The 106,002-nt window shown below is 41.2% G+C and overlaps 3 protein-coding genes across 3 annotated transcripts; 2 read left to right on the top strand and 1 right to left on the bottom strand.

Moving 5' to 3' along the window:
* Positions 1–16,892: 16,892 nt before the first annotated feature.
* Positions 16,893–80,673, top strand: mical3a (microtubule associated monooxygenase, calponin and LIM domain containing 3a). Its single transcript, XM_030791007.1, is given in 48 exon segments — positions 16,893–16,905; positions 35,804–36,178; positions 36,337–36,544; positions 36,706–36,822; positions 36,981–37,082; positions 37,457–37,612; positions 38,552–38,652; positions 40,922–41,179; positions 41,395–41,510; positions 41,975–42,101; positions 42,282–42,375; positions 43,040–43,187; positions 44,388–44,584; positions 44,801–44,919; positions 45,196–45,267; positions 45,372–45,551; positions 46,928–47,029; positions 47,871–47,954; positions 49,727–49,837; positions 51,333–51,452; positions 52,328–52,426; positions 52,779–52,889; positions 53,156–53,254; positions 54,758–54,865; positions 55,341–55,391; positions 55,393–55,528; positions 56,378–56,472; positions 56,765–56,855; positions 59,575–59,770; positions 60,200–60,441; positions 62,808–62,897; positions 63,587–63,748; positions 64,346–64,408; positions 65,848–65,925; positions 66,052–66,177; positions 66,385–66,455; positions 66,573–68,445; positions 68,562–68,656; positions 68,753–68,899; positions 68,945–69,022; positions 70,476–70,526; positions 71,603–71,710; positions 71,944–72,037; positions 73,397–73,447; positions 74,317–74,367; positions 79,707–79,806; positions 79,967–80,040; positions 80,407–80,673. Coding segments are annotated over 47 exon segments (7,413 nt in total). The 5' UTR covers positions 16,893–16,905; positions 35,804–35,902; the 3' UTR covers positions 80,592–80,673.
* Positions 80,674–82,842: 2,169 nt separating this feature from the next.
* On the top strand, positions 82,843–91,452 carry ttc38 (tetratricopeptide repeat domain 38). The gene is made up of 14 exons (XM_030791008.1): positions 82,843–83,085; positions 83,546–83,623; positions 83,762–83,843; positions 85,022–85,193; positions 86,767–86,940; positions 87,078–87,153; positions 87,268–87,387; positions 87,866–87,925; positions 88,221–88,259; positions 88,946–89,027; positions 89,309–89,474; positions 90,199–90,358; positions 90,462–90,535; positions 90,747–91,452. The coding sequence occupies exons 1-14, from the start codon at positions 83,056–83,058 to the stop codon at positions 90,832–90,834; spliced, it is 1,401 nt and encodes a 466-aa protein (XP_030646868.1). The 5' UTR covers positions 82,843–83,055; the 3' UTR covers positions 90,835–91,452.
* A 166-nt stretch (positions 91,453–91,618) lies between these two features.
* tspan33b (tetraspanin 33b) lies at positions 91,619–98,260 on the bottom strand. Its single transcript, XM_030791009.1, has 8 exons — positions 98,165–98,260; positions 96,303–96,360; positions 96,031–96,158; positions 95,585–95,659; positions 94,709–94,804; positions 94,223–94,351; positions 92,897–93,058; positions 91,619–91,687 (listed from the first exon to the last, which is right to left on the bottom strand). Exons 1-8 carry the CDS (start codon positions 98,258–98,260, stop codon positions 91,619–91,621), a joined length of 813 nt encoding a protein of 270 aa, XP_030646869.1.
* Positions 98,261–106,002: the final 7,742 nt, after the last annotated feature.

Here is a 106,002-nt window from a genome sequence, read left to right as displayed (position 1 = left end):
AATCCTTTTGTCTGAAAAGTGGAATAGGAGGCTTCTGGAAAGCTATAAAGCCCACACACTATTTTGGGGGCACTTTTTTTTCCCAGCTGTGGAGAATAACAGTGAATCTCAGTTGTCTGCCAGTACTTTGTGGCTCAGTCCAGATAGTCAATTCTGTGATGCTGAAGCCACAGAATTTTAGAGCTTGTATAAAGTTTTCGTTAGGAGTTTGACTTTCTGTATGTAATTTATATGTTGAACTAAAGCTTTAAGCATGAGCTGAAAGCTTTATATAATTAGAAGTAATATATGTTTCAACACCCTCTTAAAAGGAAAAATTCAAAAGCGGTGGAATCTGTACACCTTCTGTTAGTGGGCAGTTCCATGACTTCATGTAAAAGAGTGTAATGAAACATGTAAGTCCTATTCTGGAATATTCTGCTGTCTAAGCATTTAGCTGTGGTTCACATTAGGACACCCAAAAATGATAAGATACTGAGCTCTTGTTTCTAAACAATCATTAATAAGTATTGCCAGATACAACTGAACTGCCACTTTTGTTTAACTGTGTTGAAAGCGAAGGCTTTAGCATATGATATTAATCCTCGAGAAACCGTCGTCTGTTTTGCTGCGTATAAGATTTTCTCATGGACCCGGTGACCCTTTTTGAGGTGCATGATCAGATTTTCTATGTCTCAAGCTTAAGGATTTGGGAAGAGTTTAGACCAGTTTAGTCTAAGTTACGTTGGATGGTTTATGGCATGGTCTGTTTAAAATCACTGGGTTCACATCTTCACAGAAAAACCAAAGGTGAGTGCATAAGAAGAATGTATTCCAAAATTGTGTCATTCTTCTTAACCACTGTAAGGCAAAGGGGAATACTTTGAAGTTTTGTTTAGTTCTGTTGTTATGCTCTGTTTGGATTGACTTTTCTTGGAACATCACAGAATGAAATAAGAGGGAATAGCATCTGCAAAGTTCATTTGAAATTCTCATTTATAAAAGTTTTTAACTACAGTGACATACAACTAGCCAGCCAGCCAACCAAAAACAGTTACATTTGTTTTTCATGGATTCATCTGACACTTAAGCAACACCTCAACATGGGAGAAAAGTAATGTCTTGATTGTCCAAATTGTTTTTAGCATCTTAACTCAATACTTGGCTCCCTTTGGGAGTGAAGTGATTTGGACAGAGACTGTCCTTCTCTCAGATTGCTTACCGTCTACCTGACTCTCCTTATCCAGACTAATCCACAGTCTCGGCTCTGGCCCAACACTCTGAGAGAGATTACGGGGGTTAGGCAGTGTTCACTGTCTGTCACGGTGCACCGTACATTCTCCCGATGGTTTTTCCTCTCTCTCTCTCTCTCTCTCTCTCTCTCTCTCTCTCTCTCTCTCTCCATGTGAAATCCCACACACTCCGTAGAGAGCTTGCCTTTTTTTCTGTTGGAGAATGAAGTGCTTTTGGAGAACTGCTGTAAGCTAATGCCAAAGACTTTTCTAACCTCTGCTGATTAACATGCTAGAGCAGAGTGAAGCTTCCCTGACAACAACAGCTCAGAGCACAGCACTGTCAACTGGCCTAACTAGGTTAGACATAGGTTAGACATGAAGCGTTGCACATACTATCTTCAACTGCCTGAACAGGAAGATGAAGGTTTTTAGATACTAAATGTCTGTGTACTTTCTGTTCCTGCAGAATAAGTCTAGAGAGTTTTTGGAAGCTGATCTGGGCCTAAGTGCTCTGAAGTTCAAGTGTTCTCATCTCTCTCTCCCTCTCTCTCCTGCATGCTTATGTTCAGCTCTGATCCAGTATGGCAAGTGTGTTTCTAGTCTGGTTGGTTGTTCTTAGAGGGCATAATTCAACGATAATCTATTTTTAAGAGAGAGAGAGAGTTTGTGTGTGTGTGTGTGTGTGTAAGGGCTCCTTTGACCCTCTCTTTTTTCTCAGTACTCTGTTAATTAGCTTTTCTCGTCTTTAGTTTTCTCGTTTTAGTTTAGTTAGACTGTTTGTCATCCCTACACATCACAGCTACTCATCTCCCCCAACTTCAGCTGTATATTTAACATCAGTTATGGATAATCAGGAAAGTGTTGATAATTGGGAATTCTTTGGGCAATTTATTATTTAATAATGATAGCATTGTTATTAATAATGATAGATTTCATAATGATTCGATTGTTTATTTTTGTATGTTATGTTAAAACCTGTTTACATTTTAATGCCAATATTACCTTGTACTCACATCTTGAGAAATTATGAATTAGGAACATATTTGGCATTTGGATAATTACCAGCTGCATCAACAATCAGATACAAACTCTTTTGCTCCATAATTGGGCTCTCTTGAAATGTATGTTGCCCAAATAAATGAACAATTATCACCTAGCTTTATATTCATGTTTACATCTATTAACTTAACATTTATTTTAATCTGATTCAGAGCGTGTATTTGTTAGTCCGTAAACTACAGTGAGTGTAGGTTTCTTTAGGCACAATATTTCAGAGAGAAGTAATTGCAATGCAAAACTGCAAAATATGTTCAGTGCCAGACCCAGTTTATCTCCCTTGGACATGACAGGAGCACCCCCCCCCCCCCCCCCCCCCCCCAAAGACAATCTAATCCAAGAAGAGCGTGCCCCAGTGCCCATCCGTGCTAGTGCTGTAGTCATAATCAGATAGTGTCAGAAGTCACTTAGTGTTAGAAACTGAAGCTGTGGACAGGTTCTGAAGAATCAGAGCAGACAATGGTAATTACATGAAAAGCTCCACGGTAAGGAGGCTAGTCGTCGAGGAATGTTGCGTCTGTCACGTAATCTCATTTACCGACATCTAGACGGTTGTTCTGTTTTAGGTGAGAAGATAGCTTTTTTAATTCTGCGGTGAAAAAGGAAGAGGCCGTAGCACGAGGGTGTGTAAAGAGTTGAGAAGAAAGAGGGCAGTGGAGGACGGTTTACCACAGCTGTAGACTGGTAGGTCATCTTGGCTGTTGGAGCTTTCCACACCCTGCCATAGTGAGTGATTGCAGTTGGTGAATATGCTTTTTCCTCCATCTCTTCTTATCTGAGCAAAGATTAATCGAGGTACATCTGTTAGCAGAAGGAAGGCAGGCTTGCTGGACAAACTGTCGGGGAGACAGGAGGACAGACTAAACCAAAACCAACAGAGTGAATTAGAGAAACGAAAAACCAAAGCAACAGTGTCAGGTAACAAAAGTGTGTGTACACTCATTTTTAAATGCAGTTGTTCATGAGGAGGAGAGGATTTGGGGTTAAGGACAAGAAGAAGACAGTTAGAAGCCAAGCAGCGGTCTGATTCACAAGTTTAGTGTTGTGCAACTCATTGTAAAGACCAGCTTCAGTGGGTTGTCCAGCATGTTGATTGGTGGTGACTGGATGAGGTTGAATTATTACAGCTGTGACGTCACGTAGCTTTGCTGGGCAGTATCTCAGAGGATGTTGAAATTGCCTTAGAGCATCAGTGGGATTTACCATCATCAGGAAAGGAGTTCAGAAGGGTGCGTCGATCGATGAAATTCTCTAATGGTTCTCGTGAGCATTACAGAACGTCAATATGCAACGCATGGGACAATAACAGAGTGAAACTCAGATGAGGAAATGGGAAGGTAGAGAGGATAGAGTATTTCCAAGAGGAGTTAATGAGCAAACCAGCTCCCCCCCCACGCCAGCCCGAGGCTCTTCGGGTGTGGGCGGAAGGAGCAAGCTTAGGAGAGAGCAGCTGGTTCTTTGGTGTGATCCACTTCTCTGTCAAAGCCAAGCAGTGGAGGGCCAGTCCGGCAGCACGAGCAGAGACGATATTATAAAAACTGCTGACTGCCAGTTCCAGAGTTCACTTACAATAAACAGTCAGACAGAAGTGGATCTCTTGGGATAAACCAGGTTGGAGGAGCTGCTGTTGGGATGGGAACAAACAGGCTTATTCTTATGAAACTTGTATGCTTTCTGTGGAGGGTTTTTTTCAGTGATTCAGTGTTTAGTAATTATGGTGTGGAAAGCCATGATTCTGGTGTCTTATTCTGCTTTGAATGTAATGAATCTTGCCCTAAACTATTTGAAATGCCTGGTTGATTTCTGGTGAGTCATGACTTTGAGTCAGGAGTTTGGGTTTTTACCTGAAAACAGATTTGTGGTTTGTTTCAAATGTAATATTCACTTGGTCTCTGGCTGCAGTCGTCCATGATGAGAAAGGGTTGCTTATGGGCGGGTTGCATGCATTCCATGCATTTGATGTTTTGACTGTGACCACTATGGTATTTTGGTTCACATGACACATTACAGCTTTTTTTGTTGTTGTTTTAAATCTGTTCTTAGGATGTTAGTTTGATGTTTGGCTTTGTAGTAATGATCAGTATCCGGCATAGATGATATTGTGTGTGTGTGTTGTGTGAATTGAATGATGGACCATATGGCAAAGATCAATCAAACATACAAAGTTAAGAGGGTGAGTGAGTTTGGTATGTGTGTGTGTGTACATGTGTGTGTGTATTTGTATGTGTGTTGGTCTCTCTAATTTAGACTGAGAGGGCAGGTCAGGTTTGGCTGGCTCCCCTAGCAGCTGTCCCCCTGCTGGCCCCTCAAAATCCCACAGAGATCAGTTTACATGTGTATTTGTTTGTTGGCATGTCTAAGAGCGCAAGTGTTTGGTGTGTGTGTGTGTGTGTGCATGTGTGTGTGTGTGTGTGTATGTATGAGTGTATGTTGTAGGGTGTGGCACGGCACTGGCTGTATTATGCAATGTCTGAAGTTCCGAAGTGTAACCTCATGAGATGGAGAAGGATCTTACCTCATGCAACCACACATCCCCTTCCTCCTGTAAATTTTCCCACTCTCACTATCTCTCTCTCTGTCTGACACACAAACAAACACTAGTCAAGACTCTGTCTGATGAGTCCTGGTGACACCCTCCACACAAGGGACAAATGCAACCATTCTGGCCTGTCTGCTTGCTGTCCCCTTGGGGTGAACCGCAGCTCTGAGCTGTGAGTTGTGGTACTTGGCCCTCAGAGTCGGTGTGATTGTATCGGCTGAGCGATGAGATCACAGGACACTGGGAGGGTTCCATTGGTGGAGTCAGGGAAACAAAGCACTGAAAAGATAAAGAGCTGAGGCTCTCTGTTATACTGGAACGTAATTCTTGCACTTCAATTATAATGACTGTTATAAAACGATACAGGGAAGAATTACGTGTGTGCGTACTGATGTTTACTTAGGAAATGACCTAACAAAGAAATGGCTGCATGGCTCTACAGCTGCCACATATCCAGGATGGGAATGAGGTTTAATCAGCTTCAGCAATAAATATCCCTCAAAGAATGAATAAATACATGGAAAAAGCCACAGCGAACAGGCACCTAAAATACTTGCACTTAATCCTTGATTGCGCACACAAAGGGCCGTCGTCTGAGCACGTGTGTGTTATCATCATTAAAGTTTGTCTGGGAGTGGAAGAGTCTGGGCGTGTCTCTGGATATAGTGTCTGTTCTTTAGCAAGGAGGCCAGCTTTACTATGATCTACTACAGGCTGCTTTCGAAGGTTTTGCAAGGTGAAAGAGGTGGCTTACAGCACTCCTGGATTATACAAGACTCATCTGACAATCTACCAATGGAAACTATTGCTAGATGAGCTTCTCAAGATGGCCGTTGTCATGGCAACAACAACACATCGCCTCCGTGTAGTTGCACGTCCCGTGATTCCAAACGTGTGGTGGAATCTCTGGTTTACTCCCACAGAAAGGAATGAAAGGGTGGAAGTTAGCGGACGTGCACAGGCGTATACTGTACCAGAGACTTGTTTTGATAGAGTTCTTCTTCGGCACTCGTGTCAAATGTTAGAAAAATGTTTTGAATCATACTCTCACGACAGAACCAAATATTTCTACTTCTTTCACCTTTTGGTCTTTGAATTCCTTCAAAGTCACTTTTTTTTTTTTTTCACCATATAAGGCAAAGTAGTTTTTGTCCCACAAAAAAGAACAGATTTTTCCTGTGGGGTGAAAATAAAGTGTGCGGTTTTTTTTTCTTTCTTCCCTCTTAAAGAAAGTGAATGGGTTAGGGCAGAGATGGAGGAGTGCGTGAGAAGTGGACGTGTGAGTTTGTTGCTGATGTCATTCAGGATTCAGGGAGCCAAGCATGATTCATGCGGAGAGGACTTATGGCCTTATAAAACTAACCTCCAGAATCAGCCTGTGGGAGCTCTCACAGATCCGCTCTGTCAAGGTCAGCAATTACGTTTTAGTCTTACTTGGCATAAAGATAATGTGGCTCCAATTAAATTTTAGCCACATTGGGACAATTAGTTTGTTCTGCACTTTATCGTAATTATAACCTGTCTGTTTAAAAAAGGTCGAAGGAAAAGAGAGATAATTATTGCTCAATAATTTACTAAAAAACTCCAAAACTCATATTGGGTTAGGGTCAGGGCTTGTGAATAGTTTGAATACTATGAGTGTAAATCAAAGCGTTGTTTACGTTTTTTTAAATGTGGTTTTGTTGTGCTTTAACACTACAAGCTCATAGCACATGGACTTAATTTAATTTTTTTTTTTTTGAAAGCAAACGGTAAACCCAAGTGTCAAGCGAAATCAGATGGATGTTGTGTAAAAACAAATACAGTCAGTACTCTGCGTTTGGCCTACCAAAACAATCTGTGAGTTTCCACTGCGGTAACTGCATGTCCAGTGAACTTTTATTTTGGTAATAAACTCTAAGCCTTTCCTATGGCAACCTTTGCTTTCTTGGCCCACACACCAAGACTGTGGGTCCTCTGATGATACCACAGTGCTATCTCACCGTGGGAATTAAAGACAGAAAAGTGGACAGAGCCTTGGATAGGGCAGTCTTACCAAAAGACAGGACACTGTTTTTTGTGCACAGAAAAAGACGTGTGTTAACTAGTGATGTCACGTTGAAATCTTTGCGCTTCCTCCCGGGAGTGGTTAATCAGTATGTTCCAATGTACTGCTGCTGTAGTAATAATGTAGTGCATGTCGGAGCATGTCACGAGAGTTCAGAATGAGCAGCGGCATTGCTTATGGCTGGTGTAACCAGCTGACTGATATATTAACTGAACTCTTTTGGACAGGTCGGTTTTACAGTCAGCAGCTCCATTGGCCCTTTTGTCTGCTGTGTGTTAAGTGGTTAGTGTGCAGTATTTTTGCTTTGTTACGGTTTTCTCCCCCAGCACACTGCTATTGTACTGACCCCTAGAACTCTCAGTTAGCTAAGTTCTAGCAAAACAAAAAGAAAAAAAAAATATGTTCGTAATTTGTCAGGCTGAATCTGTCATCTACGGAGAACAAACAGAGCACAGCGAAGAAGGCAGTGTTTCTCTCTGTTCTTAAAAGAAACTGAATTCAAAACACGTTAGCATTTACACAACATTGATGTCTAGTCAAATTAAAATTGCTTTTGTCATCAAAGCGTTATCTGTAATACCTTTTCATATCCTTATAAAGCGATAAGTTGGTTCTCTGGAATCTTTCAGTCCTGTAAAGAAAAGCAAAAGTGACGTCTTAAGGGCTCTCTCCACCATTCACCGGTTATTCATCTGAATAGTTGGGTTGTGACATCATTCTTGTTCTCATTACTGTAGTATAAAGTGCATATCCTGTTTAAATCTGTCTTTGATTTCACAATTAGATCCATTTGGATATGATGCATGTGTCTTGCAAAGCCTGGACTGCATACTTTAAACTGTGAGTAAGGCAAGGCGGTCTTGTAGTCTTTTATGCTGCAATGAATGGTCTCAAATCCAAAGGGCAACTTCAGATTGATTTCAAGGGAGCCTTCTGATTTGACAGTAAGCATCTTGTACTCATTAGAACTGTAATTGCATATCATAATTATAGAGAGAAAAAAAAAACGACAAAAAAACAAACCTTAGGCTCGAAGTAATCACCAATGCTCTTTACAGCTCAAAAGTTCTCAATGGCAATTTCACACTTGTTGCTCATTTGAGTGTAATCAGTGAGGAATGCCTTTGGCTCTGCCCTGATGAGTGCATCGTTCACCTCAGCCAGTGAAAACGACAGGAGGTGTCACGGTTGTTCAGAGCAACACACTTCCTCTTAAACGAGACTGATGGCTGTGCGGTGACTTGGGATGAACTGGAATGAATGAATTGATAATGGAAACCACTCTTTCTTGTCGTCAAATTGACTGGCAAAGGGTTACGACAACACAAAAGCTGTATTGTCCCTCTCTCTCTCTCTCTCTCGCTCTCTCTCTCTCTCTCAAAAAAAATCAAATTTATTAAACTTTATTGGCTTCTTTTACTCTATAAAAACAAAATGAAATGCACGTTGAACCAGTCATTCATGTGGTTTATCTTCAGTTTCCGATGGATCAGTAGACCTGTTTTTGTCTCTCTCTGACAGAAGACTGAGTGCGGTTTTAAACAGTGCGGCAGGAGAAGTTGGTAGGGAGTTGCAGTACAGTGTTGGACAGTCAGTGTACACAGTGCTGGGCACTGGTTGCGGAGATGTAGCAGGCGGATGAGTGCTGAGCACTGTTTTGTCTTTGCCTTTGTCTCTCAGCTCCCCTTTAAAAAAAAAGAGCCCATTGTGCGAGATGCAGATCACATGTCACAATATTTAAACAGCTGCAGTACTGACACAGTGCCTGAGTCTGTATATGTGTTTGACTGTATTTGTTTTACCGTGTGTGTGTGTGTGTGTGTGTGTGTGTGTGTGTGTGTTTGTATTGTGAAGAGAATCAAAACACTTGAAATAAGGTTTAGAATGAATGAGTTAGAATTGGACCCGAAGCTTACTCTGATCCGTCTTACATTTCTCTTTAGATGAATCTTTTCGCTCTGGAGTTGTGAACTTTTCCAGTGGGTAGAATTTGTTGGTATTGTGCTAAATGATGAGGGTGATTTTCAGCCGGGCTCATGCTGAAAAAGCACGTTTCTGAACTTGTGATGAAAATAGATGCTCCTGAGAATGACAGTAAGGGGCCTGTTAGCTTGACTGTGAACTGTGAATGACTGTGAACTGGACACCTCATTTGGGAGGGGCCTCTGTTTCTACTCTGTCATTTCACCACAGTCACGTGCCCACGATTTACCGTAATGTTAGGAGGTGAAACTTTAATAACCCAGTATTATTTTGTGTGTGTGTTTGTGTGTGTGTGTGTGTGTGTGTGTGTGTGTGTAAGGTGTGGTATTCTCATTACTAAACTTTAACGTAGACTTGGCCTTTAGCTGTCTCATACTCTCCACTCCATTGTCAAACAGTGACGTCAGCCTGCTGGGAGCTAGGGAGTGGAGCTTCTCCTGACAGCCTGTCACATCCACTGCAACCATACACATGCCACTGTTTACATGTGGAAGTTTAGTGGGCTTATATTTTTGACAGGTGCTGTTACAGAAGAAGATGAAGCACTTGTAATTTACAGAAATGTGCCTCGTTCTGTTCCCCACATATGTAGAACACGTATGTAGAAAAAGTTCCCATCATGGAATTAGGATTTGTTTTTTTTGTTATAGAGCTGGTCCAAACACTGGCACAATGGGGTTGAGTCACTATGGGTCTGACTGGAATTCAATGTGTGATTTAAGGTCACTGATTAAATGTTGGGTTTTTCTGTGGTAATGAGGGTTTTTGTTTTCATGAGCGATGGTGACAAGGACCGACTGTACTCCAACATTATGTAAGAGGGGCGGAAACACAGAGAGAAGGAGACAGAGAAACAGAGAGAGAGTGAGAGAGAGAGAGGGAGACAAAGAGCGAGAAATAGAGAAACAGAGAGAGAGAGAGAGAGAGAGAGAGGGAGACAAAGAGAGAGAAAGAGACAGAGAAACAGAGAGAAAGCGAGAGAGAGAGGGAGAGAGAGATCAGAAAGGATGTAAGAATAAATGAGAGAAAAGAATGATAGACCAGGGACAGAGAATGGCATCAAAAGTTCGAGCATTGTCAGAAACACAACACGCGAGGAAACACCCAGCTATCTAAACTCCTTTTTTAAGATGCATTTCACACAAGAGTGGAAACAGCACTGATCTTATATAGGACAACAGTATTAACAACATTCTATTTCAAACAGTTATCACTCATGGCACTGGAGGAATTATCCAGCAATAAACATTCATCATACGTGAATCATGGCAACATACCACACAGCTGATTTATTCCCCTCAGAGAAAGAGCAGTTCATTCCTTTTGTTGGCTCATATGATGATCTTGGAGCATAGAGTGTTTGCTGACAAACAGCAGTTGATTGCATGTATGTATGTGTGTGTGTGTGTGTGTGTGTGTGTGTGTGTGTGTGTGTTTAACTAGATTTTACAGAGAATGATCTATCTTCCTTTTTGTATTTTGTGCTGACTGGACAAGACAGACTACTGTGAGAACAGTTTAGGATTTGTTTGTTATTGTTGTTGTTGTTTTTTTTTTTTACCTTGGAAGTGTAAAATTACATCTGTTTGGCTAGTGACAGAGCATATGTTGAACATTTTACAGCGTTGTTGAATGTTAAAGTCATCTTTAGCATATAGCTGAAGTATTCACAGGCAGCATGTAAATCAAATGTGCTACAGATTTTCGAGAATTTATGTCTCGTTTTGCATATATGACTTTACAAGACACAGAAACGTGAGAACTTTTCTTACCCATCATCCTTTGCTTTCTCTGGGGTATTGATGTAATCATTGTTGTCTCAGGCGAGGAGCTCTGTGTACTTAGTTTGGCTCTGGCAGGAAGGGTCTGTTGCTATGGTGACTGACTTTGTGTAATACCCTCGTTTAAATCACTGAGGGCAAACACTTTGAGGACCAGCTGACTCTGAAGATGTGATTGGCTTTCTGAGAGGGGAAGATTGACACAAAAAGTTTAATCCCCGACCCCAGAACACACACACGCACATGCACATGCACACACAGACACACACACACACACACACACACACACACACACACAGAGTAGTGCCACAGCAAGGATTTCTTAAGCTTCGAGTGGACCAACATGGTGAGTTTTTTTCTATTCATTAAGCTTAGCAAGGAATCACTTGAATCTGAAGCGCTATATAAACAGTGCGTTGGCATTACTGACTGAGAGATAGGAACCTCATTGCCAGGCTGTTTACTCATCTGTCGATGGCTTGATTGACCATAAATCGAATAAGGCCCTTACTAGCTATAGACTAACGTTACTGCTTCCTTAACGTAACATGATGACCCAGCTGGCTTTTAATCAGTCCCTGTCCTCTCCGGATCTCCTTAGAGATGCGCAGTGTCCTGATCAATATCCAGTAATCGCCACTGTCCTGAGAAAGTGATGTTTTCACCGGAGCTGGATCAAACATTTGTGTCTGTCTCTGTGCTACTTTCCTAGCCTGTCCTTGGCCAAACCACAGTGCTGGGAAGAGCAAAGACAGCATAAGGACTCAGAAACCATGGGCTTCCCACTGCCCTGAGGCACACTGCACTACTGTCTTGCTATTAATACTCCACATGTCTCCAATGTAGGCCAGGCCTTCATAGCCCAGGACACCTTGGGAATGCTGTCCAGGCTGAACAGGGACCGTGTTCTGCATCTGAAGGAATTTCACTAAATGGCAACCATTTGACTTGAAACGTTTAAACGTCTTGGAACTGAATTCTAACGTTCAACGCGCTTTAAAAGGGATGTTATCATTTTGTCTGTGTAGTTTGTTTGGGAGCACCTGTTTTAGAGCACCTGCCTTGGCTTAGCCTGCATTTAACTTCAGATCATTTCGGGGTCCCCCATGGCCGTCGAAAAGGAAAAGTTGGGTGTAAATTGGTACGGGCACAATGATTTCTGTATTTGCAGGTGACAAAAAGGAAACAGCTAGAATAAATAAGCAATCTTTTTTTTTTGTTTGTTTGTTTGTTTTTTTGCTTTGGTTTACTGTGGCTATCTAGCTTCTATCTTTTGGACTATGTGTCACACCTGTATACTTTTGAAAGAAAGACATAGTTAAGTTGCAAATATATTCTCAGGCAGCAGTCTTATTTTGAAATAAGCATTTGGTTTAGATATTTTACATATTTGTTCTCCTAATTTTATGTATCTCAGACAACACCAGATTACAACCAAAAATGTGTTTTTTAATTGCTTGTCCAAAACAGTAAATGTTTTCTTATTTGAAGTCTACAAACACTGTACAGGATGCTGCTGTCATAGCAGGGCTATAGATTTAGTTTTGAAGATGACTAGAGATAGGCCAGGTTGACAGGGGCCCGTGCAGCGGGCCAGAAGGTCCCTTGGCTTTAGAAAGACTGGCTTTGATTAAGACATGTTTGCTCTGGTTCTTAGTGGATTTTCACCAGAGGAAATGAGATGTTCATGTTACAGGTCAACCTGGATTTGAGTTTGTTTATCATACGCTGACTTGACCTCGTCAGTACTAGCCGTATTAAAATGGGCATCGTAGTTTACTAGGGGGTATTCTCTCGATATTTTCAAGAAGTCTGATTTTGCTGATCTAAACCTTTGTTTTGATATCGTTGGTTTGTCTTCCACCTAACATTTGGGACATGTCTTCTCTGCTTAGCAGATGATTTAACGCATACAGACACTCATCAAGTAGAGCAAGTGTTTTCCATTATTTTCACTCCATTAATCATGTCACAGGCGCTGAATTAGCACTAGAGAAATTCATTAGAAGAGGTTTCCTGGATGTCATCTCGATTTCTGGTTCGCGCATTGACGTGGAGAGAGGTAATTGCATGATACATTCTGGAGGAAGCTGATCGCCTTAAACCTTTTAGTCTACTCTTTACTGCAGGTAGCATCAGGTCTTAACCTTGCGTCAACCTTCAATCTCTCTCTCTCTCTCTCTCTCTCTCACTGTCTCTCTCTCTCTCACTGTCTGTGTGTGGCTCTTCTTTAGGTTCAGTCCAGGGTGTTAAAAGGTTCCAGACAGATGACCCCATCTTTTGTCATAGATTTCACAGAGAAACATTGCTCTGTGCTGTATCCGCCCCCTCGAATTAAATCACATGACCTGACCTTTAGCATTAGTGTGTGTATGTGCACGTGTGTGTGTGTGTGTGTTTATGCATATGAGTGTGTGCATTTGACTGTTTGCTGTAATGCTTCCTCTCTCTGGGGAAACACAGCATTCTCTGTACAGCAGGCTCACCGGCCCGTGACTGGCACATGATGACAGAGCAGCATGCTCATTGGTCTGTGCTTGGCACATGATGATGGTGCAGCATGCTCATTGGACCATTACATACACACGATGATTGTGCTTGTTCAAGTCACTGAACTCATCATCACAGAGGACTTTTATGAGCCTGCTTATTGTCAGAGGGGTGGATCCTAATGTTTAAATCAATGACAGTGGACAGAGAGCTCAGCCAGACGCTTTTGTTATGTGAAAAAAAAACTGTCAGCAACACTTGTTGTTAAGGTATTTAGGTAATCTTCAATTAAGACCACAGCAAAGGACAGAATTTGAATGTGTGTGTTTGTTATAAGGAAATGGACACCAGAGAGACAAGAGGAAAGGTGAGAGAAAAAAATGAAGAGCAAGGGAAAATATTTGCATACTGTTGTCAGAGCGTAAGCTTTATAATACCACGAGTTGCAAATAAAGTGGAAGACTTGTGTTGATTTTGCAGGGTTTGATTAAGTCTGCTTTGAAGCGATCCTGTAATTCAGCAGATAGCAATGCAACTACGAGCTGAGTAACTCAGAACCCTGCAGTCTCTCTCTCTCTCTTTCTCTCTCTCTCTCTGTCTCTTTCTCTTTCTCCCGCTCTTTTTCTCCCCTGTTCTCTCAAGAGCACACTCCCGTAAATAACAGAGTCCACCCAAACCCTCGTGTAATATGTAATACAGTACGCCTTGTGAAAGAGAGGAGGCTTGGGTATAATCTGTGTATCCTCCAGATCAGTGTCCAAAGGAAGAAGAAATGTAATATCCGTGACCAAATGCTAAGCAGGAGTCTGAGACCATTAGACCATGTCACTGAGGAATGAATATAGTTCTACCTTATAGGATCACAGCTCAACATCAGAACAGAAGGGCAGAGATAATATGCCTATGTAGATGAGCATAACGTTTGCACTTCCTCCAGACGCTAATAACAGTGTTGTATGACCAGGGATGTGGTCTCATCCCCTTTTTGCTCAGAGAAAACAATGGATATCTGACATGATGTGTGAGTTTGGCCAAAGCGCTTTTGAAGCACCATTGGGAAGATGAGAAAATATGGAAGGATCTTACTCAGACCGGTCCCTTAAAGTGTAGACGTGAATGACGATATTTCCATGCCTGAGTTAAGAGAATATCAGAAGGACCACTGGGATTTTATATGTAGGCACGTGTCATATACATTTAGAGATATTTTTAGAGACCTTTAGGGATTTATTCTGTATGGATAGTAAAATTTAACATAATTTATATTCCTAGAAAGTTAAATTATGTTGGTGGAATGCTTGTTGCTGTCTGCTAGAATGAAATGGAGGGCAGGAGTTGACAGGAAACATATTTCTTATTCATGTCTCAAACACTCAGACAGTAAACTGCCCTGGAAGTAAAATATGAATAATGGAGGAGGCTGGAGTGCTGGATTTGGACTGTCCTTCTGATTGGCTCTGACACTGCCTGTCCTATGGATACACTCAGAGACAGAGAGAGAGAGAGAGAGAGAGAGAGAGAGAAACAAGACCAAGAAGGTGAGTCGAAACTCACCTTCTGCAGGTCCACGATAAAAATGCATTGAGGGAAAAAGGTTCACACCACATTCATCCTTATTGTTCCCCTCATCTCTCTCAGCTTCTCTCTTTCTCTCTCTCTCTCTCTCTCTGGGAGAGATCACAGATTACTTCACGGTTCGCTTCCATGTTTACTAAAAAGCCTGGGAACTTCAGTAATCAGTGAATATCGCATTGTTTTTTTTCCTCTGTATCTCTGGTTTTGGAGTCTCTCATGGCCGGACGAAAAAACATAGCATGTGGTGTAATGGAGAATTTGCACGAAAATGACCTTTTTTCAAAAAAATTTTTTAGTGGAATATAGAGCGTCTGAGGCATTATACATTAAAATGGTGTTGTCTGACTCAGGTTGATGAATGAGCTCGTCTTATATTTTGGCTGGTTTAAGGTTCCACCTCTCCTTAGTGGCCCTGTGCCACAGTGCCACTGTGACCGTCACATGGTGACATTGTCATTGGTGCAGAAAAACAGAATGAACTCAATGGTTTGTCCTTGAAACAAAGACATCCCCTTATTCCCCCCCACCATCTCTGCCTCTGGACTAATTAGAACTTCTCTTAATCACTACACACTGAATCCACTCTAGGCCTCGACTGGGCTTGGAACACGCATGTCAAAATGAGGCAAGATGCTCAGATACTAGGGGAAAAAAAAAAATCTTGCTTTCTCTAACTATCTGTAAAATTGGCCACATATTTTCTCTGAATTCTTTTATTTTCGCTGCTAATAAGGTGAACATTTTTTCTCAGCCAGCAGCTGGCCAAAATTTGTTCAAATAACTGCAGCAACAGCAAGTCCAAACCCGTGGTTTGGTTCTTCTTGCCTCTGAAAATAACCACAAATCTAAAGCAGGTTCTTATCATTATGTAATTACAGCGCTGAATTGGTTCTGTTGAATGCCTGTGACGCTCCAGCGGAATTTTTTTCTGATCTTCTTTTTACAGTGGAGAGTGAGTTCAAATGTGTTTGTTGATACAAATTGTTACATGCACGTGGCATAAAGTACCCATTCATAACAGTTTGCTCTTGTTCTGTATCTTAAACATCAGCTGATAAAAGAACAATCCATGTGTTTTATGCTTCTGTAAACTAAGCCCACAAAATGACAGGTGAGCCAGCCAATGAATGACTTCTCTGTTTCGTGCTACTATCAGGGAGGATTAACTGGAATATTTGTGATTTTAAGTAAGATTTTCAAACCAAGTCATTCTTCTAGCCACCTAATTATGTTTCAATGACGGCTAATCTTGTGCAATTTAACAACACTTAACTGAACATAATGATTTCCACAGTCACCGTGTGGTAATAGCAAATATACTTGCTTTCTAATTTTACTTAAACAGCCCTTAACCCCAACCTCAACCCATGGCCTGACTTTTACCTTCAACCCTATAAGTATTTTAAAATGGGAACCCATTACCACATGATGTAGGGGAGGCACTATTCAACATACAGTCTAAAGCTTGCCCTACATAAAGAGTATGTGGGATTACGGTGTTAAACATTACCTCTCTGTAACAAGAATCTCATAGATCACACATATCACTCATATACATATCACACAGTGACTGACTGCAGTACAACTGTCCAGTCTTCTCCAAAGATATAAATAAACCATCCGTAGGAGGTGCCGGAGGGCCGGCGGGGTCAGGCCGCCACATATGGGAGTGAGCTGGAATGCCTGCTTGTCTTGTTGGCATGTTATTTCTGTATCCTGGCAGCGGGGTGCACTGGAGTACATTTTGTACACTTCCTCCGACTTTCAGCACGGCACACCAACCACCAGATCAGCCAATCGTTGATCCTCTTCCCCGGTAACACTGAGGCTCGGTTTGCTCCGCCCCCCCCCCCCCCCCCTTTCTCAAGACACCCATTGTGTCTTCGCAGGCAGCCCGGGAGCCTTTCCTTTGTGAGCAGACGGACGTCTGTTGTCATCTGAGACAGGAGGGGCCCTTCTTACTCTGCCTCGCCCTCCCTGCCTGCCCGCCTCCCTTCACGCCTGCCAACCAAATCACGTGAGACCACCCTTCCCGTAACCATGGCAACGAGCAGTGGTCCAGCTTGCATCTCGCTGTGGTAAGGGAAGAGAGGAGAAAAAAAAAAGGAGAGACAGAGAGAGGGAGAGAGAAAAGAGAAAACGGAAGAGAGTGTGAAAGAGGAGGGCAGGAAAGCCTCAAACGCTGGAACGGCCAGTTTTCGTTTACAGGACCTTCCTGCTGTAAGTACTGTTGATTTTTCTGCCACTTGAGTTTTGAGCTGTATATTTGCTTTATGCCTTGTCGGTGTAGCTCACTGTCAGGTTCAGATGATAAGTCTCCTGGCTGATTGCTTTGTAGTGAGGAGATGACATCATACCTACTCTATCACAAAGTGGAAGTACATGCCTGAATTAAGAGCCCTTCACTGGAATTACTAAAGCTTTTTTTTCTCTGATCTGAGATCTAAAAAAAAAAAAAAAAAAAAAGAACAAAACATCAAAACAATCAATAACAGCATAATAACAAGAATCATTAGGGACAACTCGGGATCTCCGCCTGCAATAATTGGGGCATCTCTCTCTCTCTCTCTCTGGTGTTGTATGATACAAGCTGAAATTGCAATAGGTTGTGTGCATGAGCGCTTCCATTAGCTCCTTTTACTAGCTGTCTGCCAGGGAGGTTTCTACCGCTCCAGTCAGCTGGAGTCAGCCAGAGAGCCTTGGCCCCTGTATGGTTTGTTTAATTAGTGAACGCCTAGGTCTGCTGGCTAAACCTATTCTTCCTTGCTGACTCCATATACCAAATGTCCTTGTGATAGTGAAAACTGTAAGCAATATTTGTTTTCGAATGAAAAATATGGACTGGGAAGCTGTTGTAAGGTGCTGGATAGTCTTTGTTGATAAAATAATTGTGATATTACACTGTGAAATTCCAATACAGACATGACATTTCATTAGCAATTTAATGATAGAAACATCAGGACGTCATAACAGCTGAAATTATAACAAAGGCAAAATAATACAGGTAAACATGTTTTCATAGGTCAAGCCTGCTGTTTTCATGAGAGCTTATATTAGCTTTGTGAATGAAAACACAACATTGTGTAAAAACCAGGGATGTGAGAGAAAAGAACTGGATTTTACCTTTATGAACAGCATTCCTGCAGTTTTCAAACAAGGTAACAAAGTTCTAGAGGGAAATGCCCTAGTACCCTTTTGCTTACATATCACCAGTTTCTTGTAAATTATAGTCTGGTAATTACAGTTCATTTGTGCCTTGTTTTTCTTCTCAATGACACAGTGTGTACTATACTTTTGTGATGAAGTCATTCCTGTCAGGGTTATGCACTCACATAATTCAGACTCTGTTTTCCCATAAACAGTTTTTAGCATATGGTAATGATTAACACATATGACATGACTTCAGACTATTACCTATTTGTCTTGTCCTCCCCTGGGGCTGTCAGATGTCCTTTGTAGATCCAGATTCTGTAATCTATGTAGAATTTTTAAATGAGAAAACCGCCCACATTGTCCTTGCTGATGGTCCGTGCTGATGATGTCTGTTAATTGCATGTATTGGTTTTTATGGAGCTAAAACATAAAAAACAGGGAAAAACTATAATTGCTCCATAATGAGCACCCTTGTGTTTTCACATTTATTTTTTTTTCCTACATAACTGGTCTTAATCTTTATATTTTTCCTTTTGTCGGACATATATTTTGGACTCAGATTGAAAAAATGAAACTGGTTGTTAGTAACTGGTCAGGATCTGGAATGTGCCACTATAATGCAAAGCAGAAGAGTAGAGGTGTGGTAAATGGAATATAACCTATGTGTGGGAAAGTCATCATCACCCATTGATGTTTTTGGTAAATCTCTGAAATAGTTCATGATGCCTCTAGTATAGAACACACAGAACTAGGTCAAGCACAGTTTTTTGAAAGGGATCTTTGGAGATTACAAAAAAAAGCAGCTTTACCAAAATAGGTTTTTAGTTCTCTGTGTTTTCAGTTGTTTGTGCTAGAATAATGGTAATTAATTTCAACAAGAACTAGAGTATGCTGACAGTTGGTCATTGATCTGTTGGCTATCTCATTGACAAAGCTATCTGTTTGAATGTATTTGCATAAGTTACGAAAATCATTGGAGCTCTTGATGGTTAGGAGTCATGGCAGCTTACCTTTTTATTTCTCTCTCTCTCTCTGTAATGTTTTCTCAACAACCCCGTTAAAGGCTTCGCTGTGAGTCAAAATGTCGGATTTGAATGACGCCTGTAGCTCTGATCATCGACCCTGCTGGCATGCACTTGGGTGTTAGCTCTGTGACTCTGTCAGCAGACTGAGGGGGTGTGTGTCAGTTATACAGGACTAAAGGAAGAAAGTCTTTCATCAGTAAAGTGCAGAGAGCTGATAGCAATGTAAGGGGACCCCTCCTAGCATAGCTCATAACAATACCCTCGTTTTTTTGGTGATGTAACACCTCAACCAAGTCCTCTCAAACACTCCTGCACTAACAGATAGGGAGATATTTTTTACATCACTATCAAGTGATTATCTTTTTCGAGCCACACTCCAGAGAGCTTGCCTATCTCCTCCTCTGAGTATGCCTGGAAGCTTGCAACACAGGAACACTGTGATACATGATTGGTCTTTATTAAGAGGTTCCACGCTGTTGACCTTTCCATCAGGGCATGCAGAGACACTTTAATGCAAGCACATCTCAGCTGAGAGGTTCTTATATGGTGGGCCCTTGAAGAAAAATGGCGTGAACTCAGGGGGATTGAACTTCAGGCTTGTTGCAGCCAAGTTAAACGATGTCTCCAGACTCCTCTGCAGAAAGAAAAAAAAAAAAAGTCCAGACATTGTAGTGCTTATTTTTGTCTGAGGTCCATAGCTGTGGGTCAAAAGTTGTCAACACAGGCAAATTTTTGATGATTCCTTTACCCATTCCAAAGCTGTTCTTTCCTGTGTTGTGTTAAAACAAGGTTTAGAAATGAAAAAAAAAGATGGGAGAGAAAGAACAGCCGCCAAGTTCCCCACGCTGTAATTCTACCCTGATGAAAGGGCATTGCATATACGCAGCCACTTCTCATCCATCTGGCTTTTACACAGTGTGGAGTCATACCGGCCATTGTGGGTGCCCTGTACTGCACTGTTGTAATTGGTGAGAAGGTCACTGCCAGCCTCCTGTCCACCCTGCTCAGGCCAGGGCTGGATAACTTTTTAACCCTGGACTAGAGCAGCAGGCTGGGAGATTTTTATTGTGAACTTTCAGATATCAAAACTCGTGCACACCTGCTCTGATGTGTAGGCTCACACACACACACACAAACTTCTGTATGCATGTATGCTCATGTAAATGTGCAATACATTATACTCTGTAAATATATGTAGGAACAGACCTACATATTTTAACATACACATGAATATATATGAATAAGGTGCAGACTGTCAAACACAAATACAGGGGGAGACGGCCACAGGCAGAAATGCACACACAAACACAGACACACACAAATCCTAACATAACACTGTTAAACATTTTTAGGTGACTCTTTGGCAGTTAAAGCAGTTGCTAAAATTCTAATATTTTGAAATTCCATATTTGGTATACAGACACAATCGTTTCAATGTGTGTTCGAAACACCCGTATAAAATTTGCAAAGCTCTTCTTAAACGTCATTTTGGAAGAAACCAATCCGATTAAACTGTGAAAACGTGCACGTTCATTTCGAACAGTCATAGGGGTGAGCCACAATAACGTGTCATAACTGCTTGACTTTAGCTCATTTGCGAAAGATAAGAAAATTATTTTTGTAATTATAGGTGTATACTTATCGTTTCATTTACACACAGACCCAGAGGACGTCTGTTGTGCCTGTTTTACACATAACATCGCGTTGTCCTCCCCTCCATTTTCCAAGGATATGCGCTTTGCCTTTCCCCATCGAGTTTCCTATTAAGCGCCTTCCAACTGCTACAGTTGGGTGAGTGACCGAACATATATATGAATTGGAAAATAACGTTCATAGCAATTAAGAATAATTAAGCTATGTGAGCGAAGTGGATACATTTTCAAGTATTGCATATGGATCTTGTAAGGATGTTACACGCTGAAAACAACTTTTGGAAACGTGCGTGAGCTGAAAACCATTTGTGAAATATTCATTTTACTGGACCCACAGAGATGAGTAAGTGCTTCAAGACACTGGAATTTAACCTTAGGTTTTTTAGACGATTTTTGTGGAAATTATTACAGTAAGTGATCGGCTTGTTTAAAACTCTTTGATTGTGAAATGCATCAGTGGCTTCACTTGTCACCCAGCAACAACCGCATGCTTACATCTACCGGAATAATCCTGCGCGATATCCAACGACGTTAACCACTGTGTATCCGATATGAACATGGATAATCGATGTTAACATCGGTGTTATGTTAGCGAAAACTTGTCTGATTTATTCTCTCATGGTCGATAGAGTGTGTTCAGAAAGCACCGTTTGTGTGCACATTTGGAGTTATGTATACCCCCGTGGACAGTGACTGTTCGCTGTCACGCTCGAAAGTTACAGAACAAATTTGTTTTATTTTTCACATGACAAAAACATTGTTCAGGGGAATAGATCACTTCGTAGTAGGACTAACACACAGTTTCAAAACGGTTTCTTAATAGCTGTAAACAAAGTGTTCAGTCGCCACATGCTTTGCCTTGGTGGAGCTGTCTCCCACTGTGTGGTAATTTTTTTGTATGTATGTAGGCCTATGTGTGCATATATTCGTGTAGTTATTTTATTTATTTACTCTTTTTGTTACAAATTACAAATTTATTAGTTTTTCTTGTCAAATATTGTCTGCTGAACACCAGAGTCTCACAAACTACGGTATAAAGATATAACTGTAGCATGATAACATACCGCAGACTTCTCTTTTACCAATTACTAGTTGAAATAAGGTAGATATTTGATTTGAATCTTCTCATCGTGGGATTCAGAATAACTGAAATGAAGATTTGAAAGGAACCTCTTTGGTCAATTTTGGTCGGTTTGCGTGGGTGTGTCTGCCTATGTCTTCTCAGGCGTTGACGAGATGTGTGACGGGGATATTTAGCAATGCCCATAGATTGACTGAACTCTGGTGAGAGTGCCGTGTCTTGCTGCCCCACATTTTGCCATGTATCGGCTCTTATGTATAGAGAAATAAGTGGCCAAATGGAGCAATGGAGCGAGAAGGTCGTGGCATGGCACTTATTTCCTTTTTGAACAAAAGCACTTTTCACTCTTAGTGGGCCGTTCCCCTACATTTGGGCTTTTAATGGTCATTATTGATCCCACTTACTGTACACTGGCCAGATTCAAAATTGTGGGGAATTTAGACTCTACATACTACGCAGGGATTGAGAATATGCAGGTTTTGATAGCCTATTCTGTCCAAGAGCTGTATTAGTGCTTTTATATGATTTTTTCCAGTTGTTATCCTTTGTGATATAAGTCCTTATATGTCCTGCATGAGACAACAAACTAGAGAATACGTAATTCGTCAGCATAACTAGTTTACTGCATTAATCATTTTTCCTCTCTTGGAAAAAAACAGTATAATACTTAGCTGTCGGTATTTCATAGCAGTGTACTAAAATGTTGTCCTGCAGTTTCATTAATGCCAGACTTTTCCCTCTATCTTCATTCCCAGAGACAATAGTGAGTTAGCGAGAACGAGTGAGAGTGAGGGAGTGAGGTAGAGAGAGAGGAAGGGCTTTGTTTTGCTGACTCAGCTCAGCTCCAGCTGACTGAACGGACCTGCAGGCGGACAAGCAAGGCCAAGATTAGGTGTATTTTTCTTTCTGTTCCTCCCTTGTTGGTTGAGAGCGAATGTTTGTTTTTGCATCTCCAAACAGTTGTGAAAGTGCTGTTGGATAGGGCAAGAGTGTGAAACGAAAGGAAGTCAGAGAATAAACCCCTGCAGTGATGTGAACAGCTGGAGAGGGCCGTTAAAGACACAGCAGTACCTGGATAATGACGTTAGAAATAACTGTCGCTTTCTAATACAAGCCAAACAGATACTTTATATTTAAGCAGTTGGTGGTGAGTGTAGCCACCCTAAGCAGTGAGTTGACCTTAAAAGGAGATGTTTTCGACCTGTAGCTCAGTTATTGTTTGGTTACTGCTTCTGCAGGAATTTATTGCAGTTAGCGTCTTTGATTTTCAAATGCTGCCCGGGCTTTTCCAGAGAGGTCATGACAGAAATTTCACGGAAGTTGAGTTGAAAGAGCTGGATTGTTGGCAAGTGGAGCAACGCACACATGCACGTTGTAAAAGTCCATGATTACTGCAGAATGTAAAAAAAAAAAAAAAAAAAAACTTTTCTTTTCTCCTTTTTTTTTTGAACTGTTGGGTGACCAATTTATCAAGCTCAGATGAGTCATCAGACATGGACTAAAAAAACCCCAAAAACCCCCAAAACAACACATGATGCTCTCTGAGTAGGTTGAGTTGTTTTGAGATTTCACTATATATGCAACAGGCTATGCTTGTTGCATGTCCACATTGAAAGATACAGAATACAATTCATATTTTGCCAAATTTATTGATGTGTTAACTTTCCGTCTACAAGAAGAACTTCTTGTTATTAAGACTCGGGAGCTTGTCCTGTTGTTAACTAGTTTACTTTTTTAATGCCTGACTTAAGGTATTTTCTTTTTGTTGGCCCAGTAACGGATTGTTTGATTTTTCTAGGAACAAATTTTAGTTTCCCCGTTTTCCTCTCACCCATTCGAAATCTATGTGTGCTATCAGAGATAAGGAGTTGACACACAAACAGAAACCAGCCTAGTGCTGTGTGAAGGCTGATTACAGGCATACATTTTGATTACATCCAAATAATCTTGTTACAGCCCTTGTTTTCATCTTTTTTTTGAATGCTACATGTTCAAAACAAACATCAACAAACACGTCTTTGGGATGAAGCAGCTATTCCTGTGCAAACATGATTCAGAGAGTTGTGTGGAGTGCTAGTATAAGATAGTGGGGTGGTCCCTGCCTGGACCCCACCAGTGAAGAGAACATAAGATACAGCTGCTTTGCTACACTTACAGATCTTATTTTTTAAAACCAGTATTGAAAAATCCTCGGTAATTCTTTTGTGTATATATACTTTTCCAAGCTGTTAGGAGAAATCGTTTAGTCTACATTTTATGTTGAAGTTCACTCAGGCTGTTTAGTTAAATGGGGTGTTGAGGTAATATTTTGAACGTTTTGCGCTTACCTTCCAAAAAATTTTAGCTCATTTGTAGCTCTGTTGTCGTAGCAACGCCGTTGCTATGGCCGAGTTCTAAATTTCTAGACAAACGGATCTCTTGGCCCATTTATTTTTTTGTGCTGGGAACAAATGGGCTAATTTTGAATTGGGTTGAATGGTGGAGGGTTTTCTTGTCCTGGAATGTAGGATTAATGTGAGCGTGTTTTGAAATTCAGGTGAGAGCTGACCCTTGGGTTAAAGGAGGCAGGTGAAGTTTGGTTTTCAGATGACCCCTGAAATTAGCACAATCAGTCAGTGCCACACTAGAATGTTCTGTGAAGCTCCTCAAAACCTTTCCTGTCTCAGGGTGCTGCTCAACTCTAGTCAGCTCAGCTGAAATCCCTAATCGACTATACTGTGTCAAGGTCACAAAGAAAGGCAGGGATTTTTTTTTTTCTTTGGAACGCAGAGATCTTGCATATCAAAAAATCAAATATTTCATAACCATTCAGTGAAGCTGACTGACCTACATAAAACACAGCTGGAGATTGAAGGTTTATAGCAGCTCTGAGCCCCCGGAATCAAGGAGGACAGTGAATAAAGACACTCTCGAGTATAATACTTGTGCATAAAAGATTACCTTCTGCTTGCCTTCAAGAATGAGAGGCATGTCATACCTCACACCCCTGCACTTATCTCACAGGAACAGACCTCTTTCACTCATGTCACTACGATGTGAACTCTCCCCTAACCCCATTGCTCCAAAGTCATTTCGCAGTAAACCTTTTGTTCCTTTGACCGTATCATATGTCTTTAAGACTGACTGTTTTTAATGTAGCCGTGGGCCCTGTTGTAGCCTTATCTTGGAAACAGAGGAGAATGGAAAAGAACTTCCCTGGCCTTTCGGTTCAGGCAGTCAGGTCGTCTTCCTGGCCTGCTCCACCACCCTGGCTGTCTCACAGAGATAACTTAAACTCAGTGCCAGGCTGCTGCCACACTCTTCACACATCAGAGAACCTGGCATGGCTGGCATTTCCTCCCTCTCACCTCCTTCTGAGTCACCCTTCCTTAGTAACGATGCCCAGGCATGCTTTGTGAGATGTAATCGGTGCATCTGGATGAGGCAAATCAGAGCTTTTTCATGATTGTCTTGTTAAATAAATATTTGAATTAGCTTAGCCAGTGGCACTTAAACCTCTTTTTTTGTGCATTTTGTATAGCCTTGCGAGTAGAAATGGTATTTGTTTGTTACTTTCATATCACCGAGTAGATTCAAGCTGCACCACAGAGGTACACTATAATTTTAACTTGTCACGTCAAAATTATTCAACCCCTTTGAAACTAGATTTATACCTTTGGTATTATAAAGTACTGAGCCAGCATCGTGCATACATTCCTCTTTGCAGGCTTTTACAAACCAAGGCTTGTAACCTGCGAACAAACTTATCTGCTTACTTTCCACTGTAAACCTGTGGAGAAATGCGTACAGTGCCGTGTCACCTTTTTATGTCATCACCAGCACCAGCAGGCTCGTAAAATCTGTGAAAGATTTAAGCGTAACTCAGGAGGGTGTCTGTTTTCATGCTTTTCAGGTAAAGCTATTCAAGTGGTCAGAGACGCAGGGTGAGTGTTTGGTTACCTTTCTCTTTGAATGCCTTCAGCTGCCGCATGCCATTTGCACAGGAAGCCTGTTCCTGTTCCTTTGGCCTGCTCTGTTCTCCGGCTGCTCAGATCTCTCTCTCTCTCTGAGATTTTTCAGCGGCTCCGAGCTGAACGGAGAGAAGATGGATCACATCTCTAAAGACGTTTAAGCAGTGTGTGCTTCGGCCGTAGAGCTGTGGACCACAGACGGGGGGGGGGCCTGGCCTCCCAACTTTGAATTCTCTCACTGTTTAGTTTGGCTTGATAGTCATGGCTCCAGCTTTTGGTTATGTTTCCACATGCTTTCGCTGTCTACAGAAAAACCAAATATTAATAGCTGCGGTTATTTTTCATATTTAGGGTGATGTTATGCAGTGGAGGATGAAGAAGTGTGGATGTTTATAAACCAATACTGCCACTCCACCATATGTTGTAAGTTACTTAGGGAGCTATTAATTTATGCCCGTAATAAAAGCTCCTCTCTTTATTGAGTTTTTGATGTTTTATTTATTAACCTTGGCCATCTGCAAAAGGGAAATGTTAATTGAGTGAAATGAGGCGGTCGTGGAGGATGTTGCAACAGTACATAGTCTGTAATGGCGCAGTCTACTCAGTGTTGTGTGTCAGAGGATTCAGAAAAACAAACCTTCTCGATTGCCTTTCTATCATGTTTAGTTAAGTGAACAGTGACATGATTGCTGAGGACTTAAAATAGCATTAATGAGTAAGCTTGAAATTCTTTTGCGCTACCTGATCTTAGTGTGAAATATTTTTGGGCAGTTCCAGACAGTTCCGTTTCTTAACTGGTCATAAATGTATGGCGATCTCAAACAAATGTTCTCCATCCTTGAGTCAAAATTAAAATAGCTCCAGCAGAAGGCATAGTTATTGTTCAGGATTTAGCCTGATTAGCCAGACCTTTTGGGTTCTCCATTCTTTCATGTTCCTTTTTATCCCCCTCCCGGTGGGATATATGGACTATAAACTAGTCTACTCTGTTATTGGACTAGCTGCTGTTTCATGGTAAGAGTATTGTCATTGATTTATGGAAGGGCGGCCGTGACCTGAACTCCCAGGGTCAGGGCCAGGAGACTGTCACGGCCGTGTTGGTTACTGGAGCTTTGTGGCCTGTTTACTCTAGTAGTCGTCTGTAACTCCACCCCCACAGAGTGGGATTAGAGCAGAATGCTGGGTGCTGTGCTCATGGGATTACGGCCTGCTTGAAGCGGTAAGGCCAACTGTAGGCTCATCAAGACTCTGGTATTAGCTATGGCTGGAAATGATTTCCTATCACAGGATAGGAAATGGGTGAAAATGGGAATGTGTAGGTGAGAATGACTTATCATAATGCAGCTTGGTTGTTCTGATCCATGCTCTGTTCTTACTTATAGGCTAGTTTTGCTTCTCATAAATCGACTGTGTTCACAAGAAGCGACAAAGGCTGCCTTTCAAAGGGACATCATTGTTCCTACAGTTCCTGACATGTTCACTGACAGTAATGCCTTTCACTTAAACTTAAGTTTGTTTTTTTTTCCCCAGAATGCCTGTGGCTTTTGCTTGTTGTCACGGTGATGTTGAATGACAGCTGACCTTTGCTGTATTGAAATGGTTGACAGATGGTAGGCCTAAATCTTACTGGTAAATGATAGCAAAACAACTTTAACAGACATTAACTGTCCTGACAACATACCGTAAGTGAGTTTGATTCAGTCCTGCTAGATTCAGTGAACAAAAACAAAAACAAAAAAACAGCAAGAGCTGAATTTTAGTACATCTCTGTTGTAAACGTTACCACATTTTCAGGCAGTACTTTCATATCTAGAGTGCTTGAGTACCATAATAACTAATGTTGCAGGAATTTCTAAATCCCAGACCTTAAAGGATACTTCAAAAGCATGAAATAGTTCAGAGCTTTGGGGATATAATGTTCACTCTTCCCTTTGGCCTGGAGTTTACTGCACAATTTTGTGGTTATCTTTAGCACCCATCCAAGCGGTCTGGAATTCCAGAAATCTGCAGAGGTTCTCTAGAGTTGACATGTTGGGTCTGGAATAAATATGGCGGCAGAAACAGAAGTGCTGAAGATATTACATGTCACACTTACAGTGACAATGTAAAGTAGATCTCCAAATGTTTTATATACATACATACATACATACACACACATGCATATATGTGTGTGTGTGTGTGTGTGTGTATATATATATATATATACACGCACTTACAGTGACAATGTAAAGTAGATCTCCAAATGTTTTATATACATACATACATACACACACATGCATATATGTGTGTGTGTGTGTGTGTGTGTGTGTGTGTATATATATATATATATACACACGCACTTACAGTGACAATGTAAAGTAGAGCTCCAAATGGGTTTTTTTTAATGTGTATATATATATATATATATATGTATGTATGTATGTATATATATATGTGTGTGTGTATATATATATATATATATATATATATATATATATATATATATATATATATATATATATATATGTATGTATGTGTGTGTGTGTGTGTGTGTGTGTGTGTGTGTGTGTGTGTGTGTGTGTGTGTGTGTATATATATGTTTCCCTATGTCCTTATTGTACAATCCGTTCAAGATTTTAAGTTCATGCCAGTTGTGTGATTGTGAAGTATAATCCATGAATTGTTGCAAGAGAAGCTCATGACAGAGGTGTATTCAAGAACCCATCATTTCACTCTTCAAAATCTCTACGTCTGTCACCTCATAACTGAGTGTGGACATGCTGTGTGCTAAATAAATCTTGGTTGTTTATCTGCTTTGATGTGCCTGTGTCAGAACTTTGACTACTCCATGTACTCACCACAAAGTATGCAAATGCAAACTGATAGTCAAATATTGAAATCCCAGAAACCAAACATGCGGGTTAGAGACAAGAAACTGTGGCCTACATAAGCTGATGAGGCATTGGGACCATTAAGTAATGTGTTTAGATATAGAGCTGTTGGGTTCTATATCTATTGTTGTACTGTTGTTTGGTTACTGTTGCAGTTGCATGGTAACTATTTGATTTTTTTCTTTCCTTTGTAATGAAAGACCTTTTCTGCATTAATGGCATCTGCAGTTAGGCTTTGAAGGTAGTGTCCTTAAACACCATCTCATATTTCTAGCCAGATAATCCTGTTCTGAAATGTAGTTTTTCTCAGATGCTCCTAGACACTAATAAACCTGGTCCTCTCATACCCTGACGCTCTACTGCTAACGGCTTTGAAATCGTCAGTGTGATAGAGGATCTGAGTTGTGATTTTAATCCAGGTGACACATACACAGGTGATAGAATCACACACACACAGTAACTGTGTGACACCGAAGAAAAATGCTGGTTAATAAAGGTGGAATTATAGTGCTTGAATGAGCTGCTGAAATACACCAAGTAGGCCAAACTTGTTTGCCTTTTTTAAAAAAAAAAAAACAACGTAATTTATTCATTCCGGTCCATTGAAATGGATTTAAGATTGATTCATGGCTGCATTCACACAGCAGAAAGAAAAGCTAAGTGTAAATAAACTATTTATTCACGTCTGCACTCTTAGAAAACCTTTGAGTTCAAAACCTTTGCATCAGCCTGTTTGGTTTAGGACGTGCGAACTCATTTGCCACAAACTTTGTGGTGTTTTGAATCAATAATTACGAGGACTGTGAGCATAAATTTCAAAGTGCACAGGTCACGTCTCCACAGTAACGTGGTTATCAAGTTTTCATGTTGCGGGTGATATGGAAGAAGCGTTGGCCGGACTCGTGCGGATAACCTCGCGATAAAAAACCGATCTGCTATCAGAGCTTCCCTCTGTCTCATCGTTATGGTAGCTCTATAGTGTGACCATTTTCCTGCGTCTCAGGCATATTTGGCTTGCTTTTCTCTTCTCTTGCTTTTTGTTGTGGAGATGGACAGACCTGTTTCCTGTATACACAGTGTTCTTCTCCCTTGTTCTCGTGCTGTTAAACTTGATCCCCTGTTTACTTAACACACAATTAATCACTTACATTACACTTTTATCTTATCACTGGGGGTGTGGTGGTTTAGTGTCCAGATTATTTAAGCCATTATGAGAGCGTTGTAGAAAATCTTGTTACTACTGGTTTCAAAACCGTCTCAATCTGCCACATTGGCTTTATTCTCTATAGCACTAAGGTCAATGGCTGTTAACCATGTGTTGTTATGCTGTTATTTGGCACCATTAGATTTGGGTAGCTGTGATACCTGTCTGAAATGAGATTGCTGTGTTGTTGTCTTATGATGTCATGTGATAGGAATGCTGTTGTCGTGGCAACAGTGATTGGTAACAGGACTTTAGGAAGGGCAGAAGCCCCAATAGAGCAAGGTGACATCACAGTTGTCTGGCTCACAAGAATGGCTTACAACTCACGATTGGTGGTATCCCCGCCCAGGTGTCTCGAGATGTCTGCTGTGGAATTTTGCTCATAGAGTGAATGACAATTGAACAAAAGGGAGAGCAAACACACACAAAAAAAGGCCTGAAACATCAAAGCAGGACAAGGGGTGGTCAGAAAGAGAGAGTGGCTTATGTTTTCCCGCCGACTCAAAAATAATCATTGGTTTGAATTAACTACCATGACCAACAACTGCTCTCAGGTATAAAATGTTATTCACTGTGAGAGTTTATCAGAACATATTGTCTTTCAGGTCAGTATTGTACATACTCTCTAGAAAAACCCTCTGGAACCCCAACCATGAAACTGAATTATGTCAGCCATGGGATATTCACTGTTTTCTTAAGTTTAATAATTGTTTGCAACAAATAGAATATTTGATTTTTTTTTTACTTTAACAAGTACAACTCTTGCCAAATTCCAACGAGACTAACTTTTATTTTCAGCAACCAGTCATTCTGTAGAACCTTCGTTGGCGTCTTTGAGATAGCCAGTGGGGATGACATGTTTTATCATCAGCTTAATGCTTGGTTTAACAATTACAGTTTTGGCATTAAGGCACCATACATTGAATATGTATCATGCCACAGAGACAGGAGATCCACTAAAGTACCTTTTAGGAGTCAGGCTTTTGAACACAGAGGGGGGAAAAAAAACCCTGGCTTTCCTCTTAAAACAGCTCTCCCTATAGATCATGGCCGGTTACTCCTCCACTCCAATGTTCAGTCAGTATAGTTATGCTTGGCTTGGCTCACGCTGTCTGTAGGCTTTTGTTTGTTTTTCTTTTTCTTCCCTTTTCTCTTCCTTTGGGATTCATACGTAGTGTGTGTGTAGTGTGTGTAGTGTGTGTAGTGTGTGTGTGTGTGTGTGTGAGTCACTTGTGTGTTCCTTCTTTTCTAGAGACTTGGACTGAACCTCATGGTACTTGTTTAGCTCTCGTTGCCTTTTTTTTTTTTTTTTTTGCTTTTGCTTTTGCTTTGGAGGGCAAACCTTTGATCGTCAGTCAGAGAGACCCCTGCAGACAAAACGGAGGACGCTGCCTCCTTAACCCGCTTAACCCAGAATTCTTCACTCAAGGAGTTGCAGACAGGAAGGGCACAGTAAATCTATGGAGTCCCACAGGAAAGAAAACACTGAGTGAGCATTTGCTGCAGAAGCCATTCAAACATGTTATAGGAGTTATTTTTAGACCACGGAATGACACAGTCCAGTGACAAAGCTGAAAAATGCATGCCAAAGAGAGGCTGAGAGAGTGTGTGAGGATGTAAGAGAAAACCTGCTTTTTTTTTTTTTTTTTTATCTGAGTTGTTAGCAGAATGGAGAGCCAATAAATCAGAACTTTTGTGATACCCCTGAGACAGGCATTTCGCCTTTGACACCTCTCGGTCTTTATTCATCGAGTTTACCTCTGCTCTTTCGCAATCTGCAAGAGGTAGATTCTTTCCGAAACTTTAATGAAACCCAAAATCATTTCTTAATTATTTTTTCACCCACGTGACTTTGTGGTTTTCTTGTCCTCTCTAGCAGGGGTACAGAGGCGTGTTGTCCAGCAGCGTGTTGAATATATTCATCATGTTTATTACATGTAACATGTTAGTTATGGCCATACAAAAAAAAAAAAAAGAGCTCAGCGTTTATCGGATACAAAAGGATTTGTTTTCCGTCTCCGTAATGTAATCTCTCATCAATGTCTGGTTGCGCAGCGACAGAAATGCATAAGTCAGCATTTTCTATGTGATACGAGTCATCTGAATGTAGTTGTCTGGTTCTTATTATAGCGGCCTGTGTTCTGGAAATGCTCAGGCCTGACAAGGTGTTGCGATGCAGTTTGAGACTCGTAATGCTCCTCACACCCTCTTATCGTGACACAGCACATCCTGTGCTTGTGTGATTGAACTTCAAGTGTCCCTGTTCTAAATGGAGTGCAAATAATTAAGAATATTTATGACCTCCTGATGTCCTCTCGGTCTACCACAGGTCTGTGTTAGACCTTGCAAATTTGCTGATTTTTTTTTTTTTTTAATAGGCCAAGGGCCAATGTATGACTATATATGTTTTTCAAAATTTTCAAGGCTAAGTGCAGCTTAGAAGGACATAGGACTCCCAAAATGTCTGTCTGTCTCTCTCTCTCTCTATGTGCATGTGTGCTTACATTGCATTGTGTATAAGCCTTTGGACACATGAAAATTAAGAAATACATACATGTATGAAAGATTAGTAGCCCTACAAGTGCAGAGAACAATGTCTACAAAGTCAACACAAGACAATGCTCTACAAAAACATTGATGATACTTCAGTATTCTGTAAGTATAAGGAGTCCGCTCAAAGTTCCTGTGTTAGTGTCTCAGCACTGCAGTTCCGAGACACCTTCTCTGACGCCTGTGCCCTTGTCGTGTGTTTCATAATTTTCACACGTCACTCACCACCTCTCAAGAAACGGCGAACAGGTTGTGCTGCATAGATATTTGGCTAGGCTTGTGACACAGGCTGACTCACAGAGTATCCAGTAAACAATGTGGATTCAGTTTCAAGTCCTCAAAAATGCACACCCACCACATTTTATCTGGAGAATTTCAAGGACAGCAGTCAGTAAAGCATAACTTTTCGTTCTCACTCAGCTAGAAGTGTTATCTTGTTTGTTTACTTCATTTGGTTCCTGAAAAACCACGGTGTGTGTGTGTGTATATGTGTATATATATATATATATATGAAATAATACATTTGGATGAAGTGTAAATCACATTACTACGGAGAGGAAAACTGGTCATCAGTGGAAACACCTGTCTTGGCAAATCTAGCTTAATGTTAGATTTAACACCTGCAGAGGAAATCCACTCTCCCAGCTGTTGGATGTCTTTGTCAGTGTCTGCTGTGAATGGATTTCTGTAATATCTTGAATATGTTTTGCATAAAGTAGGCCTATTTGACCTCTGAGGTGGAAAAAAAACGTGGACCTTGTGGATTTTAAATGTGAAGATTTAGGGTGTTGGAGAATTTGTGAGACGCTGCTCCAGAATGTGGGAAGCCCACCCCCCCCTCTCCCTTTTCTGTCTGGAAAGCCTAGGTTCTGGGCCCACAGTGGCCAGAGAATGTCAGCAGGAGTGCAGTGAAGCTGTTGCTGCAGATGAGTTGAATAGTGTGCTGGGTTACAGTACTGTGGAAAGATTGTCTGGACCAATGACTAAAGTATTTCTAAGCACTTAGCAGTCTGAGTGAAGGCTATTGAGATTCATATGGGTGGGATGCAGGTTGGCTGGGCGGACATGGACTGCTGACATCTTGCTTGTGCAGCAGTTATGAAGCGTTTGAGGTCATTTTGGGCCAAGAGTGTGTTTTCACAGCAGTGTGGAGCTGGCACGCAGATAAAGAGCCCAGCACTAGCCCTCTACCTACCTGCCCTTTCCTTTTTTCAGCATCTCTGCCAGATGTGTTCCCTAGAGGCTGATATTTCCTCAGGAGAAACCACACCTCATGAGTGTGTGAGAGGAGCAGTGTAGGTATGTATGTGTTTGTGCATATGGGTGTGTGTGTGTGTGTGTGTGTGTGTGTGGGCTTGCAGGAGGGAGAGGAGAGATTTAGTAGATGCTCTTGGCATGAACATCAGCTCATTTTAGTATCATTTGTAAATACTGTAAGTGTTTGACATTTGTGACTTTCATACACTGCAGCATAGTCCGCAGGGAATGGGTGATGTTTTCTTTTGGTAATCAAGTGAAACTTGTCTTTAAATTGAATCCAGAAAAGGTTTTGGGTCGGGCCTCTGTAGGTCTGAGGGGCAGGGGAAGGTCCTGAGATATTATGCCTCGAATTTAAAAAGTGCACAGCCTAGTCCTTGTCAGGCAGTACTTACAGCAAAACATTGGAGAAAGGGACATTCCAAACTAAATAGACAAGTCTTCTCTTCCTTATGAGGAACTTTCAGACTAAACCGGTACTTTTTAGTAGTGACTAGGAAGTTTTATTTTGGAGAGAGGCGCTGTGGTCAAAGGTTTTGGCTTAGTCACTGTTTCCATCATGGCTCCAAGATTAGATTAAGAAAAAATTCAGAGTGCGTAATATCTCCTGTAATGGGCATGTGATTGATGCCATGACTAGTTCAAAGGTTATGTGGTTATTGAAAAAATATTGATAATCTGTAAACTGTTATAGGAAAATCTTTACTGAGCCTTTTTTTTTTTTTTTTTTTTTGTGAATACCTTTCAAACCTGACTGAATTCAAATGCTGCCTGAATAAACTTTGATTTAAACAAAATCTCTGGCCATCCATTACTTCAGTCCCATGTTCGCCAATGACAAAAATCATCTCTTCTCAGTACATGCTGAATCAAAGCGTGCTCTTAAAAGGCATCTAGTGGTTCCTCAATGAAACAAGACCTCACTGCCTGAGGGAGTGTCTGCTATTCAACTTTAACCTTTGTTTGTAAGAACTGTTCATTTACAAGCAGATCACAGTGATACATTACATCATTGCATAGAGTATGGTTTTAAGAGCTGTGTCAGTGTTTTGAATGCAAACGTGATTGAGCGGCTTAACCGTACATTCTCAGCGTTACAACGGCAAGACACGCACAAAGAAGGAAGCAAAAGTTGCATCTACTCTCCAGAGAGTGAAATCCCAATACTATAGACTAAACAAAGCTCTATGTATTTTAAGTCTCGAAACAAGAGACACAAACCCAAGACTAGAATGATTCTTTAACGTTACCATTACTGTTTTTTTTTTTTGTTTTTTTTTTTGTGAAAATGGATGAGCAAAACTAGTGTTGCCGTGCTGGGTTTTTGGCACTCTGCTTTTTAGGACCAGGTATTGTGAAGAGCATTTTAACAATACAGAGCTGTTAAATTGTGCCCTGAGGCAAAGAAGTAATTGCCTTCCAATAAACGTGCCAAACGGTAATAGAACAGATTTGTTTCCTGTTACTGGGATCTGCGTGCTCCAATAAGCAGCATACACTCTTGTGTCATTGCCCCTTCCTGTGTGGTTTCTACTGTGGTCAATGGAATTCCTGTGTCCACTGTTCTTAGATAAGAGGTGCTAAACCCTTGTACTTCTTCAGTATTACCTCTTCATAAACATGAACAATATTAATATCTATTTGCAGGACATAATTCACCGTGTTGTATAGTATGTGACATGGTCTGCAGGATAAATGTGTAAACATTGATGGTTTCCTCTGCGTAAACCTTTTCCCCAATCATACAAACAGTTAATGAGGCACAACATGTACGTTCATGGTCTATCTGTCTTGGTAGTGATGCTGAACTCAGTGGATTGGGTCAGTGAGAGGTCCTGTTGTGGGCATAATTGTTAGCTATAGGCTATACGTGCTGCTCTCATGCCATGTGCTCGGAATAGCCTTTGATGAGAGTTATCCAGACAGGAAAAGCCAGCTGTGCTTATAGGCCTAACTGAAAGATGTGTGGTAGATAGATGCATGGCATCTGAATGAAGGGAACTGAAGTTGATTCTTATACAGTCCTTTCTGTGTATCTCAGTGAGGAATACAAAGTGGTACCTTATCATGGACAGATCTGAGACTCTTGAATTTCCTGTTTATAGTGCTGTTAACCAGATGTAATTCCGACTTTTTCCATTGCTGGAGGCCTAGTTGCTGACCGTTCTAATTGCAGTACATTTGATCTATATGTGTGTGTGATCTCTATGTTATCTGTGTATGATCTGCTCATATGTTTGATGTAGCCTAAATAATTTGTTTTTAAAACAAAACAAAACTTAAATGTAGCTGTTGTTATTAATTCTAATTAAAATCCAGTTGTTTTTGTTGTTATTATTATTAATGCTCTCTTCTTCTTTCTCTCTGTCCCTACAGTGAAGATGTCAGAGGCAGGGAGTTGAACCTGTGAAACACAGACTCTTACAGAGCGTGATAGTGGCTTATCCCACAGTCCCTTGCGTGGGGTGAGGGACCATGGGAGATGGAGGCGTGAGGACAGCGGGAGATGGCGTCAACCAGTCCCATGTGCTGTTTGATCGCTTCGTCCAGGCCTCGACCTGTAAAGGCACTCTCAAAGCCTTCCAGGAGTTGTGTGACTTCTTGGAGCTCAAACCCCATGAATATCGAGTGTTCTACCACAAACTCAAGTCTAAGCTCAACTACTGGAAGGCCAAAGCACTTTGGGCCAAGTTGGACAAACGCGCCAGTCACAAGGAGTACAAGAAAGGTCGAGCTTGCGCCAACACTAAGGTCAGAAAGCTTGCTTTTCGTTTCAAATAAAACGGCTAATCTATTTTCACTTTTAAGAATGAGGAAAAGAAAGAGTATTTTAGGAATTTTAACTGATTTTTAGCAAGGGAAAGGCTGTGCTCATGTACTTCTTCCTTTTCTTCTGCGTCTTCGTTCAGTGTTTGATTATTGGAGCGGGTCCATGTGGTTTGCGCACGGCCATCGAGTTGGGCTTCCTGGGAGCGAAGGTGGTGCTGCTGGAGAAAAGGGATGCTTTCTCTCGCAACAATGTGCTCCATCTCTGGCCCTTCACCATCCAGGACCTACGAGGCCTTGGAGCAAAGAAATTCTATGGCAAATTCTGCGCTGGTGCCATTGACCATATCAGTAGGTTTCAGAGAATTCTACAACTTGTAAGCTTTGGAATATTGCACATGTAACAACTGTTGTGCCGTTTATAAAGCAGTAGAACCTTTTCTAAACTGATCTGACAGAAGTAGAGGCATATCTTTTTTGTTGGCCAGTGACTGAAATCTTGGTGTCTGCAGGTATCCGGCAACTCCAGCTAATGCTGCTAAAGGTGGCTCTGCTCCTGGGGATAGAGATACATGTCAACGTGGAATTCAAAGGGCTCACAGAACCACCTGAAGACCAGGAGAATGAGAGTAAGACTTACCTACAGACCTTTTTGTGGATCTGAGTTTGAGTTGTCTATTGCTATTCACAGATCAATTTTTTTTAGGTAGCAGTGTGAAGCAGACCGTTTGTTAATATCCTTTAAATTTGCTTTGTAGTAACCATTGTTCTGCTTTGTGTTTTGAAGGGATAGGATGGAGGGCAGAAATACATCCTAGAACACATCCTGTCAATGAACTTGAGTTTGATGTCATTATCGGGGCAGACGGAAGGAGAAACACACTGCCAGGTAAATTTTGATAAAGGAGTTGACTGGTGTCATTTTAGGCGACCAGTTTTTGTTTTAAACCCAGCTTGCAGCAAAACTTTCATCAGGAATCGGATAAGTCCGTTGTTAAGGAATAAACAGCTCAGTAGGGATTCTGTTTCTGCATTAAGCTGCGAGCTCGTATACCCTAAGAGCTACAGTTTACCAGCTTAAATGTTTTGGTCGTTAAACTTGCGATTTATTTGTACAAGATTACTTACATAGATTTCTGAGAGGATCAGGGATTTCTTGGCCTATTTAGGTGGCTAGCTCTTTACATGTTGCTTTGCATTAAATGACTTTTTGTTTGACCTTAGCTGTGCAATTTCCTCCTCACCCTGCTTCTATGCCTCCAGGGTTTCGAAGGAAGGAATTCAGGGGCAAACTGGCCATTGCCATCACAGCAAACTTCATCAACCGGAACACTACGGCTGAGGCCAAGGTGGAGGAGATCAGTGGCGTTGCCTTCATTTTTAATCAGAAGTTCTTCCAAGACCTGAGAGAAGCCACAGGTACGACACATCCGGCCATGTTTTTGAGGAGGAGTTTCTGTTGTATCTAGTGTCTTCTTGGATAAAAGGCAATTCTAGTGCATTGTTTTGGTACTTGAAGATTTGGGCTTCATTACTCTGAGAATATGAGAATGGAGTGATTCTTGAGGAGAAAAAAAAACTGTTTTGAGAATATAGTAATGAACTGATGCATCTTAGCTGTTATGTAACTGCCAGGTTTTAGCCCATTCGTCGCATTGTTAGGCTAAGTTTTTTTTTTTTTTTTGTAGCTTTGCACTTTTTTGCCTAGCGAGGTGCTCAGAGATCCCTTGCTCGTGGAATAAGGACTTTTCAAGCAGTGGATTGGGAGAAATTTCACACTAGCTGAAACCCCCGCCTTAACCTAGGGATAATTTGACTCTGACATTACATCTGGACCTAATGTGTGTACTTAGTGGATATCCTTAGAGGATATCCATTTAAATATCCAGGTTAAGTTGGAAGGTTGCGCTCTGTGTTGGCATGACATTGAGCAGACCCTCTCATCTCCAACCGCAATTTTCAAGTCCTTTTTGATTCACCCATGCCTTGATGAAAATGAATGGGAGAAGTACCATCAAAAGACATCCAATAGTGAAATTTGACTGTTTGTATGTGCGTCACTCCGGTAGACAGTAAGCCAGGTCCTCTGATTTCTCTGTGTGCTTTGTTTTGAGTTGGCAATGCCCAGTGAAGCTTTGCTTTTGGTTTTTGAGTTGTGTAATTGGTGGTGTATTCCTTTCTCCTCTAATGAACTGCCGAATAGAGAGGCTAAGCGCTCCAACAACTGCGCCGGGACAGAATTACCTCTGACAAACAAATTTATCTCTTTATGTTTCTCTCTCTCTCTTTCTCTCTTTATCTCTCTCTCTGTATATCTCTCCATCTCTGGTTCCCTAATCTGTTGATATGATTTTACAGGGATTGACCTGGAAAACATTGTCTACTACAAGGACGACACACACTACTTTGTCATGACTGCCAAAAAGCAGAGTCTGCTGGAGAAAGGCGTCATTCTGCGTGTGAGTGATCAAAGAGCTTTGTGTGGAACCTGCTCCACAGCCTACTATCTGCTCCCTCTCTCTCTCTCTCTGTTTATCTGTCTCTCCCTCTGGACAGTTTTGTAGAACAATTTATGTTTGTGCACTAAAAAAGTGGATGTGCATATAGGGTGGTGAGTGGAGTTGATATCTGCAGAGAGCATGGGATTGACAATAGCTGTTATATCCTTTGATAACATTCTAGAATTAGAACTTTGAACGTTCCGTCCTTCACATTTTTCAAAAAATCATCCATAAAAATGATTGACAGGTTGACAGGGTCGTTTTGTAGTTTCTGAGACATGTAGTGAAGATTGGATGCTTATGTTTCAGTCCCCCAATCAGATATGATGAGCCCAGTGAAATCACTGTCCAATCCCTTTTATCAGGCGTTTGGTCTGTTCTCGTTGTGCCTTTCTCTCAGTACTCTTAAGCAGGCGGTGACTGTATGTTCAGCAGGAAGGGACAGAAGTGGCGATGTGCTAGTCTGTGCGTACATGCTAGAGCTGAGAGTGGACAGACTGTCCTTGTCTTTCAATCTGCTGTGTTTTCATGCTGGCCCACACTGTTCCACACATGATCCCTGCCAAGTTTCCATAATCATTAACGAGGAAAGGAGTCCTCATCTCTCTCTCTCTCGCGCTCTCTCTCTCCCTCCCTCTCTCTCTCACTCTGACACACACACACAGACACACAAAACTTACAGAGGGAGGTCTAGCCCCTAGATTGATTAATGGAACAGTATTTTGGTTAGTCTGGACAGTCAGAACTGAGACAGAGTAAGTGAGCTTTAGTTAGCTCTCTGTCTTAGCTCTCTATCTCAAGGCTTTGTTTCTCTAGCTAGAGACTCAAAATTTTTTTTAACATATTTTCACTTACATTTATTCATTTTGCAGACGCTTTTATCCAAAGTGACTTCCAAGACAGAAAGGTAAAGCAAAAAATCAAGCAAATAGCCATTGAGGAGCTAATTGTTTTACATGGGCCACTGCTAAGTTCATTGTCAGACTAATTACACATGCAAGTAAGTTAAAGGACAATAATAGTGAGCTACAAATGGATCAAAGAGCCCCCCTGATATTAAATATCGCGTACCGAGTATCACAATCAGGCGCCAGATTAATCTACATCATAAAAAGTGTCAGTGCTCATAGGTCAATACAGGCATACGTTTGTAGTAAAAGTAAGTGCCATGTGGCACACGTCACAGAGTGATAAGTAGTGCATTAGAAGATGATGTCGTCTGGATAGTAGGTAAAGGTCAAGCATAGAAGGTTGGGTTAGTTAGTGACTTGTGGAGGTAAGGGTTTTGTGGAAGAGGTGAGTCCTTGGGTGCTTCTTGAAGATTGCACAGTGATTAAAAAAATGGAGAATACTGTAATGTTTTGTTGACATAAATTTGAATGGCATAACTGTTAAGAAGACTGCAGGTAAAGCAAAACATTGAAAAAGAATACCAGAATAAACAGTGAAAATAACAGCAAACACTGCTCTACACATCTGAAAGATCTTTTGCTCACTTTGATGTACGGTGATGTCTGTTAAAGAGTGTTTCCTGCTTTGTGTGAGCAGACTCTGCCTTTTTGAAGTGGTGAAAACTCTGCCTTTTGAAAATGCAGTGACAGCAAGGGTTTGGCCTTTGGCAAAAGAGTACTGCCCATTATAGCAGCATGAATCAGAGAATAACACTGCACCCGAATCCTCTGTGTCTCCTTCCATCCGTACCCAGAGCTAAAAAAAAAAAAAATGTGTCTCTCCACCCTCTCTCAGATGGAACGTTCTAAAGCGAGTCTTTCTTTGACCCTCTAATAGGAACCTCAAGTTAATAAAAAGGCCTCTGTTGTTCTGGATGGCTGAAATTTGCTGCCTAACCACCTCAGCCTTGACTACTATACTTGGAGGGAAAAAAAAATATATAACCAGTGTCATGTTCTTCTGCTGGTTTTGTGTGTTTAGCACAGGTGGCATAATCAGAGTTGTATGGATTGATAGTGGTCCAGAGAGGGAATGAAACCACAGGCTCCCTTTTTGAAAACATCGCCTGGTCTAGCTGAATATTGGCGTGCACTTTTAAAATCCTCCAAACCTAACACTAGTTCTTTTGCTCCCCCTTGTTCTTGCTCTTTTGCTACGTGTTTTTCATTCTCATTACTTTTCCAGCTCTCTCTTTATTGGTTTTGATTGGTTTTGATTCACTTCTTTCTGTCCCTCTCCCCCTCTCTCTCTCTCTCTGCCACCCTCTCTTGTCCAGGACTATGCCGACACAGAGATGTTGCTCTCCCGGAGTAATGTGGACCAGGCTGCCCTACTCTCCTATGCCAGAGAGGCTGCAGATTTCTCTACCAATCACCAGCTGCCCACACTGGACTTTGCCATTAACCACTACGGCCAGCCTGATGTAGCCATGTTCGATTTTACCTGTATGTACGCGTCTGAAAACGCAGCCCTCGTCCGTCAGCGCAACGGTCACCAGCTGTTGGTAGGACTGGTCGGTGATAGCCTTCTGGAGGTGAGTGAAAGATGAGAGAGAAAGTCTGTCTACTGTGAAGAAGAGAGGAGTGTGCTGGAGAGTTCAGACATGTAGATAGGGATGGCTCTTGTTGGAAACTTTCATCCAAGTGTTTGATGTGACTTTGTCAGATTGGACTGTGTCATCTTATAGCAGTGAGAGGTTCGTATACGTTTATCTGGTTTAATGAACTTTTCTGCTTCTTCCTCTCCCAGCCATTCTGGCCCATGGGTACTGGTATAGCTCGGGGTTTCCTGGCAGCCATGGACGCAGCGTGGATGGTACGGAGTTGGGCTCAGGGCAGCTCCCCTCTGGAAGTGCTGGCTGAGAGGTAAGAAACATACAGGAAGGGGAGAATTTGAAGTAAATGTACTTGAAGCAAAGTAATACAGTTCTTGAAGCAGTGTTGTGGACATTTCTATTTCTGAAGACATCTCAAGTCTCTCTTAAGATGACCTTAACAGAAAGAGTTGTTGAACATCTACATTGTTTATGTCATGTTCTCCCTCATACTAATGTCTCGTTAAGTCATCTTAAATTTTCTCAGAGTAAACAGAGAGCCAGTAGATGTAAGTGCTACCCAAGTGAAGGCTTGGCCTAAGTGGTTTTTAGTAAACAGGCTGCATTGAGTGTCCTGGCTCAGATCTCAGACCATCACTAATGGAGGGAAAGCTACTCTCGCTGGCCCAGGATGGACTACAAATCTGCTCTCATATTGCTTTTTTCATAATTGAGTAACCGAGATTCCCCGTCTCTCTCTCTCTCTCTCTCTCTCTCTCTCTCTCTCTCTCTCAGGGAGAGCATCTATCGGCTCCTTCCCCAGACCACACCGGAGAACGTCAGCAAGAACTTCAACCAGTACAGCGTGGACCCCACAACACGCTATCCCAACATCTGCTTGCACTATCTCCGACCCCATCAGGTGGGCCCTCTTTCTTAATATCATACATTTGTTAATCCCCTCAGTGGAAAACGCCGGCACTGCTGAAGAGGAAGCATATGTGTCATAAAGTTAGATACAGGTTTAGCCTCTGAAGAATTAGATTTGAGTTACATTTATGTAGACTCTCAATTTAAGACTGAGATCATTGTCTGCTTTCAGGTACGACATCTTCTCGACACTGGCGAGACCAAGGAACTATGCATTGATATGGAAAATGTGGTCAATGCTTCTACACCCAAGCTGACAAGAAATGGTGAGTTTTTTAAAGGAGATTTACTAAAAATAAAGATTGAGAGAAGTATGTAGGAACTAAACTGTTGCACTTACTTTAAACATTCGCAGATTTGTAAATATCAGCTAATAAGCTTATATGTTGGAGCGCACAGAACAGTCGGGACATGTCGTTTTGTAATGTAACAATTTATCATTTTCACCCTAGAACTTCTGCTTGACAAGCAGTTGCAAGGTAACTTTGCAGATGACCAAATGCATGAATGCTCTCTCGAGGGGTTAACCTAAGGCATCTTGTCATTTATTCAGTCAATAACTCAGTCGACAATGGAATGGCACACTGCAGTGTTTTTCTTTTCTTTTTTTCTCCCCATAATTTTAGTTTTTTAATTCATTTTATTTATTGCAACCGTGTTTGTACGTACTAACTCAGTCTTACAAAATGTTCCTCCTTTCACGTAATAAAGGGGAGATGGAGCGTTTCTAACAGTCATTTAAGGTCTCTCATTGGAGGAGGGATGTTTGATTATTTAATAACACATGTTGAGCTCTGAGAAGCACCTTGGTGAAACTGTTTTTTGTGACTAACCCTAATGTATGAGGATGGGACTGCCAAATCTCTGAAACACTGAAATGTACGGTTTCGATTTCTGTCTCTCATTCGGTTCTCTCACTGTTGATTCCAGAGTCCATCGCTCGGTCCAGTAAGCTACTGAACTGGTGTCAAAGGCAGACGGAGGGCTACCGCGGGGTCAAAGTGACAGACCTCACCACGTCGTGGAAGAGCGGCTTGGCTTTGTGTGCTCTCATTCACAGATACAGACCAGACCTCATGTAAGATCTCACTTCCTCCTACTCAGAATGCTCTCAAGCACTCTTTACACACTCGCTGTGACACACACACACAGACAGTCATGTCAAAACAGTGTCAAACTGATTTCCTATGGAGGGACATAAATAACTTCCATGTGGCTCTTAGTAGAATCAGAGAACAGTAGTAGACGCAGGTAAATTTCACTGCAAAACACTGAATCTTGAATTACATGCACCAGCTAGACTAGTTGCCATATAGGGAATCAAAACGTATTCCAGACTGCATTTTTCCATAAGAGTATCCAGTTTTCGCCAGACACACATGGTGCACTTTATTTAGCATCTCTCTGGAACATGGTCCCGGATCCAAGGAACAAGTCTTTATCTTTTTGCAACTCTTTGTAGATATAGAGCTAATGGCTTTGTGATGTGTAATAAATGACCGCGATAATGACTTGGCCGCAGAGAGCGTTAATTATTCAATCTCAAATTCTTCGCAAACTGCGGAGAGAGAAAGCTGTCATCGCTTGAACTGCCGGCCTTGTGCTATTTACGGCTTGTTTATTTGTGTGGCATGCTCACCTGTTTAAAGCAGTGTATCACTGTAAACGAGATAGGAGTGGTTTTTGCACTCAGCTCTCAAGACTGTGGGTTATGCTGGCTTGTTATGGCTTGTCGGTGAAAGGGCAACGCGCTAAGCTAGCCAACCGTAAACAAAACAAAGGTTCTTTAATCAGCAGACTGGACCTTTAGGCTCAAGAGCACACATTAAGGCCATCATCATTGCCATCATCGTCATCATCATCATCATCATCATCATCCTCTGTTTGAGAGTGACCTTTAACAGACAGTGTTTATGGGCTTAGCTGTGTAGTCACTTGGTTTTCATTGGCCCTGTGATTGTGGAAGAGTATGAGTTTGATAAGACGCTATTAGGAGAACATGTGGTCAAGCATCACTTTCCCTCATTGGCTTCTATTACATTAGATAATCCTTGATCTGCCACAGCAGGGCTCAGAGCTCGGATGAAAAAGTCTTATTTTCACTGAAATATTGAGGGCATTTTCAGTTACTAAGGGCTTATTGAATTTAAAATGTAAACAGCTATTGCAAAACATCATTTAGTATTGGCTCATGGGATTGGGTCACTTTTAGTGGTGCCAACTTATGCCAACTTTTTAAATCCTTTTTCTGTGTGTGTGTCTGTGTGTGTGTCCGCAGTGACTTTGACTCCCTGGATGAGCGTGATGTGGAGAAGAATAACCAGCTGGGATTTGACGTTGCTGAGAAGGAGTTTGGCATTTCTCCCATAATGACGGGCAAAGAGATGTCCATAGTGGTTGAGCCAGACAAACTGTCTATGGTCATGTACCTCACTCAATTCTATGAGATGTTTAAGGACACAGTGCCTCCTGGTGGTAAGTTCAAATATAACAATTCAACAACTGGATATTGGACCTTTCTTAAACATCTGACTAGAATATAATCACCACGACTAACACCTTGCAAATGTTTATGAAGAGCCAATAATATACAATACTTAGATATCAACTCTCATTAAATCGTGTTTGTACTTTTGTGTACTGTGTCTTAATTGTTTCGTTCCAATGGAAACTTCTTTTTTCATGTTGTAGATAACCATAACCTAAGTCCTGAGGAGAAAGCAGCATTGATAGCCAGCACTAAGTCACCCATCTCCTTCCTCAGCAAACTGGGCCAGACCATCTCCATCTCCCGCAAGCGCAACCCGAAGGTAAGATTTCCACCGCCCTATTGCCTCACTCCAACAGGTTGAAGCTTCATATTACCAAAGCTTTAAGTGTAACCATTCTTTTTGTGTTTTTGTCTATGTTTTCAAAGACTGTGTTATTATCCTTGAGTAAGACATTTGTACTGCACTGAGGACTGTTCATGTTGCATTTTTATTTAATGATGTTGTCATGTTTAGATCAGATTGCATTAGGGTTAGAGTAATGAATGTGCTAGAAGTTTCCATGTGACAGCTGATGTTCAGTAAACTGCTTCACAGGACAAAAAAGAGAAGGACATCGATGGAGTGGGGAAGAGGAGGAAGACCAGTCAGGGAGGCCAGTCAGAGGATGTAAGATCCTTAACGCATGCTGGTTATCAGTCAAATCTGACAAATTAAACAAATTCATGTTTCCAATGACTTAATATAAACTTAAACTCAATGCCACCATCCAGGAAGAGCTTCAGAGAGGCTACCGTGACGAGAGGCCATCCATAGCCACGGCCCTGACGGAGCGCAAAGTTGAACCCGCGGCTTCGACGGCAAACAACAACAAAGTGAAATCCATGGCTACCCAGCTGCTAGCCAAATTTGAGGAGAATGCACCTGTTCAGTCCACTGGGCTCAAGAGACAGGTGAGACACATGTATCTCAAGGAAAGAAATCACGGCCATGTTTCTTTTTGTTTGCACCTGCAACTAGGTGATCGATTGTGGTATAAATGGCACTCAAATTTACCAATCAAAGGTAAACTTTTCAGGTCCGCAGACTCCGCCCCCCCCCCCCTTTTTCTCAGAAAGACAAGAAACTGACTAAATATATTGTCTCTTAACCTCTTGAAGAACATGGAAGCAAACATTATCTGACAATTTGGGATTTAAAAGCAGGTGATCCATACAGTGTTTGATGTAACTGAAAGCGATTGATATTGTAACCCTCTCACTGTACAAGCCCTTGGTGACATGTATGGAAGATGATTTTTCTGGTTGTGAATCAGCGCTGTGTCTGTCTCTTTAAGAGGAGACTGGCCGTGCTTTGTCACTGCTGGGTCGGTCACAAGGTCGACAGCACTCCCTGTGTGGGATTGACGAGTGGGATTGTCGCTGCACAAGGCTCTGTTTGTTTACACTCAAAGACCGTTTGCTTTGTGTTCCTGCTGCCCTATTCAACGTTCTTCTCTGCAGTTTATCTTGGAATCTCTTCATCTCAGAGCCTCTGACATGTATAAAATGCTTACTTTATTGACGTGAGAGAGAGAGAGAGAGAGAGAGACAGGGAGAGAGAAGGAAAGAAAGAAAGAAAGAAAGAAAGAAAGAAAGAAAGAAAGAAAGAAAGGGAGAGAGGGTGGTGCTTGACTGTTCTCTGTGTTTTCAGAAAGAGCTCACACCAAAAGTGAGGGAAAAGATTTGGGGCAGATATGAATAACTCGTGATTTACTGGGGCTTCTGCTCTGTTCTGTTCTAATGGCATAATCAGTAGGTATGCCTGGTGCATTATGAGAGACCATTAGAGACTTTGAAATGGAGCCCTTGGTAATATTACATTTCAAGACTATGTAATAAGAAATATAGTGATGTAGTGTCCAAAGCTATTATTCTGTCATGTTCTCTTTACTTGTTCTCGAAGAAGGGATTTACACTACTGCATGTGTTCATTTCTATGTATGTGAAGGTTCATCCCTTTACATTCAGAATCTTTTTTTCTTTGACAATTTGCTCTTGCTTGCAATGTGTTTTTTTTTGTTTTTTTTTTAATATTATGCTGAAAGTGCATGATGTATTACTGCTTTTTGCCACCCATCTCAGTTCATCGACATCGCTACATATACCTTTCATCTGCCTTTTTCTTTCTTCATAATTTTCACTCTGCATGTCTGTCTTCCCTATTTTTGTCTCTTCTCTCCGTCCTTCTGTTCCTCTCACGACTCTCGGTGATGGCTCATGTTTGGCTCTGGCGTTTCCTGTCCTTTCATTGGTCCTATTGCCTGTCACTCATCTACCACTGGTCACAGGGGGATTCCATGCCCAATCTGGACCTCCTCCTGTCCTCTTCCCAACCCCCTGCCCCGCTGAAAGAGCCGGCACGCCTGGCTCCAGTCCCTGCATGGAGGAAGGTAAAAACGAGAGAGTGCCCCCCTCCTGTCACTTTTTAGTTCCCTGGCTGTCCCGTTCATCCACTAACCATTGTCTCATGCTACTGGATAGATACATGTCATCCACTAAGCAAGTTTTAGATGAGCTGTGTGTAGAGTAGTTTGGTGTATGTAGAATAATGCTTTATCTTTCTGTGTTGTGGTATGAGATTTGTCCTTATCAGTGGTTCCATGCTTCTTTCTGACTGATTAGAACCATTACAACTTGTGATATGTAGTGCTGGAAAACTCGGAGGTTCAGGTTCGGTGTTAAGTACAGCAAGAAGCAGTCCTGAGTGTGTGTGTGTGTGTTTGTCGGTGTGTGTTTGGTGTTTAACTTTGAGGGTGTCTGTGTTTGGTGGTGTTTAACTGAATGGGTGTGTGTATTTGGTGCTGCGTAGCTCTGAATCTCTGTGTGTGTGTGTATTTGGTGGTGTTTGGCTTTGCGTGAGCATGTATGTGTGTATATTTAGAGTTGTTCAGCTTTTAGTGAGTGTGCGTTTATTTGGTGTCCAATTTTCACTGAGAGTGTGTGCTTAGAGATGTTCAACTCTCAGTGAGTGTGTGTTTTTGGTGGTGCCTAGCTCTTACTGAATGAGTGTGTGTGTTTGGTAGTGTTAAGTCACTCTGAGTGAGTGAGTGTGTGGGTATTTGGTGGTATTCAGTTCTGAAGCAGGGTGCCTGTATTTGTGTGTATTTGATGGAGTTTAGGTCTCAGTGAGTGTAAGTGTGTGTGTGTGTGTGTATTTGTGTGTATTTCGGCGGAGTTCTGGCAGCATGATGTCATATCCTCTGTGTGTGTTGCGGCCTTGCTTGCTATCAGAGGCGTACTCGGCTGCAGGAGCAGATGAGTTTCCGCTATAAGGAGAGGGTCAAGTGTCAGACACTGCCGAGCAGAGTGGAGCAGGTACGCGGGCGACCATAGCAGTCCCAGCATCCCCTTTACCTGGCTACCAAACCTGGGTCCACTACTTTCCCATTCAGCAAGAGAGTCTAAGGCTCTCTCCTAAGACGCTTTGTTTTAATATCTGAACTGATGCTAGTCAGATATACTGCTTACTTGAACTAAACCAAAATAAAACTTTTTAGTGGTTGTCTGACCCAGGCCTGCTAGCCCCTAATTGCCTTCCCTCAGATAAGTGCCATAGATCTGCCACAGTGTTCCCTGTGCTCTGATAGGAAAACAGACAGTTAATGTGGTTTTGCTCTGTGAGATAGACATTGTCCGATGGAAATCACTTTAAAGGTTATGGCACCATGCCTTGGTGGTGTATGCTAGATAGGCAAGTCTAGAAGTCTTAGAAAATGAAGTATTGTGGATCTTCTAACAAAACAGATTGTAGAGAATCATGAATTTGAAAGCAAATAAACCAGAGATTAATTAGTTCAGATTTTTAGACGTATTATGAGGAAATTTTAGCATCTCTTTCAGTATGTCATTGGATGGCTCTAGAAGACAAAGCTATTCCCCATTATGCATTGCGCACAGAGTGAAGCTGTTTGCAGAAGAATTCAGTGGAGTGTTTGTGGGAGGCTGGATGCAGGGCACTGACTCTGTTTGCTTTAGCTGTTTGCTTCTATTTGTCATGGTAAATTAGGCGAACCCTGTGCTTATTGTTCTGTTGCTTTGATAAATGTCTTTGCTCTGATCTGTGTAGTCTTAGATGGTTAGATGTGGTGATGCTTGCTTGCTTTGTCTGAATTTGGCCACTCAGTCTTTTGTTAGTGCGGTAGCCCTTTTTTCCTTTTTCTTTGTTTTTTTTTTTGTTTTTTTGGGGGTTTTTTTTACAGCTGTGTTTATTAGTCTGGACTGTGTGTGAACTCTGAGTGCCTTTGGATTTGATGTAACAATTGAAATAATTCATTGTGTGTCACTCTGAAAGGGAACGCTGTGCATTGCTAATAAAGAATGAACCGTGAATGTACATTTTAATGAGGCATGTTTTGCTGTGGGCGTGCTAATCTATATATGTTTCAAATATTAATTGTATTGAGTTGAGTGATTGATATGAGACTATATGTGTGTGTGTGTGTGTAAGTGTGTTTGTAAGATTAGTCTACTGTTTGAATTGGGTGTGCTGATTAGCCTTGTATTTGAATGGAATGTGATTTGATTTGAAAGGGTGGGTTGTGTCTTATTTCTGTGGTATTTTCCCGGCGTTTGATTGCGTGGAGGGCAAGTTCTTCTTATTTGTGTGGTATTTGTCTGTTGTTTGTTTGTCGAGAGGGATCTGAATTTGTCTGATGAAGTTAGTTTTGGTGAGAATGCCCTTGAACTCTGTTTATCAGTTTATCAGAAGATATATTAATGCTAGTGTTTGTGATTGAAGATTAATGGGGTTTGGCTAGTGAATGGTTAATGATTCCAGTATGGAGGTTGTTAGCCTCATTTAGACAGAGAGAGAGAAAAAAAAACCCTAATTTAATTTTCCATAAGTGCCCCATAAACTGCTATTAAATTTCTGCTTCTAGAAGTTGCGTCTAGAATTTGAATGACGCCGAAAGTACAGCTGGGTAATTTGTTTATTTGTGAGTACCTGTCATATGAATGATGTATGTGTACATATATATTTATGTGTGCGTGTGTCCACGTGTGTGTGTGTGTGTGTGTGAGAATAAGGCCTTCCTTCTCAGTGGCGAGTGACCAAGCTCTTTCACTCCTCTCCTGTGTCTCTGAAGGCCAGCAGAAGCACTGAAGGCTTACGGAGCTGCCCCAAGAAAACCATTCTGCTCTCTTCCTCTTCCTCTTCATCTTCTTCATCCTCTCCATCGCCCTCACTACACACACAGGTGACACGCTCTGTGCCACACAGCTGTCATGATGTTCTGTTTCAGTAACCCCCCCCCCCGCCGCCTTTCCCCAAATAACCTCACCTTTTCTCTCAGGATCTGACCGCTTACCTTTACCTCTCCCTTCCCTCTGTCTCCTGTAAAGGGAGATAGTAACATGTAGTGATTCATTTTACACTGACTACTTCACACGATTTTTTTTTTTTTTCAAGGTTTGCAGGATTTTTTTTTTTTTAAGGTTATTACATGGGAGCTGGCTGATCCAGCTGTCTCTTAATCTGCAACCTGTCTGATTCTGTTCAGTGATCAGGCCCAAAACCATTGTGCCTGAGAGAATCTCATTTAGCTCACACAGCAGCAGCGAAACGCAACGCGGCCACAAATATGCATGTTTGGTGGTGAGCAATGTGTTGGAGGAGGCCTGGGTTTGATTAGGACATCTGAAGTGTCTCAGCAACCTCTGCTGGCTTAGAGGGGAATTAATTCTGTAAAAACAATGCTAACTCTAACATAGGGATGAGTCAAGCTCTTAATTCAGACCATTGCTGTCTCTGGGCAAACACTCACTGATGTCATATTTTCATTAAAACTTATGCAAACATACAAACAAGAGTGTATGTGTGTGTGTGTGTGTGTGTGTGTGTGTGTGGGTGTGTGTGTACGCGCTCACAAGATTTGCTCCAATGTGTATTTGTTTGCTTTAGAAGGAGAGATGGTACACAGGGTTTAAAGCTGAGGAGGTGTTTGTTTGACTGATGCTGAAGTCTGGTTCTGCTTTTGCTGCTTGTTTGTTCTACAGTGTAAATCTACCAGACTGGAGGAGACTGAGGATGGAGAGATGAGTAAAAGCTGCCAGTACCTGACATTCACACACAGGGTAACTGCGGTCGCATGAGCCTGCAGTTTTAGCCAAAATGGTCTCGGTAACTGATCAAGTGGCTTAGATACTAGTTTCACATAAACTCTTGACTTCGAAAGAACTTTTGTGGCAAAATATTACCAATGCCAAGTATTTTTGTTATGATTGATTGCACTTATTTCAATGAAGGACAGCGTTGACTAAAACTCAACAAAGGTGCTAATGTTCAGTGTATCAGCTGTCCTGAAGGACTAACAAACCAGTGTTCTGAGTGGTTCTATCTGTGGAATTCTGGGGGACTGGAATGGAGTAGAATGGAATGCTGTGTTAAGCCGGCTTTGAGTGGGCTGTTTATCATATATGCATCCAAACATTTTGGTGCTTATCTCCATACATTTGACTGAAAGATGTGCAGAGTGGCGCTGCTTTGTAATAATAAACTAAACCGCAGGATGTGGCCTCACTCCGAGTCCCATTACCGGCCTAATGTTTTCCGCAGTTTTTTTTTTTCATTTTATCTTCTCGGATTTGGCTGGAACTGAACTCAAACAGCATGTTGTGGTGTTATGTTTTGTCGTTTAACCGCGTCAAGTTTCCATATTCTGATTTTCTGTTTACCCTGGGTTTCCTCTGCAGGAACCTGAGTTTTGGCAATTAGAAGATGAAGTTCCTAAACATGCGCCTAGCGTTCAGGAGAGGGCCGAGCGACTAGCAGCTCAGTTTACTGGGCAGCCTTACAGGCAAGGCAAACCCCAGGTGAAGCAATGCAGAACGCAGACAGTAGTGTGGGGAGTATATTCAGAGATTTAGGTTAGACTGATTAATGGGGACGGTCTGAAGGCAGGGGAAATGGCCTTGTAATTTGAGAGAGAAGTGCTCCCTTAGACTGAGTTAAGTCAGTATGATGGAAAACTAGTAGACGATCCCATGGAAAGCAGCTGGATGATGTTAATTTAATGGAAGTCCAGAGTTAATGGAAGTCCAGAGCAATACTTTTAGGCTGTAGAGATTTTCTATAGGCATCAGAACTATTACTTCTGATTGTTGGATAGCTGTTTAATCTATAGATTATTTTAATGGATGTATCCGGTTGATGAATTTTATCCAAATAATGCAATTAGACATGTGGAAGTCATTCGAAAATTTTAGGTCAGTTTTATTCCCTCCCATGAAAATATGACTCCATTCTACTTGAAGTATCTTGAAAACAGGACACAGACTACAAAAAAACAAAAACCTGCCCAACAGAAGGATGCGATTATTGTGCTTTGGTGTTAAGTTGGTCAGTGTGTTCCAGACGTCTATCAGAACTGGGCTGAAAAATTCTTGCACCCACACACAAAAACAACTCAGAAACATCGATAACAAAATGCAACACAAATTTTCTATGTAGGTTGATTGATTGTCTGCCCCACTTCACATCCGTAAACAAAAAAGTTATTAATTTCAGTGTCTTTCATGAGAGGATTATAATATTTTTCAAAAGGTTTTCAAAGTGACCTAGAATCACACTGACATTAGAAATAACCTAGCAGTAAACCAGCGACCTCCAGCTAATTTCTCTCTTTTTCCCTGAGCAGTCATAACTTTTTCACTCTTTTCTCTCCGATCTTTCCCTTTTCCCCGTGAAGCCCATGAAAAAGCCCTCGCGGTTTTTCGTCGAGCAGTGGTTGCTTTCTCACGGACTGAGCCCTGATCAGTCTCTCTCTCCTCCACATTCCCCTGAGCAGGTAGCTGTGCCAGGAGGCACTCATGCACACACACCACTAACCCTGCCTCTCCTGTTTGTTCTGCACCAAATTCAAGTGAAAACTCACCATCTGATATATCACCATCTGGCAATAGTTAATCTGCAAATCCACTGTAGTGGCCAACTTGACCAAGCAACTTGTTTTCTTGTGGTTGTGGATATAAACATAATAAAAAGTTTAGCTTTGGTGTAATTTAAAACAGTGCTTGTTCTCTTAATCTGAAACTTTTGTTTTGTAGTCATTAAGTTTTGTTTTGGTTTCTGTACTAAACAGTCACTGTAGGAAGTCTGGTTTCTCCTCATAGAATTGTTATCGTGACGTTTCTTCACAGGAGAGGGGGGTATTGCCGTCTGATGGCCACGTGCCTTTGCACATCCCTAGCATTCAGGAGAGAGCGGAGCAGTTAGCCGCTCTGTTTAAAGACAGTCCTTCCAAGCCCAAGGTGAACCTCTTTAGAGAACTGCTTTACATGCGACGTTTCAACACGGTCACAGCCAGGCCGATTAAAAACTGTCAGCTGTGATGAAACGGGACATCGGGCTTCCATTGTCCCGGGAGATGAACACGCTTACTTGTTTAACATACACGTTTATATTAGTTGGCCTAAAAAACGACTCTCTTATTTCCTGCTTGTCTGTTCTCATTCCCTCTTTCCTTTATTCCTGTCTAACGCTCATTTCTCTCCTTTCTCCTCCTTCTCCTCCGGAGCTTAAGAAAAAGCCTTCACGCTTCTTTATTGAACAGTGGCATCTGGCGCGAGAGCTGAATGTCAGGCAGCCCCTCCCTTCCCCTGGCTCTCTCCGACAGGTAGCGCTTAAGCCCCCCTGGATGAACACTGCTGCCAATCCGCATGAGTGTCCTAATGCTTCAAACTAACACACGCTGTCTGAGGAGAATGAGTCTGGGTGTGACCTCCTACGCTGACCACTGTGAAACGACGGCGATTCAGATTTTCGTGTCTTTGCTCGATTGGCAGAGTATCTAAAGTCAAGGTCTGATTATCCAAGCAAATGGTCTTGGTCGACCAGAGTAGCTTTGAGCAGTGTTTACATTTCAGTTGTTTACTTGCGTCTGCCGTCAGTCTTGCTGATTGTGTGATGCATGCAGTGGTCTCTGGACAGAAAAGCGAGTCTGAGTATTTGTCTGTCTTAGTCAGGCAGAGCCCATTTGATTTTGCTCATATGCGAGGTGTAGGCCAGGATGTCTTTATTTAGCCAGGACGTTTGAAATGATAAAGAAACTGATTGTGGTCCTAACAAATCATGTAACCCAGGATACTCAAAACTCAAATAAAGCTCTGCAAACATTCTCTACAAAACAGAAAAATATCCCTGACAGTGCGAGACAGAAAATGCAGAGGTGTAGTACAGTAGACACACGGGTCTGTTGACAACAGTCATGTAGAGTTTTATTGTAGCATGGGATCTTTGTTTCTCTGATTCTTATTTTGACAGGTGCTCTAATATAGTGTCTCATTTAAATCCATTTGAAGTCATGAAGAATATGTTTGATTGCCCCTGTGCTGTGAGCTTGAAACATGACCTATATTCTGCAGCATGGATGATGTTTCTGTTGGGCCTAATCCTGATGTTTTGATGTTTTGTGACCCATATCATCTGTTAAATTGTGCCTAATGACACACTCCAGCTCAGAAGTGCTCCTTAATCCAGCCCAGCAGAGGCGTGATATTCGAATCTTGTGGTAGCAGCTGGTATTAGTTCGCTAGCTTCAGGCCGGAATGGAGAAGATTAACACTATGAAACTGGCAAATGAAATGCTGCATCGGTGTGTCTTATTAGTGTGAGAAAAAGCATGGTTTTGAGTTAATGATATTTATAGGACCGTGTGCGTGCGTGCTGGTGTGTGTGTGTTTGTAAAATTGTGCGATGCAGCCCTGGTCTTTGGAATGTTTTGCAAATGTGTCTTGTGTTTTCTCGCTTTTGGTCTTTGACCAAGGCCTTGCACTGAAAGTGCCTTCTCATCAACACACCTGACCAATCAAACATGCACACGTGTCCTTCTCATCAACACACCTGACCAATCAAACATGCACGCCTTTTCTTTTACCTCCTGTCCTAACTTTCTCCCCTCATCACTACTCATCTTTTCTTTAAGTGCCTTAAAACGGAACGTTCTAGTTTCCTTCCACTTTTTTTTTTCTTTATATTTCATTTACTCAATTTCTTGTTTTTGCGCCTTCGCTCTTCCATTTCTACGCATTTACCCTGTACTCTGTTATGTGTCTCCCAATGTCCTGTCCCTCCTTCCATTTCTCTGAATCTGTCCCCTTCTCATTCCCGCAATCTTTAGCGATATATAAAGATATACACAGGGGGAGTGAGCTCATTGGCTGAACAAATAGCCAATCAGCTTCAGACTCAGGAGGAACCCAAGCCCCCTCCTGAGAAGAGGGATTTGGTAAGAATCTTGGGTGTTCATGTGTTGACATGTAGAGACAAGAGTGAACTCACCCAGTCTAGCATATATAACACAGGTATTTTGTTGAATTTTCCATACAGGTAATTTCCCTTCGGTAATGACACAGTATATCCTCTAACTTCAAATACTCTAACTTGAAGTCCTCATATATACTAACTATATGAAACATGCCCTGCATGAAGTAGCAGATACTGTTGTTCCTTTGCGATTTGAAATCCTTATTTGATTCTGAAATTACCTCATAACAATTGATTTAAGTTGATTAATTAATGTGGAGTGTGTTTAATCTGCCATTATTCACAGTAGAATGATTGCCATCAAGTCTTTCAGTATTTTAGCGGTTTTGTACTGAAGGACTGTAAATAAATGTTTGTCATTAAACTGCTTTTTCAATGTGTCCCCTAACATTTTTGTCACACACATTCCCTTTAATTGGCGTCTTTCCCTTTTACAGGCTTCCCTGCGGAAGGAATTCCCTCAGAACATAGGTGGCAGCGACGTCTGCTTTCTTCTGCCGGAAACGCGTGTACGTGATGGAGCGTCTGAGTGCAGAGGGGAAGTTTTTCCACCGTAGCTGTTTTAAGTGTGACTACTGCGGCACAACCCTTCGCCTCTCCTCCTACGCCTTCGACGTGGAAGACGGTACGGAGGTCCTGGTTGGACTGACGCAGCGTTAAAATACCCCGCTCGACACAGATCAGCACACGCCGCATAGTCTTAATCTTACCCTAGTCAATACAACTAGACTGTATTGCTGTGCTCTAGATTACTCAAAACGAGTGGTATATTGACTGTCTTAATTTTAAATTAGACAGGTTATCAGTTATAATTGACTGTGGTCACATTGATTTATTGAAGTTTTCAGTCTGCGTGTTATGATAATGACTAGTGTTCGGTGCGTTCTTAGCACCTTAATCAGTCATTAATTATGGTATTGGGTTTGCATGTGCTAATGTTTATAACTCAGACTATTTGTTGAAACTGTGCTGCACTCAACCATTGAATTAGAGAATTCCTCAGGACTTTTATACTAACAAAATATTCACATTTGTGTCGACGTCTCTTCCTAGAGACTTTGGGAGTGGTGAGCTGTTGGTAGCATGTGCAAATAGAGTTTATGTATATTTCCTCTTAATCATCTCTGCAGGGTTTTTTTTTCTCCGCTTTGTTGTCGTGAGTTGCCCGTTGTCTCTGTAGACAGTGGCATATTGTTGCCTGAGACAGAACGACTGCTTCTCATGCTGTCCGCCCATTGATCACACTGGGAGAATAGATTATCTACAGTCAACCCACTCAGCATAGCAGGACAGAGACCAACAGACCTGCAGAAAGACAAATCATTACTTTAGGAGCGGATTGCATATCCGTCTCTGTAGAAAACATTGCGCATTTCATGATGAGATGAATAGTTTTATTATTTTAACAGGCTGTGGACTGTGCTGCGGATGCTTACGGTGTGTGTCCCGTGTGTGTGTGTGTTTTCTCTCGCAGGGAAGTTTTACTGTAAGCCGCATTACTGTTACAGGCTGTCTGGACAGGCTCAGAGGAAGAGGCCTGCACCTGCTGCAGCTCCACTTAACGCTAAGGTACTGTCTGAATTTCCACGGAAACCTCTAGACCTTAGGAGATTGTTCTGTTTTTTTTTTTTTTTTATTTCTATTTGCCCCTTTATGGTGGAGTTCACCCATTGTTACTTTGTTCGATTACGAATGTTGACGTAACCAATATTATATTAGCTACATGTATATCGGCTATATTCAGGCAAAATCAGGATAGCTATACAAACATTTTCATTAAACTCTTTGTAAAAACACATGTTGGAGGATTTTATGAATAGCTGTCTCATGAGAGTCATGTCTGAATTCTGTGGTCCGTCAGGAAAAACAGGTATCCGTGGTAACCCCAGTGACCGTGGACGCCCCAGGCCGGGCGCCTGAAGCCCAGGCTGCTGCTGAACGCCGGCCCTCAGGTACCTCACTTTCCTCTTTAGGCCCCGTGCTGCGCCTCTCCAGAGGGGTGGGGGGATCCATGTGCTCACTGCGCCGTGCAGTGTCCTGGACCCGCCACCAGGTGGCACACAACCCCTTAAATTCCCCCTTTCTTTTCACTTATTGTATATACCTCTTCTCCTGCTTCACTCTGAACATTCTTCTTAGTCTCCTTTAGCATGACTGAACCCTGTGTCCCTATGTAACCGTGTTTCTTTTACACTTAGTACCTGTTTTGCAGCTACACACTAGCCTATCCTGACCTTACAGTCTGTGTGATTTTGTGCTTGTATTTTCTGAAGATGCTGCATTCTTAGGTCTCTGATTAGTGTTCTGTGTCTTCAGGATTAACCCGATGCGGAATGGTGCATCTTCAGCAAACTTTTATTGCTGTGATTAAAAAACCATTCAGGCAAAATCTGAGCCGACTTTCTGTGAACGTACAGAAAAGTCAGTGATGAGACAACTTAGTTTTGCTAATAGTATGGAGACTTAGACTTAAATCTAGTCCTCGAATAGGTTAAATTAAATATGCAATAACTTAATTGTATTTGAGTATCTACATGTAAAATGCAGTTTATCCCTCAGTGGGACTTTGTCCTTGTTTGAGAAACAGACCAATTTTTACACGCCTGATTGGCTCTTTTTTGCCTGCATGTGCTGTATTAGAAATCACCCTCTGTTGTGATCGTAATGTTAAGTGGTTGCTTGTCTCTGCCACCTTTTAGCCGAACTATCCCTCTTTTCTTTTATTTGATTACTTTCAAATCTCTTGCCTGTAACAGTGCTTGTGATTGTAACTGTACCCTCCTTTTAAATAGAGCACTTCTGTCATAGATTGCCTGTATAATGTAGTGCTTGTATTGGTGCCTGTGATTGGTTGACTCTGTAAGCTTTACCTTTCCCCCTTCCTATCAGAGCAGCCTTAAGCTGAGAGTAGTGCCTGTGTCACTGCTTGTGATTGGTCTGCAGTTAGATACACGTTTTTAACAGAGCTTGTCTTATCCTGGTGTTCTTGCATATCCTACCCTTTCCCTCTTTCAAACACTTTCTAACGCCTCAGTTTCATTGTCATGTAGATGATAATAATAACTATACGGTAGTGTATGAAATAATTAGCACTAAGTTATATTCTAAGATTTTAAAAGGCAAAATGCTAGAATGGCATGTTTTAGCGAGTGTGGCCAAACTATATGTTTGTTAGGTTTTAGAGTGTCTAAGAGCAGACTAGCAGTAATTTATGTGTCAGCAGTTCAAAGTGCCTGTAGTATAAGAGTAGAAATGATTTAGCTGTGGAAATCTGAATGTATTCTCTTGCTTAGCTGAGGCGAATTGCTCTAGCTGCCTGCTTTTATTGAGCACATCATTGCTATTAAAAATTTAAACTCCATTCATAATTATTTCCATTAAATTGGGGTTGGTGGTATGCTCTATGTCTTGATGAGTTGTTCTCATTTTCTTTCCGTTATCACTGTGGATAGCATGCTTCCCTTTCACTCTACACTCTTTCACTTGCACACTTTCTCAGAAAAATCTAGTTTTCATCGGATAAAAAGAAAATGTTTTCATTTGAGGGCTCATCCATAGTCGCACTGAATTGGGATCTTTGGTTCACGGGTGGAATGATTCTGTTTAGCTGCTTTGGGATGAACGTAATACAAACGTTAGGGAAAAAGAAACACATGAGTTATACTAAGCCTTCTCACCCAGTGGAATTCACAGCACATTCAACATTTTAACACATTAAGGTTTTACTTTCACATGTGCAAGCTCACTCCAGTTAATACGCCTCATACGCAGATAATTATAATATTATGAAATAGTTGGAAAAAGTGTTGCTTCTTAGGATGGGAAAAGGCAAGGTACCAAAATTCAAACTGTATGTAGTATTGAAGATGATATCCTCATATTTAGATCTATTTGTTCAATGCTGCAGGGTAATAAATCATATATCTATATATCTATATAAATAAATTTGGAGACATTACTATATCTGTGTTGGTCTGTTTTGTGACAGTCTTTTGGTACGTGAGGTCTTTCATGAAATGTGCACACTGTTTCCTGATTATCACACCTGCTTTTTAGGTCTTTGTGTAAATTCCCAATTAAACAAATGCGGCAGAAGCACTACCTGCAAAATCCCAGAGAGATGTCTTTATAATCCGTGTTTCTAGACCTGTTTGTGTCAGATAAACTAAACAGAATTTAGTTTTCAGTCTCTATCCTCTACGGCTCATGTAGAACAAGTATTTTTTGCAGATAACAGATTTTGTTCAGTAGACATTATTCAGTGAACAGCTGCCTGACTTGCACTTCATGCAGTATTAAGTGCAGTGCTAGTTTAAGTGGGATTTACTGTCAGGTAGGTTTGATCTTATTGTGAGTTATCTGGTACTTACAGTTGAAAGAAGTCTCAAGCTGGTTCCAAGCCAATGTTAAATAGCTTTGGGTTTAGATAGACATTGAATTAATGGTGATCAGAGTATATTAGAATTTAAAATTGCCTTTCTTCAGCTAGGACCGACTGCAAATCAGTTTCAAATTAGGATTCATTTTGCGAGACGCTTACGCGGCAGCACCAGACTCCTGCCTTCGGCGGGCCTTTAACTCCACGCGCGCTCTCCTCATTCTCAGGGGTCTCGTCCTCTCTCCCATTCTCCCACTCCTCTCTGTCTGTCTCTCCTCCTCTCCCTTCTGCAGTGCCTGAGGTGAATGGGGTCACGGAACCTAGCTTCGCCAAGCGCCTTAGGGGCACGCCAGAGCGCATCGAGCTGGAGAACTACCGTTTGTCGATGCAGCGCGAAGAAGAGCTGGAGGAGGTGCCGGAGGAGACGCTAGCGGAGCATAATCTGAGCAGCGTACTGGACAAGGCCACGGATGTAGAGGAGGGCTCCAGGTATCTTTCATATGTTTGTGTAATGATAATGAGCAAAGTGCACCATTCATCCAGTAGGCTTTCTTTTGGCGACTTGTTTGTGAGCATGTGAGATGTTTCTTAGTCTTTGGTAACTTTTTGTTTTACCTCATGTGGCTCTTTTTCATCACAGATACTCAGTTTATCTGACTGATGTAGACAGTTAATGTAGAGTCAGTTGTTCTAGCTTAAAACATACACTTAACACTTCACAGGCTTAGTAATTGAATATTTTAAGGAAATTAGCATTCATCACGCTCACAATATAGGAACTTACTGAATCTCTTCTGAAATCAGGGGCAAGAACTATACAAGATACAAGAATAACGATACACAGTACTTGCAAGAATATCGCTTTGGTTAAGATTAGTTGAAGTGGCCATGGAGTAAAGTTATAACTTCCACCCACAGTAGCTCAGAGTCTGACATGGAGGAGGAGGATGAGGAGGCCCCAGGCCCGTCTGACCTGGGAGGAGTGCCTTGGAAAGAGGCCGTTGAACTCCATGCTAAACTGAGGGGTGAAAGTGACCCTGGAGCTAACGAAGAGAATGGTTTACTAGCCACAGAACAACGAGATGGAGAGATGGAGGAAGAAGATGAGGATGAGGAAGAAGATGAGGACGAAGATGAAGAGGAGGAGGAATCAAGTGACGGTAAGGTTGATTTGCGCAGACTGTCTTTTAATTACGGATTTTGCTCTGCAGCTCCAGTACTTTGTCATCGCAAAGCGTTCTAGAAGATGAACTCCACAGGTTTAGGTCTGAAAGCCAAACAGTCGGAAACTCCCAAAGCAGACGAGCCATCAGAACAATCCAGAATCATATTTAAATCAATTGATTGTAGCAATAACAACAGAGTGGCTGCTTTTGTTGTCGTCATGGGTGATTCTTCTGTCTGTGAAAAGTCTTGGGTATTTGAATGTTTGTCTGTCTTGTCCTGTCTCATTTCCCTGTCTTCATCACAGTTGACGTTTACATACTGTGTCTACCTTTTAAAAACCTTTGATTGCTTGTGACCTCATATACACATAATGGTGGTGTAATAGTTTCTTTTACTGATTTGCTATGAATCAGTAATGTTTTATTTCTAAAATAAGAACTTGTGAGTTCCAAATAAGCAACTACCATATGTCAGTATGATAAAATGTATCACCTAGTATCGTTCTCATAGATAAAAAGCTCAAAGTAATGCAGCCAGTATTGTCCCCCAGGAATGTGTTGATATCAGAAACAATAGAGACAATACATTTTTATAGATTCTGTCCGGTCTGGTCCTCCTCCTTCAGTGTCTGCTCCATAAGTGTTGTATTTCTCTTCCTTTAAAGGTACCCCTGTAAATTTGTTTGGTATAGTTTTAAGGAATGGAACGATATACCTTAATATTATACTACATAGTAAAATGATTTTATCATGTAGTACTTTAACAACCTCACTAAAGTTAATGCTTGGTTTAGCATGTGATCCATACCTAATAAATCTGTGGACTTTGTTCCGTACCTAACTAGGTTTCAGAATTGCTCTACACGGCCCTCTGTTGTGTATATTTCGATTATTTGAGAGTATAGGTCCCAGAATAACACAGCAGAGCTCTCAAAATGTCCCTCTTCATCAGGGGTTCTTCTTGTTTACTATTGGGGGTCGACCGATTATCGGCCTGGCCGATTATTGGAGCCAATATTCAGTATTTTTCTGATTATTGGTATCGGTGTTTTTTTTATCTGATTGCCTATAAAATAGATTAATTTTAAAAAGCGTTACTTTGGCTCTGATGCAGCCGCCTCTCTGTGGTTACCACTGTCTGGTCTAAAGTAATGTTCCGCCCACAGCACTATCTGATTGGTTATACATCACGAGTAATAGCCTATCAACACTGAAGGCTACTATGCCACACAAGGGCACAGAGGAACACATTTGCTCATCTGAGCTGTGTTTCGAAGGTGAGGCAGTAGATGTTGCCAAAGTTGCAATAAACATCACAATCTTCCATGGTGAAGTTGCAAAAACCCCAGTTTCCCAGTTACACAGAAAATGCCTGAATAATGCACTTCGTTGCACTGATATACAGATAACTATTATGAGATAATAGTTTATCTATGTAGCGATAGCTGTATCTTTGAGTAACATTGGTGCCACTGCAAATGGAACTTATTTTAGCGAACGTAACATTCCTCGCCTATGTCATACCTAGTACCTATGACTTGATGTTTTTACATGTCGTAGGTAGCCAACGGTAATAATGTAACCTATTGTTGAGTCTTGTAGAGTTAACTTGAATGCGATAGCGAATGTCAACAAGTTCATTTGTTGATCCATAATTTAGCTAGCTGAGTAGCGGAAAAATTGATAGGGTATAACATTACTTCTTGCACCTCACTTACCATGGCCGGTTATATTCTCAGTCTCAATCCATAACTAGATAGTGTAGAGTTGTCAGAGTTGAACACTCCTATTTATTCATTCATGCATTTATTTAAATTTTCAGTTAACATTATAAGAAATGCTGCTGGGAGCTCCCTGCACTTTTTGTTTTAAGATAAGATGTTGAAAAGTTGCCTTTTAATTAAACATATGCTTAAAGGAATTTCAATGAAGTTTTGAGTTTGAGTTTGTGTTATTCTAAATTTTGACACCAAGATTTTCATTTTTACTGCAAATATATATCGGTTCCAAATATCGGTTATTGGTCTCTATAATTGCCAAGAATCGGTATCGGTATAGTCCTGAAAAAACTATATCGGTCGACCCCTAATTACTATTATGTAGGGGGTACCTTTTTAAAGAAATTTCACAAACTGTACATTACCCTGTCCTGTTGATGCATCACTCCTTCACTTTCTACCTCCTTTCTCCTCACTCCTTTCTTCCCTTTCTTCCCTGTGTCTGTGTGCCATTCCATCCTCTCCTCTCTTCTACTATCCTTTCATGTCCCCTGTATGTGTGTTGTGGTTTTTCCCTTCTCTGTGCGTATGTGTGTGTGTGTGTGTCTGTCTGTCCCTGGGGGTAAATGTGTGGGCTGGCAGAGGGGGAGTATTACCCCTGGGAGAGGGAGCTTCAGTCTGGCCTTTGGCTGGAAAACCTCACAGAGGAAGAGGATACGGGTACATTTAAAGGTAGCACTGCCTGTGGATGTGATCGGCCTCTATTCTTGGTTTGCAGGACACTCTCATAACCTAACTTACCTGTTTTGTTTTGTTTTGTTTTGTTGTTATTGTAGTTGTTTTTTTCTTTTATTATTATTTTTTTTCCCATTTGCTGTTTTACTTTTTGATTTTTATCTTACAACTGTGTTACCAATAACTCAGCAGTTGATTTGTAGTGTATGGTACTAAAGTCAGTTTATCTAGTGTGGCACTCAGGGGTGGTTACTGGTGTTTTTCTTACTCAAGCATGTTATTCGGGTCCAAAAAATAACCGTTTTCATTCTTCTGTTTTAACAGTGAGTAACTATTATACACACATCACCTTTGAGTGGAAGCCGTTTTGAATGCTAACTAGAGTAACAAACACGGTTTGTTTCATGCTTCAGTCTGGCGGTTGTGTATTTGCTTAGTCGTATTGATGCATGCTACTATATTTCTGTAAGTACATCTATTTCAACTTCAACTCTCACCTTGAGCTGATCTTGAACTCTACTCTAAACTTCTCTCTTCCTTTCTTCTCTCTTGTTTCTGTTTCTGTCTGTCCATTTTTGCTCTACCTGTTCTGTCTGATCATACGCTCACACTATCCTTGCAACCATCTCACAAACTGTCTGTAAACAATGCCCAACATACACTCCGTCCAACTCCCAACCATCCAGCCAGGAACCTGCAGATCCAACAGGTGCTGCAGCCCGTGGATCCTCTGGGCATCCAGATGGACATTCATTGGACGCACATGCAGGCAGAGGGGGAGAAGGAGGGCCCCTCTGTCTCTGGCTCTCTGGCTCCCTCACTGCCTACCCAGCCCACGCCCACCACAGGTAACCCAGCTAGGATGAATCCTGCCTGGGCACAGGGCTCAGATAGAGTGGGTCAGTGTTCAAGTCACCTTGAGGAAATGTTGGTTTGTCAATGCGCGTGTCTCACAATTGCGGCTGCTCTTTGGCCTCTGAGTGGCAGTCTTTTTTTTTTCTCCATCTTTTTTTGGTTCCTTTACACTAACAGGCTTTGTAATGACAATTTCTGTTAACTCGTGTTTTCATTCATTTGTCCTGTTTCAGTTTAAGTCAGCGTGTTTCTTTGTTGTTGTTGTTGTTGTTGTTTCATTTTGTACCTTGTGTTGTCTCGTTGTTTTTGATTATGTTGTCCTGAGGCTTATAACTGTATCTTATAAATTGTTTTGCTCTGATTTTTCTGTGTCCTTATTATGCTCGTGTCCAATAATAACTTGCTGGCTCATCTGTATTTGAGGGTGCTGGTCACGGAAGATTCTGGACTGCCTAAGCCCAGTCTCTGTTCCCGTTCTCTGGCCCCTCTGTCCTACTGTCCATTTTGTTTTATTCTTTTGTGTTTTGTCTCTTTGTTCCATGTGCCTGTTTCATTTCCCATCTCCCCCCCCCCATTGTGTTTGAGTGTAGCCCCCTCCCACACATCAGCACGACACGAAGCTGTCAGGGCCTGGTTGGAGTCGGTGTCTGGAGGTAGTGCTGTATGATGCTCTGACAACTTTTCTAGAAACATCCGCACAACCTCTTTCAACAGAGCATGGCTAAATGAGGAAGAACACACAAACAAACACAGACACTCACATACATGCACATCACCACTTTGCGCCTACACGCTGAACACAGGCAAACTAACATGCATGATGTATTTTGATCAGTGCCGTGCGCAGAAACACACACACTCGCACACATACACACACACATACATTTGCATGCTGAAACTACATGACACAGAAAACCTCTCAGCCTTTCTGTTGCTAAGGCTGTTTTCCCAAACGCTGTTCTTCAGCTAACACCGTACTGAAAAATGTTGCTTGTAATACATTCTGTATTCACCCAAGTCTGCATGTAGACACTCCTGTCTCTCTACAAGCGATGATTTGTGCTGCAGCAAAACAAATATTATGAATGCTATGTATTTGTAACGTGTATTTTCAGTCACTGTTTGCGAACAGCTCGGAGAATAACAAGTCTTATGATCATTATTGTAGTCCTCATATGCCTTTCACAGTTCTTCATTGGTAAAGCTACATTTCATGATTCATGATTCATGAAATATTATATTTTGTATGTTTTTATTTTATTTATGATATACCTGAACCATATAAACATGTTTTGGAACCTTGATAGGATTCTGTGAGGCACATGACACACTCAACAATACAACTAAAGGGATACTTGTGTCAAGCTCCCAAAAGACGGTTCATTGTATGTTACAACTAGTCTTTGATCCTGAAAAATCAATCATTTGAAGCTGCGGTATGAGCAATGCCCTGACTGGGTTTACTGTACTGCAGTTGTGAAGATCCAATGTATCTTACTTGTATGATAGTAACCTCTGCTTTCATTAGAGTGAGCACACAGCTGTCTTTCATAATCAGCTTTTACATCAGGCTCAGTGTTCAGATTTCCCAGAATGACCATAAGAATTTGTAAAGATAGATTCATTTTTTCTGGTTTGTGGAAGGGGAGTTGTTGCTTTCAGAGTTGTCCTGTTGTGTCATTAACATGTCTGGTTCCCCCTGCTTGCTTAATCCATGCCTCATCCATTTAAGCAAATGGATATTTGCCTATATGCATGTTTAACAACTACTGCCATTCATGTACACTGTGCTTATTCTTATGTTTACAATGTCATAGAAATATTGTGTAAAAGTGTTTGCATTGAGGCCCTGTTTGCATTAAGGTTAAATTTGATATCAGTTGTTTAAAAGACATTCACTGATGATAGATGATTTGACTCACAAATACACTTTCTTGAAGTAATGTCCATTTTCCCAGTAAATGTATGCATTTTTTTTTCGCTAATGCAATCAGATGTACAGAAGAATTGGATCAGGCTTATGTGTTTCGTTTTGCTTACGCTACTTCTCATCGTGCTGTTCTTACCCTGTTTTATACCTCTGTGACTCCAGAGCCCTGTGACGATGATGATGACCTGGATGCAGAGGCCGGGAGTCCTGACATTGAACCTGGCACCGAATTGGATGAAGGTATGTGATAGCAACCATCTCAGTTTAAGAATGATTTAATGTAGTGTATTGTGTCCCTGCTTTGCCTACCACCACATGTAATAACACAGTGTCTTATCTGATGACGTAATGTCCTCACTATCACAGAGGATATTCCCTCAGACGCAGAGGCTGAAGCTCGTCTACACCAGTTAGACGAAGGAGAGCCACTCCCAGTGGATAACGGCAAAGCCGAGATCCAAAGCCCTGTCTCTAAACCATGGTAACAACTGTGTGTCCATCAGTATCTTGTTGTACCTGGGTTTAATACGTCACCAGTTCTGGTGTTTGCATATGTTAATTCTTAAAGAGATTTTTGCAGAGGGTTTTTGTTTTCTTTTTGGTTTAATAGATTACGACATGAAGTTGGTTTTCATTGCTGTTCTCACTGTAACAGATACTGATTATAATTTATACATTGCTTCTTAGAGCAACCCTCAGACAGCCCAACACAGGTGTTTGAGGATTTGACACTTTCTCCCATCAAAAAACCTGAATCTCCTGTAAAAGAGGTAACGAGAATTTTCATAACTGTCAAAATATCTTGAGTTAACTACATGCATATTTATTGTGTTTAGCCATTGGCCTAGTTTGCTTTGAATGACTGTGTGTTTTCTTGTGTCTTTCAGGTCAATGACAAAGTATCCCCTCCACAAGGGGTGAAATCTCCAGGCACACGTTTTTTTCCTGAGCCCTTTCTACCCGATGATGTCAAACCACAGGCTTCACCTGCACACTCCCCAGAGGCAAAGAGCCCATGTTCTCCAGTAGCATTGAAATCTCCCATTCGCTCCCAACCTGTTCCATTTCCAGAGACTGTTACCCCTGTATCCCCTATCCCGAGCCAGTCTTGTGCCTGCCCTCCGTCAGGCAACCCGTTATCCCCAATCTGTGCTCAGCCTCTTCCCTGCCATGAACCCTCCTCTCCCCTTTCTCAAGGCTCTCCAGTCAGGACTCAGCCTGTACCTGCTGTCACATCTACACCTTTATCCAAACCCACTTCGGAGAGAAAGTCTCCAGAACCTCTCAAACCCCAAGAGTCGACGGAGGAGACCCCGGTCAAAAAAACTGACATCATCGAGGAGTTCTGGTTAAAGAGTGCTGAAATCAGAAGAAGCCTGGGACTTGCGCCGCTAGACAGGAGCAAAAGTGTGGACAAGAGTGTCAGGATACCGACCCCAGATTCCTCCTACACACCAGAAGATCAATCTGAGGAGCTGAAGCTTCCCTTCACTGGCCGCTCTGTTATACATAGACTGAACATAACTGTGGAGGGCCAGGTTATTTCTCCTGTGGAGTCCAAGAGTAATGGCTCAGAGAGGAGGGATCTCAGTAGTAGTTCTGGCCTGGGCCTGAATGGCAGCACGGCCACCAGCCAGACGGCTGTTAGTGAGAGCTACAACACCTCAGACTCCACCATGCTCACCCCACCCTCCAGTCCTCCTCCACCTCCACCCAATGAAGAGCCTGCTACCCTCAGAAACAAGAAACATCAGGTTGCTTGGGACAACCTGCCTAAAGGCAAAGATGAGCCTAAAGTGGAGCCTGCCCCTCCCAAAGCAAAAACTCCAGAAGGTCCCCCACAACAAAAACCTGCCTCTGCACCAGTACCTGCTCCCAGAACTGTACCAACAAACCCCAAGGTGGTTATGAGAGTGAAGGAGCCAAATAAACCTCGCAGGGAAGAGGTGCGGAAGTCTTTTGTGGAGTGTGTGGAGGAGATCCCCTTCGCTGATGATGTTGAGGACACGTATGATGACCGAACGCCAGACGCTAGCATGCAGGATAGATTTTATACTCCACCTACCAGCAAGACAAATAGGGATAAACCACCCTTGCATCTGGCCTTAGCAATGGAGAATGGGAAACCAAACATCCCTGGAAATGTGGTGTCCAAGCCAGGAAAGGGGACTCAGCATGTCTCTCCAGAGGCTAAGGAGATTGCTGAAGAGCGGATGAGAGAAAGGGAGAAGTCTGTGAAGAGCCAGGCTCTGAAGGATGCCATGGCCAAGCAGCTCAGTAAAATGAAAGAGTCTGATGCAGCCAAGGGTGCTGTGGCCAAAGTGGGTTGGAACGTCCCCTCTGAGATGTCCGTGAAGAGCAAAAAGCACTCGACTTCTCCGAAGTCCTCTGCTGTCAAGGCCCTGGAATCTAAAAAGCAAGCAGAGGTGGTTCCAGATCGTTTTTTCACTTCACCAGTAAGCAAGAGCTTGGATAGCTCTGTGACCTCTTCAGAGAGCTCCACGGGGGGTAAAAGCAAAAAGCGTAGCTCTCTGTTCTCCCCACGGAAAAACAAGAAAGAGAAGAAGTCCAAAAATGAGAGCAGGCTCTCTGGTACAGAGGAGACACCTCCTAAACACAAATCCCTGTGGAAGGCTGTTTTCTCCGGTTACAAGAAAGACAAGAAGAAGAAGGATGACAAGTCCAGTGATAGCACCCAATCCGGTTCAGCCACTGCAGATTCTGGGAAGAAGAGAGCATCGCCTTTGGGCAGGTCATCAGGTTAGCTGGAGAATATCTCTTTTTGTAATATTTATGAGTATGTTTGTTTAATGCCAGATTTGTCAGATATTTGTGCACAGCAGATAGGAGCACGCTGTTCTGTCCTTCATTTGCAGATATGAATTTGAGAAGAAACCTTAGCTTCTCCGAAGACTCTGACCTTTCCTGTGATGATGTACTGGAAAGATCTTCCCAAAAGTCCAAAGCAGATGTAAGTTCACCTGGTATTTATTAAAATGCTGTTTGATAATTTGTATGTTAACCTGCCGGTGTTTCCTATACTAACGAATGATTTTGCATTTTTTAGCGCCACGTGGACTTATTTGACCTTGTGTCAGATTTAAAGAAAGATGCAATGAAAGAAGAGAAGGGGAGAGAAAAGGAAAGGATGAAAGAAAAAGAGAGAAGGAAGGAAAAAGTAAGAGAGAAGGAAAAAGTGAGAGAAAAGGAAAGAGTCATGAAGAAGGAGAGAGTGACAGAGAAGGAGAAAGTTAAAGAGAGAGAGAGAGTGAAAGAGAAAGTCAGAGAGAAAGAGAAAATTATGGACCTGGAAAAGGAGAGAGGAATGGATGATGAGGTATTTATTGTGGCATAGTAACAGGGTTTTCCAGCTTTTGGGTTTCTAAGTACAGTATAAAGAATGCAACAAAACAGAAATATAAAACATTTCTGGGATTCTGATACATCACAGTCCCAAGGTTATTTGAGTAAATTCCGGTTTTGTGTTGACTATCTGTCTCTTTGTATACTGAGATAAGCTTTTAGAAAATATTTTGTTTTGCGTTTAATCTTCTCATTCTTGAATCAGTGAACCTAGAACAATCTGCTAAAACTAAAAAGGATTTAACTGAAACAAACAAGATTATCTTGAATTACATCCCAGGCTTTTTGATTTTTCAATTAGTTTGTTTTCTTTTCCCTGGGATTTTAAATTAAGACTACACTATTTAGTGATTAAAAACAAAAACAGAAAACAACCCAGTTTCTCAAGTTTTTCAGTATTTTGCTTGCATTCTTCTATTTTAGAAATTCAAAAGTTGTGTTTTCCTTGTAGTACTGTGTATCTGTGGCTGTTAGTATGTAGAACATTGGGCCAGTGGAATGAAAATAAAGGACTCAACGCATTTAAAGTATAGACAAGGAGGAGACATATATGTCCTTAGAGAGCATATGACATCAAAGCTGATAAAGGATTACCTTTTTTTTTTAACACATTTTCCACACTTACTGATTAAACCTGGTTGTTAATACTGGCTGTAGCAGACTGAAAAGTGTAATCATTGTGTGAATTTCAAGTAGTCTTTTTACAGCCTTTTAGAGTGTTTGACATTCTAGTTCATACTTCTGAAAATGGTATTTTGAATAATATTGCTTTGAAAGTTTTTGTAGTATATTCTCAAGTTTCTTCTTGCCCCCTGGCCCTGACACTAAAGTAGCACGTGTTTTTATGTTGGTGTTCAGTTTCTCTTAGTAAGCAGTTGGGTCTCTGTGCTGTGGTTGTGTTAGTTTTGTGTTACAGAAAGAATAGCTGAGTGTTTTGTTCACATGTGGGGAGTTTAATATATGCAAATGAATTACATTTATCTATAAACCTCTACCCATTAATCAGCCTTGTTACTCAGGGCCAACAGAGGTTCAGTCAAAACATATTTGCATATTGTACCTCTTTTATTTAATGGAACTGTTTGGATTCATAAGAACAGCCTAATCATAATGAGACAGGTAATTTCTCTAATATGTGGAATTGACAGAAGATATTGCTGATTTTTATAATTGCCTCAATTAATTTAATTGAATTGTTTTTATACAGCAACGCAGATCATCTTAGCATTTCCAAACAATAACCTCTTTGTTGTCTGTGCAAGAGGGTGGAGCATGAGTGAATGTTTAAATGTGTTTTTTAATGCTTTTTTGTTTTGTTTTGTTATTTTCTTTTGGTTCATTTGATTTAACATTACATTAATTCATTTAATCACACCATTTGTTGTGTGTTTGTTCTCCATTGTTTGTTTTTCTTTTGTTTTCCCAAGTCTGTTTATGTCCCTCATGCACTGGCGTTCAAGAGATCGTACGCCACAAAGGTAGAGTTCTTCATTCCCATTGGTCCACCCATTTTCGCATGCCGTGGTTCAGCACCTAACATCTTTTGGTTATTCGGTCAAAACACTTGTCCTTATTGGAGTACTAACCATTTCCTGCGCAAGCATGTGTAAAGCTAGGCTACAGCGACCCCTTTCTTCTGGAAGCTGCACTTGTCTCGTTCATAACTTTTCTTCTCACTTGAGGTCTCCCACATGGCTGCCAGCCTTTGCATCTACTGTACTGTACAGCTGTTGGTCACATGCTTACAGATTTTCTTTGCTGTTCCCCATCTGTTATTGGATCTGTGCGAAATCCAAACACCTCGCTTTTTCTCAAATTTGCCTCTTCCTCTGTCACACTGTCAAGATTTTCGCACATTTTTTATGATTTTTCCCCTGTTTTTGCATAAGATCTTGATAAGCAGGAGTTTTAAGCATAGCTAACAAGAGTAAAGAAAATCAACAGTAAGACAGTATGCAGTTGTCCCCCCCCCCCTCCCCCCGATGTTGTGAAATCTGCTCGTGGAATCCTGGCCACACTTAGTTAGTGTTACACAGCTGTGACCCCAAAATAAAAGACACATATCTCACCTCTGTGCTGTTAGGCAGGGCCTGAATCTGCCGTTACACTACATATCCCCCAGATTTCCATTTCTTCTCTCAAGAGCCATATTATCAGATTTCCATTTCTTCTCTCAAGAGCCATATTATCAGATTTCCATTTCTTCTCTCAAGAGCCATATTATCACACATAGTTCATTCATGTTTAGACAATTTATACTTTTTGGCCCCCTTAAATACCTACTGGTCCCAAATACATGTCTATAATTAGTATTCAGTACTTTGATTAGCCAAATGTTGGCCCAGTTGACCAATGACACACCTGGAGATTTAGTCTTCTGCTGTCATAGGTTGTGGGTTCAGTTGGGATGTGACCAGTGTTACCTGTTGGTTGTCCATAGTTTTCCCCTCCTCAGTGCTGTCCCTGGGATATAAGTGGACTCCCCAAGCCCCGGTCCGTGTTTCCTCGTAAGAGTGTGCTAATGATCTGATCCTCTTGTCTTTTTCCATCACAGAAGACATACACAGAGGAGGAGTTGAACGCCAAGCTTACGAGGAGAGTGCAGAAAGCGGCCAGGCGACAGGCGAAGCAGGAGGAGCTGAAGAGACTCCATAGAGCTCAGGTAAGGCTTTCATTTGCCCATACAATATCATAGATCATAGACATAAATGGAGGAGAAGCCTGTGACCATTCCTGATTTACTGAGCATCTGCACCAATAGATATACCAATTGATGTATGTCATTTTAATAACTGTCGGTGGCAGGACTGAATTGTAGAAATGACTGCATTCTTTCTGTGTCTCCCCGCTCTCTCTCTCTCTTTTTTTTTTCTCATTCTTGTCTTCCATCCTCAGATCATCCAGAGGCAGCTGGAGCAGGTGGAGGAGAAACAGAGGCAGCTGGAGGAGAGGGGCGTTGCCGTGGAGAAGGCTCTGCGAGGGGAAGCAGGTATCTCTCTCTTTCATCTTTTCACTCTCAACACTCATCCTTGTTCCTGGGTTGTCTCTCAGGACCCCTCTTAAAAGACAACCTCAGACCCGATAGCTTCAAGCCTTGAATTTGATCAGGCGCTCTTCAATCAGACCCTTATGGTCAAAACCCTCTATAGAGCAGCTCCACTCTTTGGCCTGTAGAATTACTACATCCATATCTAGTAGAGCTATGGACTACAGTGATGAAATGATCTGGATCCACTCATCCTTTTTACTTGTTTTTGTTTTTTTGTTTGTTTACAAATAGAAACATGCATTATTTTTAGTTCTGCTGCTCTGCTTATGAATCACACTAAGCTCCCCATACAGTGAGAAGAGGGCAAAGCCTCTTACTGTTAATGACATTGTAAGGTTTTGATTAGACAAATAGTGTAATGCAGATTTTGTAATTTTTATTTTTTGAAGGAGAGTCATGCAGTCTTGTAAATCATATTAATGAGGATGAAGGATATTATACATAGTTACTAACGCAAACCTGGCAACATGATTATAGCGGTTTCCAAATTTACTGACGTTCATAGGTCTTTCTTTTTCATTTTCCACGACCGAGATGACAAATTTGATCATTAAATAAGATTTTTCACGAGTCTGTGATCTGTTTTATAGCTTCTAGATTTGACTGAATAAAACATTTGAGTCCCTGCTTTGTAGCTGTTAACCCTGCTCATTGATGTACTTCAGGTCTTTGTTATGAATTATTTTTTGCTAAGCTTGTTTACATTTCAAGCCTGAAACCCAGCTTGATTCCATAATTTATCTGTTCTTCATACAGTGGACATGCAATGGTTCATAACAAGGGACGGTCAGAGACCTGTAGTTTATGGTTAAATAAGTGTGATTTATGCTTTGCTTTTATTTACCAATTATTCTCCTGTCTAAAGTAAAATACATAAATAGAATTAAAGAAATACATAAATAGTTTCATATATATAAATATATAAACACACACACACACACACACACATAGAATTGTAGTATTATTATATGAGACTATTTTGTAAAATGTTTTTTTTTAATTCTTAATTTGAGAAAACAAAGCAAAGAAGTTTGCAAGTGGATCCTGTGTTTTTTGTTATGACAGATCATAGGTTACTCAAATCTGGATCGAGTAAACCTGGAGTGTCAGTCAGGAGTTACATGCTAGAACAATCCGTGTTCAGTCTGCTCAGATTATGGTTGTTGTAAAGCTTAATTTTGCATCCACTCTTACCCTTACCTTTTCCCTCTCCATCACATCAGTGAAAGCTTTGCTTGTGTTTGAATGTCAAGATCTGAAAGATGCCTTTTAACCTTCCTATCCTTTACTCTTTTAAAGGATTGTGTAAAGGTTCTAATGTTAGTCCAAAACAGCATAAGAGAAGATCAGGTATCCCTCCCGATAGTGCGTGTTTCAAACGCAGTCGCATAATTTACCATCTGTTGTGACCGAACCAGCGATCTCATCTCCAAACATTTGTTTTTCTTGGTGCTCTCTCATGTCTCATGTCTCAGCTGCATGGCAGTAAATCAGAGGATATTTATGTCTAACATAGATTTGGATGCCCCATCAAACTGGACGATGTGGTTAAAACTGTGAGACTATAACATGCACACCATACACTCCACAGTTCATGAACTACACAGCATAGACAGATTTGTGTGTTACCGCTGTGACAAAAAAAAAACAACAACATTTTTTAGTGACCTTTTATAGTGTATTTTCTGCGCTCATCAAACCAGCTCACACAGAAGTTTACCCCGTTATAGTTTCACACTCTGTTTCCTTCACCCTGCTTCCTTGGTTGCTGTTTGCTTACATATCAATTTGATATTATTGCGTCAACAAAATTACTATTATTATATATGTAAATTTGATTGAAAAAAAAAAAAGACAGTTCCGTTGTGGTTTAATCTTGTTCTTTCTCTGCATACTCAATATCTCACACTCCAGAGCTTGCCCTGCTACAGAGGCAGTGCACAGCTACGCAACAAATCTATGTGCTCATTCCGTCATCAAAGGATATGCTGTTTACATGCGATGTGTGTTCTTAACAGCATTTCTACATTTTAACACACGGTGGTGAATTTGTATGTACTGTGTGTGGGTGCCCTTGACCTTGTGTTTCTGTGAGTGTGCGTGTGTGTGTGTGTGTGTGTTGGTTTGCAAGCACATGCATGATGATCTAGTTGAAGATAATTACCACAGTTGCAGACCTGTGTGTGCAGTAACGTATCTCTAATATATCCTTATTGTAGACTATTGGGGAGAGTCTAATTACAGTGAGATCCTGGACTTGCATCTGGGCGGTATGTATTTCAAACCTGTCGCTTCAAACTAACTCACAGCTAACCCCACCTATGTTTTCCCCCCCCTGTACTACTGAGCTTTTTGCCCCAGCTTACTCTTCCTCACTGTAATACAATCTCCTTCTCCCCTAATCTTTCCAGTTCTGGTACATTCTGAACACCCAGTCAAACCATTTCAGAGAAAGACACATGGTTGCTTACCAATCAATCATACTTGTATTTCACACTTTTAAGGGACTCTACTATAAGTTAATCCGTCCCCAGTCAAAGCTATTGATTTGATGATCTATGCTGTAGAAACAATGCAACATCAATTTAATTGATAACAAATTGGCAGTGTTTGGCTTGGTGTCTACTTAAACAAACCTGGGTGTTAATATTCATAATTGTCACTCGGGGTGTAATTCATTGATTTTTTTTTTCAACACACACACACACACACACAAACACACACACATCAACCTTACACATATATCATCTACACTTAAATGGAGGTATGGACTGGAGAGTAGCGTGCATACTGATTAAACCCTGCTAAATTGCCTCCCTCCTCCCTCCTCCCTCCCCCACTAGCGCCACTAGACTCCCTGGCTACCAGCCTGCGTTAACCTGCTGCAGTTTTCCCATACCTGCTCAGCTGCATTATAATCCCTGTCAGCATTCAGACGCAGTGTGTAGGGCTTCCCGTCCAGTTCTCTAGTGCAGAGGCTGTGACCGTCCTGTAATATACCCGAGTCCCTGAGTCACTCTCCTTTCTTAAGCTAGTGAACCTGTGCTTGCCTGGATGGATGTTTGATGGGTGTTTCGTCTTGTGGTGTCTGTAGATTGTCTTGTTGTTTTGTGATGTTTGCCAGCCAGTCACCCCCCCCCCTCCCCGTTGGGCAGGAGATAGCGTGGAGCTCTGTCTCTAACCTAGAATTGACCTACTCTGCCGTTTTGCCAGAACTTTGCTCTGATTATATTATATCCAATAAATAAATAAAGGAGTAAACACTTAATTCAAAACAAGAACAAGACTTCAGGAATGTTGGTAACAACTTTGAAAGTGGAACCTATTGAAGACAGCAGGTAAGTTAGACTCTGACTTGACAAAACACAAACCTGTCAATCAAACCATTCTCCTATTGTGAATGGTGAGGATATTCCTCTCAGTGTGACTTAACAGAGTCATGCTGACACTGTAAGTGAGACATGGGAAGGGTGTATGCTGAGTGTTGTGTATGATTGACTGGAGGGCTAGAATTGGACAAATTCTAGTCGACGAGCCGCTTCTGGTTTTTGCATTTTGTCCGGGTTGGAGTCAGGGTTGGAGTGGGTGTTTCATTTTCCGTCTTTTCTTCCCCCCCAGCAGTATGCTTGACCGCATACACTGTTTCAAACGGCACTAACGGATGATCTTGCACATTGAAATGTGTTTTGCCTGAGACGCCTTAGTTTACCCTCAGGGTAAATAAAAGTTTCCTGTTTCACAAACTACACTCTGTTAGCTCAACTCAAAACATTTTGTTACCAACGGTAACCAAGCTCCAGATGATTTCCCTGCTGACTAAGGGAGAGGTTAGCTCATGGCCTTTGGTTATGAGGCCCCTTATCTGGAGTATGCAGTGAGAAAAGTGCTGTAGTACTTGATATGCATGAGGGTATGTGACATATTGATTTGTACTGCTCTTAAAGACTGATCCATGCTCTGTTTTTTTCTCTCCCTCAAACATTTGAGCTTTAACCTCAGTTTGGTGTAAAAGAAAGTTACTAATGTCAAACCAAAGTAAAAGAAAAAAAAAATTACAAAATAAAAAAGTAATTTTACGACATTCACATGCACAAAACAGACATTAAACTTTTCACGTTTCAAATCTTAAAATAGGACAAAGTTCAGCGGTTTGGTGCTGATGCTGTTCTTGTACTGATTTGATGCAGCGATATGTCATTGTCTCGCTCATAGCAAAGTTAGCTTAGCCGCTAAGCTGTCTGAGCTTATCGTTAAGGTTTTAAATGAGATTTTGTTGAAGTGGCTTTCGGGGGATTCTTATCTACCTCTGAGATTGTCCCTTGTTGCGATAACCCAGTAATGTTCCAGCCGACACACGTTGTTTTAAAAAGGCTTTTGACATCTCTGTGTTAACATCCTTCTATTTCATTTCTCCCGTCAAATCCCACATAGCTCTCAGAAGTTATTTTCTCAGGCTTCTTCCTTTTTTCTTTTGTGCTGCTTCCATATTTCATCTATACTCTCATCATCAGGGATGTGTCAGTTATTACTTTGACCTTGGCTTCTTTTTGTGATGTGTCCTTTTTTTTTTTCTTTTTTTAAAGCTTGGATGAGCACTCATTCCGCCTTGGATCCTGATTTGTACTTCAAAAAAGTAACCACACTAGGGGCAACTCTATTAAAACAGGTTATAGCTCTGCTCGGAAATATCTTCAAAGATAAAATAATTACTATTCAACCATTCCTGTGTATATAGGTTATCCACAAATGAAGCCTTAAGGCAGTCAGTGATTGGTTAAGGCCATTTGCGCAGTATTGTGCAGGTACTTTGATCTCCTATAAGAGTGTTTCCGCATACTCTCGTGTGAGTGAGTTTCATTGGATTTTATTCTAGTTCAGACAGTGGAAGAGTTCAAAGGGGAGATTTATTTTTCACTCATTCCCGATCCCTTTGTATTTCCACTCTCCTCTTATATATTCTCTCTCTCTCTCTATCTGCTCCGTCTCATATACACACACACGCAATCCACATAGCTACTGTACTTTGAGTTTCTCCTTCCACCGCAGTTACTCTTTCCTCTTGATTTTTTGTTTCACCTCACTGTTTTCTCTTCCTCATCACTCTTCCCCTCTCATCCCCCACTTTCCTTTCCTCCTTTTTTCTGCCTCATATGTTCCCTCACTATGTCCTTTCTTCTCCTCTCTCTCTCTCTCTCTCTCTCTCTCTCTTCCTATCTTTTTCAATCTCTTCCCCTTCACCTTCTCTCCCCTTCCATCACCGTTCTTTTTCACCTCCTCCGCTCCCTCAATCTCTTTCCCTGTGTTGTGGAAGTTGAGCCCTTTGTTGGGACCCCTCGCCGGAGAGCCCTGTCCTTCTGCCCCTGCTGTTCCCCAGAAGGTAACGTAAACCCGTCTCGCCAGCGGCGTTACCGTGGCAAACTTAGTCTGGATCTGCAGAGTGTTACCCCCCCACCCCCCACCCCCCTCCCTCCCCACACACACACTTCTCACCCTCCCTTATTCTCTTAAACTCTTTCCCCTTCTTTTACCTGTTTCTGAGGCTTAGTAGATTTCCCCAGGGAGTGACTTAGTTACTAAACCGTATACAATACATACTGCACATGCAAGAGACAGGATTACTGAAAATGCCTTATTTAAAAACTAGTATATTCTGGAATTCTGCTCCGAGGCTTTAAAGACAGCTTCCTCACATGTACGACATATGATCACAGCTTTAGTAATGTGAATGAGAAAAAATCACTTGTCATTGTGTGACAGAACGTCCTATTAAGGTGATCTCTCATGGATTCAATTGTGATATTTATTTGTAATGAAAGTAAAAATGTTTGACAGTATGGAAATTCGTGCATGCTTTCCACTCATTCATTTACTTTAGATTACAGCTCTCACATAGAACATGTGAAAAGCAATCAAATTCCCAGTTGCATTTGCAATGCAGTAACACAAGCTGCACTGTAGCTCTCACGAGCTTGTCAGCTTGCACACACATTTGTTGGCTCCAGTGTAAGGGGAAACTTACTCTGCTTGAGTGTATTTAATCAACAGCATGGTGCCCTTACTATTTCACCATAAAAAAAAAAAAAAAATACCAGGAATGTTTTTTGTCCCTTAAATCCGTACTGCAGCTTTGGGTTGTAACTCTGCTGTGTGTTAGCGTGCATGGAGTCAATGGCTCTCTGATATTTGTGAAACAGATGAGTAAAGCACTTGTCAGTGTAACTGTAATAATCAGGTGAAATTTGTAATGAATTGTTTGCGTTTTGTCATGTGTTTATCTCACACACACACACACACACACACACACACACACACACACACACAGACGCACAAATACCCAACACCAAAACCAGTTTGTACTTGTTTGTTATTAGCATTGGTGTTTAACATTGGTTTGTCTTGTATAAGAACACAGTGTAACTGTCTGACTGACTTTTTTGACTGTGCTAACTGTGGTTCTTCTCTTCTGTGTTTTTTTTTTTTTGTTTTTTTTTTGGGGAGAGCATGGGGCTGAGAGTGGTGGAGGGCACTGACAGTGCGTTGTTGGATAAGTTAGCCTCCCGGTTTTGTCTTTCATTCTAATCTCTCTCACACTGTTCCCCTATGTCTGAGGACCTCTGCTTTGCCTCTGTATGTGTCCTTGTCTGTTTAAAAACAGTGCAAGCCAGCGCCACCGACCACAACCATTCGATTTATGTGTGTCCCGTGTTTTTCCTTTTTGTTTTGCAAGACCCTCCACATCTTCAGCTAAGTACGTCACGGCTGCATCCGAGTTTACCCTGCCACGGCTCGTTAACACCGCTTGGCCCAGCCGATATGTGTGTGTGTGTGTGTGTGTGTGTGTGTGTGCGCGTGTGTGTGTGTGTGTGTGTGTGTGTGTGAGGTGACTATGAAGGGGGAGTGCATTACAGGCTCCTTCACAGTGTTTCGTGATAGACCTCAGTGGTGCATGACTAAAGGGTTTTTTGCCCCATATAGGCAAAAAGGGGGGAATATCTTTTACAATACAGGAGAATGTAGGGCTGTAAGCACTTGCGTATTGGACTGAGAACAAGGAGTTTTAGTAACAAAAACTCATTCATGTGTAATAAAAATGATTTATCAGAACAATTACAGGTTTTAGACCAAGAAAAAGTTCAAAATCAATACCTTGCATGCTGTTCGTTCATGTATAACTTTTTCTTAGTTCATGGCCTGTTCACAACAGTTCCTGTGGATGTCCACACATGAATGCCTGTTTGATTCGTTGGTCACGTGGGGGGGGGGGGGGGGTGATGATAACCTTACAAAAAGAGCAGAATGGGTCAGAAATCTAGTTTGAGAGACATCGTTCTATTTATTGGACATCCCTTTCCTTTGTGCATCTCCAGAGTTGGAGCTCTTACCTCCACGCCATCTTCTGTAAGCGTGATTATGTGTGGACTCGACCGTTGGTCGATGGCCTTACCTTCGGCCCCCAGTCCCACCCCACCCCCCCCCCACCTCCTGTCTATCCCCTGATAGAGACATCCTGGCTTGGCTGTCATTGCATTGCCTGTGTCGGTGTCTGTCTCTGGTCTCTGTTTCCATGACGCTGCTTCTCCCTCACTCTCTTCCACTCGTCGTTTTTCAGGAATGGGTAAAAAGGACGATCCGAAACTAATGCAGGAATGGTTCAAACTGGTGCAGGAGAAGAATGCTTTAGTGCGGTATGAGTCGGAGCTGATGATATTGTAAGTACCTGTTCAGTCATTGTCACTGAATATACACTCCTTTTGCCTTATGATGTTCCTGACTTCTGAGAGGCAGAAGAACAATAAAGAAACTGACTAAGATGTATTATGTTCTGGTCTCTGAAGCTTTTACTGATCTGTCATAAAATCTCGTCTGTAGTGCTCGAGAGCTGGAACTTGAAGATCGGCAGAGTAGACTACAACAGGAACTCAGAGAGCGCATGGCAGTGGATGGTAAGGAAGTTTTACTGACCCGTGTGAATACAGAAATCCACTGTAACTAAGTGCACTTATTCTGAGCTTTCTAACTGATGTTTATGTAAATAAATTACTCTGTTGCAATTAGTGGTGCAGTAAGAATGGCATCACTCCACCTGGTGGTCTCTCAGTTAGTCTGTCCACCATAATAGAACGTATTTTTCGTACCGTTCTCAACCAGAGATCTCGCCAGTCTCATAGAGCAGTAGCTCTCTTACGTAAACATATTCAACAGTTATCTCAGAAATCGTTCTTACATAAGACCCCTTTTCAAGTGAATGCTTCCTTACAGACTCTTTCTCGTCTGAAGACATTTTTATTTGGTCTCTTTATCTCGTACAGATCACCTCAAGACAGAGGAGGAGCTGGCAGAAGAGAAGCAGATCCTGAATGAGATGCTGGAGGTTGTGGAACAGCGGGACTCTCTGGTAGCCCTGTTGGAAGAGCAGAGACTGCGAGAGAAGGAGGAGGATAAAGACCTGGAGGCAGTCATGCTCTCCAAGGGCTTTAACCTCAACTGGGCTTGAGAATCATCCGCCCACAGTCTCTTTTTCCCCCCCAAACATATGTTTCAAGTCTTTTCATAGTGTATCGAATCAAAAATCTCACTCCAGGAAACACATGAACTTTGCTTCCAGCGTGGCTGCCTATCTTCTCTGTCTTAAGAGTGAGCGAATCAGCAAGCGTATACAGATCCTGTCATGAACAAGTTGACTGAATTTTATGCATTCTTGCTCAACTCTGGCCTGATCTGTCTTTCCTCCTCTCTATGTTTCGGTTGTTCTCTGGTAAGGAAAGTCTTCCTGGGTTCTGTTTCTTTGCAACATCCTCAATGGAAAAGATGCATCTGTTGAGGTGAAAATTTTGAATTTTATTATGTGTTTTGTTTTTTTTTTTATTATGTTTGCTTTGCTTTTTTTTTTTATTTTAATCTTAGAAAGGGAAGAATAAGTCCTGCTGAAGTTGCGGAATTACAGGAGTTCTGACCTTGTACATAAAACAAACACTAGCCCAGACTCCTTTTTAAATGTCCTTTCCATCGACTGTTACACACTAGCATTGTGTCGGAGCCAGAACAAGCCTTTGGACTCCATTTCCTTGGATGCTACATCTCTTACTACTGACAGAAAGCAGGGATAGACTCTGGTTAAGCTGCCTTTCTCACTCATTCTCAGTTATAGAGTGATGTTATCAATGAGATGTCTACAGCCCATGTGTTCTCTCCAAAAAATCTGCTCTAATAATCACCATAACTGTTTGATGTATTTATTGGTCATGTTCTACAGAGCTGTAATCCGTTTTTTGCACTCAAGACAAAAGTGCTGACATCCTCATTAAAAAGAAGGTTATCAGGCTTTGTTATCTTGGTTGTGGAACATAGATGTTATCGAAATCCTCCTAAAGCCTCTTCATATCAAGACTAGAGGGTGTTACAGGGAACCATATCCTGTGTGGTGCAGTATATGACTCTAGAGATAAAAAAAAAAAAAAGACAAAAAACGTTTGTGTTGTGGCAGTGTGCAGTTCTCAAAGACTTGCTCTATCTCATGTTTTCTGCGGCTCCTCAGTTGACACATGTAATGTTCTCACCTCGGACAACTATCATACAGTGGAAAAAAATGTTTACAATCACTCAACGTTATTTAGTTATTCTGTCCTGTGGTTTATCTATGGGTATGTAACTTACTAAGTTCCTGATATATGATGGTTCAAAAAGATGACAGTACAATCACATGCTCCCGGGGTTAGAATATCATTGGTCCAGGCATACTCCATAAACCGTTATCTCTGCTGTTTTAAGTTGGATGTATAATAATAACAATTAAAGAAGAAAAAAAAAAGATGAGCCATCGAATAACTCAGATGCTCCTGTTCACTCTTTTAGATCAGATATTTGGATAGGTTTGGATATAGCGGGAGAGCTGCTGGCACTTTTGATTTGAAAGATGCTTTTTTTCATTTGCTTCTAACAATGCAGTCTCCGCATTCATTTGTCTCTGCGTTTACGTACCTTTTAAAAGGATTTGCTTTTTATTTATGTTTTTGTAAGAAATGATTTTGTACGACATACAAGTATTCAACACCATGGTCAAACACTAACAAATAGCAGCGACACATAAAGTAGGGTGCTCTTAACTGGTAGATTCGCTGGTCAAGAGAACGGCATATATTCATTTGACGAAATAACCCGTATGCCTTTTCTTTTGCCAAACTGTAAATTTCAGCTTTGTCACCGTTTTACTGTATAGATTGATACCTAGTTTTTGTGTAAGTACAAACAACTGTGAACGAAATACGTTACGCAAAGCTAGTTGTCTAGACAATATGTAAAATGTTTGACGGATTTTATGAGTATTTATTAACATGTGTGCAAAAATGTATCATATGTAAAGAAATGGATCCTAATTTGTAAAACTATGTTGATGACATGTAAATTTGCTTCATGTAGCTAATTTGCATATAGGGTGTTGGATGTACGCTGAAAAGGCAATAAACCAATGCAGTGGTTATTTAAAAAAAAGTGTTTTGTGTTGTTACTAAGTTTATCATTATATTCTGAGACTGGTCAAGTAAAAGATACAACAACAGCAACAATAAAGTTAATATTATTCTCACAGAATTATCACACTGCGCAGAACAAAGCACAGAATATGTTCGGCCTTGACTAAGTGAAATATTATACTCGTATCCATTTAAAAAAAAAAATTGGGGGAAATGTCAAACGACCCGAAGCTGCAATGACGTATTTATTTGTGCAGAATTATGCAAGCTGATAGAGACGATGCCTTGTGGAGTAATGAAGTGTCCGCACAAAGCTTGAATATTAATGGCTCCAAAAGGAGTGTTGATGTTGACTAGTATTGTGAAAGGGGACGGACGCAATATCGAGGAAGAAAACTCCAGTTCAGCTTTTCTCGCAGACCTCTGCTTGCAAGACGTCTCCAGTTTTTAACACGGTAGCTGTTGGAGAGGAGAGAAGGATACTCAATAATGATCGCCGCGAGCTTTAGGGATTGCAAGGTAAGTAAAACGAATGACTTTATTTACTTCAGATGTGTTTTGATAGCATTCGCACGTATTGGGAGGTGATTAACAGACGTAACAGTTTTAAACAAATGTTTTGCGTAAACTCTCTTGTGTTTTTCGTGTCAAAAATATGAGACTTTACTTTTTTAAGAAACAAAAAATTGAAATCGAAATGGTTGGGCTCTGGTCAACGGCCTACTTTCGTAACAGTGTTCGCTTCTTCTATCGAGTCCAGGCTACGATATCAACACGGTTTGACTCATAGTAGTCTAACAGGGCAGTAATTTAGAAGCTTGCACAGTGTTTGCAGAACTCACTACCAGAGCTCGTTTCTCCGCTAGGTATTTGTCTTAGTCTGTTTTATTAATGAAACAATGGAAAATGAGAACAACCAAAATAAAGCGCTGCAGAATGTTAACCAGTGCAATTCCCGAACTTTGAACTCATTTGAAAGGCATGGAAGTCAGAAGGTCTACCGCTGTCCACCAGCAGCAACGAGGCCTGCAAAATATATGATGCCATTCTCACACAGGTATTTCCATTTGTTGGCATTAATGTCAGATGCATACATGCGTAGTGCCCATTTTAAAGTTCATTAACACATCTGTCTTTTTTACGTTATCCGTATTCCTCACAATTTGTCTTAAATTGTAACTTCATTCCTGTTTAGTACGTAACCTGGCGGAATGACGAGAATCTTGGGGGAATAGAAGGATGTATGGCTGCAGTCCGAGCCGCTGACCCGAATTTTGGTATGTGTGTACTGTCAAAAGTTTCAAGTAAGAGTAACTCCAGTTGAAAAGGTGGTTTACAGCCTTGTGGATTACCAAGGCATTGTTTTGCGATTGCTTAACAATAGACAAAGAAACAACATTTAACTAAATTTTCACACGTCGGCCCAAGACCAAGGTGGGGCTGATTACTTTCAATGGTTGACGAAAAGGAATCTCTATTGTCACCACGTGACAAGCTGATGAGCCATCCTGTGATAGTCAACAGATCAGATGATGAGGTGGCATTTACCAGCTGTAAAAGAGCAAATGCGTATGAGGATGGAATTACTCTCCTGTCCTGCTGGGTTGTGACCTCCCTGGTGTGACCGAGACTGGAACTCAGAACTCTACTGATATCTTCAACCTCCAGCATCTCGATTCCAGAGTTGGAGACAAGTGAACCCTTAACAATAGGACTACATGCAAATCTCTATCTATGGCTCCATGCGAAAAACAAGCACAGAAACTATAGTAACTTTAGACACTAAAGTGAAATTAAAGTAAAAGTCGACTTCTCAAATTAAATAATAATCTAAATCACCCCTTTCACCTAGTTTTACTCTTGCTTCATCAAACTTGAAGCATTTGACCTATTTTGACTAAATGTTATTACATTGTGGGTTTGTGTTACTGTGTTGTTCATTATGGTATCTCAATTTGGGCCTTTGCATTGCCAAAGGCTTTTAGTGTTAGCACTGCCTTTCAGCTTGACTCAGATCAGTACAGTACTTTGTACTCTGAGAGCCAGGACTCGGTAAGTTAAGCTGTCAAAGTATTTAACTTAAGTCCTTTCTTTACTTACTCTGTATTTTTGCTGGCATTCAGTGTGTGCGGACTTGCCAGGCTTAGCAGAGACGTGAAGTTCTATTCAGTTACATGTTACCATTTTATTGTCATTTACATAGTATATTCACTTGTCCATTTGCACTGTAGTGTGTAAATGTCACAACTGGTTTCTCATGATTTGAAGCCCCGTTTTGGTAAGTGTGTCTACTCTTGGAGTACAGATGTGGTGCCCAGCAATTGACTGTCACCCAGTTTAGTGGCATTTTAATAAATGTATATTAAAAACAACAAAAAAGTGGTTGTAACAGTGTGCTGCCAAAGTGAGATCTTGTAATTGAATTGCATCATGGTTGTATTCCTGTGTCCGTCAGTGATGGGTCATGTGATCAGTACCGGACTGGAGTTGGTGGGTACTGGAAGCTCAGTTCTGCGGGATGAACGATTGGCCAGTGCGGTGAGGAGGACAGTGGAGCTGGCTCAAAGCCAAGACATCACACCCAGAGAGAAACTGCACACTAAAGCCATTGAGCTTTTCTCCAAAGGGTGAGTCCTGCGTGGTAGGGCCGTTTTCTCACACGGAGCGCGCTTCAGTTGCTAAAGCTTTCAGTAAATGTTTTTTTTATGGTTTTTGAACAACGAGTTTAATGATCAGCAACTGGTCAAAGTATTTTTAATCCACTAATATCTGGTCTCGTTATTTCTTCTTAAAATGGAAATAATGATAATGTGTGTCATTGATGGTGACTAACGTGGCCCGTCATCACAAATCAGTGATTGGTAAACGCATTCTACCTTTTGATCTTGTTAGGGCTGATGAGGATGCAAGAGCAGACTCATTGGACAGGAAGGTGACTTAGTAGATGTTTACTGAAGTTATTAGTCCAAAAAACCAAAAGGCAACGTAACAACCACAGTACAGGTGGGGCTCAGGCAAACAGCAGTCAAAAACAGGCAGAGAATATTAGGCACGGAGAGGCAGAAAAACCAGGCAGAGGTAGTCAGGGCTTAGACAAAACTCAAAGTAAACAGGTTTGGGTCAGAAACAGGAACGCAAAAGATCCAGTCAGAACTCAGAAAATAACAAGGCAAAAGTCACAAATGCGTAAACAGGCTTATGTCAAAGAGCATAATACTGAGGCAACAGATTCAGGCAGATGTTTCAAAAACACGAGGTAAAAAAAATCACAAATCCAAAACAGGCTAGGTCAAAGAGCAAAATACGAGCAAGGCAAACAACACAATGATCGTGAAACTTGGCGAGATGACCTGGCAAGCGAGCGAGGATCCTGGCAGGGCTTAAATGCTGCGGCTGACGAGACGAGTGGACGGCAGGTGTGCAGGAAACAGGTAGGAACAAGGGTAAAACGTGGACCGGCGCAAATCTGGAACAGACAAACACACATGCAAGACAGGACGCAAGGAAAACATGGACTAGGCTGTAGGAGTACTGGGCTGGACCGTGACAGATCTACTTCATGTTAATTTATCAGCAGTGTTGTTTTCAGCTTTGTTTGTCAGTTCTCTGCGATGATATGATCAAATGTTTTAATTAATGTAACTAAATTGAAACACAGTGTTTACGTGCAATAGTAAGCAGTTTTTGTGAACAGAAATGCAGTGACCTTTAGAACAGTAGCAGCATTGTAACATCTGAAATCAGGCTGGTTTTGTACTAATGACTGAAGCATATGACTCTGAAACAAATAATCCTTTCATTAGAGACACGTTAAGGTCACGCAAAATGTCATACCAATTAAATTGATGTCAAATTTTTAGTATTGTTGGTCTCAGCGTGACCACTCTGTGTAATTATTTTCTAACAAGATACAAAAATTGTTCTGTCTGACCACTGTTATTGATCACATTTGTGATGAGATATTAATTTTGTGCTTTCTCAGTTATGATTTAATTTCATGGTATTGATTTCCAGGCTTGTTTTCATGAAATTCTCTAATATCTTGTTTAATTAAACTGTATCAAAGCCATAAAATATATTCAGAGACTCAGAAATATGCATTTGACCTCACACACTTGTGTTGTTGTTGTTCTTGCTGTTGTTGTTGTTGTTGTGATTGTTATTGTTGTTGGTATATCTCATCATAAGGACATGTTTCAGATCTCTGTCCAAGGCTTGTGACGTGTGGGAGGAGATCTTGGTGGATCACCCAACAGACATGCTGGCTCTGAAGTTTGCCCATGATGGCTTTTTTTACCTGGGCTACCAAACCCAGATGAGAGATTCAGTGGCCAGAGTGCTGCCACATTGGAAACCTCACATGCCTCTTTACAGGTAAAGAACATACATAACGGTTCTTCTCGTGTTTCATATTTTATCTAACTAACCCTTTAAAGATGAAGAGAACTGCTTTTGTGGAACGTAAGTGTAGTTTTATGTGTTAATGCATAGTCTAACGGCTCCTTCTGTAGTTATCTTAAAGGACTGTATTCTTTTGGATTGCTTGAGACACATTTCTATGACCAAGCCGAAAAAGTGGCCAAAGAGGTAATTCTTTTTGTGTGTTTTACCATGACCTTGGATCGCAGTGTTTTAGGACTATAAGTCTGTCTAGAATTAAACATAGCATGACTAACAGCTCTGCCATGGTCATTCCTGAAGGGTCTCGCCCTTACACCGGAGGACGGCTGGAGTGTCCACTCAGTGGCTCACGTGCATGAGATGAAGGCAGAGGTGGACAAGGGCCTGAAGTTTATGGAATCCACTGAGAAGGACTGGGAGGTCAGTTTCACAAGTCTCTTTCCTGTTTACTGCCGCTGAAGTGGTTCTGCTATAGCACAATAGTCACGCACACTGAACACAGGAGTCTAAACATGTCTAGTATTGACATTTAAACTACTGATAGTGCGTTGAAGTGAAGGTTCATGTAGTTTAGAATGGCTTTGCCTCACGTAAGTTATCCCATCACTATTACTCTAAAAGAAGTGAAGACATTGTGTGAGACATATCAGTCAAACCATTTCTGCTTTGTAAGGATGAATGTGGTGTTCGTAAGTAAAGATTAATAAGGAGTTTTTTATTTAATGGAAAAAAAGAAAAAAGAAAAAGTGTTTACTTGAGTAGAGTAGGACACGTGACCCCCCCCCCCCCCAATCTCCAAAAAAAGCACACTCTGCAGCGATACATTGTTAAAAAAAAAAAAAAAACACTTCTGCAGCGTCTTCATATTAACCTTCACTGTATCTTTTTCCTCTCGAAGGTCTGTGATATGCTCGCCTGTCACAATTACTGGCACTGGGCTCTTTATCACATTGAAAAGGTGAGAAAGAAAATATTCAGATTAGTTTCACTCCACTGGTAGACTGATTTGAATAGAACTCACAGATATCAGGCCTCTATGTTCCCTCCAAAAGACGTGGCATTGTGCAATAATCATTTTTCTTGCCTTCAAAGAACAGCTGTATAAAACTCCTCGCTGTACTTGCCGTGTTTACTTTAGGGATGACAGCAGTTTCCTGTTGTGTGTCTTTCTGTTGTGAAGCTTTTGCTTTTCCTGTTGCCTGTTCTCTTTTTGAAATATTAAAAACGTTGTGCGTTGTTTCTGTCATCCATAGGGAGAATATGAAGCCGCTTTGAAAATCTTTGATGAGCAGGTAGGTGTTTTGAATGATATGGTAAACGTAATGTTCTACACCAGGCAGATGTAATAATGCAGCAGTGGATGTAACATGGTGGTGAGGGTGTTGTAGAACACACTCGAGGGAACAGGGTAAAAGCAATAGTATGTCCTGTAACACGTAGCTGCACTCATACTTGGAAGAGACAAATGGATTGTGTCAGAGCACCATGTGGTTGTTTATAGGTCGCGTTGTCTGAGCGCTGTCCTCTGATCTGTAGGGACTGCGAATAGGGATTTTGGGATTTCTGGAATCTTTGTGTTTTTAGGGAATCTTTGACCCTGCCAAACATAAGAAGTCAGGATCTTTAGAGCTAGTTCCTGAGTTTATAGTGACTTCATTAGATTTCCAGTTCGTGTCTGCGCTACACGTACAAAAATTACCCTGTACATTTTTGATGGCATCAAACCCAGCACACCTATGGCACACAACACAAATGGCACTCAGTGCTTATGGCTCTGAACACATATGGCACTGATAAATCTAGTATGACAATGTAGGTAAAATAGGTTCACAAATAGTGTTTTTTTTTTTTTTTTTTTTTTCATGTGTCAGTAAGATTTTAAATTGTGTATGGCTGGGCTTAACTGCCTGTAGTAATGTGGTGATGATGGAAAGTACTAGCTTCACGTTATCTTTGAATGACGTGTGTGTTTGTCCAGGTTTCTCGGCGCTGTCTGAAGTCTGGGGCTATGTTAGATACAGTAGATGCCTGCTCTCTGCTCTACAGACTGGAAATGGAAGGTAAGACATCATGTTGAGATGTGCTCAATGTGAATGTGACGCCCTCACAGAGGTAATGTGAAAAAACAAACAAATGATTTAAGATTTGTTTCAGATCCTGAATATTTGATCTGTGAGATATTAGAACATTTTTAAAGCTTTAAGAAGCCTTCCTAGTGAATGTCAGTAGAGGACAAGTGATGCATGGTGTGCATGGTGTTTGTTGTCATGTATATGAATCTTTTTGTATTTCTTTTGGTATATCTTTGTGTGTGTATGTCTGTGTGTGTGCACGCATGGAGGTGTGAACGTAAAGGACCGTTATCGGGAGATGCTGCAGGTTACCCAGCCTCACACTGAGGACCACACTCTGTTGTTTAATGACCTCCACTTTCTTATGGTGTCTCTGGGATGCAAAGAGACGGCTACCACTCAGCTGCTGCTCGAGAGCCTCAGGGAACTGGCCAAGTAAGCAGCACTTTATGTAACTCACTCAGGACGCCTTATGCAAGAGCCCATTCCAGCCTGTATGTGTGTGTGTGTGTGTAGAGACAAGCCTGAGTTACCACAGACGGGGCCTAACATAGACCACTGCTTCTCTCTGCCTACTGTCAACATGAATGATTACAACTCCCTCTGACAGCCGAAGCCCGGCCGGCTTCTGTGAGGAGTTTATTGGAGGAAGAAAAGCTTTAAAAAGAGCTCAAAAGCTCTCTGTTGTAGGGGTGTCATGTTTTTTTTTTTGTACTACATGGTTGGCAAAAATCCCTAGGGAAAGGCTTTTCAGTGTAACGTCTGTTCCAGACTGGAGATCTTTTCCCTAGGGAAGGAAATTTTTATCTTGCCCTTTTATGTTTGAATTTATGTTTGAAGTATGAATTTCCTTTATGCAAAAGTGCAAACGCTTCATCATTACAAGAATGTCTGTTTCCCTAGCGTTCAACTTTGTTTACAGTACCACAGCTATATTTCAACTTGTCAAACATAAACGTTCCAATTTCAGGGTAACCATTTATTTGTCAGCGTAGTAGAACGTGGTAAGCTAAGTCTGCAACAGTTTTTTTTTTTTTCCCCCTGATATATGATTTTGAGCCATGTTACTTTCTCTTGTTACATTTCCAATTTCACTTTTGCTTGAATGTAAAGTATACAGTGTGCATTGTAGTTAAATCCATGTATTCTTGTTCTGTAGAGACCCAGGGGAGAACGTGCAGTTCCAGTTAGCAGAGAGAGTCGGACTGCCGATGTGTCAGGCCCTGCTGGAGTACGACCAGGGCAACTACAGCCAAACCGTAGAGCTGCTCAAGCCCATTCGATATTGCTTCAGTGAGATCGGAGGCAGTGATGCCCAGGTTAGTGGCTAGAAAATCTTTTGTCCTCGACCAAAACCCAGGAGGGAGCCACGTGGGGTCTTCAGTGTTTGACTCTCCTCGCATCTGTTTTTATCATTTACAGAGGGACGTCTTCAATCAGCTACTCATTCACGCTGCCGTTAAGTCAGGAGACAAACGCCACCAAAAATTTGCAAGGTTTCAGACCCTCATTAATTATATATTGCACTATAATAATTAGAATACCATTTTTGACTTTAAAACGTTTTTTTTTTTTTTTTGATTGGACATCCCAACTTGTTTTTAAGAAATTCAGTTTTTAAGAAGTTTACTTAACAACGAGATCCTACACCTTGCACTGAAGCTTGGCTTACCATACAGAGCCTTACAAATGTGCTGTTTTCTCCAGGTGTCTGCTACTAGAGCGGGACGCGGTGCGGCCAAACTCTCCACTCACTGACCGCTTGATTCAGAGAGCCCATGCCCTACACATCTAATGCACAGGGCTTCAGCAAACACCCATGCTCATCCCCCAGTTGACTGAAGTGAAGTCCCCAGCCAATGGGATGGTGTTAAATAAACATTTGCTAGATAAATGGCTTCAGTCTGAAGCAAATGGTATTGGTTAATGGAGTGTCAGAGTTGTATCGTATCAGATCTTTTCTCCAGAGCTATGAGACACGCTTGCTTAATCAATCAAAAGTGTGAAGTGTAATTTGAATACTTAATTGTTTCATCACTTTTCCATGCGCCATGCTTTATAAAGCGCTATCAATTATCTGATATTTCTGCTTGGACCAACAACAGTTTTTTTAATTACCTGTTTTACTGGAGAGTAGTTTTTACAAAATGCTTATTAAGACCTCGGCTGTTGAAAACAGAGTACTTCATCTTGTAATTATAACTTTGCAAAACTGTACAGAAGTTGGATAATAAGCTAAGAGAAATATGAAAGCTTCTTGGAATGCACCCTGGTCTTGTGCCAAAGAAGTAAAGAACAATTTCAGCATTTACTTGATCAGATTTTAATGCAAATGTAACATTTATAAATAGTCATTTTTTGCTTCAAAAAAATAAATAAATTTAAAAAACAAAACCAAAAAAAAAAACAAAAAACCCCACCTTGCAGTCATAAATGATATAATAAATAAAGTCTCGAATAAGCTGCGTGTGTGTGTGTGTGTGTGCACAATATATTCTCCACGCACTCAAGATAAGAGCTGTATCATGAGCAGTGTTAGAGGTCACATCTGGCTTGAGAGGCTCTCGGCGGCTTTGTGTCTATAGCACGGAGCTGATTTCATTCTGAATCTGGGAGATGAGAATCTGGGAAAGCACAATTCCTGCAATCTGAACAAACAAAGACCGAGTCAGAATATGCATAAGTTGAAGAATGCGCTACTACATTGCATTTTATTTCCATTTTATGAAAATCAGGCTTTTTTCATCAGAACAAGTGAGTAGAGCATCGGGTCCACGACAATGCCAGCAATCAAATAAAATGATCATCAGCAACACTTTCTTAATACTTGTAGAGTTACGGAGATATTAACATAATGAATCAGTAACTACGTAATGCACAAATGTTGAAATAATGAAAGACAGAAGATGTTGTCATTTATTTTCTCCATTTCTTTTCAACCATTACATAATTTTCAAGACTGTAGAATTTCCAAACTGATGAACTTAATATCTATGCCTTTGCTCCATGTACTTGTTATACTGACTGTCTAGAACTTTCTTCAAATAAATAGTTTATTTAAAAAAAAACAACAGGCAAAGGAAAAGGCCTGCTACAAATAAAATGCAACTTTGTGATTTAAAAACAAATCTATTTATATGCTTGAGTCATGCCTTTCATTTGAGGAAAACAGGATGGACTTTGAGCTCTGAGAGATTGTGCACTCTCTCAGCGTTGCACAGTCTGACTGAGACTATCAACCACATCATAACAAGACACAGGAGAATATGTTTCCTCTCCACATAAAGCTCAGCTCAGCATTATAACCTGTGTTTCTGACAGATCTTTATGAACCATTTTTTTCCCAGCCCATCAAATGTGTGCATGGTGTGTTTCTGCTCATATCAGGAGGGGTATTTAATAATGCTGGGGAGAGGAGAAATAGTCGCACATTCTTCTGCGAATTACACCATATCAAAGCTGTCTGAATATTAATGTCATTTTTCTGGCATGTTCATGGGTAATTTAGAACGCCCGCCCACCCACCTCCACCCCCCCTCCACCCCCTCTCCACCCCCTCATCCCCACCACCACCTTTCCACCGGCTCAGCTAGGTTAGGTAAACATCAGAGAGCAGATGCCTTTAATAACTCTGTGAGAGTAGGTGGGTGAATTCTACACCACGAAGGTGGGGCATACTACAGCAGGAGACTGAATTCTGTCAGTAATGTTGTGAAATCATGTTCTGGTGTAGTGGATGTGAGATAACAGGACTTCGACTTCTGAAAAGACAGGTGATCTTTCTCCATTGATATATTGACTGGTCAGGGAAGTGAGATGTGAAAACTCTGTGTGTGTGTGTTTGTGTGTAATTCTACCTGTGGCAAGGCGAGACCCAGCGCTAGGGCCCCCACTAAAAGCAAATGAGACTCAATCCACATCACCGCTCTGTCTGCGCAGCCCACAGGGTAGATCGACTTGGTGGCCTCCAGGTACTTCTGGGTTTGGACTCCAAAGCCACACATAGTGTTGATCACAGCCTGAAAGAGTGCAGTCAACTGGATGATGATCTTTCATCCTCCAGATCTCTCCCTCTCTCTTTCTTGTTCTCACTGTGCTGCTCTCTACTCACCTTTCTCTTTGGTTTGTTAACATCTTATTTATCTCTGAAGCCCACTGATCTTTCACCGGCCATTAACAAGTAAACAAGCACACAAACACAATGGGTAAACACTATGCTGATTTAAAACAGTATACTGTGTATCTTCAGCGGGGTTCAATCGCTATAATTACTACTCATAAACAGCAGATGGCAGTAACACTGTAAGTTACGGTCTGATTCAAGGACACGGTAAAATTGACTTACTCATTCCCATAATTCTGTGTTAATATATAAAATCAATTTTTGTATCTCATTATATAACAAGATTGTAAGTGGCCGTAGATACTTCTTTAAAGTATACCAACACTCATTTACATTACGCTAACTTAAACACGATAGCGGACTGTGTTATTCTTCTCTCTCTCTTTCTTTCTTTCTTTCTTGTGGGATAATGTAATTGTTGCTCCGGGGGCAGAGTATTTTTTACGTCCTCTTATATATGTTCTTCATTTTGATGGGCTTACCCTACCTACGGCTGAAATTTGGCCGCTCGTCTAATTAAAAATAGTACATTATTGAACAGAGGCTCCTATCGCTTTGGGAGGCTCTGAATGATCCTTCAATATTGGGTGATTATAGCTGGTTTTACAAACTCCATGTGACGAATCGGCCTCGCAAAAAGACGAGAGGAGTGGAAAGCCACGGGCTGCCCTCAGTGGGATGTCTGAAGTTTCTTTTATATTTTGTTAGCACTCCTGCTTATTCCATGGTTAAAAATGTATTAATGTAGGCCTATATATCATAGCCGCCAAGCATACATTTTGCTCGAAATCACTGCCTATTTAAATGAAGAAAGCTGAACAAATAAAGCTGATGATAATTATAACCCTAGCATTTAAGGCTAAAAAGTGCACGGTTCTTTTAATAACGTTTGAGTGAAGGGTGTAATAAACAGCTAATAAATGGACTTCTAGAACATGTTGTCTTTTATCTGATTATATAAGGATGCCAACAATGTTCCCTTATGGTACCTGGGGAGATGAGACGTTGTATTTTAAGTACCAGTTAACATAAGCACAAAATCAGTTGATTTTTAACTCACCTCTCCTGGTACAGGTGTACAGCACGAGAAAGGTACGGCGCACCTCTCAGTGCTAGGGTTTCCATGCGTGCAGTTGAAGTACACATTCCAGGACCAGTCGGTGTAATTGTTCCAGCCGCAGCACTTGAACTGAGGATAGAACGTGGTGTAAACGTGTGAGAGAAATATTATTAGTTACAGGAGCAAGCACTATGCTGACAGACTTAGTGGCAGACAGTCTCACGAGGACTCTGCACGATGAGCAGTACAGCAACGCGGGAAGAACATCTGGAAAAGCAGGAATACACAACGTTCTCTACATGAGTAGAATAGTACATTATGTTACTGAAGAGCCTCGAATATGCCGGGCTAGAGTGCAAGTGGGCTAAATCCTTCGGAAACAGCGTCGACATGCTTCGTATGTGAACTGTTTAATCTACACTTGTTTGTGAATTGTGCGATTTAGATGAGGGTGTGTGAGGCATATAAGCAGTTTTGCCAAGTTACCTCCTTCTGGATGTAGTCCATGAGGTTCTGTAAATCCAGGTCATCTCTATAGTGAACGATGGCCTTCTTCACGAATTTACCGAGAGCATCGCGTGTCTAAGATCGTAGAGACATCTTTCATGAGAGACACTGCATGCTTTCCTATGCAGGCTACAGCATATATTCATTCACGTACAGCATTTATTAGATACGTCTATGGCCTATGGCATCCATTTTCAGTGTCTAAAACAGGATCACTGATGTGTTAAGACAGGTGTAGTACCATGTTCTTTAGAGTGGTAATTAGCTCCCAAGCGCCCTGGAGCAGTCACTCTCCCACCCTCTTGTTCCTGCACGCAAGCGTGATCGCGCACCTCTCTATATCATTAGAGGGAAACCGTCTGCAATAGATCCGTTGAAACGGATCATTTGGTTGTTCTTTGATGTCGAAAAGCTCTTTAACGATTAGATGTTGGCATGCTGGGAGCGACATCGTTAAAGGGCTCTATTTAACTGAATGAGTTGCGGCATAAGTTGAGGCGGAGTTGGTCAGACAATTTGAGAAGGGGTTGGACAGGGCAGCATCGTTAGTGAGCAGTGGCTACAAGGAGTCACAGTGTATCACCCATAGGTCTGCAGATACACCTGATTACAGTATTATCGCCAAATTTAAAAGTGAAAAAAAACCCAGCCCTTTACCGTGGTTTTACTATATGGAGTACAATAAAAGGCTGGTCAGAACGAAGAGGTGAATAGATTTGTAGATTAGGTGAAGTACACACAATGAGATAATAGAGAATAGATGAGTTCACAGAGGAAGAAAGATGGTATCTGTGTTGGTGTATTGGAATTCAGTGGCTTCAACACAACATTTGTAAGTGCATCGTGAGGGATTACCTGGTCAGAATAGAAAAACCCCAGGATTGCAATGGCCAGCTGAGTGAGGAAGACAAGGGTGAGGCTGAAGGAGAACTAAAAAGAAACAGGACAGATACTGTCTTAATGCAGTGGGACAGCCATCAAGCCCTTTTAAACATTGTATCCTAGGGGAACCGCCGAAGGAGTAAACCTATGAACAGGAGTATTTTGTTTGTTTGTTTGTTTGTTTGTTTTATCTGTGGCAAGTCTTTAATCTGTGTCATTAGCTTGGCTAACCAGTTAAGTATCTGTTTTTAATCAGGCAATTAAAAATGAAAGTGCTGCGAAATAACGCTGCTGTACACCCTGAGGTGAAAGTGGCTACTTGTAGCTACTTGTTAAAGTAGCTTGATATGAACTGAAATAATAAAAAAAAAAAGGACGAGGGAACATGACAGGTGGGAAATTGAAGGGCCTTTTCTCACGGTTTTAAGCAGGCGAATGTTTTCTCGCAGTGCCCCGATGCAGCCGCAGAAGGTGATGAAGAACATGACAACACCCACCACTATCAGAATAACTGCTGGGTCGATGAGAAATGTGTCTCGGACCGTGTCTGTCGAAAAAAAAAAAAAAAAAATCCGCAAAAGGAACTAGACTTTCTCACTGTGAATATTAGATGTTTGAGCCAGATGTGGAAAGTTAATATTTCAAGGCAAATTTTACCCTAAGGTGAAATGGAAGTTATGGTGTGACACACCTGTTGCCTTCTGAACTTTAGCATAAACTCCGATGGCAACAATAAGAAGGGAAAACACCTGAAAGAAAAGTTAATTAGTCAGACATCTGAAATATGATTCATAAACTGCAGCACAACGCATATTGTCTGACAAATATTGAAGTAACAATACACCAGTGTGGGACAGCAGGAACAGCGTACGATTGTGTTTAACATTGGTGAATTTGCTGTTGGTCCCCTCATGTTGTTTCACTTCTAATACAAACATCTGCGGTATTTTCAGGACTAGACCGAATTTCACATTAGCTTGACAAGTACATCATCCCTGATAAACAAAATAACTGTTTCCAACTGGCTGAGTCTTCTCCCATTGTACAAAACTGATTGATCTGCCCTGAGAGCTACTACATAGCTTACATGGCAGTGTTGGAGAAATTCCCTGTTGTTACTGAAAAACAAACAAACAAACAAAAAAACACACAAGTGAGTGGGTGAATGAGTGAGTGAGAGAGGGAGGGGGAGAGAGAGAGAGAGAGAGAGAGAGGGAAACACTTTCCTACACAGTATCATCCAAATGGCTTTTGTCAGAAGACAGCACTCTGGTACATCTATTGGAAATTTTCAGATTAAGCTTGCAGATGGCAGGTGGCAGACAGAGCCGAAAGCTTTGCTGTTGACATCAGTGTTAATAAGAGCCTTAGATCAGAGTGAGGAATGTGCCGGTGTACGCTTGTTTATCTGCGAGAAAGTTCAGTCATAGAAATACATCAATTCGAAAAGTTCTTGTCAACCCGCTTCTGTCCCGAAACTATTTTGTCATAACCGCTTTTCTGAGGATTCTATAATAGTCAACACTGGTAAGCATTGCAAAAGGGACACAGTTGACGTTTGTGCTTCCAGAAGAAGAATGCTCACTAAAATGATGCATGTACACGAACATTTTTGTCCCCTGAGCGGGGGACGTTGTTCCCACTATCCCAGGGGAATGGGAGTGCCTGTGAAAAAAAAACAACAACACCGGGCTGCTGGGAATGGAACAAAGGACTGATGGATTATGCTGCAGCTTTGGGTTCAGAGGCCTATACACAGTAAACAAACAATGCATGTGTGTAGATGTGTGTGTCTTAGTGTGTGTGTGTGTGTGTGTGTGTGTGCTTTGGCGTTCGCAGGATGGCATGGCTCAGTGGTTATTCCTCTGCTGTTTGTCGTGGTGTCCGACCCCCTGCCCAACACATGGCTGCTCACCCACAAACAGAAGCTCACGCTGTTTTTGCTCTGTGTGGTCCTGTGTGGTCAAAACAGTCACATCTTCTAAAGCTATGAGCCTAATCGAATATCTCCCTCTTACAGTATGTTCGCCTTACTGAAGATATGTTACATTATGTATTATAGTTATGTATATTTATTTAAGTATTACTGTGATGTATATTGCTTACCAACTATTGAAATCCTAATTTACTGCATAAATAGAACTTATCAAACCCATGCGAAACTCATCAAATTTGAGGGATATCGAAATGATTTTTTTTTTTTTTTTAAGAAAACAAAATGTCAGAATTTATATATTTTAAATGTTGTTTTACCAGCAATATTTTCTCTCTTTCATATACTGAAAAACAGACTTTGAAAAGCATTTGGGCCATGAAGACTGGAGTCAGAATGATCGACTGCTGATGGTAAATGTAACAAAATCAACGTTCTGCTCCGTAAAGGCAAGGGCAGGAATGACTGTGATTTGGTGTGCTGAAAAACGTACAAATTACATTGCCTAATGTTTTATTCATTGCAAAATCAGTCACAAAGCTCATGTCCCACATTTTGGAAATGTATTCCTCCTCAAGCATATTTGGAGCTCTTACTCTGGGCCTTGTGCCTTCACTTACCCAAAACAAGAAGCTGAAGAAGAAGAGGAAATATCGTATCCACGGATTGATAAAGGAGAAAGTTTCAGCTCTGTTAAGGTTCAACTTCCTATCCATCGTGAGGCAAAACTTTCAAATGCCCAATGGAAAAAGAAAAAAAAAAAATTCAGAAAATTTGCAAAACGTGAGTAGAAACCCAGCCCTGCTGCACCCAAACAGATAACTGTCCACCATGTAAACCAGCTGCCGTGTTAAGGTTTGCGTCTGCTGCCTAAAATGGAGGGCCGCAGCTGTGATACTGTCGTGGTCCTTATGCTAGAACTGTCGTGCGAGTTGGGGAATCGTGTTACACAAAAACTATGTCTGGCCTGACTGCTGCTGAATGGTGCTGAAGCTTTGCCTTATTGTCAGGCTGTCACCAGGGATAGCTGGCCTCAATGTGGACAAAATAAGCCCTATGATGGAAGTAATGCCCCTTTCTCTCTCTCTTTCTCTCTCTCTCTCTCTTTCGCTCACTCACTTGCATACACACACACAGACACAAACCCCACCCCAACGATCTTTGAGCGATACAAATGCGTATACATACACTACACTCTCTCCTAATATCACCCACATTTTGCCTGAAACCTACAGCATAAGGAGTGTGAACTCATACCAAACTATCAATCAGATCACCTGGAAATGGTGCCTTGACTGTAACCTTTAGGCAGCCCAGTTGACTTGTTGGCAGCCCAGTTTCTTTGGTCTCTCACAGCTCATTGCTGACTTGACCAATAGAATGTGAGATGCCCTGAAACGTAGATCAATAAATGGATCAGAAGTTCTGGCTAACTGTTTGCCTGTTCAGGTTGCTGACCTGTTAGTGCTCTTTGGGCTTTTTGAGATGCTCTGAAGTTCAGAGATCGTGGGCCTGGTTCACTGAATCCAATTACCACTGCAGAGGTGGAAAGCTGGATCCCATTGATCCATCGTGAGACGGCAGTTTCTCGAAAGACCTCTGGCTTTGATCCTGCCTCAAGAGCCGTTCTTTCTCCGTGACTTTACTGGCCTATTGTGAGGAGAGTGAACAGAGAAAGTGCAACGGACCTGCAGCAGTCAGTATTGAGGAATTATTAATGTCTGAGTACACTGGTTGGGTTCCATAAATTACAAATGCATGGCCAACAACTTTATACAGAACACCCCAAGGCACACAATGGTAATGACTACTGATGTGTGAGAAACTATGGCAACCAGATGGATGACAATATGGATACACATCTGTAGGATAGTGAAAAACATTTCATATCTTTAAAGGAATTCCTGCTTAAAACCAATAAATCTACATAATCCTTCTGAACCTCTTGAGTTGCCTGTTATCTAGTTAGTAAACTCTTAAGGTAATGGCAAAGAACTAGGAGAACTATGGTGGATTCCACTCTTTGGAAGTTCACAGCAGTATTATTATTAGTAGTATTTGCTGCAGTATTTCAGAATGCAGAATTAAAATTCATCCTCTTAAATAATGCTGCTTCTTAAATTAGTTGTAGATTGCAACAATTTGAAATGCTTTTTTCAGATACTACAGATGACAAACGATGTTTCATGTTACTGTCGAAACTAGTCATTTGCCTTTTACTAGACAAAGCAGTGAACAACTTTTGGTAGGTTTTATGGACACCTTTATGCCAAAGACTGGCTCTGCACAAAGCAAATTCCCTTAGAGATAGTAATCTGGTGGTACAGTCATTTTCATTGGGGAAACATGCAGTGATCCAACCATGACTACTGCAAAGTCATGCGGCTATATTTACTCTCTTGTTGATGTCCCAACATAAATGAAAATGTAATTTGTGTTGCTCAGATAACTACTCTTCACACATTCTGTTCTCTTGCCTTTTTATTGTTGACATAAATTTCTGCCAAAATGTCTTAAGAAGAAGAAGAAGTTTGTTGGTCACACACACACACTAGAGGAGTGAAATGCAGGCTCTGCATTTAACCCATACTAAACACCAGTGAGCACACAGAGGGACAGCTGGGATTTGAATCCAGGGCCTTCTTCTTGCTGTGAGGCAACAGTGCTAACCACTGAGCCACCATGAAGCCTAATAATAATATTGTCACAAATAATGTCACAAATAATACTATGATGATATTGTGAATAATAATGTGACTAAATTGCAGATGTTTTGTTGTGGCAGCTGTTACTGAACACTCTCATGGTTTTTCAGCAAAAAGTTTGGAGACTCTCTGAGCAGAGTAAGCTAAGAAACTACAAACATTAAATAAATAAAAGAGAGGGAAAAAGAGAAAATAGTTACCTCAGTGCATCACTCTTCAACGCACAGACCCAACTAATCTGAAAACACAGTAGAAGATCAGCAAAATCATGACAGAGAATCGATTGGTTCTGAATTTCATTGCTGGGTAGGGAGAGATTGATTTGTTCACTGATTTATACTATTCTGTTGTAAAACTTTTTAGAAAATTCATTTAGCCTATTTTTTTTCCCTTTTCAGTTTGGCCACTTTTCTTTTTGAATAATATCCACTGACTTTGCCCACAGAAGGCACAATGCCCGTTTGATTTAGAGCCTTAAATAGCAGGAACAGTGTTTGGAACAGTGGTCAGAATCAAATGCTGCATTAACCTCTATTCATTCTCACACACAAGACACGGCCAAATTAAACTGATGAATTGATAGGGCTCACAATGAAACTGTTGGTGCTGTCGCAATAAGTAGTAAAATTACTGGGCAAAAATGAGCTGTAATCTTACATTATGATTTTTGTGAAAGTATGATTTCAGGGATATCCTGAGACCCGTCATTTTCATTATAAAAATGTGTCACTTCAGGAAGAGAATGCGGGCGGCATGATGGCGCAACGGGTGGCGCTGTCGCCTCACAGCCAGGAGGTCTCGGTTTGATTCCCCGCCGGGCGGCCAGAGTCCTTTCTGTGTGGAGTTTGCATGTTCTCCCTGCCTCCAGGAGTCCAAAGACATGCAGGTTAGGCAAACTGGAGACACTAAATTGCCCCTAGATGTGAGTGTGTTTGTCTGTGTGTCTGCCCTAAGATGGACTGGTGACCTGTCCAGGTTGTTTCCTCACCTTTGGCCCCATGAGCGATGGGGTAGGCTCCAGCCCCCCCCCCCCCCCCCCCCCCCCCCCCCCGACCCTAATTAGGATAAGTGGCTTAGATAATGAGTGAGTGAGGAAGAGAACGCTGTGTGGATTTGCTACAGGTCTGGTGAATATGCAATACTGACTTTTTTGTGTTAATATAAGTTTTTTTCTGTTGAAAGTTCAGATATATATGTTAAACAGAGCACTGAAACAAATACACTGATGAATAAAGTAATCAAACAGCAGGACCAACCAACCAATCAATCAATCAGTCAATCAATCAACCAACCAACCAACCAACCAACCAATCAGTCAATCAATCAATAAACCAACCAACCAACCAACCAACCAATCAACCAACCGACCAACCAATCAACCGACCAACCAACCAACCAATCAACCAACCAACCAACCAACCAACCAACCTACCAATCAATCAATCAACCAATTAATCAATCACTCAATCAATCAAAGGGCAGTGACCATAGTTCATCATGAGGTTTTGTGACACACTTTCCTTTATTTAAAAAATAGTAGGATTTAAAGAATGAAATTTAGTGCACCACCTAATACAGATATTTATAGTGCTTTACATGTAGCAATAACTCCACAGGACAAGATTGGGTTGACAAGATATTGGATAAACCTGCCCCCACCGTGACATCACATCAAACACACCACTCAAGAGCATACATTTGAAAAAGCTCATATATGTAGTTTAGTGCTAAGGGGTAAGGGTGGGATTACAAAAATACATTTATGTCATAGGTGGTGGAAAAAGATATTTCAATCCCTTCTTTCTGAGCAAACCAAATTAGTATGTGATTATGTTAACTGTGGCAGTGCTTCCCATGAAAGAGTGGAATACTTTGAGAATTGTTTTCCTAAATCATTTCATAAAATGCTTCCCTCCCAACAGGAAAAAAAACCCATATCAGTGTCAATTAAAATAGGAATACAGTACTAACAAAAATCAAAATGTACATAACTGGATTTACACCTTGAACTTGCACACCTGAATTAAAGAGTACTAGCGAGAATAGCAAACAAGAGAATATAACAAACAAATGGGTACAAAAATTAGTCTCCTAAACAGCTGAGAAACGACTTTCCAAAATATACAGTCAGACAACATGGGTATTAGCACATAATGGTTTTGTCAGTTCACTGAATAATAGATATAGTTTGGGTGATGCAGTTAATATGCTTGTGCTAGTATACTGCCATAGAAATTCTGCTGTAGTTAAATGGTGCATTGATGTATACTATTATAGTGAAGTACTGAGTAAGGTGAATACCTTAGAGAAGAAAGACCTTATCCAGCGCAGTCCAAAGGACCAGGCATAGTTCTAGAAGAAGTTATTAAAGAAAGCTGTACTGTGTATTCTCTAAACTGTGCACTGTTTTGAGGGTCGCAACTTGGGTATTGTATTCAGTCTAATATAAAAATCTCAATGCTGAGACTCAAACATAAAATATGACTCATTCAACCAAAATCTGCTCCATCAATACAACATAAATTAAGACAGACAGGATGTAACACTTCCAGATTTTTTTTCTCATATTGCCTCTTATCTTGATTTTGAGCACCTTCCGTCAAACAAAGCCAATAAGCAAAAAAGTAATAAAATAAACCATTGAAACATAACATACAGTAAAAAAGAAAAGAAAACAAAAAAAAACAGCAACAAAAAACACAGAACAAGGAAAAAAAAAACCCAAAACAAAACAAACAAAAACAATAATGACCAATGTACAAAAAAGAGAACACAATAATATAACAATATTACATTTATGTTAAATGGGTAGGTATTTCATTTTCCCTGCACCCACAGACATTTATAGACACCATTTACTTAATACAAATGTGAAACAGATCGCCAGTATGAGTAGAACGTAGGTTCATTATTGGAAGCAGACTGAGAGATGTTATGTAGAACATGTACTTCAAAGTCATCTCCAAAGGTTATTATATTATATATAACTTATAACATAATCCAAATGTGTCTCTAATTTCCAAACCAATAGTACCATTTGACATAAATGTAGTGAGTTTTTTTTTTTTTAATTTCTTTGAAATTAGACCACAAAGAAGAAAAATCAGAAGAACACTCTTAAAATGTGTCATACCACAAATAAAAGGAAAAAAAAAGGAAAAAAGAGAAAGTTTTGGCTGTTTTACATCAAATCATTCCACTCTTAATCTTTCATCACATGGCGAAGTCAGGTTTTAAAAATCTAATCGTCATAATTTCAGGCTTCGTATTTGCCTACAACAATGGGAGTTTCATTTGACAGCGGTCACACTTGAATACACTGTGATAACAGATGGTGTCCAAATGATAAATGCCCTAAATTTATACAACCCAAACAGGGAACAATGACTTTGCCATTGTATTGCAAAGCTGTCCATCAAAGGTAACCTCAAAAAAAAGTGTGTCTCCTTGAATAAGTACCTTTCCAATCAATTACTTCAGAGAGGCAGAGGAACAGTGAGACTTGCAGTTAGTGGATGAAGCAGAAAAATGTGCAGCCATTTCGCTAGGTTAAGGTCATTAACAGTCAGGACACAGTGCAGTGGCACCAAATCATTCAGAGCTAGATACATCTGCACCTCTGAGGTACAATGACTCCAAAGCCAAATTAACCACAGAACTGAGATGAGCTTTATAAACAACTGCATCTGTGCTCAATTTTCAATTTGATACGCTACTAAGGGCATTTCGAGAGGATTATTTGTGCCACACAAACACATTAAACTGATGTGCTTTGCCTAAAAGTGTTCTGTCCAAATTTGTTCAGAACAGTCAATGTACCAAATTGATTTAAGCTAAGTTTGTTGTCTGTCTAAACAGTTTCTTGTGACTTCAGATGTTTCCCAAGTACAACTTCTGAGTGAGAGAGAGAGAGAGAGAGAGAGAGAGAAAGAGAGTGAGAGAGTGTCCGCAGTGCTTCAGAGTTAGTGTGAATAGTCCTCCTCCTCCTCTTCATTCTCTCCCAAATAAACTCAAGCAACATGTTATGTAGCAGCAATGCGCAGTGTCAGAGTTCCTACATTCATCCACATTGAAATCACTCTTTTCAAAATCCCTCTGCATGTACAGGTTGGAAATCAGAACTAAGCCACTTCTGGTCCCAGATTTTCACACAAACCAATCTCTGAAGAAGAAAAAAAAATATATAGAGATATATAGTAAACAGTCAATCTATGTTGCTCTGAGCTTGCTGTTAAGAGACAGGGTGTTATTACATACCACACAACGGGCACTCAGCTCTGGGTTTTAACAGTTCAAGAGAAGGAGAAGCACAGGCTGTTTTTGTAACATGCTAGTGATGAGAGGGTGTAATGACTCCACTCTTACCAATGTGTCAGACAACAGCTATCAAGGTAACCAGGAGAGAGTACACCTTGTTCTACAGGATGGCTGTTAAACCTGACAAGCTGTACGGAGGTAAATCCTTTTTTTTTTTTTTTTTTTTGGTACTCCAGATGCATTGCCTTTGATGAGTCTCTCTTCTACCTGCTCACCTCCCTGATGCAGATATGGACAGAAAGGAGGTGGATTTTAGTAACTAGCAGCACTCAAACTAGAGGTATACACAGAGAAATCGTCACCTCTTCTAACAGGAATGTCTGAGGAAATCTGAACAACTATAAAGCTCTGAGACAAAAGAAAAAAAAAAAGATAGAAGGAAAGAGAGGAGAGAAAGAACGGAACCGTCTAAACAGCTGAGGTGTGCAAAAAAAAAAAAAAAAGAAAAAAAAAAAAGGAAACACGGTGGACTGCTCTACTCAGATGATCAATCGTGCAGGAGACATCCTGACGCCTCATCCACTAGCTCTGATTATAGTGGCATGTGCACTGCAAAGCTGTGTCTAGCTGCACTGGGGGCGTTAGGAGAATGGGGGGAAAAACAGCATGACAAATGGCTCTGTCTCAAAAAACCCATCCTAATACCTGTGTATCTCATCCCATCCAACACTCCACCTATATTATAATGCCTGTAATAATGCCAATACAGGTTCTTACAATAACTGCAAGATGACGCACAACGATCTAAATTCTACTTGGTGTTTTTTTTTTTTTTTTTTTAGCGGTTAGCGGAAAACTTTTTTTTTTTTTCTCTCTCTCTCTCTCTCTCTCTCTCTAAACTGCACTGAATGCGAGTATTATCCTTCTTTGAGGCTTTTATGGTTAACTCGAGCTGACACCATTAATGTGTTTGTATCCTCAATCAGATTATCCGTCAGAGAGCCGTTCACACACTCACAGGCCTCATGTTTTAATACATCCACATGAACTGTAATCATCCACAGCAACTACAGTCCCACGGAAACCTCTCCCAACTCAGTAATCGTCAAATCCATGTCCTCTCATCCATCTGTGCACAGAAATGGAAAACAAAAACAAGTCGCGGAGTTGTGGAGAAGTCACCGGACTGAAAAAAAAAAAAAAAAAAAAAAAAAAAAATGACACTGTCTAACACTAAAATGATAAAGGTATCCATGGTGTAGTAGAAAAACTCGCAGCATGCTAAGATGGAACCTTCCGTCATTTACATAGGAAGTGGATGTTAAAATCAAACAACGCTTGACATCCTCACTACCCTGAGGGTAGTGCCAGTTTTTTTTTTTTGTTGTTGTTGTTTTGTTTTTGTTTTTTGTTTTTTGTTTTTTTTCTTTTTTTCCCCAATGTCTTCTTTTTGCCTTGCAGAGGGAATTATGCATTAGTAAAGCATTGTAGTTCAG

This window comes from Chanos chanos, chromosome 13 (assembly GCF_902362185.1).
Source record: "Chanos chanos chromosome 13, fChaCha1.1, whole genome shotgun sequence".
Taxonomy (NCBI): Eukaryota; Metazoa; Chordata; class Actinopteri; order Gonorynchiformes; family Chanidae; genus Chanos; species Chanos chanos.
The sequence above is the reverse complement of the archived record's forward strand: the minus strand, read 5'-3'. Positions and strand labels throughout refer to the sequence as shown.

Bases quoted from the DNA above. Each gene is read 5' to 3' on its own strand.
- tspan33b (XM_030791009.1), bottom strand. From the start codon at position 98,260: ATGGATAGGAAGTTGAACCTTAACAGAGCTGAAACTTTCTCCTTTATC. The intron at 96,159-96,302 runs GTGTGTCACACC...TTTTTTCGACAG, and splicing joins TAAAGTTCAGAAGGCAACAG to ACACGGTCCGAGACACATTT. The intron at 93,059-94,222 runs GTGAGTTAAAAA...GCACTCTTTCAG, and splicing joins GTACACCTGTACCAGGAGAG to GCTGTGATCAACACTATGTG.
- ttc38 (XM_030791008.1), top strand. From the start codon at position 83,056: ATGATCGCCGCGAGCTTTAGGGATTGCAAG. The intron at 87,388-87,865 runs GTCAGTTTCACA...TTCCTCTCGAAG, and splicing joins CCACTGAGAAGGACTGGGAG to GTCTGTGATATGCTCGCCTG. The intron at 88,260-88,945 runs GTAGGTGTTTTG...GTGTTTGTCCAG, and splicing joins TGAAAATCTTTGATGAGCAG to GTTTCTCGGCGCTGTCTGAA.